This window comes from Lupinus angustifolius, chromosome LG01, assembly GCF_001865875.1.
Source record: "Lupinus angustifolius cultivar Tanjil chromosome LG01, LupAngTanjil_v1.0, whole genome shotgun sequence".
NCBI lineage: Eukaryota > Viridiplantae > Streptophyta > Magnoliopsida > Fabales > Fabaceae > Lupinus > Lupinus angustifolius.
Window position 1 is genome coordinate 31,794,831 of NC_032009.1, and position 126,075 is coordinate 31,920,905.

Genomic DNA, 126,075 nt, shown 5'->3' on the forward strand with positions numbered 1-126,075 from the left:
TTGAATATTAATCGGGACTAAATTTCAAATGCAAACCTTGATAGAAATCGATCATATCCGAGTCTTATCATAATAGAATTAAATTGGAAGAGCAAGTAGGGTTGGATAGAGACGAAGGCACTCATATCCTATGGTGTGCATATAATATTTTTATAGTTAATATTTGTTGCACCTCAATTATATAAAATTATACCAATATCACTTGGTTAATATATAAAGTTTTATATCATTTAATCATTATTATTATATTTGAATCGGTCATCAACTTAGTTAATGATATAATTAGTAAGTCACTAGTTAGACTTGTTAAATCAATATAGCATAAAAATCATTAAAGTTTTATAATACTATCTAACATTATTATTTAATAATTTTATATTTTAATTTTAAAAATATTATAATTACACAAATACTAATTGAACAACCAATAAAATTTCTTTACGCCAATAAAATATTACAAATAAGTTAAAAATATTGTCAAATAACATAATTTTTATGATTTCACAGCAACGGAAATAGACAAATAAATTTAAACCGAACATATTATATTTTTTACAATATAAGTTAAAAATGACAAATGAAATTCCAATAATAATAAACATAGACACAAATAAGCTGAAGGCAAAATATTATTTTTCTTCACAAGATATCATTTTGATGTTATTTTTTTTAAATTTTTTGATTAAACCAACCGTTAGATAGACTGAATTATCAATTTTATGCGCAAAATAGCCAAATTGAATCAATCTATACCGATTTTGGTTTATAACTAATCAAATGAGCAACTCAAATCAATTGAGTATCCAATCATCAGTCCAATTGAGTTTAATAACACAACATTATTATAACTTGCACCCCTGATTCCGTGTCCTAAATACTTCATTGGGGTTGGGTCCTACTCACCCACCCCTATATAGTAGATAAAAAATGTGATATCAATTGTGTCCAATTTCAAAATTTTGATATACAAATATAGAGTAGGAAAATAGTGATTTAACTTTTTATTATTATTTGGGTTGGTAATTTGGACTATTTAATATATACACACACAATTAAGTAAGAGTACTAACATGAAGGTTTTCCCAAATTGCACAATTACCTTTTTGTATAAGCACGAAATGTCAAATAAACTGTTTCACTTCATATATGAATGTGTTTTCTTTAAAAATCGCTTTAGAATCAGGTTCCTGATTAGATATTTCCAGGATTTAGGCGAGATTAATATTAGAGATCTAGTGTAATATAACTAATCTATGTTTTATAACGATCAGAATCACATATCAATGTATTAGTTTTCGCTAAAGAAATTTATAATACATACGCTCAAGTAATCATAATTTTAACACAGCTGGAAATCCAATTATTATTTCAAAAATCTACCCATGTTATCAAATGAATAAAGACAAGAGTAACACAAGAGATCATAGCAACATGAGATATCAATAAGAAATAATTTATATATGTGATTTATTGGTTGTAGATATTAAGTGAAAGAATAGAATATCATCAGCATTAGAAGTTAATAATAAGAAATTGATACAGGAAATAGAAGGCAAAGAGTTAGCTGCACCTGGAATGATAAAACATCAGGATTTTGCATATTTAGAATTAGAAATTATCAATATGAATAAAAAACAGAAGGTTAGAGGTGTAATAGATGGATATGGCAAATAATGGGAATGTGAATCTTTCTCATTTCTTCCATATGGTCCCTTCTCTTTTGATAATGCTTCTAATAAGGGTAAATCATTGAATTAAACTCCCACTCATTGTTGTATTAGAAGGTATATAGGCATAACCTTATCTATAAATGGAGATGTTTTTTTTACAGTTTGAATATGTGACCTCATTGTCAAAAAATAACAAGTTTACCATTACACCAAACTATATATATATATCCAACATATAGCATCAAATAATTGTCAAATAAAATTGATCATCAAATAACCTTGACATATAATAAGTTAAAGTAATAATTTTTTTTGGAAACTTAAGCAGCTCGGGTGCTTCATTCTTACACTAAGAATATTTTCCCATCATTTGTTAATTTGTTAATATGAGATTCTTATTTATTAAGAATACTCATTCTACAAGAACATTCTTGTGGTTATTCTTATCAAAATATGTAGATTGCAATTGATTGTTGAATATGTTGTGGAATCCAACTAATAATAAGAATAAGAATGATGTTTATTATTGTAAGGAAAAAATAGATGTTATTCTTAATTTCTAGAAATATGTATTGGATTATAAAATATTGTGTACAAGTTAAATAAGAATGAATGTAATATTCTCTGATTGAGATGCCCTCTTGAGAATTTAGATGTGTGATGCGTGTAAGATGAGATTTTATTAATTAAAGCTTTACAAAATTTACCCTTTGTCGCATCCCGATTTTATACTGCACGATCTTATTAGAGTCGCCACTACATTTTTTCCAGTAAAAAATGTAGAAAAATCTTTTGGTCCAATCACGTTGGGTCTTGGACTTTGATATCCAGGTTCGGGAGTCAATTACGAATTGGGGAAGGTATTAACACCCCATTCACCCATAATAAAACGGTACCCATACTAATTGCATTAATTAAATACCCTTTATTTATTAAGAATTAAATTACTTAAAACAAAAATATTTATTTTTTTATTTTTTTGTGTTTGACAAGTTATCTTGCTCATACGTATCCCTGGGTGCAATAGGGAAATCAAGATTACGTAGTTCTAGTTTAAAATTGATTAATTTGATTAATTTTAATTGATTAAAAGTGTAGAAAATATTTAAATTGGTTGGGGGAATTAATAGACGAAGAGTTGACCTTGGTCACTTACCCCCTTTCCATTTCGATAAATAACAGAGGAAGTACTAATGACCGCAACCACTTCTCGGCTCGAAATAAAAGAGAGATGAAACACGAGTCATAACCCCGTTGCTAAGTCCTCACTAAAACACTTTTGTTATTATTTTTTTTAACGGATTTAATATGTTATTTGTAAAAAGAAATAAATAGCGGTGCAATTTTTTTTTACAAATGCTTATGGGATTACCTAATTGATATAGCATATAAAAATAAATGGCCTTCACAAATTGAATTACTTATCTAGAGGCCAAAATGGGCTTTAAGCTGGATGAATGGGATGAGGGCTCAAGCATTCTTACAAATAAATGGGTAAGAACCCAATCATCCTTCTTTTTCGTGAGACCGCATGCGTTTCTGGTGATGCTTACGGCTTCCGTCGTCGTCGGTTATGGAGGCTACGTATGGCCTTCCTCTATCCGTTCTGGTCGGGAACAACCATTGAATGGCTTGGGTTGATGGGTTTTTACGCGATAGAAACCAGGTTTGAAAAAAAAAAACAGCTTCGTAGTATCTTGTGGTGATGTTAGATGAGATTGTTGTTTTCTTTTATTTTCCGAGCATATGAATACCAAACTGGCCATGTGTTGTCTCTGGTTCATCCATTTATTTTATGAAAGCATATTGTTGGTTAAGGTATTATGTTGTCTTTGTTTTTTAGAGGAGAAAAAAAAAACTGCTTATGAGCATGTATGATATCTGTTTATGAATAAGTCTTTGATTTTTGTTTTAGCATGCCTATGATTGCTAAGTGCATATATTGTTTGTGATATGAGTACCTATGTTATAAAAACATGCTTATGGATATAATTTTATTGAGTCTTTCCAACAATTACAATGATATTGTATGAGAATTCTTAAGGATGCAGTAACAAATACTAACATGGATTTGCAGATGATATTATTGCTTGCCTTATACTTGCCCGACTCCTACACATCAATGTTGCGCAACCGATTGAGAGCTGAAGAATCCCCTGGTCCCTTTCTGGATGTATATTTTTTGTTTTTTATGTGTATCGGTACTTATCGTATGCTACATTTTCTTACTCAGTTGGGATCTACTTTTTACTTACCATCACTCATACTTCAGTTCTCCCCTTTTTGTGTTGCTTTTTACCCGTATGAAGTGCTCTTTTTTCCTCTCTTTTTTTTCTCCATCCTTTCTATGTATGAGCATTGTGCCTTTTATAGCAAAAGAGGAAACCCTTTATTTTAATGTATTGGAGGAAGTTAAGGGGGAATACCTGATTGCACAATCTGATTTTAACGCCCCTGATATGTGGTGTAGCAAAAAAAAAGGTCCTAGATTGCAACACTATTCATTTGATATAAAATGCCATTAATTCAAATAAGGATGTTGCAGTTTTGAAATTTGTCTTTGACAATATATTCACAAAAACACACGGGTCTCATGACAAGGGATGAGAGTTAATACAAATAAATTTCATATTCAAAATTTGCTTTACCACTCCTTTAATGTTAATTGTTATGCTCTATTAATCAAATTTCAACACTCTTTATCATTAGCCAATTTCAAATATGCAATTTTCGGAAGTCAGTTAAGCCTTTAATAATTAGAGAAAATATGGTCTTGCAAATTAAGACAATCCTTAGCAATTAACATGTGACTTTATCATTCTTTTAATGCCATGCTCCTAATGCTTAGCCCATTGCTATTTAGCCCACTTTTCACACGTGTAATTTGGAAGAAATGGTGGTGAACTCCTAATAATTACCCATTGGTACAAGGTTTGCAAATTAAAACCATATTTGACAATAAAAGAATTGATAATTGGAATTTTCATATATTTGTTCCGAGACACTTACGAAAGTGTTACTTCTTCAATAACAAATACTTATTTCATTATGGGTTAAGAAATTTCTTCGAGTCCATTTAAAAATTCAAATTGTGGTTATTCTTATCTATATTAGGCCACCAAGTTCACAAAGCCTTTTATGTACATACAAAAAACATTTTTTTACATGGTTATTATATTTATTAGAAAAGGTATTTTGGGGCTGGCAAAAACGGGTATTCACAGCTGCCCCTCTTCACTTATTGCTTATTGGATAGTATACAAATTAAGGTTTGATTGTCATCCCGATAAGGAACTAGTAAAGACATGAATGCTGATTTTGTTGAGGCGCCAAAAGACCTTTTTGCAGGTGGGGTAAAGGATGAGGTACGATCATTATTTGAGGTCATCAAGCACTGAGCCCTCAAAACAAAAAATTATTTTTATTTACAAACGCTAGGCACAAATCCTGTAAAAATTGACTTCGAGGTCAGCAAGCACGGAGTCCTCTAAGGCACCATTTGAGGTCGTCAAGCACGATGCCCTCAAATTTTAAAAGGTCGGGCACGGAGCCTGTAAAAGTCGACTTAGAGATCGTTAAACACGGGGTCCTCTAAGGCACAATTTGAGGTCGTCAAGCACGGACCCCTCAAATTTTAAAAGGCCAGGCACAGAGCCTGTAAAAATTGACTTAGAGGTCGTCAAGCACGGGATCCTCTAAGGCACAATTTGAGGTCGTCAAGCATGGGGCCCTCAAAATTTAAAAGGCCAGGCACGAAGCCTATAAAAATTGACTTAGAGGTCGTCAAGCACGGGGTCCTCTAAGGCACAATTTGTGGTCGTCAAGCACAGGGCCCTCAAATTTTAAAAGGCCAGGCACTGAGCCTGAAAGGGTTGACTTCGAGGTCGTCAAGCACGGGGTCCTCGAAGGCACAATTTGAGGTCGTCAAGCACGAGACCCTCAAATTTTTAAAAGGCTAGGCACAAAGCATGAAAGGGTTGACTTCGAGGTCGTCAAGCACGGGGTCCTTGAAGACACAATTTGAATCGGTTTGGATGAATGGTATGATAGTTTGATTGCTTGGGATATGTGTGCATGAAGTTCATGTTGATGTTTGTACTATAATGATCAATGTATGAATTTCACTATGCATTTGATTGACATTAGTATGTGTAATGATGCTCATGATGGATGAGATCCAGGTTATTCATGTTTTGAATGTTTATACTAAGTGTTTCTGAATTTGTTTTTTTCAAGATAGCTTGTTAACCTTTTATAGTCATTGCTCTGTTACATCCACAACTCCTAATGGGTCGAGATGACTTGGTCTCACTGGAGATTGTCATTGGTGGTAGTGATTGTTTTGATGCTATCCCTTTTCCTTAGAGGATGGCCACACACTTTTATATATGACATTTATTAAATACTGATTTGGTTGACCTGTTTAAATTTCGCCAGATAGTGCAAGGAACAAATTATGCAAAATTTATTTCATATATCAATCAAGGTGAGTACAAAGCTTGTATTTGGATTTTGGGCTGAAATGGTGCACCATGGTTTTGAATAACACCCATGTTAGTTTGCATTCATACAGTCCATGACTACCCTAAAATTTGCCCCATCACATCATGGTGAACTATGCTCAAAGATTTGCCCCAATTTCCAAGGTGAACTCTGCTTGTTTCCAAAAATTTCCAGTTTACAGATCCTGGAGGACGAATTTGCCTTATAGTCCTCTGATGTATCCTTCTTTTCCATCTCGGTATCATCCACAACTTTGCCCTAGTGTCCGCTTTAGGCTACATGAGATACTTTCCACTTGTGTCCCTTAATTTTGCTTAGGCCGCCCTTTAGGGTTTCGACCTAACGGGTTCCATCACTTTCTATTTTCTTTATTCATTTTTAGAGTAATTTTATATTGATCACGACATAAAAATGATAATTTTGAGTTTTCTTTGGAGTCAGTTCTCTTTAACCCGACATAAACCTTAGACAAATCAATATTCTACAAGGACTTTTTGAGCTTGTAGTGGGGCCTGACTAACTTTGGTTTCGAAAGAGGAAGGTATAAGACTCAAAAATGTGTTTCCCACCATCCATCTCCTCTTTTTTATTTTCCTACTTCCAACTTTTTACTATTGTTGCTTTTAAAGAATTACACGTTTATTTATTTGGTATCCACTTTTTTTTGCCCTAACTTTTGCCTAAGACCTTTATTTCTTAGTGGGCCTTTCATGCTTCTCGGTTGCTCTACTTTCAATATGATAAGTTGGAATAATAACCTTTCCTCGGTTATATAATTCTTTATGGTTCTTTGAAAAAAAAAACTCATTTCTTTATTGTGTGGCTCAACTGGGGTGACTAGGGGTATCTCCGATAATGTTTGGGTAATAACAAGGAGGCCTTGTGTCCTTAGAAAGAACTGTCTAAGAATTTATACCATATGGATTTCTTTGCTACATCATTCTCCTTAAAATGCAAAGGTATGCACGCATGTGCGTGATCAATACACTAATACTCTTCTTTTCTACTTTTTGTCTCTTTATTTTTTTTGCTCTTTTTTTGTGTGTGGAAAGGTCTCTTAAGCATAGTACTTCTTCACAACATCAGAATTTATGCACAAGGGTAGGTCATTTCCATCCATAGTAGTTAGTATTAGTGCCCCTCTTGAGAATGCCTTCTTTACGATGAATGGTCTTTCATACTTTGGGGTCCATTTCCCTCTATGGTCCTTTTGGATTGTGAGTAACTTCTTAAGCACTAGGTCTCCTTCTTGAAATTAATATGGACGAACCTTTTTGGCAAATGGTCTCATGAGTCGTTTTTGGTATAACTGACCATGGCATATTGCGACCAACCTCTTACTATCTATGATATTCAACTGATCATACCAGGCCTGAACCCACTCTGATTCTTATAACCCTGACTCTGCCATAATCCGGAGGGAAGGGATCTCCACTTCAACGGGGAGGACTGCCTCCATCCCATACATCAATGAGTATGGTGTTTCCTCGGTCGAGGTGCGGACTGAAGTGCGATACCCGTGCAGGGCGAAAGGTAACATTTCATGCCAATCCTTATAGGTTACTACCATCTTCTAGATAATCTTCTTGATATTCTTATTTGCCGCCTCTATCGCTCCATTCATCTTAGGGCGATAAGGTGAGGAAGTATGATGCTTGATTTTGAATTCATTACACATCTCCGTCATCATCTTATTATTCAGGTTAGTGGCGTTGTCTGTAATGATTTTACTAAGCAGCCCGTCTCGGCACACCAACTCCTTCTTGACAAATCTAAGCACAAATTTTCTGGTCACACTAGCATATGAGCATGCTTCAACCCATTTAGTGAAGTAGTCGATTGCCACGAGGATGAAGCGATATCCATTAGAGGCTTTTGGTTCGATTGGCCTGATCACATCCATTCCCCACATGGAGAATGTCCAAGGTACTGATAGGACATTGAGGGGGTTAGGTGGAGCATTTACGTTGTCTATGTATATTTTGCATTTGTGACACTTCCTCACTTAAGCACAACAGTCTGTCTTCATTGTCAACCAAAAATATCATGCTCTTAAGATCTTTCGAGCCATGACGTGTCCATTTGCATGTGTTCTAAATGATCCTTCGTGGACGTCCTTGAGGATCATCTCTGCTTCTTTCTCCTCCACACATCTAAGAAGTACCATGTTGTGATTCCTTTTGTAAAGAACGTCCCCAACCAGAAAGAAACTCATGGCTAACCTTCTTAATGTTCTTTTGTCAGTCTCGGAGGCCTCTCGAGGGTATTCCTTTTTCTGGATGTATTTCTTGATGTCATGGTACCAAGGCTTTCCATCTCTGCTTGTTCCGATAGCCCAACAATAAACTGGTTGATCTCTACTTTCTATTCTTATGAGTGGTTCATAATCATCGTTTATGTGAAACATTGAAGCAAGTGTGGATAAGGCATCAACTAGCCTATTATCATCTCGTGGGATATGGTAGAAGATGATATGTTCGAATTGCTCCATCATTTTATGTATGTATTCTTTGTATGGTACCAACTTGCCATCCCGAGTTTCCCATTCTCCTTTCAGCTGGTGGATGACTAAGGCAAAATCTCCGAAGACTTATATTATTTTGACCTTTCTTTCCAAAGCTGCTTGTAAACCCAAACCACACGTCTCATACTCAACTATGTTGTTGGTGCAGTCAAAACATAATCGGGCAGTGATAGGAGTAAAGTTGTTTTATGGGGAAATAAGCATGCCCCCTACTCTATGCCCTAGTGCGTTGGATGCTCTATCAAAAACTAGTGTCCATAATTCTTCTTCTGTTGACTTTTCTGATGATAGATTCATAATATTCTCATTTGGGAATTCTTGGTGCATTGACCCATGCCTCTCAATGGGTTGATTAGCGAGGTAATCTGTAAGAACACTGCCTTTGGTTGCCTTCTGTGTCACATACACTATATCATACTCTGATAACAAGACTTGCCATCTAACGATTCTCCCTGTTAATATGGGTCTTTCAAAGATGTATTTGATGGGGTACATTTTGGAAATCAACTAGGTTGTGTGGCTTAACATGTATTGCCTTAGACGTCGGGATGCCCAAGCTAGTGCACAACAGGTGCGTTCCAACAACGAGTATCTTGTTTCACAATCGGTGAACTTTTTGCTTAAATAGTATATGGCCTGCTCCTTCCTTCCTGACTCATCATGTTGAGCTAGCACACACCCCATAGAATCATCCAATACTATTTGATACATTAGCAGGGGTAGTCCGGGTACTGGAGGCATCAATATCGAGGGACTTATCAGATACTGCTTTATGCTCACAAAGGATCTTTGGCAATCATTGTTCCACTTTACGGGTTAGTTCTTTCTTAACAACTTGAAGATGGGTTCACATGTGGCGGTCAACTGGGAAATAAACCTGGATATGCAGTTTAATCGTCCTAGGAAACCCTTGACTTATTTCTCTGTTCGGGTGGCTGACATCTCGATAATTGATTTTACCTTCTCAGGATCAACTTAAATCCCCTTTTGGGTGACAATGAAGCCCAGAACTCGACCTGATTTGATTCCAATGCTACATTTTGTAGGATTTAGCTTGAGACTATATTTCCTGAGTCATTCGAAAAGCTTTCGCAAATTCACTACATGTTCCTCTTCTACTTTAGACTTGCATATATGTCATCCACATAGACTTCTATTTCCTTGTGCATCATGTCATGGAACTAGGCCATGGCATTTTTTAGGCCAAAAGGCACGACTTTATAGCAAAAGGTCCCCCACAGGGTGATAAAAGTAGTTTTCTCTATGTCCTCAGGTGCCATTTTGATTTGGTGATAACTAGCATATTCGTCCATGAAGGAGAAAAGAGCGTGGTCTGAAGTGTTGTCTACCAAGACATCTATGTGGGGTACTGAAAAGTCATTCTTAGGGATAGCTTTATTCAAATCCCGATAGCCCATGCAGATCCTGAGTTTGCACCCCTTCTTTAGTACCGCTACGATGTTAGCTACCTACCCGTGATATGTGGAGACTGTTACGAACTTGGCTTCTAACCAGTTCTCGACCTCTTCTTTCACCCTTAGGGAGATTTCTAGTCTCATTCTTTGCAAATTTTGCTTGACTAGATAAGAATTTGGCTTTAATGGTAGTTTATGCTCCACTATCTTTCTATCCAATCCGGGCATGTTGCTATACGACTAGGCAAAGACATCCTTGAATTCATGTAGAAGTTGGACGATTTTTTCATCTTCTTCCTTTTTCATTAGGGTACCCACTTTTAACTCTTTCTTATCGTCTTCTGTTCCCAGATTTATCAGTTGAATATGTTCCTCGTGTGGCTCAATTTCTCAGGACTCTTGTTCAACTAGCTCAGGTGATCATGACTGTATGAGTGATTAGTAACATGGTTATTATTTTTGGGGTTGTCGTTGGATCTGCATTGGGGTGGATGACATGAGTAGTTTTTTATCTTGGTTTCATTGTTTTTCATTTTTATTTTGCTTGTTTTGGGGTAATGTGTGCGCATGAGGAATAAAATATATATAGAGAAAACAAGACATGATATATGAAATGAATTTATTGAGTTTATTGCTTGTACTATCTGGAAATACAAGTAGATGTTTAAAAAAAACGAAATGAAAAGCAAGTCAATAGCACTAGGTATCGCTAACACTTTTATTACATGTCTTTATAAAATACTTGTGGTGACACATCCTCATTTATCCAGTTGCCGAGCATGGTTCCTGGAGGGCATTGCATCACATAATCGATGAGGTCTTCTGGATCATTGTCCTCCACCATAGCAATTGTCCCAAATGCAAACCCGCATTGATGAAGGTCTGACTGATGTGTGGGATGAGAATACCTCCAGCCGCGTATTCAGACTGCCCTGGTCTAGCCAATATTTTCTTCCTTTTTTCTTCAGCAACTCTTTCCCAATCCTTCCGAGTAGGCCTGTAGCCTAGGCCGTACCGCTCCTTTATGCCTTGCGGCACCACCATATTTTCAATACCTTGACCAAACTTTCCTAGTCCTTTTCCTAGTTGGTAACCCTTATTCAATATTACTTTAGCCATCAACGATGATGCCGTAGAAGCTTGGTGCCTTAGTGTCTGAATTCCTTCATTCACCAAGGAGGCACTGGCGATCTCCAGTCCCTGGAAGGAGGTTTCGAGAGCCTCTTCTGCCGCCTTGATGTAGGGTGTCCTAGAGGGTTTTGATATCAGCATGTCCTCCTCCCCTATGATGGTCAGCAATTTCTCATCCATTATGAATTTTACTCGTTGGTGTAGAGTAGAGGGTATAACTCTTGATGCATGGATCCAAGGCCTTCCCAACAAAGAACTATAAGAAGGGTTAATGTCCATGACATGGAATAAAATCTGAAAAACACAGGGCCCTATCTATATGGGCAACTCTATTTCTCCCATGACGTCACTTTTCGATCCATCAAACGCCCTTACTATCATTGAGCTTGGCATTATGTATGAGGAATCCAACGGGAGCCTGAAAAATGTCCTTTTTGACATGACATTCAATGAAGAGCCATTGTCGATTAGGACCTTACCGATTAAGCAATCACGATACATTATTGAGATATGGAGTAGACTAGTGTGCCCTATTCCTTCAGCGGGTATTTCTTGCTCACTAAAGGATATGTAATTGTCAGCCACTATGTTGTTGATTATACCATTGAGCTTGTCTATAGTTATGTCGTGGCTGACGTGTGCCTGGTTTAGCCCCTTTAAGAGCACATTTCGGTGGGCCTCAGAACCAATCAGTAAAGCGAGTATAGAAATCCGAGATGGGGTGCAACTTAACTGGTCTACCACCTTATATTCACTTTGCTTTATGAATTTCAGGAATTCACAAGCTTCCACATTAGATACTCTACTCTTATTCTAATGCATGCACAATTCCTCTAAACCTACTTCCACTTCTTCTTCCACGAGAACGCTCACCTTATCCTTCCCTTTGCTGGTATTGACCGAGTTCTTTTCTATATCTGGGGCGCCGTAAACATGTCCACTTCTAGTTACTCTGCTGACCCTGGCTACATAGGTGACATAAGAGGGTTGCTCTGATGTATCAGTAGTGTTCTCATTCTATAACCACGACACTGCCTTGTCTGTATTGTAGGGGAAGGGTTGAGGCTTTGCCTCCATCACGGGCTTCATGATTCTTAGGACTGGTACCCATTATGGTGAATGCAAGGACGTACTAGGAGGAATGTTAAATACTGGCACGAAGCGGGTTATTGATGGTCTCCAAGTTGGGCTCATATCCCCCTCGCCTGGTGTAACATTATTTACACTTTGGCACTTGGGACCTCTCTCTATAGTGATTAATCTCATGTCCAACATCTTTTGCATCAACTTTTTGAACTCGGGGCAGTCCTCTAGTGTGTGTCCTTCTGGACCGTGTATCTCGCAACTATCTGGATCCTCATCTTCCCTTAGTTTTTCCACCATCCCATGTCTGCACATCTCTTGGTAAATAACCTTCATCGGAGTCTTTATCCCATGAACTTCCCAAATATACAAACCATATGGTGCATCCTCTACAACATTAACACCTTGGTTGCCATGATTGGGCAATGGGTTTCGGTCCACATCTGGTGTATTTTCCTCAAACACTAGTTGTTTTGTGTTTATTAGTTGTTGAACCTTATACTTGAGAGCTCGACAATGTTCAATGGAGTGACCGATGACTCTAGAGTGATATGCACATGTAACATTTGGGTTGAACCAAGGTCCTGGTGACTCGGGAACCTTTCCTACTATCGGGGTTATGAATCCCCCTGCCATAAGATAAGCGAAGATCTCCGCGTAGGTAACAGGGATGGGGTCGAATTGTGGAGTTTTCTTTACATTAACATTATGATGGAATATGTTCTGGCTTGGATGGGGAGTGTTGTTGTGTTGGGATGGATATTGGTTGGTGTTTGGGTTGTATGGCATATATGTGTTGGCATTTGGCGGGGTGTAAACATTGACGTTTTGATTTCGTGGAGTGTATGTGTTTGGGTTCGCGTGAATCGAGAGGGCTCACAGTGGTTATTTCGAGTGTTTTGGGTCTGGTATTTCTTGGGCTCAACGGCCACAAAATTTGTTTCACCTTCTTTCTTCTTTCTTCTTACAAAAATTGGGCTTCTTCCTTGAGCCAACATTTCCTTCGACAATCTTCCCACTCCTCAATCCTCCTACCAACTTTTCCCCAACTTTGAATAGAGCGTTGAAGTTAGTTACTATATTTCCCCATAAGGAGTTCGTAGTACGGGCTCTGTAGGGTGTCGATGAAAATCGATAGTTGTTCTTCTTCCTCCAAACGGGGAAGTACCTAAGAAGCTATCCCCCTCCACCGCTGGACATACTCTTGCAAGTTTTGTGATGGCTTTTAGACATACTTTTTAGTTGAGACCTATCAGGCGTTGCATCCTGATTGTACTTGTACTGCTTAACAAACGCATTAGATAAGTCTGCAAAGGTCTTGATTTGTGTATGCTCCAAACGAATGTACCAGCTCATAGCCATGCCTATCAAACTATCCTGAATGTAGTGAATCAGGAGCTTATCATTCCCATGGTATGCCGAGATCTTCCTTTCATACATGTGCAGGTGGCTTTTAGGGCACGTAGTCCCATTATATTTTTCAAACTCTGGTACCTTAAATATGGGTGGAAGCACCACATCTGGAACCAAGCACATTTCAAATGTATTTTTTAAGTCTGGGTAGCTTGCTCCCTCAATTGCCCTCAATCTTTCCTTTATCATTTCCATCTCCTCTTTGTCTTAAGCTTGAGAGTAATTCTGGTAAACTGGGCCTTGGGTAGAGTCTTTGGGGGCTACCTGAGTATAGCTTGCTCCCCAATGACGTCTTCATGCTGTTCATGATGAGGAGCTTCTCCATGCACATCTTCATAAAGAGGATTATAGTTGGGTGGCATTCCATACATGGGCCATTTCCTGGCGTTGACTAGTTTCAGCAGGTGTATCAGGATTGGCTTTTAGCGCAGACTCGGGAGCTGAGCATTGACCACTAGGTTGTTTGATGGCAGCGGCAGAGGTATTCTCATCTGAGTTTCGGGCCTTTTGCAGGCCCTGAATAAGCTTCATCATCACCTTCATTTTCTCCTTGATTTCAGCTAGCTCTGACCTGCTCTCATGACTGCTTGAATCGGAGTCTGACATTGTCCTGGATTGGTGTCTAGTGTTGTATGGATGTTTGGGAGCAATGACTGAAAGTACATGGTTATGAGATTTATTTATTTACTTAAGATGATGAAAAAGAAAAAATTGCATGAAACAAAATTGAATACCTTTGTATTGAGATGATCGGTATAGTAAGACATTTTGACCCACATATGATGACTATGAGGCGTACCCCACTAGCTTCTTTCTCCATTGATGATAATCTTTAGACGAGATATTGAGTTTCAGACCATGATTGTATCTAGGTTTGTTCTCTTGTTGTGAATTTTTAGCATTAAATATCTTGACCTGTATTTGGTGGCTTGTAGGCGTACCCATCAAGGCCGCGTGCAGTTGATGACAACCTTTAGAGAAAACATGAAGTTTTAGACCAAGGTTGTATCTAAATACAAGACATTTTGACCCTTTGGTATAATCTTTGCTTATGATTGGATAGAGGGACATAATTTTGCATATGTACAAATAAATATAGAGAATTGCGAAACTAAGAGATTTTTATTGAAATTTCAAATATGGAACAACATATTCTTTATTCTTTTTCCTCTTTTTCTTTTACTACATTTAAAGTTCTCTTGTTGCCTCATCTCTCCATCTCTTAAGTTGTCTGGCTACCCATTTGCAAGTTTTGAAGAATGCTTTCATCACTGGTAGGAGCTCTATTTCAGGATACACCGCCATTTCATGGTGAGCTTCAAGGAACATCCTCAACCAATCATTAGAGAAATCCCCAAGACCATCAATTATTTGCCTACATCTTCCTTCCCATTTGTCTTTCTCCCATTGGCATTCATTGAGCGCTTCATTCCAATTATTTGACCAAGTTTCTTGACTAACTATCAGTTCATCATGTGCCGTACGGAGCTTCTAGAGTTGCTCTGATAGTTGAGTTGTTTATGTTAGAGCATCATAACAAGTCTTCTCTAAGTTTTCTAGGTTGGCTCTAAGATTGTCTTCTCTTTTTTCACCTTCACTTAATGCCATATGGTAATTCTTCACTGCAGTCCAAGCATGCCGCTTACTTTGTTGTAACTTCTCCATTTCATGCTCTAGAGTTTCTACATTAGCTTGTGCATTTACCTTGAGACTTTAGTCGCTCACTGTAGTCAGCTATCTGTGCATCCTTTTTTCTCATATCCCGAATTAAGTGAAAATTTTCAGAGTGGGAGCACATCTGGGCATAATCTCTTTTGAGGCTGACATTTTATTTTCTCACTGTGATGATGAATTTTTTGAGTTTTTCACTGTTCAGGTCGTCCCTTTCACTTTTGTCTCTGGCTTCCTCTAGCTTTGTCTCTAAGAGCCTGATCTGTCTCTTTAGCAGTTTGTTTTTTGATGGCCCCAATGATCTTTGTGGTGGAGAGGTGAGTGAGACTATTTCACTTTTCCTTCTTTCATTACGCCACAACTTATAATCATCTAAATAGAAGATTTGGTCACCCCGAAAGACGTGAATATCCCTTAATGAGTTCTAAACAACATTCAGTTTTTCTCTAGTAGCATTGTTGTCTTTGTAATAGATAGAAAACCCTTGTAGTTGTTCCTCTGGAATTGGCATCATACCCCATTTCATCTGACTAAGTACTAAAGCTGGGGTGAAGAATATGCAACCTCGTGGTCCCATCAGAACCATGTTGGGATACTTAGCACAAGAATATCATATTTTCTCATTCTTGTCATATATGCGACTTTTACTCCTAAAATTCTTGGGGGTAACCTCATTGAACAACTTTCTCCATTCAGGCAATGGCATGGGTTTGTTCACAATTTTCAAAAACCTACAAAGTGGATATCTACTCCAATCTGGATACTGGTGATGCTTGAACCTTGTGATCATCCAAACATACAACACCTGAAAACAACATCGGACCTTGAAGTGACCCTTTTCATGGCATCTCTAGAATGACAGGAGAGTTTCGACAACAATAACTGGAACTGGGTTGGCATCAAAGAACTTGAACTTCGCAAAAACATTTATGGCAGCCTGATTAATCGTGTCATGAACGAATGAGAGTAGAACCATGCCATATATTGCTAAAGCGAATGCTGGTATAAACAATTCCCACTTGCCTTGTTCGACCATTTGGATGATATGTTTCTTTAAAAATTTCAATCTTAGACCATAGACCACCCCTTGCTTGATGATACTACTTTGACATGGGCGTACCCCAATAAGCCTTTCTATAAGATCTTCATTGACACTTTGAATTTCCGTGAATAAATACACCTTCTGTCTGTTAGGCACCCCAATATCCAACAAAACTTCATATTCTTCGATGGTAGGAGATGCATCTAACTCAGGGAACTCAAATACTCTCAGAGTGTGGCTCCAATAATGAACCATGGCACTAATCACTTTCAAGGCTTCTGTGTCGACGGGAATGTGGAGGAGATCAAGTAATCTTCCATATTCTTTAGCAAACCGCTCTTGAACTTCCTTAGGGATTTTGGAGATTAACTCTGTCAGGTACGAAACATCCACCATTTGTTGCTCTGCCCTTACTCCTTTTTTTTACCAAAGGATTACTGCTAGTATTCACAGCTAGAGAAACAATCTCCATGTCTTATTATACCAGGAATTTTCGGAAAAGGAATATGATAATTAAATATGAAAAAAACGTTATTTAATAACATATGAATGTATGATATATCATGATGCATGACATGCGATGGATTAGGATTGGGAATGATTTGCTCATCGTGTCCTAGGTAAGGTATATCCTATAAGATTTTTGGTATGTCAAAAGTTCATAACCCTATGGCAAGGTATTAAGTCTTATTTAACGTGAACTCGATAAAAGCTCTAGACTTCTAAAGGTCACCAGATTGCATCCAGTCTTTGAAAGAAAGGAAACCAAGTATTATGGGTTAGTTACGAGAAGAGACTAGCTCTCCAAGCGGCTAACTTTCAATACTTGGGAACAATCTGGGTGGTCCATCACGCCAATACCCGATGTGACGCGAGATCACTTACTCGCAAAGCAGATGTCCCCCTATCTCAAAGTTAATCTTTAATACCCGAGTATAGGGCGTACATTGTGAGTGTGTGGGGAAGCATAATTAATTTTGTTTAAAACATATCCCACCCCCAAAAGCTGCATCGATATATAGTAAGTACATTCACATAATTAATATAATTGAGATAAAAGAAGAATGCATGCATTATTTGTTTATTTTGTTTTTTTAGTTGTGAAAAAATGAGGGTATTGGGATTCATGAAAATAGTAGTGATGGGCTTGACCCTCTTAAAAAAGGTCCCCAGTAGAGTCGTCAGTTGTCACGTCCCGGATTTTCTGCTGCACGACCTTATTAGAGTCACCACTACATTTTTTATAGTAAAAAAATGTAGAAAAATCTTTTGGATCAATCACGTTGGGCCTTGGACTTTGATATCTAGGTTCGGGAGTCAATTACGAATTGGGGAAGGTATTAGCTCCCCATTCGCCCGTAATAAAACGGTACCCTTACTAATTGCATTAATTAAATACCCTTTATTTATTAAGAATTAAATTACTTAAAACAAAAATATTTATTTTTTTATTTTTTTGTGTCTGACAAGTTATCTTGCTCCTACGTATCCATGAGTGCAATAGAGAAATCAAGACTACGTAGTTCTGGTTTAAAAATGATTAATTTTAATTGATTAAAAGTGTAGAAAATATTTAAATTGGTTGGGGGGAATTAATAGACGAAGAGTTGACCTTGGTCACTTACCCCCTTTCCATTTCGATAAATAACAGAGGAAGTACTAATGACCGCAACCACTTCTCAGCTCGAAATAAAAGAGAGATGAAACACGAGTCATAACCCCATTGCTAAGTCCTCACTAAAACACTTTTGTTATTATTTTTTTAACGGATTTAATATGTTATTTGTAAAAAGAAATAAACAGTGGTGCAATTTTTTTTTTACAAATGCTTATGGGATTACCTAATTGATATAGCATATCAAAATAAATGGCCTTCACAAATTGAATTACTTATCTAGAGGCCAAAATGGGCTTTAAGCTGGATGAATGGGATGAGGGCTCAAGCATTCTTACAAATAAATGGTTAAGAACCCGATCATCCTTCTTTTTCGTGAGACCGCATGCGTTTCTGGTGATGCTTACGGCTTCCATCGTCGTCGGTTATGGAGGCTACGTATGGCCTTCCTCTATCCGTTCTGGTCGGGAACAACCATTGAATGGCTTGGGTTGATGGGTTTTTACGCGATAGAAACCAGGTTTGAAAAAAAAAACAGCTTCGTAGTATCTTGTGGTGATGTTAGATGAGATTGTTGTTTTATTTTATTTGCCGAGCATATGAATACCAAACTGGCCATGTGTTGTCTCTGGTTCACCCTTTTATTTTATGAAAGCATATTGTTGGTTAAGGTATTATGTTGTCTTTGTTTTTTAGAGGAGAAATTTGTTTGCTTATGAGCATATATGATATATGTTTATGAATACGTCTTTGATTTTTGTTTTAGCATGCCTATGATTGCTAAGTGCAGATATTGTTTGTGATATGAGTACCTATGTTATAAGTAGTAAAACATGCTTATGGATATAATTTTATTGAGTCTTTCCAACAATTACAATGATATTGTATGAGAATTCTTAAGGATGCAGTAACAAATACTAACATGGATTTGCAGATGATATTATTGCTTGCCTTATACTTGCCCGACTCCTACACATCAATGTTGCGCAACCGATTGAGAGCTGAAGAATCCCCTGGTCCCTTTCTGGATGTATATTTTTTGTTTTTTATGTGTATCGGTACTTATCGTATGCTACGTTTTCTCACTCAGTTGGGATCTACTTTTTACTTACCATCACTCATACTTCAGTTCTCCCCTTTTTGTATTGCTTTTTACCCGTATGAAGTGCTCTTTTTTCCTCTTTTTTTTTTCTCCATCCTTTCTATGTATGAGCATTGTGCCTTTTATAGCAAAAGAGGAAACCCTTTATTTTAATGTATTGGAGGAAGTTAAGGGGGAATACCTGATTGCACAATCTGATTTTAACGCCCCTGATATGTGGTGCATCAAAAAATTGTCCTAGATTGCAGCACTATTCATTTGATATAAAATGCCATTAATTCAAATAAGGATGCTGTAGTTTTGAAATTTGCCTTTGGCAACGTATTCACAAAAACACACATGCCTCGTGTCAAGGGATGACAGTTAATATAAATAAATTCCATATTCAAAACTTGATTTACCACTCCTTTAATGTTAATTGTTATGCTCTATTAATCAAATTTCAACACTCTTTATCATTAGCCAATTTAAAATCTGCAATTTTCGGAAGTTAGACTGTTAAGCCTCTAATAATTATAGAAAATATGGTCTTTCAAATTAAGACAATCCTTATCAATTAACATGTGATTTTATCCTTCTTTTAATGTCATGCTCCTAATGCTTAGCTCATTGCTATTTAGCCCACTTTTCACACGTGTAATTTGGAAGAAATGGTGGTGAGCTCCTAATAATTACCCATTGGTACAAGGTTTGCAAATTAAAACCATATTTGACAATAAAAGAATTGATAATTGGAATTTGCATATATTTGTTTTGAGACACTTACGGAAGTGTTACTTCTTCAAGAGCAAATACTTATTTCATTATGGGTTAAGAAAATTCTCCGAGTCCATTTAAAAATTCAAATTGTGGTTATTCTTATCTATATTAGGCCACCAAGTTCACAAAGCCTTTTATGTACATACAAAAAACATTTTTTTTACATGGTTATTATATTTATTGGAAAAGATATTTTGGGGCCGGACAAAAACGAGTATTCACACCCTTCAAAGAACATGATAGTAAATTATGAAGAAAAAAAGAACAATAACAAAATAAAAATAAGAGAGAGAGGTACACCTATGTACAGAGATCACATGTTTTGGATAACGTCTCATTCCCTGTCTCGAGTCTATCAAAACGTTAGTTTTTATTACTTTTTATTTTTAAATTTTTTCTTTTATTTATATGATAATATATGATTATTCCAAGATAAAAAATGAGACATCATTAAGAACATGCGATCCTGTATGTAGACCTATTGTTGTTACAATAGCTTGCAACAATTATAAATGACACGAAAAATACTTACTAACTGTGTTACGACCAGGTTAACAAGAAGAAGAAAGAAAGAAAACACTTCCTATTCCATAATTTCCTATACACAAAATGAAAGAAAAAGATTAACAAAGTTGATTAGTACCACTTGAGCTGATCCTCCGCCATTTATACGGAAAAACCCGCTAGTAATCACCATGAATCACGGTGGCAACCTGCCACTCATTCAAAACCAAACCCTCTTGCAAACTAAATTGTTGGACGGTGAATTCATCATAAAGTCCACCGTCTAGGAAACCATCTGACACTTTAGCCTTTCGCCGACCTGCCCCATGGGCACGTTGCGAAGGGCGCCATCAACTGTCCAGTACCTCTGGCATTTCTTACAGAAATGCCTAGGTTGATTAACGTTGTAGTTATTGAAGTAACAAAACTTTGTATCCATGCTCTTGCATCTTAGACAAGGTATAACCTTATCAGGGTTTTTTTCTTCTCTTCCATATATCTTCATTCCCTTTCTTATCTTGGTTTCTTTGTTTACCATGCAATGTAATTGTTGTGCCAAAGAGTTTAATGTTAGAAATTTATAATTTCTAATTAAGGTAGATATCATATATTTGATACAACGATATTAACTATTTATTTCCGGGGTTACATTATAAGTGATCTAATTAGTGGCACTCCTTAAATTTCTAAAAACTGATAACGGTTATGGGCTTAATGGGTGGATACCCATCAGGTTAACCCACATGGGGATAATGGGAACCCTATAAGTTAACGCATAAGGAAGGTTATGATCTCCAACACACCAAATCAAATTCAATTTTCTCCTCTCCCCATCAAAGTGAAAACGCAAGTCCCAAGAGCAATCAAAGATTTGGTTAAGGAAGACCATCATACCAAAACTCATATCAGAAAACGCAGATCATAGGAGTACATCTAGGAACATGGATTCAGGTATGACACTACACTCTTTGTTTCATATATGTGTGTGAGAATTATGAGATTGAAGATCCTAGAATTGGTGTTTCATCGATCATAAGGAATTCCCAACACTTAATCCCTTCATTTTCTTGGCCTTGACCCATTTGGAGAGAGATTGATAGATATTGTTTATTCTTAGTGAAGAAGGTTTTGGTTGGAGTTAAGGAAGAAATATATTGTAGAAGTGCTTTTATACAATCATATAGGGATATGATAAAGTTAAATTAAAGTGTTTAATAGTTAGCACAAACATAAAGTCAGGATGTATTTTATGAAAACCATGTGGTAGACGCCAAAACTAACGTGGAAAAATAAAGTGCACGCATTGCCAAATTCAACTAAAGGAAAACAAAGAAGAAAAGTGAGAAGAGTGAAAAGGGTTTGGAAAATAATATGAAGAGAACAAATTGTGGTGGGAGTTGGTTGTAAAATATAGATGTACAAATAACATAAATATACATATTATTATTGTTCTTGTGTATATCAAAATGTTATTAAGTGAAGACTAAGATGTATGCTGTGTTTTTATGATTTTATTTATTTTTAGAGTTAGCTTCGAAAATGGATGACAACTCTGATGAGTGGTCGAATAATTGTTTATTTACCCATATGTTGTTTTGATAATATTGAAAATCAAAATATCATCAAATGTTTCAAAAGTTAAGATTGTATAAATAAAACTTGATATTTGACCTTTCTCTGTTTTGAAAACAATGTTATTTTTATAATATTTTTTATATAATCTGATTTTAGGTAAGGGTTGAGTGTACTTGCACACAAATTTTAATATATTTATTTATAAATGGGGAAATCATATAGTGAATCAGTTAATGTAATTGGTGAGAAAAAATAGGTGGTTATTAAAATAATTTTTTGATCAAATACAGTAAATGATATGTGAAATGACCCATTTTTAACAATTTAATATATATATAATATCAGTGTAAAGTTTTATACACTGCCGGCACTTTATTTATTATTGATTTTTATTACTTTACTTTTGTTTGAGAGTCTATAATGGCTAACATATAAATAATAGATAATGTGTCAACAATATAAAAATCACTTACAATATTAATGTATACATATTAAATCTTTTTTTAATATGTGAAATCTCAAAAGTAAAATTTAGGGAAGAGATAGAGCTAAAATGTGAACAAGTTGACCCAACCGAGGTAGATAGTTTAGAAAGTGAAAAAGTTGACTAACAAATTATTGGTCTAATAATATAAAATCTTATTATATTTCTGATTAAAATGTCAAATGATTCGATTTTTAGAAATAATAACCTTAAAAATGATCAATGTAAGAGGATATTAACCGAGAAAGTGTGACGGGAAAATGAATTTGGACTCTACATTTTTAGTTCAGTACGTGTACGAGATTATACTAATCGTTTTCACGCTGAAGTTAAGGATCAAGTAACCAATTCTTTATCAAATTATTTTATTCATAGCTTATTTTATTATAGCATCCTCTCTGGAGATAGCAATTATATTTTGTAATGTATTTTTAAGATTAAAATTGTAACTTTAATGTAAACTCAAGATCATAAATATCATTGTTTTTTGGTTTTTTAGTGTATTTTTTATAACTGTTCTATCCCTAATTAAGAGGAGTCTAACTTTTATTTTATGGTGTTCATCATTTATTATTAGAAATCTATATCAAAATATATTTTTTCTCAACCTTAAAGGATGTCGTGAACGATGAAGGTACGTGTATTTGGAATTTGGATCCTCTCCATTACTTGAGAGTCCATTACCATGTTGAGATCATGACACGTGGCAAAAATAAAAATCTAACGGTCCTAATCTTAACTCATTTTTTAATAAAATAAATTATAGTTATTGTTTCCCCTTAAAATTCAGTACTGGACTCTCCAGTACTGGAGAGGAGTTTAACTCGTGTATTTGTGCCGTGTAATTGCATTGATGCATTCTCATTCATGCGTGTGGAAATGTATAGTTAAATAAAGCTTTGGATATGAGGATATTCCCCAAATGCCATATATATAGTATAATACACTTATGTGATTGCTAAGGTTATCATGCATTGTTATAAAAATGGATTTGTGCTCAATAGGTTTAATTGGAAAATGCTTCTTCTTATATTGTGATTATTTTTTAACCCTTTTAAAAAGGGTGGGCATCTTTTGTCCCATAAAAGTGTATCATTCTATGTACCATTGCTTATGAATGGTCAGAAAAATATTTAATTATTAAATTTTTTAATTTAAATATATTTTTTCAATCAATCACAGACAGTGATACATAAGGTGACATACTTTATAGCAGAACACAGCTGATGTACTCTACATGTGTCTTGGGATTATTATGAATAAAATTAATCTTATTTATAAAAAAGTAAAATAACATATATGTTTTATGAAACTTAATAACTATTAGTATTTTCTACTTTCCCTTATTTGGTTTTGTAACCGGATAGATGATATGCATTCTACATGTATCTTGGGATGCCTTCAATAAGTGATGTAAGCTTGACTTTTGTAATACTTTGGTTTAAAGTTACAAAAACAATGAACAACGATGTTTTGATTTTTTCCAAAAAAGAAAGATAAATAACAATAATTCTGATTTGAAAAAATACAAATAAAATAAATAAATAAATAAGTACTACCTTTTAAAGAGGCAGTAAGCAATTTTAATGGATCTGGATTGACAAAGTTACATGGTCCTATTGGCATTTGGTACTACTTTTGACACCAAATTAAAGCCAAACTATACAAGTTCTATTAGAATTTGGATTATCTTTGGTATTGTAGAGGGGAATTCTCTTTTTCTATTGTTTTTAATAACAAAAATATATTTCATTCTTTTTTTTATTGTTTTTTGTAATATTTACATTTCCAATACTCGAGAGGATCCCTATTCGTTTCAATAATTTTGTTGGTAAACTTTAATGTATCTTTTTCCATAAAAGCTTTGGTTTTGGATCAGATTTGATAATTGATATCCCTTGTTTTTTGGTGAAGAATATCCAATTTCTTTACCAGAGGAGTCTTTACAATGTTAATTAGCTAGAAAGCAATCTCATTATTTCCAACGCATTAATCTGTTTTATTATAGACAAGGAAGCATCTATTTGCTTTCTTTTATTGATAAAAGAAAAACTTTTTGCATGAGGATTCTTTTCTAAAGTGGAAGTCTTTGTCCAATTTTAAAAGCAAAGTTACATCCAAACTTAACTTATATATCAATTGCCATTGGAAAAGGGAAAATGTTCAACGTTATTGTTATAACTAATCCGTCATTTTGCTTTTCTCCATCTCCTTTAAGTGAAGGTTAAATGAAGGGGAAAAAATGTTGAACTGGAGTACATATAAAATGAAAACTATTTTACACAAATACTTTTTTTCTTTCTCCATCTCCTTTAATCTTATGTTTATTATACTACCCAAAAAAAACTTATGTTTATTATCCAAGATATACCCAATTGATATAATAGAAAGTATTCAATACACCGTTAATCAATTAGATTAACTTTTGCTAGCAAAACTTGGTATGGGTTCAACTCATACTCCATAAAGGTTAATCAATTAGTCTTGCATTGGGTGATACCTAAACATAGAATCTATTCCATCTCAGTCATTCGGACATCTCAGCTACATGGGATGACCTCTCCTCTAGCCGACCAAGGACTGGGCATAACCAGTTGAAGGACCTGACCGAAGCCATTCCCTTATGCCGAGCATTTCAGGTCGGAGTCGAGACCACTCACCATCTGAAATGTTGTCAACAATGCACTGCCACGATACCTGCTATCTCACCTACCCCTGCCAACACGATAAGAATAGGCATGCAATACGGCTACCATGCCTGCCACATGCTATAAGTCAATTATGCATAGAATACGGCCCTGAAAAAGCCGTTTGACATAGGAAAAACAGCCCTCGACAGACCAAAATGGTCGGCCATGTCAACAATACCCTCCAGAGCCACGTCATCTACATCAACCATTATAAATAGAGGTCTCCCCCAACAGGAGGTATCACTTAAAACTTATTACTTGTCATTATTACTCTCTACTTACTTCTTGCCTTTCATTTATTATGCTCCCGAGCATTATCTCTCCAATCTCATACTGACTTGATTGCCGAAGAACTTTTTCCGGTACCTCCACTAGTGATCCAAGTCATCATCAAACCAAATACCAGTGAAGAAGCCTTGTCCAAATCTCCCATCCAACTAATCCGATCAACTACAAAAAAATAAAATCTGACACTTAAGTCAATATTTATATATGCAAATGAATGATATAGAGATAGTAAAGTAAAAAGATGAGAGAGAAAATGATACTTATTGTATAAATGACATCCTCTATTTATACTAAGTGGGTGAACTTGCCTTTGTACTAAAGGAAGGTCCAAGGATCTTATGGCTAAGGTCATGTTCCTATCTTGTTCATGAGTCAATCTTGAAAAGTCTATGTCTAGGGGTGTTTTCACTTTCAAGTTACCATGTTAACCGGCCCATGTACCTTATTGGGTCTCGACTGGTCGGCCCAAATCTTGAGTATGGTTTAGGATACCTCCCAAGATTTGGACTTCACATAGTTGCCAACCTTGTTGACCTTTTGGGTCAGTCATGATAGGTCAATCATATAAAAATAAGTAAGGGATAAAAATTTAACACATGTTAAATACACTTAACAATAAATATTTCCAATGTAAATAACTTAATGAAAGATGATATATGTGACTATTTTTTTATGTAAATAGTTTTGTTTTCCAACCTTTCCTTTTATTTTGAGCCAAAGATGAAAAAGTCAATGGAAAAAGAAAATAAGAGGGGGGAGAGTTTGAAAAAAAGGCTAGCTTGCTTGCCTATACTATTCACTATGTTTCCATATCTATAAAATGTACGTCGAGTTTGCTTTTTTAATCTAAAACAATTAAAATAGTATGACTCCAATTGTGTTTTGCCATAGGAATGTGAGTCAATGAAACATGATTTTTTGGGGTATTAAAATGAGATAGGATTTAATGAATAATGTTGGCAAGTTGATTATTCTGATTATTTTGCTAAGTTTAGTTATATTTTTCAGTTTTCGTAGTTAATGAGTGATATTCATTTCCATGATTCATAGCGGTAGAACTAAAAACTCAAATGGGGACAATTTCCAATTTATTGTGCAAACCCTACCCAATAATCCAAGCTCCTAAAAAATAAAATAAAAAAGTTAATCAAAGTTAATCATATTAAAAAATAGATAACATTGCATTAAATTATAATATTTATGTGGCCTTATCATATGGCATACACACCATACTTAGGATATGAATTAAGCAAAGTTGAAGACTTCTGTTGAAGTTACTACGTCTCTTCCTTCTTCCTTTCTTCATCATGATGTTCTTTCCTGTTTCTATTCTTTTCTCTAGGCTTAGTTTTTATTCTTTTGCCTTATTGGGCCTGAACGACCCATTTCCCTTTATAGCTTTTAGGTAGTTATTTCTATTATTCAGTTATTCAACAAGAAATAATACAAAATATTCATCTTCTCTAAATGCTCTTCTTCACTCTCATGGCTTTTTCTATTCTTAAGATGGTATCAGAACTTATGCTCTGATTCATCTACCATTGTTCTTCTTCTCAATTCTATTATCTCTTCTCCAAACAGTTTTCTCCCTTTCATCTAAACATGGCAAACCAAGTAAATTCCTTTGATCCACACATCAACCCCTATTTTCTCTCTGCCAACGAAAACCCCGCTTTGATTCTTGTTACCCCATTATTGAACGGGAATAATTATCAATCGTGGTCCAGAAGCATGAAATTGGCACTGGAATCCAAGAACAAGCTCGACTTTATCAGCAGAGGTATGCCTCAACCCCCTCCTAATGATCCTCTCCATGGTTCTTGGAAGAGATTTAATACAATGATTTTATCATGGATCCAACACTCCATCGAAGAATCAATTGTGAAATCTATATTGTGGATGAATGATGCAAGCGATGTGTGGAAAGATCAGCAAGAACGCTTCTCTCAGTCAGATATCTTCAGAATTGCTCAGCTAATTAAGGAGTTCTATCATCTCAGCTAAGACAACAAAGATATTTCAGACTTTTATACCGAATTGAAAACGTTATGGGAAGAAATAAAGACCTATAGGCCCATCAGAGGATGTAAATGTGCCAATATATGCTCATGTGGCTTTGTTGAATCTATCAAGACTTATAGAGAACAAGACTACACAATCAGGTTTCTAAACAGGTTGAATGAGCAATATGCTCATGTAAAATCACAAATAATGCTCATTGAGCCTCTTCCCAATATCAATAAGACTTTCTCCCTAGTAATGCAACAAGAAAAACATATGCATAATCCAGCAAGTTCAACAGAGAGGGATGCCAAGATCTTGACAGCAAACTCACAATCAGAATACAATTCAGCCACTTCAAGAAACAATACCAATCCATCTTATGGTCCTTGAGGCAGAGGGGGATCCAACTTTAGAGGCAGAGGGGGCAGATTCAACAATTCTGGAAGAGGTTTAGGGAACAAGTTTTGTACCTTTTGTGAAAGGAATAACCATACCATAGAAACATGCTTCCTTAAGCATGGTTACCCTCCAGGCTATCAATCCAACAAACCTAGAAGGATGGTTAACCATACTGTAGGTTTTTCCCTTGATCATAAGGACAACACATCCTACTCCCTTGACCAGTCAAGCAAAGATGCTCAAACTTCTTCCAGAGCCTTTACTGATGAGAAATTCCAAGGCATCTTGAACCTTCTCAACGAGAACAAACAAAGTCCCACTCATGTTGCCAATTCAGTTGTCAATACAACCCCTCCAGGTATCCTTAACTCTCAATGGCTCCTTGACACAGGAGCTACATATCATATATCACATGATCTCACAAAATTCAGCACACAAAGACTCATTGCTCCCATACACATCACCTTGCCAAATGGTGATAGAGTCAACACAAACATATGTAGCATTATTAGATTAAGAAAATATTTTATCTTATATAATGTTCTATATGTTCCTACCTATCATGTAAACATGATATCTGTGCATAAATTGACTACTACCATGAATTGTCATCTTATTTTTTCACTAAACAACTATGTCATTATGCAGAGTCATTCAAGGAAGATGATTGGTTCAGCTAAGATAAAGCAAGGCCTTCATGTTCTTGATATCCATCCTACTGATTCTACTAAGCACACTACTTTTAGTTTTCAAAACAATGTAAATAAAAAAATGTAGATTCTCTTATGGCATAAGAGATTAGGGCATGTTTCTTAAAATGTTTTGATGATTCTTTGTAAACAATACAATTCATTACCTATATGCAATAAAGTCTCTTCTCTTTGTGAAATTTGCCATATGGCTAAACAAAAGAAACTCCCTTTTTCTCTTAGCACAACTCACACTATTGAGCCATTTACCTTATTACATGCAGACATATGGGGACCATATGCTACCCCATTAATGTTTGGACACAAATACTTTCTGACATTGGTAGATGATAATACTAGGTTTACTTGGGTTATTTTTATGAAGAACAAAAGTGAAACCAGATCTCATCTTACTAATTTCCTTGCATACATTGAAACTCAGTTCCACACCAAGCTAAAGTTCTGGAGAACTAATAATGGCATTGAATACTTGATGCATGATTTCCTCTCCTCAAAAGGAATCATCCATCAGAGAACTTGTGTGGAAACCCCTCAACAAAATGGCATTGTTGAGAGGAAACACCAACATATTTTAAATGTAGTTAGGACCTTGTTTTTCCAATCTGATCTCTCTCCCAAGTTATGGAATTTTGCTATCCAACATGACATTCATCTCATAAATAGGCTGTCAAGCCCCCTCCTAAAAAACAGAAGCCCTTTTGAATGCTTATTCTCTCAACTACCTCCTATATCCCATCTAAAAGTTTTTGGATGTTTAAGCTTTGCCAGCACCATCAGTGCACATAGAGCCAAATTTGATGCTAGGTCTAGGAAATATGCCTTCCTTAGTTATAAGGAAGGCACAAAAGGCTACATATTATATGATTTGGTCTCATAACATATTCCTCTCTAGAGATTCTATCTTCTATGAGGACACATTTTCCTTCTTAAATTTAGATCCTTCTCTTATTACACATAACACCAGTAATCCCTCATCCATACCCTTACCATCATACACACCTCCAACACCAGATACTGACACTATAATTTCCCCTAATCCCATACCTGAACCAACCCCTACCATCACTACTCCTCCTACAACCAGACAATTCCTTAGAAACAGAAGGCCACACTCTTACCTTCAAGACTACCAATGTGACCTTGCCATCACATCCCAGAGACCAATTAATACTTCTTCCAGTACTTCTCACCCTTTATCTTCTATTATCTCTTACAGGAATTGCTCTGCTTCATACAAGAACTTTTGTCTCTCAATCACTGCCAATAAGGAACCTCAGTCATATGCTCAGGCCTCTAAGATCCCCTATTGGCAAGATGCTATGCAAAAAGAACTCCAAGCCTTGACCTTCAATGATACTTGGTCCCTCACTGATCTTCCTAAACACAAGCATCCAATAGGCTGCAAATGGGTTTACAAAACCAAATTCCATGCTGCTGGATCTCTTGAAAGGCACAAAGCAAGGCTTGTGTCCAAATGCTACACACAAATGGAGGGAATTGACTATTTTGAAACATTCTCCCCTATTGTCAAGATCACAACTGTCAGAATTGTTCTTGCTTTAGCCTTTGCAAAAGCTTGGTTTATGGAGCAATTGGACATCAACAATGCCTTTTTACATGGAGACCTACATGAAGAAATATACATGCTACCTCCTCCTAGCCTATCTCTTCCCAAACTAAATATGGTATGCAAGTTGCACAAGTCACTATATGGCCTCAAACATGCAAGCAAGGAATGGCACACCACATTATCCAACAAACTCTTATCTTTGGGATTCTTACATTCATAAGCAGACCATGCCTTATTCACAAAAGGAACCTCCAAATCTTTCACAGATATCCTTGTATATGTAGATGATCTCATCCTCACAAGTAATGACCACATCCAAATTCAAGTTGTCAATTCTGCTCTTCACACTTCCTTTTAGATAAAGGACCTGAGCCATCTTCGATATTTCTTAGGCCTTGAAATTTCTAGAACTAAAGAAGGCATCCACATGAATCAAAGGAAATATACCCTTTCCTTGCTAGAAGAAGCGGGTTGCCTTGGGTGAAGACCTGCTAAGACACCTTTTGACCTATCCATAAAACTCCAAGCTGATCAAGGCACTCCATTTTCTGATCCATCCTGCTATAGACGATTAGTTGGAAGACTCATATACTTAATCATCTCTAGACCAGATGTTTCCTATGTAGTACAACAATTGAGCCTCTTCATGTCCAATCCTATGGATTCTCATTACAAGGAAGCCATTCGTGTCCTGAACTATCTCAAGTCTTCACCTGCACAAGGCCTATTTTTCCCAACTAATTCCTTTCTTCATCACGATGTTCTTTCATGTTTCTATTCTTTTCTCTAGGCCTAGTTTTTACTCTTTTGCCTTATTGGGCCTGAACGACCCATTTCCCTTTATAGCTTTTAGGTAGTTATTTATGTTATTCAGTTTCTCCCTTTTTGGAAACTTTGTATATAAGGTGTTTTTGTATCACCTCTCATCAACAAGAAGTAATACAAAATATTCATCTTCTCTAAAAGCTCTTCTTCACTCTAATGGCTTCCGCTATTCTTAAGAACTTCAGCTCATAAATTTCCTATTCAAAAGATTCTCGGCCACTTTCATCACCATCCTCTTCTTCACCGCTCAACTTATAAGCTCCATTAGCAAATACAACCAATTGACTTGTTTTTTGTCAAATATAAATATAAAGTAATAAATGAGAAGATTTTTATTTTTACCATACTCTCTCTCTGCTTACAAGGCATTACATCAAAAGAAAAAAAAGATATATGTATTAAAAGTGTAAAAAATTATATACTTTTAATCTATCATTGATCATTTATTTTAATAATTATTAACTCTTCAGAAAAATAATATTAATGAATGAGAATGATATATTGATAATGGATGAATAAAATATTGGACTAGTATAAATTTGATTGGGGTGGCCCCATTGTAAACCAAGCATGTTGAATGAGCCGAATCACATATACAATACCTTTTTATTTCTTTCCTATGAAAAAAGAATCTATGCACCAAATAATTTCAACAACACTATGATATTCAACAAACCAAAAACACAACGCACTAATAAGGAAAAATCCACACCCATTCACAAAACAGCTTTTGTGCAACATAATTTCTAGATTCTCACATTCCATCTTAATTCTTCTCTTAAGGCGAAGAGGTGCTAGAGATCTTGCAGAAATTAGGACCTTGTTCCATAGCAAATACTTGCACCAATAAATAAATAAAATGTTCCATATGAACTCACTCGTAATCATGACATATTTCATTTCACAAACAAATCATACTTAAGGAATCCTAAAGAAAAGGTAAATTAAAAATCCTATGTACTTTAGTCTTTAAGCAACATGCAATTGTATAAATTTGTTTTAGTTGATACAATCTATTAGAGTTTATTATTGGGTAGTTGTGTTATTTGCATTATATGGCATATAGCTAAATTCTAATTAAGAAAGTGAAAGTTTGGTGCTGATTTCTGGGGTTTCTCTGCAATGATCATCGTTGCCATCCTTTTTACTCAAACCAAGTTGCAAATCTGGCACCAATAATTGCTTATCACTCTGAAGCTTTTCTTGATTCAACTGCATTTGTTAGGAAAAAATCTTTAAACTAATGATGAAGAAAAGTGTTAAGATCCTCTCATGTTGTGGAAAAACTGGCGAGTCATGTTCAATGAATCTCAATGTTACATATAATTTTAGATCTTATTTGCATAATCTCTGCATATAGATCTGTTTAATATTAATTAAGTTATGATTTAGAATTTAGATTCCATACTGTTTTCTATAACATGAGAGGATCTGATTGAAAAAACATAGTATAAAGATATATGCAATGTGCTAAATATTTTTCTATAGTACATTATCCACTATTCATTTGTATTATTTTTTTTAAAAGAATAATGATGATTAAGCATTAATAGTGGATAATGCAGTGTTATTATAAAACTTATACACTAGCCATACATATATTTGTTTCTAAAAAACATATGGAGATATATGCATATCATATTTTATAAGCCCTAATTTTACCTTAATCCGAAATGGGGGATCAAATCCAAGCTTTAAGCAAGTGGAATAATTGAAAGGCTCATCAGAGTTTGATACATGATCCTTGATTCTTGTGTTGTTTCCAAAGCTTAATTGATCAGATGGTCTAAGAGATGAAATAGAAGCTTCAAATTGTTGTACAACAGATTGTGACACAGTATTAGGAGTAGTAGAAAACTTTTTCTTCCACTCAGTATTGTTGTTCATAATTTGTAATGGAGGCCACCTTTTCTCTTCATGAAATTGGCTTGGTCTCATGGGTGCAATTCTGCTTCCTGTATCCATTAGTTGAACTTGATTTGAAACTATAGGTCTTCCTTGAATTTGGAAGCTTGTTGAGGGGATAACTTCATTGCTTATGTAATTTGGTGTTCTAAAAGGTTCAAGATTATTGAAGTGCCATTGCTGGTGCCTATTGAGAGAGATTACAAATAAAGTGTTTTATTAATTATAATATTTTTTCTTGCAAAACCGTGTAAAAATAATGAAGTATTTAAGCATAGCTGGTTGAATAAAACCTATAGATATGACAAATATACCATTTACAACATTTGTAGATAATACTGAGATAGGTTGAATATTGAGGTATTGCATGTTTCAAGTAAAGTAGAGAAATATATGCAAATGTGAGTTGGTATTTTCATGCTAAGTGTAATGCGATGAAATAGAAATGGAATGCATAAATGGAATAAACATCACCTACTCATTGCTAGGAGGGAGATGAAATACAATGAAGCTTAAAAGGTTTCCATTCCATTAGTTTCTCTTTTCATTCCACGGGGCATTACTTGTTTTTCATTTCATTCTTTTTATCTGCTATGAAAATTCTCAAATAATGATTGATTCTCTTCTTCCCCTTGTTTCCATTCTAATCCTTCTGTCCCTCCTATTCCATTCTTTAATTTTTTATTAACAAATAGTTAGGATATGCTCAACCCGATACCTAAGATTAATGTTCAAAACTATGGTGATGATTATGTTGTGTTTATTGTGATATAAATTATTGTAAATATGGATGATGCTTGTTGTCACAATGTTGCAAAATTATAATTTGATGGTCGCAATTGTGATTGTGGAGTACAATTGAGCAAAATATAAATGTTGTCTAATACTATATGTAAGATAATAATATAACTGTAACGCATATGGTTACCTGGCATGGGTGACCTTTAAATGTGAATGTGATATTGAGAAAGATGGGTGAAGGAGACTCTGGAAATTGCTATGCTCATTGGAGTGAGTCGCTAGAATGATTCCACCATTTCCCATCTTGAAATGTTGATGAGGACTCATGGACTGATGAGGTATATGCGAAATACGACCTAAGCGATCATGGGCTGATCTATATTGACTTAGTACTGCAAAATGTACATGATTGAATCATCAAAATTAGGAGATTTGGCTAACATAAAGTAAACCTAAAACTAAATCCTTCTAATATCAAATACAACAACCTCGACGTCTACGCTGTTGAGTCATGTTAACCTTTTACTACGTTCACATATTTAATGCCCCAAAACGTTGTTAAATCTAAAAAATGATCGCTATTGAATTATTACTATAGTGTAGTGACACCAATGTTTTTTCCTTATGTATTATAGAGAAGCATATATAAAAAACTAAAAATAAATGAAAATATAAATATATATGGTGTTAAATATGGTCTTATAAAATTGATATACAAATAACGAAGTCATACATGTATATATGTATCTTATTCTTACATATTTTATTTTTATATACGAGCCAAATTCAATTAATAATGAGAATAAGAGGAACTCAAATCCTTAAAAAATACTTAGGCATAACATCATACCATAAATATGTATATATGTTTACATGAGTTATATGTTCGGGTTCTATCAATACACAAGTTAGCTTACACTAATACTACCACCATATGAAGTGTTTTTAAAACCAAGTTACTTAAAAATAGTTGTTAACCTACAAAATAAGTTTTACAAGTATCACATGTATAACTAAGATCTACATACAAAACCATAACATAGGAATCATTTGCATTTGCGTACATAACAATATTTAATTTTAAGTAGTCCTCACCTTGCCCAGTCTCGTCAAGCTTCTTGCTTCGGTACATCTGAAATAAAAATTGCATCACGATGAAATTATTAAATTATGAAGAGAAAACATCAAGTTTCAATGAAAAATCTAATTCTAAGAGTATTATCTCATCAACTCAAGCCCTCCAATTTGTGGTACCTGTAAATGACTCTTAACATGAGCAATGCTTAGACCTCTCACATTCATTAGCTGAAGCACCAACTTGGGGGTTGCTCCTGTACATTCAATGCAGAAAGTTCAAGTCAATATTTTCATATTAGAGCATAGGATATATGTGAAATTAATAATGCTTAAAGTTTACCACATCTACAAAGAAAAATTATAGGAACCAGATTTTTTTTTGTCAAAATCATGGTATGTTTGTTGACTTTATAAAAGTAAATATATACATGGTTTTAAATATCAGACACACTTACCATTGCAATTACAACATCTATGATTATGGCCATCATGTTACAGATTGCAATCGTTACGATGTAAAATTTTGTGTGATTGAGAATTTGCTTTTAAACCTATGACAACCCTTAGTGATGTCAGTGAAACTTATAATGCAACATCATGTAGTTCAAATGTATAATGGTGTAGTATATGAATGTAATAGTTATTGTAACCACAATATTAATTTTGCATCACGACTGTTTATAATTTGAAATCTTTTAAACATTTATAATTGTATTATGTCAAAATGAAATGATTTTTTGGGCATCATAGTTGACACCTAGGTTTTCCTCTATGAAAGTTGAAAATGATGTAGTATAAGGAGTATAAAATCTAAATAAGAGAATATAATAACTTCATGTGATATTTTTTAAAATAGAAAAGATTTTATTAATAAAAACCTAGTTACATCATAAAAGTGAATATTCTCCCCACCTTTTAGGAAGGGTTGAAGAATACACACACTTATCATGTTCACAAATCTAGCAAAAGAAGTACAAGAAACAAAGTTATGCAACATTTCTCATGCACAAATACTTACTCTCTTGACCACCAAGCCTTTCAACAGCATGCACAAAGGAAAGATGAAGATCAGGAGTCCAACGAAGCCTAGGCATTTTTGACCTAACATATTGTCTCACACCACCTCTTCTTTCATTCTCTATTTCTCTTGAACTTGAGAGACTTCTATTAGTTGAAATGCCTTCATCATCTTTTACTTTCTCATCATTTTCCTCATCAACTATAAGTTCACATGCCTCTTCATTATCATTGCTATGTTTACTAGTAGCTTCTTCATTCAAGTCAAAGGATGATAATTTCTGTGATGAAGACCCCAATGAAGTATCCTCAGCATGTTCTTCACTCCTCTCATTGTCTTGAATCTCATTATATTCTTCTGACATTGTTCTTTTGTTTTTAGCAGCTCAGTTCACGTCCAAGGCTGGCTTCAATTTCTTTATTGTTTGCCAATTAAGTTAACATTTCATGTCTGAAACAAATAGGAAATTAATAATTATTTAGATATAGACAATGTTTTAAATTACATTATGTAAGCAGAATTTTGGCCTAAATAATTGCGGTTTAGTGAGTCTCTGCAACATGTGCACTACATTTTTCCACAATTATGATAAATACAACTGCAAGTATAATTTAAAACATTGGGTGTACAAAAAACTTGGCAAAATGTGTGAGTGTGCAACACAGCAAACAATCAATTGATTTAAATAAGAATAAGTCAGAACAGGCTGTAGTTTCTCTACTAAGCTTGAAACTCTTAAAATAACAGTAAAAATTCTTGAGTGTGTAACAAATAGTAGGTCAAAAATCAAGAATTTTAGTATATAGAATGCAACCAACTTCTCTACCTTGTAACTATGTGATGAATAACATTTCTGATAGATGTCGGTTCAGATCTACATATATTATTTATGTAGTATTACTATTTGCAACCTACATTTTGTGAACCACCTAATTTAAGTTATTGAATAGTCAAAATATGTGCAGAAAGTGGAAAGAAATTCACTGAAGTATTTATTACTATTAAAAAGATGCAAATTATATGTTATTTTATTTCTTATTCAGGAAACTTAACTAGAAATATATGGTTTTCATTTTATCAGAAAGGGGGCTCAGGTGATTTCCAAAACACACTCATATGATAAGTATGTTCATGAACTTTCTCTCTCACACTCACAAATATAAAGGGAAGAAATTCAACAAGAACAAACCAGGATATAGCTGAAGAGAGAAAAAAAAATCAATTTTTTAAGTGTTAATCAACTTCTAATAATCAATTTTGTTGCCATGTTGTGAGAAATTGTTGACTCTGGACAAGCTAGACAAAGGTGCGGGAACACACTGGTATCCTAATATTAATTATCATAAAACTAAGCTTTACATAGACCTAGTTATGTAAGATATATTAAGAACACATCTAGGTTTGATATCCCTAGTACCACTTCAACTAAAATTTATTTATTTGCTGATAAGAAAATATATTAAAAGAATACATCTTCATTTGGGAAATTGAGTTCAGAAAGAAAAACCTGTAGTTAAAATTTTTCTTTGGAAGAGAAGAATATTGATGATCCTATCTAAGTACACCACAAAAATAAAAGATGAAAAAGGAAACCTAGCTAAGACAAAGAATTGCATACATATAAACCAACATCATAAATAATTTGCTCAAAAAGACAAAGCAAATAAATTAGAATACTTTGGTTTTGAGTGTTTCTTCTTTTCCCTTGAATACTAATCATTTAAAGATGAAGATGTACCTCTATTCTTTCTTTTCCAAGCTTGACCATGTAACAGCCTTCACTCATTCACCTCTTGAGAATCTCAATGTTCTAGCTAAACTTATAGAATAATTCATGTGCTAGATAATTAACTCTATTTGGTCTTTGATCTTGTTTCTTTGATTTGGGTAGAGGGGGAGAGAGAGAAGGGAATGATATAGAGGCCAAATATAACTTTATAATAGTTGTTTTGATGTCTTAATTTTTTGGTATATCATTCAGCAAGGGAATTAGAGTAATAAGTTTGAAGATATTAGTAAGACATTTATGGTTCCAAAAAGGAATTAAGAGGGAAAATAATTAAAAATTGAGAATTAACATTATTCAGACAGATATATTACTTGTTCTCTTTAAATTGTAATAAACCTACATAATGGATACAGATGTTGCTGGTCCCTTTTGTACTGTTGCATATCATGTGACCAATCCTACCCTTTTATGCCCTGTAATCTTGATCAATGATATGGTGTTTTAAACTATATCCTAAATTATATATATTAATAATAATGAAGCAAAATAGAAAAAATAATAAATTTTTAATTTTTTTAAATAAAATGACATTTTTTTTGTGCGGAACAAAATTTGGAACATAGTTTAGAATAACACCATAATCGTTATTATGCAATTTCTTCCTGTATGTTTGGTCTCTCTCTCCTTCTCTTGACAGTTGTAAAAATCTACCTCTTTGTCTCTCTCTAGCTAGGTTGCTCGTGATTATTGTTATTGTTTTACCTCTCCTAGCTATTTCTCCCTTTCTTGTTGTGATATAGTTATCAAATCAATACTTTCATAACTCTTCACATCACATATGACCTGGCAGAATTATAATGTTAGTTTGTGAAAATTTCAAGTGTGAGTAAGATGTGTGTCAAAAAATGTTGTAAGGTTTGGAAGATAGCAAAGGTCAATTTTCAGCTTGAAAGAAATCCTATATTAGAATTATAAGGTAGTCTTGATAATTAGAGTGAATAATTAAAATAAAAGAGATTGAATGTTCGAGTCATATCAATAATAAATTTAACAAATTAATATTTGCTGATAAAAAAAGAAATTTTACATTGTAAAAAAATTGATAGGTTGAACAATATATGAGTTAAAAGATGATAGAATCACTATATTAAGGTTTTTACAAAAAAAAAATGGAATCAAAAATCCATTTATGTTGTTATTTCATTAACTCATATTACATATCTTGTTAATGTTTGAGCTATCAATCATAAGATAAGAAAATGTTTTACATCAATTGATATCCTTTGCTTTTTTTTACGTGTTTTTAAAAATATAATTGTTGACTGGGTGGAATATGCCTTTTATTCATATCAATGATTAAATACAGTGTTATATTATGAGTATATAAATTTTTCATTAATATAGGTGCATGTAGATTGTGGGACCTATTGCTTCTTCAACCTTCCAATTTCTTTCACACCTAAAACCAAGACTTTCTTCTCATTTCAACACCACAGCTTTTCTGTCCTATGTGCAATTTCTCATTAGCCACTCTTTTAAATTATTTTTGAAAGAATTTTCTTTCAGTGTCATATGTTTCCACTACAGGTTTCTTTAATTTGCTATGCATATGTCCAACAGTGACGTCTGATTATTGTTATGAGATTGGACAACCTTGACATATAATGCACTAAGTTGAGGGGTGTGTGGATTTAAGAATAGTCAATTTTGGTGGGAGAGTTATGTTGTAGTAAATTTTATCTCATACGGTTATTTGTATAATGATAATAAAATAAAAATAAAAATAATAAAGATTTAAAAAATTTAATTAACATGATATATTTTTATTGGTATGAGTTGAGATAATATATAAGATAGGAGTGAGACAACAAATATATGTTATGAATATGTGCATAAACAAGGATATGGATGAGCTATATGACTTCAATCTTGACTCTAACTTTATATATATACTTCCATGCATGGTAAAGGAAAAGGAATTATAGATATTTCTCAACTTGTTACATGCAAAAGAATATTAAAGTAACGAAGTCCCAAGCCTAACCATGTATCAGTCAAATTAAACTAGGTATATAATAATGGACATAACAATAACTAAAGAAGTAAAGATGATTTATGTATAAGTTAAGTAAAATTTTACTTTTTATATTAAACATTGGAATCTGGATCTTTTAAGTGGAGATGTGACATATGACATAAACAAATATATAATAATTATTATTATATTAAATAAAATAATTTTGAATTTGATAGTCTCATTTCTCCTCATATTTTAGTACTAAATAATATTTGAATTTTGAAAGTGGTAAATAAGGAATTGATTCATTTGCAAAATGTTTAACAAATGGGGTTTCCTTTAAGGAAAAACTAAAAGAGGGAGGGGGAGTTGATATTTACATCAACTTTATTGACTTGTGATGCACCAAACTCTTTTAATTTGTTGAATACCTCAACCATATATGGTTTAACTCAAATGTCTTTGTCACTCCCAAAGTTATAAATAATATCAGGGTTTCATACTCCACATCACTATTTTTACTAAAAGTTGAAAAATGCTCAAATTATCACAAAGTCACACCCCAATAGTAAAATTACCACTTTTAGTTTACCTATATTTTTGTGTTTCAAGGTAATTGTTGTTATGCTAGGTTGATCCGGGTTATTTTATATGATAGGGTCCATGCTAATTGGTACATTTATGCTATTAATTATGCATGAAAGTTGAATGAAGAAGAAACCGTGGGAGACATGATTCAAGTTTGGTGATTGAAAATGACGAATGTGGGTGTGTCAGAAAGTATTAAACAAAGAAAGAAAACACGTGTCTACCATAATATGTGCTGATCATATTGTTTCTTCCGTCTTAATAGGGCTTTACTTCCCAAGGCATATCAAACAGGAATTTGGGTTGTTTTGCCCTAAAGAACAAAATTATACTGTTTTAATAATGCTTGATATATGTGACTTTCCTTATGCATTATTTTAGATGTTATGTTTGATTCATCTTGTGTATTTAATTTTTTTTATAGGAGTTATAAGGTGGTATAATGATTAGTGTAAATGATTTAAGGAATTGGGTGAAGGAGATGGAGGATTCAAGTCACATCTACAATAAATAATAGCATACTAATAACATTTGTCTATAAAAAAAATAATTGTTTTGTTATAGAGATAAAGTTTATTATAATAATTTTTACGGCTTAAATGGAATTAGTTGTTAGAAAAACACCTTTAATCTTAAAAACATTCATGGTATTTATAATTTAAATTCATTTCTCATTATGTATGTAATTAAAATCTACATAGGAAGAGTTAAAATACGATTAACTTTATTGACATAATAAATAATATATAAATATAAAATTGTGCGTTGTAATAATATTTTATAAATTTTGAAAGCGTTTGCAAATCAATACCATTAGAAATCAATTAGAGGAATATTTGAGTCCACAAAATAAGTATATTATTTTTAGAGAATAAAATATGTCCTAATATAAGAAGATAAATTATCTACTTTTATCACTAAAATCATGATATGTATCGTATTACATCTACAAAATATTTCTAAAAGTAAACAAAATAGTACACTTGTCATACTTGTACCAACTGAAGGAGATAAATTATTTTCTAGTATGAGGAAATACTTTATTCTCTATTTTTTTTCAATATAGTAATACATCTCTTCTGGCTATAACATGTCTTTTTTATCGGTAAATAAATTTATTAATAATAAGATAAAAAAATTAGGAAAACAAGTGATACTCCTATGCATTTAATTTTTAGATGCCCATATTTCAGACTTTGGGAGATGAGTTGGAGGAAATTGGGAGTGAAATTTAACTTGGAGACGACATTTATTATATGGGAACTTGAACTAACTAACTCTTTTTTGAAGGAACTTAATCTATCGGTGCTTCAAGTCAACACATCTGATTCTTGGGAGTGGATTGATAAATCCAAGCAGTACTCGGTCAGTTCCATTTACAAGCTTCTTACTTACCATAAGCATCAGCAAACCCATAACAACCAACATCTTGACCTCCTTTGAAATCAAAAACTCTTTTGAAGGTCACTACTTTTGCTTGGTAACTCTTTCAAGACAGACTTCCAACTAAGGATGCACTTCTTAGGGGATGGATCTCTTTAAACATGGAGGGGGATCTTTATGCATTTTCTGCAATGGGCATCCTAAATCCACTCATTACCTTTCCTTGTCATGCAATATCAACCAACTGAGTCGGACAAATCATCTATAAATGGTTGGATATCAATGTTGCTTTTCCTGTAGCTCTAACCCATCACTTTACTACTCACATGGGCTTGGTGAAAGACAGTAAATGCTGGAAAGATTGGAGTGTCATATGGTTAGCTATAATTTAAGTAATCTGATTATCTAGGAATGATCTAATCTTCAACTCAATTAAGCCATCTATTCATCATATTCTAGATTCATCAAGGGTGAAATCTTGGCTTTAGATCAAGGGTCAACGAGGGACACACTCAATTCTCAATTCAGGCTGGATTGCCAATCCACTAGCATATCTCAATATCGTATTTTAATTGTTTTTGTTCTTATTTTTTCCTTTTAACTTTATTGTAATTATCCTTTTTACTAATAAAATTTCTTTTCCTGGAAAAAATAATAACATAGAAGGAGATAATTTGATGGATATCACACCTATTTTATATAAGAGTATGAGAAGTACAGTTATGAAAGCAGATATTGAGAATACTCTAAGAACGCAAAAAAATAAGTTTCATCATCTCATTTAAATAGAACTGCCTATTCTCAAAAATAATTTTATTTCTAATATGCTAAAGAACCCACTAGTAATGAGCCAAGACATCCACAATTGTTTTTTCTTATTCTACATTCATGTTATGTTCACATGAATTGAAAAGTTAGTCTTAGGATTATATACACACTAATCCTCATATATAAAATTTACTTCTTTTAATTCTTTAACTAAAGTGTTTTTAGACCATATTTTTTTTTATTACATGTTCCCACTACCATATTCATTCAAAAGAGAATAATGTATCTCCTGGTATAAGGAGATAAATTATATTTTCTAGCCACTAACATTATTATATATGTCATATTTAATTATTTTCTACAAAAATACTTCTAAAATTAAACAAAATAGTACACATGTCATACTTTTACTGACAAGAGGAGATAAATTCTCTCATGATACGAGGTGATATTTTATTCTCTTATTCAAAACTAGTATAGTTTCTAAAGAGTTCCAATTATCTATGGAATTAAAGAGTCCAACACTAAAATAGAAGGAAAAATAATGAATTCAATAATTTTTTAAATAACTTTATTTAAAACTCAATCATTAAAAATTTATTTATATCACCTTTGCTATCTTTAACTAGTATTTATTGTCCAGAAATTAGGACCGATATAAATTTATTTATATTATGTGTTCCAACAGTAACAATCTTAAAGAAAAACTAAAGCCATATAAATTTTAGGACCCATCTTGAAATAGCAATTGGAATCAGTTCACAAATTAGGTATGACTTTATAAAAATATAACTAAAAGAAAGAAATAATGGAATTAGGTTGGCTAGATGGCACCAAACTCCAAAGAGAGTGATGCTTGTTCATGTGCATATTTCTGTGCATTGCTCAAAACAAGAGTGTGATAAGAGAGTGATGACAGATATTCGAAGAATTAAAGTAAAGAGTGTAGCAGAGACAAAATTGCTTAGAAAAGAAGGAAAATTAGTGATGCTTATCCATGGAGGTTAAAGAAATTTAAAAACATTAGGTTGGTTTTGTCCTCTCATATAAGAGAGTTGACATTTCACAATATAATAAAGTGCATAAGAATCTTTCAAAGAATTAGGCATATTTTTTATCATTTCATGGATGAAGACATCTAACCTAGCATTACATTACTGACATACATCAACGATCTACACCTATAAAATACTATATGATTTAAGCATTTTTGTTGTTGATCCATAAAGGAGAATCATGTCTTACAAGCACCTCAAAGAATTTCATAACAAAGTGCCAATACGTTATCCTTCTTTGTCCTTTCATGACTTTTATGAAGATTATATGCTTTTGGTCTAGGAAAAAATATATAAAATTTGAAATTACTGTGTATATATTGACATTATGAATTATATATATAATGAGTTAGAGATCTATATATATATCCTAATCATAGTATATTACTTTAATTTCTCAGTCTTTAGGCATACTAATTAAGGATATCTTTTTTCTAGTGTTAATTTCGTTGGACTGTAATCAAAAGTTAAGAATCCATCATTGACCAAGGAATGAATGTGTGACCAAAATAATGTCATTATTATAGTGTAAAATTCCTATGGCCTTTAATTTACCAACAATTCTGTTGGAAAAAAAATGATGTTTTAAAATGGTTCTAATACACATTAATGTGATCATTTATGGTAATTTTTGGGTTTCTGAAATGAAAAAACTCACTAGTTACACGTTGCTTGGAGGAGGGAAGTTGAAAGACTTTATTAGCTCTAAGTTGCAACTTTGGGGTCTGTTCCAATGGGTACAATGAGTTTTGTTGGTGGTGATGACTCACATAAACAAAACCTCTCCACACGCGCGCCCACTACCACCTCCTCCACCACTACCGTCGGACTTGGGCCCAACATTCTTTTTAAATAAACTTTTATTTTTATTTTATTTTATGCTTATGTGGGCTTGGATTGTGTGGAAATTTTTTTCAGCCGTCGGATCATGTAAACTTCAATTGGTATTTGTCACGAAAAGCAAACATGAGATAATAAATCTAGTCTTTCACTAAGATTTCGAATAAATAGAGGTCTTCTTCCTTCATAACTCTCGTCCCAAGTTGAAGGCGTTTACCTCTCAACTTTTCTTTCTCCCCATTAATATTTCGTCGACGCATTTCCGACACATTTTCTCCCTTTCTTTCCGTGAAACATGGGAATTGGCACATGCAACCAAAGTGGGAATTTCGAGAACTAACACTAGTAGTCAGTATTGTGGGAAAAGAATTGACACATGTAGCCATATTGTGAGAATTCGAGAATTGACACTGGTAGCCATATTGTGGGTGTATTCGATAGCGATTCTTACAGGAGAAATCGTATAACAAAGAACGAAACTGTTTTATCATGGGGACGACATGGTTAATAGTCTGATTGCACAATTTTAGCAGTACCACAAAATATCTTAAAGAGAGCGACCTGGTCGTGACTTAGCTAGTAAGGATTATTTTGTGTCATTCAGAATTGTTGCGAGCTACACAAACAACAATTTTAAGACATTTCTATTGCGATGACATTCATAGATAATATTACTGGACCGAACAACTATGATCTGAACAACCCATTTCGGTTTTACGAGACAAATTTCAAACATTGGCAACATAAGATGTAATTTTTCCTCACTACGAGAAATGTTGCTCACGTTCTGAAAACATATATCCTAGTGGTGTCAGATGAGGCTGAAAAAGAGGAAACGAATAAACTGACTATTGAAATAGCTTTCTAGAATGAAAGTGATTACTTATGTAATAATTTCGTTATGAATGTATTGTCTGATAATCTCTATGATTACTACAGCCCATACAAGCCTACCAAATTAATTTTGTATGCACTTGAAAAAATGATACATAGGAGGTTGAGACTAAAAAGTATGTTGTTAGCCACTACCTCAAGTATCAAATGACTGATGATAAATCAATAGAGTCTCAGTCCCACAAGATATAGAAAATTGTTCATGAGATCATTTCTGAGGGTATGCCCCTAGATGAGCAATTCCAAGTGGTAGTCATAATTGACAAATTGCCTCCTAGTTGGAAGGACTTCAAAAACCTTCTGAGGCATAATATCAAATAAATCTCTTTGGAATCTCTGATCACTCATCTTTGAATTGAAGAAGAGGCTCGTAAACAAGATCAGAGAGATGAGGTGCTTATTGTCTCCAACAATAGCACTAAGAAGAAATTCTCAAGTGCGGTTTTGAAGCCTTCTGGCACTAACTTTAAGAATCAGAACCGCAATGTGAATAAGGCTAAGAACACCAGTCGTAACAAGAATTGGAACCCCTAAAAGGTTCAATATGCTAAGCCACCCGCTAAGAATGACTCTGGCAACCTGTTCATCTGCACGCAAGTGTAGAAATTAACCTATGGATCGTCCTCCATAAGCCAACATGGTTGATGAGACATTTGTGGTTGTGTTATCTAAGGTTACTATGGTTGGAGGAACTGATGTATGGTGGGTAGATATTGGCTCATCCCGCCATATCTGCTATGACTATGCTATGTTCCAAACATACATGGATGTAGATGACAAGAAGGTGTTATTGGGTGACTCCTACATTACTGTTGTTGTTGGAATTGATGATGTGGAGCTGAAGTTTACATCTGGGAAGATACAAATTCTTAAAGATGTGATGCACACCCCAAAGATGAGGAAGAATCTAGTATCTGGTTTTCTTCTTAATAATGCTGGTTTTACCCTGACCATAGGAGCATACTTATACACTCTTACTAAGAATGAGGTATTTTTTGGGAAAGGGTACACCACTTATGGCATATTTAAATTAAATGTTGATGTTTCTTTGAATAAAATTTCTAATTCAGTTTATATATTGTGTGATTTTAATATTTGGAATTCTAGAACTTGTCATATTAATAAACGTGTCATTTCAAATTTGAGTAGCTTAGGTTTAATTACAAGTTTATCTAAAAATAATTTTGAAATTTATGAATCATACAGTCAAGCAAATTTTTTAAAATAACCACATAAACCAGTAATACGAGAATTCGAGCCTTTATATTTAATACACTCAACTATATGTGAATTAGATGGAACGTTAACTAGAAATAGTAAATATTATTTTATCACTTTTATTTATGACTGCTCTGATTTTACTTATGTATATCTTATGAAAAATAAAAGTGAAGCGTTTGAAATGTTTAAGTTATATGTAAGTGAAATTGAAAATCAACCCAACCACAAAAATAAAGAATCTCAAAAGTGATAGAGCCACTAAGTATGACTCTAACATGTTTCATGATTTTTATAAATTAAATGATATTATTCATGAATAACTGCATCATATTCACCCAAACTGAATGATAAAGATGAAAGAAAGAATAGAACTTTAACTGAATTAGTTGTAACTATTATGTTAAGTTTTGGCGCAACACACTCTTGGTGAGGTGAACTTTTATTAAATGTATGCTATGTGCTAAATAGAGTCCCCAAGGCTAAAACCAAAATTTCCCCATACGAAATTATTAAGAATAGACAACCAAACTTGTCTTATTTAAGAACTTAGGGTTGCCTGACTTATGTCCGGATACCAGACCCCAAGAATGTGTATTCATTGGGTATGATATAAACATCAAGGCGTGCATGCTTTGTAACCTTAACACAAAAGTGATCATTGAGTCTAACGGCGCATACTTCAATGAAATGAAATTCCCTTTTAAATTGAGGAATAATGGTGGCACAACAACTAGTCACATACCTGTGATTAGTAATAATGATAATAATGATATGTTAGAAATAGAACCTAGAAGAAGTAAGAGGGCAAGGAATGCTAGAGAGTATGGACCTGATTATATGGTCTATATATCGAAAGAGGATCCATCAACCCTCCAAGAAGCTTTGACTTCTTCAGATGCTGATTTGTGGCAAGATACTATAATGATGAGATGAATTTTGTAGAGTCTAACAAGACCTGACATTTGTTAGGTATCAGTAGACAGAACACACCTAGAAGGGGGGGTTGAATAGATGTCGCGGTTACCAATTACCACTTTTTGCACCAAAGCCCTATTCTGGAAAAAACCCTAGTTAATCGATTAACACTCTGTCTTAATCGATTAACTCAGAGAAAACAGCAAGTTGTGAAGTAGCTTATTGCTCAGCCACTCACTGATAATCAGATACAGATAAAGCAAATATACTTGAACAAAATTAAACTCAATATGACAATTTTACAGTATCCAAATTATCAGCTAAAATTAGGCAATATTACAACTTGAAATTAAAGAGACTAAGGATAGAAAGAGCCTACAACAAGGAATTTTATCCTGGTTCATTTGCGGGTCCACTTACAAACTACATCCAGGCCTCCTCTTCTGATCTCAAGAGATTTTCTTCACTAATATTGAAACGTATGTATTTTTACATGCACACTTCCAATACACAAACTTAGATTCCCCCTTATTGAATCCAAGAACCCAATTTCTTGGTTTGACTCACCTAATCACCTAAGAAAACCTTTCTTACAATCTAGCCCTAGCCAAAAAACATTCTAAACTCAAGACCTTTAGTCTAGGTGAAGACTCACTGAATCTCTTTGGTGGTACAACACCAAGAGATGACTTCCCTTATCACAACACAAAAACATTACAAAAAATAGAGTATTATCAAGCACAATGAAGCTCAAAATATCACAATTAAATCTCAGCTAAAAACCCTATACAAGACTCACAAGTAAGCATGAATATGTCTGAGTTAATTGATGTGTGAAAACAAAGAATTTCTATCCTAGAATTCTTCTAAAGAAATAGAAGAATCATGTAAAAGAAGATACTAAATGTTAACACATTGATCACATGCAATTAGATCACAATTAAACCTTAAACATGATACTTTCTCTCACTATGCATTTCTCTCTGCCTAAAATGACACAAATGAGCACGAAAAATATACAACTTAGCAATTCTAAAATGAATGATATGATGTGTGGTGCAATACCTAAAAACACAGTTTATATAGAAAAGCTTTCTGAGACCCAGTTAATCGATTAAGTGCCATTTTAATCGATTAACGGGCTATTGAGAATAACTGATTTCAGTTTTTCAGTTATCTGTTAAAACTGATTTCACGTTAATCGATTAACTCATTCCTTAATCGATTAACTGGCAATAGGCTAATTCGTTCCTGCCTCATCCTCATCTCTAGTTAAATGATAAAAGGTAAACTACCTATATGTTATGCTTATCAACTATACATGTTTTACCACTATATTATGCCTATGATGCACAAATAACATGTATTATTAATGCATGAGCATATAGTAATCTAGATGACATGTCTCATGTAAATGATTTGATTATTTTTAAGACTTATGAGAATTGCACCTAGGTTTACCTAACCTAGACTCAATATCTAAGACACATATCTATGACTCTAAAAATAACTCTTGTAAGACTTAGTCTAGATATGAGATCCTTGGTCCATGGCATGTTGACTTGTTGAGTCATCTTCAAGCTTTCAATGAATCATTGTCTTCATCAAATTATAGGCAATTTAATAGTGCAACACCTTGACACTTGCACTTTCAATCTCCCTTTTTTTGATGATGACAAAATCCACACCAAATATTGTTTTGATGCATAGCTTGATGATGTTATATAATGCATGGTTCTTAATTTCAAAGTTAAAGCACATAGCTGGACAACAGAAGCTGAATATTTATTTACAACCTGCAAGTCACATCAAACAACAAAATAACCTTTCTCCCCCTTTTGACGTTATCAAAAACATAAACGAATTAATCTAGTCAAAAGTAAGAAGAGTTATATAATGAAATCAAAGTTGTAGTCAATTAATTAAATTTGGGGATTCAATTAATTAAGAAGTTGAAGGAAGCTTGAACAAGTGCACATGTTTACACAGTTTTAATCGATTAAGAGTATGCATTTAATCGATTAAAATGACAGAATACAGTAAATGAACAAGGTTAATGGCATGAAAGGTTATACAATTACAAATTTAGCATGGAATGATCAAGCATTATTATTATAACATGTTTATAGCATGCTCAATCAAACATAATAGATGCAGATAACCAGTCATGGTCAAGTACCATTAAATATAATTCATACTATATATGACATAAATATGCATATGATATAGGCAATATAATACAAAATCAGCAACGATTAAAGTGCAATATGATATCATGCATACCAAGTGATAACTGTTCAACAAAAGTAGATGGCAAATATTACAATCCAAACAAAAGCAAAGAGAAAAAATTGTCTCAAGAGTGCAAAACAAAATACTTAGAAATTAGCCAATAGAAGAACTAAACCAAAGGCAACCTAGGGTCTAAGGTCTTCTAATCTAAGGATGCGGAGGAAGGTCTCTGTCATCAGGAACGGTCAGACTACTATCTCCCTGAATGAGTGCTCTCAGCTTCTCAAGTTCTGCACAAAACCTATCATTTTGTGCGTCAACAGTGTTTTGAACAAAGCTCTTCATAGACTGATAGTGGTTATCAATGTAGGTGACCTGACGTTCCTCAAATTGCTCCAAATCTATATGATAAGAATCCGTCAAAGTCTGAAAATGTACATCCATTCTATTATTCAGCCTTTGCTCCATTGCATCCAACTGAGCTAATCCAAATGGTGATACCTGCGATGCTGTTCCAGATGACTCCCCTTGAGTTCTTGCATTAGGATGATCCATTCCTCCCTGATCCTCATCTCTAGATAAGTCCAAGTCCACAATAGTGTTATAATCCTCTTGGTATTGTCAAGTATTTCCATACTTGTAAATACCCATCTTGTGGATCAGACTTTCACGAACCAGGTGATCTTTATCAGAAGACTCCATGATGATGGTATCAGACACATCAATATGCAGATAATTCCACTCGACAAAGTGATAGGTGATATAACCACGGGGGTGGTAACCCGTAGCTCTTTACATAACTTTTGTAACTTCGTTGCTTTTGTATCTCAAATCAAGCCTAAGACCATCAATGAGGCCATTGAGGATATGCACTGGGGTATAACTATGCAAGAAGAGCTAAACCCTTTCGAGCGTAATAATGTATGAGACTTGGTCCCTAAGCCTAAAGAACATCTAGTGCTTGGTACTAGATGGGTCTTTCGTAATAAATTGGATGAATCTGGCTTGACTATTGGAGATAAAGCACGCTTAGTGGCCAAAGGCTACAACCAGGAGGAGGGCATCGATTATGATGAGACTTATGCTCTTGTAGCTAGATTAGTGGCCATTAGGATGCTTCTATCCTTTGCATTGATTATGAATTTTAAGCTTTTTCAAATGGATGTCAAGAGTGCCTTCTTGAATGGCTACATTTAAGAGGAGGTATATGTAGATCAACCTCTCGGCTTCGAAAATTTTAAATATTCGAACCATGTATATAAGCTCAAAAAGGCTTTTTATGGCCTTAAACAAGCTCCCAGAGCTTGGTATGATAGATTGAGCTAATTCCTCTTGGAAAAAAGGATTCGTGAGGGGTATAGTTGATACTACCCTCTTTATTCATAGATTAGATGATCATGTACTATTAGTTCAAATATATGTTGATGATATTATCTTCGGCTCTACTAATGACATTCTTTGTAAAGAATTTTCTGAGATGATGCAGGGTGAATTTGAGATGTCGATGATGGGTGAGCTGACCTTCTTTCTTGGGCTTCAAATTAAACAAATGAAAAGTGACATCTTCATTCATCAATCGAAGTACTACAAGGAGCTACTAACTAAGTTCGATATGGACAAGTTTAAAGAGGCTTCAACACCTATGGCATCCGCATGCTATCTAGACAAAGATAAAAATGGAAAGGCAATCGAGGTAACCAAATATCGTGGGATTATCGAATCTTTATTGTACTTAATTGTGAGTCACCCTGATATTATGTTAAGTGTTTGTGTGTGTACTAGATTTCAAGCATGTCCTAAAGATTCACATTATATTGTTGTTAAACGGACCCTGTGATATTTAAAAGGAACAACTAATATGGGATTATGGTATCCTAGGGATACCTCATTATCCTTGGTAGGATATTCCGATTCTGATTTTGCGGGATGTAAGTTGGATCGGAAGAGCACTAGTGGGACTTGTTATTTACTTGGTAGTTCCTTAGTTGCATGACACATTAAAAAGCAAGCATGTGTTGCTTTGTCCACCACCAAAGTGGAATACATTGCCGCCAGTGTGTGTTGCGCTCAAATCCTTTGGATGAAGCAGCAACTTAAGGACTTTGGACTTAATCTAGAAAAGATTCCTATAAAATTTGATAATACAAGTGTCATAAACCTATCCAAGAATCCTGTTTTGCATTCTAGAACCAAGCATATAGAAATTAGACATCATTTCTTGCATGGCCATGTACAAAAAGACGATTGTGTGCTTGAATTTGTTGAAACTACTAAGCAAGTGGTTGATATTTTCACCAAGCCTCTCTCACGAGATAATTTCTATGTTACTTTGAAGAGAACTTGGAATCCTTAATAAAAATTATCTTGATTAAAATCATCTAAAATGTTATTATATGCTTCGTATGATTAATGTCTTATATGCTTCAAAATGTATAATTGTTGTGAATGCCTTATATTCCTATTATGATTCATGATCTTGTATGATAAGTTGTATATGTATATATGTTTGAGTAAAAATTGCTTGATATAATGTTAGAAATCTATGCATGCTTTTAAAACCAAAAAACCTCTTGATTCTACAAGTTTGATGCCAATTAATCGATTAACCATATTTCTTAATCGATTAAATGAGTTCCATGAGAAAACATTTTATTTTTCAAAATAGTTAATCGATTAACTTTTTACTTTAATCGATTACCTGAGCTCATTCCTTTGAAAATCTGGAATTTTTAACTATGATTAATCGATTAAATACACCTCTTAGTCGATTAACGACAGCATATAAACTAGAATCAGTAGCTTTTTTGTCATTTTTACAAACTCTCTCTTCCTCCTTTTCTCTGAAAATCTCAAAAGCAAACAACAAATTCGATTTCTTAGCTTGAAGAAGAATTAAACCTCACCTTTACCCACTTTGCACCTCATTTCATCCCATCTTTCTCTCATTTTTTTCCCAAGGAATCCCATTCCCAATTCCAAACCCTAAGTTAGGTTCCCTCCCTTAACCTTCTTCACTCACGGTTTTTGCTTCAAAAATGGAAAGAGGTCATTCGAATAGGTTCAAGACAACTGCTCATCGCATTCATAAGCCTCCTACTGTCTCATCTTCAAATCCGAATGTGAGGCAAGACAGAGGAGATCCTTATTACTCTCTCATTCTTCAAGAGACTCGGTTGTCCATGTTTCAGGGAAGGAAACCCACTTACATCAGGTATATTGATCTAACCTGGATGGCGGAACAGGATTTTGAGTTTCTGCAAGGTATGGAAGCTGAGGGAGCTATAATGTTTTTGGAATTGATGGGTAATATGTACCCCGCGTTGATTAGGGAATTTATGCCAACTTCCGATATAAGGATGGCAAATATTGGTGGATGATTTCTGGAAATTTATTTGAGTTGGATAGTGATATTTTCATGAACGTGGGTGGCTTATCCAGAACTGGTGCTAACCTAGGTGATTGTGAATGGCTTAAGGATTTCGATACTGCTGAGGTTTACAAATCATGTCTGAGAGGTCCCCATTTGTATGTCCAGGGAGAACTGACCAAAGCTGGTTCACTATCTGTTGAGAATAGATTGCTTCACTATTTGATTGTGTACATCTTGATTCAAAGGAACACTAGTCACACACAACCTACTATTAATGATCTAAAATTCATGTATGCCGTGAAGGAGAATATAATGATTAATTGGCCTGAAGAGATCCTGAAGGTCATGTATAATGTCTCTACATTGCAATCCAAGTTGTTGCCCTATAGTGTGTTCATCTCGAGGATTATTGACTATCTGCATATTGACGTATCTGACACCATCGTTACAAGGACTTCTGAGAAAGATCACCTTGTTGGTGAAAGCTTAATCCAAAAAATGGGTATCTATAAGTATGGAAGTACTTGGCAATACCAAGAAGATTTTACTAATGCTAATGTGGATGTATCAGATGATGAAGATCAGGCTGGACCAGATCAGCCTAATGCAGGAACTCAAGGGGAGCAAACTAGAAACGCGCCGCAGGAACCATCCTTTGGATTAGCTCAGCTGGATGTTATGGAGCAAAGGTTGAATGATAGAATGGATCTACATTTTCAGTCTCTGAAAGACTCCTACCATGCAGATTTGGAGCACTTTGAGGAACGTCAGGTCGCCTACATTGATAACCACTATTAGGCTATGAGGAGCTTCGTTCAGAACACTACTGAGGCACAGAACGAGAGATTTTGTGCAGAATTTGAGAAGGTTGAGATTCCTCATCAAGGGTGATAGTAGTATGACCGTTCCTGATGACAGAGATCTTCCTCCGCATCCCTAGATAAGAAGACCTTAGACCCTAGGATTGCCTTAGACTTAGTTCTTCTATATGGCTAATTTTCAGGATTATTGCTGCTTTGTATTTTTGAGACATATTTTCTCTATGCTTTTTGAGTTGTAACTCTAACTATCTAATTTTGTTGAATTTCTATGACTTGATATGCATGTCATTTGAACTTAAACCGTTACTATTTTGGTTTCAATTTGCTTACATAACATGCTTATCTATGTCAAATACAGTATGAATATATGTTTAATGGTACTTGATCATGTTTGGTTATATGTATCTCTTATGTTTGATTGAGCCTACTATTTGAATGTTATAATAAAAATGCTTGATCATTCCATGCTTGATTAGTTCATATATAAACTTCCATGCCATTAAATCTGTCCTATTGTTGTATTTTGTTGTTTTAATCGATTAACCTATTTTCTTAATCGATTAAATGCTGATAAATGTGTGCACTTCTTCAATTCTTTCATCAAATGGTTAATTACTTACACTCCTAATGTTAATAGATTAGTTACAATTTGAGTTCACTTAATATCTCTTCTTACTTTTGACCAACATTTCATTTAGTTTATCTTTTTGATAATGTCAAAGGGGGGAGAAATGTTGTTTTGTTGTTTAATGTGTGCAGGTTGTAAATAATATTCAGCTTCCGTTGTCTAGCTATGCGCTTTAACTTTGAAATCAACAACCATGCATTTTGTGACCATCTTCAAGCTATGCATCAAAACAAAATTTGGTGTTGAGTTTGTCATCATCAAAAAGGGGGAGATTGAAAGTGCAAAGTGTCAAGATAGCACTTAGCTTGCATATGTTTTGAAGAATACTAAAAAATTAGTGAAAGCTTAAAGATAAATCAACATGCCAAAGATTCAAGAGCTTCATGTCTAAACTAGAGTCTTAGATATGTGTTTTAGTTATTGAGTCTGGGTTAGGTAAACCTATATGCAAAGCTCACAAGTTCTAAAGAATATCATATCATTTGCATGAGATATGCCATCTAGCTTATTATATGTTCATGCATTAATCATACATGTTATTTGTGCATTTTAGGCATAACATAATGGTAAAACATGTATAGTTGATAAGCATAACATATAGGTAGTTAACCATTTAATATCTTAACTGAAAATATGTCAGTTAATTGATTAATACAGCTTTAATCGATTAACGAGAAAATAGTTTTAACAATTTCAACAGATAACTGAAAAAAGATTTCAGTTATTCTCAAACAACTCGTTCATTGATTAACATGCTACATAATCGATTAACTGGGCATTTAACAGCTTTTCTATATAAACTGTTTTTCAACGAATTTCATATACGATTTTAGATCTTTCATTCACTCAGTTTAGAATTGCTAAGTTGCATATTTTCATGTTCAATGTATGTCATATAGGCAGAGAGAAATGCATGTGAGATTAGAGTGAGATAGTATCATGCTTAGGGATTAACATGTCATCCATTGCATATTATCAAATATGTTCATCATTCTATCTTCTTGCATGATTCTTTCATTACTATTTAGAGATTTCTTAAGGGTAGAAATTGCATGTTCTTCATGATTCTGATCTTATACATATTCTTGGTAATAAAGATATTTGTATAGGGTTTTAAGATTGTTCTTGATGGTAACATTTAAGCCTTTTAGTGCTTCACATTACTCTGTTTTTGTTGTATTTTGTGAAACAAGAAAAGTCGTCTCCTGGTGTCGTACCACAAACGAGTTACAAAGAGTCTTCACCGAGACTTGGAGGTCTTGAGTTTAGAACATTCTCTTGGCTGGGCTGGATCGTAAGAAAGGTTTTCCTAGGCGATTGGTAAGGTCAAACCAAGGTAGGGATTCTGGGAATTCAAGAAGGTAGTGTTCAAGGTCTTGTAATTGGAAGTGTGTATGTAAGATACATTGGCTTCAAATTTAGTGAAGAAAATCTCCCAGATCAGAGGGGAGGACTGGATGTAGTTTTGCAGTGGACCGTAAATTGAACCAGTATAAAAACCTTGTTGCAGGTTGTTTCTATCCCTTATCTTTTCACTGTTTTAACTAGCTTTTAATTGCCTATTGTAGCTGATAATTTGGATATAATAATACTGCCATATAAAGATCATTTATGTTTAAATATATCTGCTATATCATTTTTTTATAATCTGTAATTGGCTGTGTAATTGAGCCATTCGACAACTGTCTGTTAATTGTGGTTTATTCAATTAAGGCAGTCCTTTAATCGATTAACTCGGTGATTTTCCAGAATAGGGCTTTGGTGCCAATAGCGGTATTTGGGAACCCAACCCCTATTCAACCCCCCTTCTAGGTGTATTCTGTCACTGATACCTAACAATAAATTCTCTATTTTTTTACATCAATTAACTCATACATATTCATGCTTACTTGTAAGTCTTGTATAGGGTTTTTAGCTGAGATTTAATTGTGATATTTTCAGCTATATTGTGCTTGATAATACTCTGCTTTTTTATACTGTTTTTGTGTTGTAATAAGGGAAGTCGTCTCTTGGTGTCGTACCACCAAAGAGACTAAGTGAGTCTTCACCAAGACTTAGAAGTCTTGAGTTTAGAACGTTTCTTGGTTGGGGCTAGATCGTAAGAAATGTTTTCTTAGGCGATTAGGTTAGTCAAACCAAGAAATTGGGTTCTTGGATTCAAGAAGGGAGCATCTAAGTTTGTGAATTGGAAGTGTGCATGTAAAAATACATTCTTTTCAATATTAGTGAAGAAAATCTCCCGAGATCAGAAGGGGAGGCCCAGATGTAGTTTGCAAGTGGACTCGCAAACGAACCAGGACAAAATTCCTTGTTGTAGGCTCTTTCTATCCTTAATCTCTTCAACTTCAAGTTGTAATATTGCCCAATTTTAGTTGATAATTTGGATATTGTAAAATTGTCATATTGAGTTTAATTTTGTTCAAGTATATTTGCTTTATCTGTATCTGATTATCGGTGAGTGGCTGAGCAATAAGCCACTTCACAACTTGCTATTTTCTGTGAGTTAATCGATTAAGACAAAGTGTTAATCAATTAACTGAGGCTTTTTCCAGAATAGGGCTTCGGTACAAAAAGCGGTAATTTGTAACCACGACACCTATTCAACCCCTCCTTATAGGTGTGTTCTGTTCACTGATACTTAAAAGGTGGTATCAAAGCTAGTACGACGTGCTAGCTCAACTGCATACGCATTATCCTTAAGGGAAAACAAATGGGTTCCACCAACCCCTTTGGCGGTGATGGCGCATCCATTAACCGCCCTCCCGTATTCAGTGGCGAGGGATACGCCTACTAGAAAGTCCGAATGAAGATATTCATTGAAGCCATTGACTCAAATATTTGAGAATCCGTAGTCAAAGGGCCTTTCGTCCCAATGCATTTAGTGGACGATGAACCGAAAGAAAAGCCTAAGAGTCTATGGACCGATGATGAACGTAAAAAGGTTCAATACAACCTACTTGCTAAAAACATCACCACATCGGCCTTATCATATGATGAATTCTTTTGGGTTTCGCAATGTCAAAGTGCCCAAGAAATATGGGACACTTTACAAGTGACTTACGAAGGCACTAGCGAAGTCAAGTGTGCCAGGATGAATGCCGTGACACATGAGTATGAGCTTTTTCGTATGTTGCTAAGTGAATCTATCGGTGACATGCAAAAGCGATTCACACATATAGTAAACCATTTAGTTTCTCTATATAGATGTTTTACCAAAGGAGAATTAACTAATAAAGTTTTGCATTGTCTTGATAGGAGAAGGCAACCTAAAGTAACATCTATCATGGAATCCAAGGACCTTGACTCCATGCCTTTGGCAACATTATTTGGAATGACTCAAGAGCACGAGTGATGAGAACCTCTTCAGGAGATCCTTTTTACAACAATCTATCTTGTTTGGTGCAATGAACCCACAGTTTCAGTGGTTCTTTTGATGGTGAATGTTTAGGCCGAATGGAAATTATTTTGGATAAAAGAAGATGGTTAAGGTATGGAGATGAAGGCGCCACAACAAAGATGTTGATAAGCCAGGTGCTATTCGCCACAAGAACGTGGTTCTTGATAAGAATTTGTAATCTTGGTTCAGCCAAGAAGTTAGGAGAAGACACTCTCACACAAAAAGGAATAACCTTGTATTTTCACACGAAATCAAACTTAGTTTATTCAATACGTGAGTATTACACTTATAGGCCATTTCATGGTTAGCCAATTAGTTCCAACCGAAATTCTAAGTATTTCAAATTACACAAATGATATTTTGAATTTCCATGACAAAGCCTTAATTTCTAAATCTTGGAATCATTGTCTTTGATGATAATTCGGCCACTTGAGTCTTCCATGAAGTAATTGCTTCCATGATCAATGTGTATGTTAAATGCCTTGCACGAATTCTCACTTGGTTGATTCATGAATGCATTAATTCCCTTTGGACGGCCACCTTTCAATGTTAAATGCCTTGCACGAATATTTGGTTGATTCATGAATGTATTAACCCATTGGACGGCCACTTTGCCATGTTTAAATGCCTTGCACAATACTTGGTATGAATGTGGGTGGCAACTTAATTAATTCTTCATGATTCCATGTTGATTGCACGAATCACTTGGAATGAATGTGGGCGGCAACTTAATTCTTTGTGAAGGCTTTATGATGGGTGGCAATTGAATTCAAAGTTTGGACGGCACAATTAAGTTGGACGGCACCTTCAAGCTTGATGAATGCTTGCACGAAATTTGTCCAAGCCATCTTGACCACATTGAATGCTATTCAAGGAATTCATTTATTCTGAAATTTAAGAAACACAAGACAAATTAAATGCTTCATGAACCATCTTAGGACATAATAAATATGTCCTAGCTATCCTTAGAACATGGCCATGCCCTACATAAGAGGGTTGGGAATTATTTTCCCCACTTTGGCCCATATGCAAAGTCACATAATAAATGAAGTGGGGACTCCCTTGAATTGAACGTGGAGCATTCATCATGATCCAATTTTGGCTCATTTGGGTTCACATCAACGAGATGGAGCTTGGTTGCTTGACGATGTATGAGGAATCAGATCGCAAAAATAAAAGCATATATCTTAAAGCAACAACATCTCAACCTATTGAAGATAAAGAAGACGTTGAGTCTGATTCAGACATTGGTGATGAAAAATTAAGCCTTCTTGTACGAAAAATCGGAAAATTCTTAAAGAAATGAGGCTTTAAATGTTTTCCGAAGAAAGATACGCGTGAGTCAATAAGAAAAGGCAAAGGTAACAAAGAGCAAAGAGCGTTTCACCTTCCACGAATGTGGTAAGCCAGGACACATGAGGTTTCAATGTCCAACTTACCTCAAGAAAGTTCATTCGGAAAAGAGCACTCCTCGGGATTTCAAGTCAAAGAAAGCCTACATAGTCTGGGATGTACTAGAGGAGGATACGACATCAAGCACCACAGATGAAGAGGAGACCGCCAAGCTATGCTTAATGACCAGAACAAATGAAGCTTGCGACTCAGATTCAAAAGAGCTAAACAATGAGGTTTACCCTAACACCTCATCTTCTTCCGATGATGATTCACCTCCTTATGAGGACTTATATAATACTTATGTCGAATTGCATGAAGAATTAAAAAAAATAGCTAGTATTAGTTCTGATAGAAAGTGGGTAATCCTTCTAAATGAGAAGAAAATAGTTTTGTCACAAAAAAAAAATAGATGAGCTAAAACTTGAAAATGAAACTTTAGATCTAATATTTTCTTGTAATGCATATAATTGCTCTAATGAATCAACTGTCTGTGAATCTTGCGAGACTTTGAACTAATCCTAACTAATTTCTTCAATTCATCATGCAATTCGACATACGCATTATACAAATCCTCGTAAGGAGGAGAATCATCAAATAAAGTAGATGAGGTGTCAGAATATACCTCGCTATTTACCTCTTTCGAATTTGAACAACAAGCATCATCTGTTCTCGTCATTAACCATAGCTTTGCTATCTCCTCTTCATCTGAGGTGCTAGATGGCGTGTCCTCCTCTATTACATCCCATACTATATAGGCTTTCTTTGAATTGAAGTCCCGAGAAGTGCTCTTATCTGAATCAACCTTCTTGAGGTAAGTGGGACATTGGAACCTCATATGTCCTGGCTTACCACATTCATGACAAGTGAAGCGCTCTTTACTCTTGTCTCTTCTTGTCAACTCACGCGCTTCTTTCTTTTGGAAACATTTGATGCCTTCTTTCTTTAGGAATTTCCCAAATTTTCATATGAGAATGCTCAAAGTTTCATCATCTATTTCTGAATTAGATTCATCTTCTTATATTTCTTTTGTAGATTGAGACATTGTTGCCAGTAGAGATATACTTTTCTTTTTACGGTCTGATTCTTCGTGCATAGTCAGGCGTCCAAGCTCCATTTCATGCTCTTGAAGTTTTACAAACAATGTCGCCAAAGGCATGGAGTCAAGATCCTTGGATTCCATGATCGCTGTTACTTTTGGTTGTAATCTCATGTCAAGACAGCGTAAAACTTTGTTAGTTAGCTCTCCTTTGGTAAAAAAGCAACTAAATGGTTAAATATAAGAGTGAATCGCTTTTGCATGTCACCGATAGATTCACTCGGTAACATACGAAACAAATCATATTCATGTATCAGAGCATTCACTCTGACACGGTTGACTTCGCTAGTGCCTTCGTGAGTCACTTGTAAAGTGTCCCATATTTCTTTTGCACTTTGGCACTGCGACACCCGAAAGAACTCATTATAAGATAGGACCGATGTGATGATATTTTTAGCACGCAGGTTATACTGAACCTTTTTGCGTTCATCATCTGTCCATAGACTTTTCGGTTCATTGTCCACTAGATTGTGTGGAACGAAGGGCCCGTGGACTACGGATTCCCAAATATCCGAGTCGATGGCCTCTATAAAGATCTTCATGCGAACTTTCCAGTAGGCATATCCTTCGCCATTGAATATGGGAGGGTGATTAATGGATGCACCATCACCGCCAAAAGGGTTGGTGGAACCCATTTATATTCCCTTAAGGATCACGCGGATATAGTTGAGCTAGCACGTCGTACTAGCTCTGATACCACTTGTTAGGTATCAGTCGTTACTACCTAGAAGGGGAGGGGGTTGAATAGGTATCGCAGTTCTTGTTAATCGATTAAAGTTGTATTTAATCGATTAACTGACATATTTTCAGTTGAGATATTAAATGGTAAACTACCTATATGTTATGCTTATCAACTATACATGTTTTACCATTATGTTATGCCTAAAATTCAAAAATAACATGTATGATTAATGCATGAACATATAATAAGCTAGATGGCATGTCTCATGCAAATGATATGATAGTTTTTAGAACTTGAGAGATTTGCATCTAGGTTTACCTAACCTAGACTCTAAAACTAAGACACATATCTAAGACTCTAGTCTAGACATGAAGCTCTTGAATCTTTGGCATGATGATTTGTTGAGTTATCTTTAAGCTTTCACTAAGTTCTTTGTCTTCATCAAAACATACGCAAGCTAAGTGTTATCTTGACACTTTGCACTTTCACACACAAACAAAATCCCTCCAAGCACACGCGCGCGCACCACCACCACCTCCTCCTTCGTCGTCCAGCTTGCCAGTTCGGGCTTAGGCTTGAGCCCAACATTCTTTTTAAATAAACTTTTATTTTTTTCATTTTATTTTATGCTTATGAGCTTGGACCGTGTGTTGACCAAGTCAACACGCGCGTGCCACACATATGAGACTAAGTCCACACGATTGGAGAGTGGAATAGTGATCCGCGTGGAGAATTTTCTCAGCCGTCAGATCATGTAGTTGTTTCGGATTTGACCATATTTTTGGGTCGTCGGATGAAAGAGCCGTTGGAGGCCTCAGGCTATAAATATAGGTCTTCTCCCTTCAAAATTCTCGTCCCAAGTAGAAGGCATTTACCTCTCAACTTTTCTTTATCCCCCATAATATTGCACTAACGCATTTCTGGCACCTTCTCTCTCTTTCTTTCTGTGACACTCGAGAATTAGCACAAGCAACCAAAGTAGGAATTTCAAGAACTGACACTAGTAGTCTATATTGTGGGAAAAGAATTGGCACAGGTAGTCATATTGAGAGAATTCGAGAATTGACACTGGTAGCCATATTATGGGTGTATTCGAGAGTGATTCTTATAGTGCAATAAGAAATCATATAACAGAGAACTGATCTGTTTTATCATGAGGACGACGTGGTTAATAGTCTGCTTGCACAATTTTAGCAGTACCACGAAACATCTTAAAGGGAGCGGTTTGGTCGTGACTTAGCCAGTAAGAATTATTTCATGTCATTCAGAATTGTTACGAGTTAAGCAAACATCAAATTCTATTGATAAAAGCAAGTTGCATATACAATCCCCCACCCCTCAAAAAAAATGATTCTTATAGTTTATATTTTATTAAATTAATATTTTATATATACATCTATTTAAAAGCACACTAGCCAATTGCTAATTCATTTTTACTCTAATTTTTTAAGTGTTTAAATATATCCAACAATAGAGTTGTTGGCAAGTAAATACAATTACGGTGGTCCCTCAATAATGCTCAAGCTTCAAGTACAATATTTTAAGGTTCCAGAATACATTACAATATAAAATAAATTTATACGATTTTTAAATCAGCGATACTATTCTAAATTTGGTTTTGTAATTATACTTTGCATATCTATTTTTTATAATCAAAGAAAAACCATTGATGAAAAACATAACATATATGCTTCAAAGATTCAATTTGATTTTGCATAATTATTTGTTAGGTGTCAGGTTAGTTGTTTAGCTCAATGCCCAAGACATAAAGGTTAAAACAGAATAATGAGTCTTCCATTGATGACTTTCAGAGCATCACTCATACAAAGGTTGATACATTCTCTTTGACATATATGAGGGGATGTCTATAAAAATTATGAAAAACTGGCAAGAGTATATGTGAACACATCCTTTCGATCATTGTTGCCAGCAAATTTTCTTTAATAGGCGATTATAAATGCACGAATGTAAATTTAAATTATATATGTAACTCTTGATAGTGAAAATTAACCAAGTTTAAAATTGCTTTATCAATGGGAATAAATAATCATCTTATAAACATTCCACAAGGTTCAAGATCTGCTTTCAATGAAGAAAAAGACTGAAGACCTTAACGAAACTTGTGAAAAGTTTCACATAAAGATAAAGATATCAAGAGTATTAGTTACTACTCTCGAAGTGTTGGTTAGTTTTTATTTTGAATTCAAAATAATGTAATAAGTGTCGAATACAACTTTTAGCCTTATTTTGAATTTTAGCGTTACAAATGTCCTAATGTTAGGCCAACAACTTTTCTTGTAATTGCATATAAACTCTAGTTCCTTTGATGTAATAATGGTTGGACATATGATTCCTAACTTCTTATCATTCGGATGAACAAAAACATCAAGTAATCCTCCTACTTTTCATTCAATGCAAAATTTTATATTCTTACTTCATCATTCCAGTCCATTCAAATTATTGTCAAACTTTTAATTCCAGTGCAATTTTCTTTTCAGTTCCTTTCAATGTCAGTCTTTTTTTTTTTGCAATTTAATTTTAATTTCAGCCATTTTAAATTTTCTAGAATTCTTTGCTTTCAAGTACACGTTCTTCATTTAAAATTTTTTGTAAGAAACTTGTTAAATAAGAACATCACAAAACCTTGTCAAAGTCATAAAAAACATATTAATATGAAAGATATCGCAAATTTAGACTTGGTTAATTTTCACTATCAAGAGTTACATATTCGATTAAAATTTACATTCGTACATTTATAATCGCGTATTAAAGAAAATTTGCTGGCAACAATGATCGAATTTAATCTTTTTATGAAATGTCTATGGCGATTTACCAACCCCCTGACCAAAATTTAAGGAGTAATAAAATAGCACATGTTCGCAAAAAAGAAAAGTAATATCTGCAAACAATGTAATAGAGAAGAAGCTCTTACATATAATTTAAGAAGCACCTATTTATATTATTGAGTAAATTACATTGATATTCCCTAAGTTTTAGTGAAATTATATAAATTATCCCTCACTTTTTTACACTTGCACAAACATCCCCTAATTTTTATACTTTCATTACACTAATCACACTACCTAAGAAATAAGTGTAATATTTTAAACAAAAAATGTGATAAATGCAATTAAGTTAAACAAAACATGATATATTGTGGAGACAAGTCCAAATAATATATGAGTCAATATCTTTTTATTATTTTTGGTTTGTTACACTATATTATAAGTGCGATTTAAACAATATTTCTTTAGAATTGTTGATACATTTTGTAACAAAAAATAATAAAAAGATATTGACTCATATATTATTTGGACTTGTCTACACAATATATCATATTTTGTTTAACTTAATTGCATTTATCACATTTTTTGTTTAAAAGATTACACTTATTTCTTATGCATGGGTGATCAGTGTAATGAAAGTATAAAAACTAAAAACTATAAGAGGTTTGTGTAGGTGTAGAAAAGTGAGGGGTGATTTGTATAATTTCACTAAAACTCAGGGGGTGTCAGTATAATTTACTTTATATTATCTGTAAGCATTATAAGCTTATAACGCTGTTTGAGTTCACCCTTTGAGTTCACCCTTTCATTTTTTAAATGATTATTTTTATTCAAATATTGTTCTTTTATTGCTTTAAAGATTTTTTATTAACAATTTTAACATATTTCATATATAGAAAATTATATATTCTTCTATAAAACCTCTTACCTACATAAACTCTTGAGAGATATATACTATGAACATCCAAATTTTCTAACCCAATTTGGCAAAGAATAAAATACAAGATGCATTCTAATCATTTTTGTGGCTGTATGTTAGCATTAAAGCCCAACTTGAAAGAAGAAGGATGAATAATTGAGCCAAATGTAGAAAACCAAACACCTTTCCTTTTATAGTAGTTTTTTGAATTTCTATTTTATCAGTTTCTATTTTATGGCAAACCAATTGATAAACCCCATTCTTGATTCATCTGGCCTCTACTATATGAATCTCAATGAGAATCTAGGAACGACTCTGGTTTCCACACTCCTCAATGGCGAGAACTATCATGCATGATCTCGTGCCATATTCATGGCACTTGAAACCAAAAACAAAACGCACTTCATTGATGGAACCCTATCGAGACCACCCCCTCATGATCCAACATTCAATACTCCGAAAAGATGCAACAATCTTGTTGTATCTTGGCTAACCCAATCCATTAATCCATCCATTGTCCAAAGTGTTCTATGGATGCAAAATGCCCAAGAGATCTAGGATGACCTTCGTGAAAGATACCATTATGGTGATTTCTTTCGCATTTCTGAGTTGATTGGTGAAATTCACTAAATCAAACATGGAAATTTATCCATCAGTAAATTCTTCACCAAGATAAAAGGACTATGTCAATACCTTGATGATTATATGCCCATTCCTCCATGCCATTGTGAAGTCAGTTGCACCTCAATACCAATGGTCAAGAACTATATAGAGAATTGTTAGGTCCCACAGGGCTCTACCACTCACCTAGAAGGGGTGAATAGGTGATACGGTACACAATTACCGTCGCTCGATAAACATGAAAATTATACAAATTAACATACTGTTTTATTAATTAAAGATAAACTTAATCGATTAAATTATCTGCAGTTAATTGATTATGTAACTCACTTAGTCGATTAACTGGTTCAATTACAACATAAGCAGAATTTTTTCGGTCATCCAAGATTACCAAGATTCAACCAAACTTACATGCAATTATATAAACAATTAAGAACAATAAATGCACTACACAGAATATGCAAATATCAGAGAATTATATGCATGTCAAGTTAAGCAAATCAAGTAACGCGGAAATGTAAAAAGATAAGGGAAAGAAGACGAAGACTCGACTTTTTATCCTGGTTCGTTTGCTGTCTACTGCAAACTACATCCAGGCCTCCGCTTCTGATCTTGGGAGATTTTATCTTCGCTATGGAATCTTCAATGTTTCTTACAAGCACAATTCCAATACAAGAATCAAGATGCTCATTTCTTGGATCTTAAACCCCACTTTCTTGGTTTGAATATTCTAATCGCCTACGAAAACATTTCTTACGATCTAGCCTCAGCCAAGAAAAATGCTTACAACCAAGACCTCATGCTTCTCGCGAAGACACGTACCTAACCGCAGCTAGGGTTTTCCCAAACCTATTCTCTTTCTTTGGTGATACAACACACCAAGAGAATGTGTTATTGCCTAAGTCCAATAATAATTCTTCAAGTACATATGCACCTCAATGTGCAGATTATACAATCTTCTACGAATCTAAGAACCCCTAAAAGATCTCACTAATACAGAAAATACAATGCGTGAGATGCAGGTTTCTTATTCATAGATTTGACAATGAAAGCTCAACGAGTATCTTGAAAAGATTCACCATTTTCTTTTCTTGAAAGAACACTTAGAAAATCTTTCCTAATGATATGAAAGTTTGAGCTCTAGATTTTCTCAATAATTTGTAAACTCTATGTTTTCGGAAAGTGTGTTCTAACCCTCTGAATTTTTCTCAAAGTTAAGTTATGAACCTATATGAAAAACTTGGGTTAATATATTGTTATGTTTTTAACTGCAGTTAATCGATTATGTTGAGCCTCAATCGATTAATGGGTTTCTTCAAAATAATAGAAAACAGAAACATTTATCAGCTTAATCGATTAACTCATCATTTAATCGATTAACGTGTTCAGCTCAAGGGGTAATTGATTAACACAACTGTTAATTGATTGACGGTTTTCTAAAACACATTTTAAATGATGAATGAACCTCCTACACGATTTATAACATAATGATGATGCAGCATGATTTAAAAATACTTTTTTTTTAATGCATTCAAAACATATGATCATGTATGTATGTATGTATGTATGTATGTATGTATGTGCATGTAAATCATGTATGTATACATGTGCATGTAAATCATGTATATATGTGAGTCTCATTTTAGATATGATTGATTTTAGTTTGTGAGACTTTCATTGGGGTTCATCCTAGCCTAGACTCTTACTAAGCAAGCAACTTAGGATCTAATAAAGATATAAACAATACTTAAACCCTAGAACTTCTTTTGTATGTTTTGCCTTGTATACTCTTGAGTCTTGACTTTAGTTTATACTTTGTTGTTTGTTGATTTGCTCATCTTCTCAAGTTTGTCCTTCAATATTTATGCATGTTGTCAATCCTTTGCCTTCTTCACTCTTTTGACTTTATCAACCTTTGTGTGTCCTTTGTCTTCATCAAAACATTATGTGATGCATGCTTGCCTCTTCAATCTTGCATTCATGCATGCTTACATCTTCAATCTCCCCCTTTTTGATGATGACAAACACTTGTTGACATATGACATACACTTGTTGACATATGACATACACTTGTTGACATATGACATACACTTGTTGACATATGACATACACTTGTTGACATATGACATACACTTGTTGACATATGACATACACTTGTTGACATTTGTTAACAACTTGTTGGATCTAACAATTCTTTGTTGGATTTTCTTGATGACAATGAAATTGTTTTGCCTTGTTCTTGTAAGTTGATGCGTGTATCTCCATCTTGCTCTTGCTCTTGCTCCCCCTCAATTTGAGCATTGGGTAATTCATTCTTTTTCGTAGCGGAAGCCTCAAATTATTTTTTCTTGTAAGCCCTGCAAAACATAAACAACAACATTTCTTCCCTTTTTGGCATGATCAAAAAGTAAAGTCATATCTGACAGTATATTGCCAAAAGAAAGAACAAATAGTGCAATTTTACTAGAGTTAATCGATTATATCTTATTCAATTTTGCCCAAACTTGCATTTTATATACTCGTTAATCGATTATGACCTACTATTATTCGATTAAAACAACTGATCTGGTAGAAAAACGTGTAGGCTACATGTTATTGGCAGAATGCTTATACACTTTGATTGTTAGTGATTTCATGCACTTGTTTTGGTATATTACCACTTTGTTTTGCTTAACTACTTGTTAATACCACTTGTACCACTTATTGGTACCATTTGTTAATGACATTTATTCATGCTATTACTTTCCATACCACATGTTAATTGACAATTATATGCAATTAGATCAATGCAAATAGATTTGAAAATTTCTAACATTTTTTTACATCCATTGATCAGGTGATTTACAAAAGTAATAAGAGCAGTACACAATTCGATTTTCACAGCACATAACCAATTCATTCATAGCATGTTATGATTACATTGTTCATATCAAAGCACAAAAACAAACTCAACAAGTTTGAAGAAATTACAATGCAACACCCAAAAAATTACACAAACCACAAGACTCCTAAAACAGCAACTAACTAGGACACTCTAGACATCCTACGTTAGCTAAGAGGTGGTTGGGGAAATCCACCGAAGGAATTGAACATAAAAGAAAGCAACTCGAAACGACTCTGATTCTCTTCATCTTGTCTATGAAACTCCGCCATAAGCCTATTCTCCATAGATTGTATCGTACATACAATTTCTTGGTTCCTTGAGTCAATACGCTCATTAAGGTGTTGTTCGATGGCATCCAGATGAGTCAAACTAACTGAAGATCCTTGAGGCAAATCAGATACCTCGGCATTATGATGTCCCTGGTTTTTCTCACCATGCTCACCACCTTCTTCTTCAAACATTTCTAAATCAACTATGGTCGTATAATCCTCTTAATACATCCATTCGCCTCCATATTTGTAAATACTCATCTTGTGAATGATGTTCTCATGGACCATATGCTCTCTGGAATTCACAACAATTATCTCTACACCAGATGTGTCGATCTCCAAATGATCAATGACACGGTAGATAAATATTCCAAAGGCCAACAATCTAAAAGAGGATGATGTAATATCATACATCACTTTGAGAATCTCATCGGGCCAGCTAATCATTATTCCTTCTTTCACGTCAAACATAAGCTTCAGATCATTTACAGTAGGTTGTGTATGATTAGTGTTGTGTTGAACTAATATGTAAGCTATCAGGTAATGTAAGATCCTATTTTCTACGATTAATGAACCAGCTTTTGATGAGCTCACCTCTCACGATGTAATGAGGTCCCCTTAAGCACGACTTATACACCTCATTTGAATCATAACGGCTCCATTTTTCGTCATTGCAGTCTCCAAGGGTACTACCATCACATGATAATCCTCCCACATCCATAAACAATATATCATTCATCAAAATTAGCTTTCCTTTCACCATACTCCTATATCCATCATCCTTATACTGAAATTTTGCATAAAATTCCAAAACCAGATAAGGATAGATATTACCATTTAATTCCAGAAAACGCACAACCCTTTGTGCCTCTAGTTCATACGGGAATTGGAATCCTTGCTGCACCATCCACGCCATGTCGGCATACTGGATGTATGTGGGTTTCCGGCTAATGAACCCCGACAACCTTTCTGCTTGAAGAGCAGGAGCATAAAACGGGTCAATACCCAGTGTAGGATTATTCCTTACCGAAGAAGAGCTTTGGGCGCTCAGATTTCTCGCACGTCCAGGATGACGCAGAGATGGGTTTGCACCGCCTGTATGTTTCACTCTCTTTGGTCTCTCGTTACTCATAGTTGCAGAATCAATGGATTGAATAACCAATTAAGGGTGAAAATGAAGTTAGGGTTTTGAAAAGGGAAAACTTGGTTTTTCTAATTTGAACCAAATTGATGGATTGGATGCTTAGAGAGGGGAAGAGGAAAGGAATGCATAGCTCTAGAACGAGTATGAGGAGGAATTTTATTATCAATTTCATACAAGGGAATGGTGTTCACGAGGTTAGGGTTTGCAAAGACGTAACCCAGAATTGTTGCAGAATCTATTTTATTATTGCACAAAATCGATTAACCTCTATGTTAATTGATTAACGGGATTAAAATTTTAACACAGTTAATCCATTATGTTCCATCTTAATCGATTAAGATTTTAAAAACATTTTAGCCCAGGTAATCGATTAAGGGAACAAGTAAACGATTAAGACAATTTGAAAAAGCTCAGGTAATCGATTAAAACACAGAGCAATCGATTAAATACGTCACAGAAACAGATTTTGACACAGTTTGAATTAGTTTATAGGTTTGCTAAGACTCTAAGATATCGATCTATTCTAAACACCTAATGTGCCCTTAACATGGAGCCAAAAGAGCATGAAATCATATTCAAACAAGAATACATGTTACAATTAAGAACACATGCATATTATGGCGATAAGTGAACTTAGTTAGGATTATCTAGAAGTCAAGCATTTAGGTAATATATCGGATATAACATGTGATTAGACAATGTAAAGTAGTAAGTATCACGATATTTGGTTACCTCATGTGCTTTACCTCATTCTTATCAAGATGTTGGAGATTTGTCATTCTTTGACGGTTTCTTTGGCCTTTCTTCCGTTCTTGATTCTTGTTTTTTTCTTTGCATAGAATATCAATTCTTGAATCATTTATTCTCATTAGTCCCTACAAAATAGTAAGCATACCTTTCTTCTCTTCCTTTGCAGATGGCTTAATCAAGCATTAAATTCTTATGAGCTTTCCAATAGAATAATCTTTGGTTGATTGCATTTATGTGATATTTAACTTGTTGTGCTTCAACATGATTTGAAAATTCTAGATGGTATTTCTACATTTACTTATTAATCAAAACATGATTGAGAGATTCTTATACTCGTTCAATAATATCATGTTTGCATTTAAAAGCATGTAAATGTAACATACAAAGCATTAGGCCTAAAGATGATTTATGGGGGAATTCAAGATTTTTGAGTCTATGGCCTTGCTTAGGATTTCATATTAGAATATAATTATGACACTTAAACTATTTAGTACTTATAGTTAGGAAGTGATACATTGTTTTACCTTTGTTGTATAATGCTTCCTTTTTTCAAGCATTTGTGAAGACAAGTTGCTCATAAGTGTCATAGTCTCTTTTCCTTTGATGATAGGGCAAAAAAGTTTGATTTCCTCACTTTCTTATGTGCCTAAGACATTTGTTATCAATAATGAGAGTTGAAGTCAATATGTCCTTAAGCACACCTACAAAACATAATTACTTGCTCTTCTTGGGTACCCAACTAAACTTGGGTCCCTTGATGTTAGTATCTTGGGGATTTTGTTTCTTTGTAATCCATATACACTTTCCATATGGAACATCATGCATTTAAAGTATGACCATACAATCCACAATAGAAATAGGTAGGGGATTCAAGATATGAAATTTTCAGAACATTTACTTGATTCTTGGGAAATGTGTTATTTGCATGCATATATTCTAAACTAGATTTAATCTCATCATTTTTATATGAAGCAAGTAGTTGTTTGAGTTGTGATAACTAAATGTGGAATTAGCAAGATTATCATTTAATACATTATGTTCATTTTTCATGCAAATGCAATTTTCACAAATAGATGTCACATTTAAGTTAGAAGTAAAATCACATGAAGAGTTAGCATATTTAGCATCTAAGGTTTCATTTTCAATTTTCAGCATGTCAATGAAAATTTTCAATTCACATATTTTCTTTTCTTGATCTAAACATAACCTTTTGCTATTCATGCAATTTTTTGCTAACATTTTAAGTTCTTCATGCATTTCAACATAAACATCATATAGCATGTTATACGTGAAAAATATATCAGAAATTGAAGTCGTATGAGTATACCTCACTAAGCTCATCTTGCTCACTTACTTTGCAAGAGTTAGGATTTTGAGCCATTAGCCAAATCTCGTGTGATTCTTCATCTTCCGAGATGCTTGTTGATGAATTTTCCTCTTCAGGTTCATCCCAGATGATATATACCTTCTTAGCTTTGATGTCCCGAGAGTCTTTCTTGCAATCTTGTTCAACCTTCTTGGAAGTGGTAGGGCATGTGTACGTCATGCGTCCTACTTTCCTATTCTTATAGCAAGATTCATTGTCTTTGGGATTCTTGCTCATCTTGATTGAACTAGCTTCATCTTCCTTGTGAAGCTCCTTGGTTCCTCCATTCTTTCTTAGGTACTTTCTGAATTTGTTGATAAGGAGGGACATAGCTTCATCATTCGTATCGGAATCGGACTCCATATCATCAAATATCTCCTTTTGACTTCTTAAATTTGATCTTGCTGCTTTGAAGAAGGTTTCTTTCATATTCTGTCCATTTGTTCATTGAGTATCAAACGTCTTAATTCTTGCTCACATTCTTGAAGTTTGCCAAATGGAGTTGTGAGCATCATTTGTTCCAAGTCCTTTGACTCCACAATTGCAATCACCTTGGGTTGTCATTTCATGTCCAGACATCTCAACATTTTAATAGTTAGTTCATGTTTGGCAAATAATTTATGTAATCCAATGAAATGATAAATAATATGAGTAAATCGTTTATGTAAATCAGAAAAAGTCTCATGTTGAAACATGCGAAACAATTCATACTCATGCATCAATGTATTTAATCTAAAATGTTTGATCTCACTAGTGCCTTCGTGGATCACTTGTAAAGTGTTCCACATATCCTTGGCACTATCGCACTGAGAAACTCTAAAGAACTCAAACAATCTCAATAAACATCTTCATTCGGATTTTCTAGTAGGCGTACCCCTCGCCACTGAAAATCGGAGGGCAATCGATGGATGCGCCATCATCGCTAAATGGGTTAGAAGAGCTCATGGTAAAAGTGCCTAGGATCAACGATCTAAGCAGCTAAGCTACCATGGTCATACTAGCACTGATACCACTTTTTAGGTCTGACAGGGCTCTGCCACTCACCTAGAGGGGGGTGAATAGGTGATACAGTACACAATTATCGTCGCTCGATAAACACAGAAATTATACAGATTAACATATTGTTTAATTGATTAAAGATAAACTTAATCAATTAAATTATCTGCAGTTAATCGATTATGTAAACCTCTTAATCGATTAACTAGTTCAATTACAGCATAAACAAAATTCTTTCGGTCATCCAAGATTCAACCAAACTTACATGCAATTATACAGACAATTAAGAACAGTAAATGTACTATACAGAATATGCAAGTATCAGAGAATTATATGCATGTCAAGTTAAGTAAATCAAGTAATGTGGAAATCTAAAAAGATAAGGGAAAGAATAAGACTCGACTTTTTATCTTGGTTCGTTTGTTGTCCACTACAAACTACATCCAAGCCTCCCCTTCTGATCTTGGGAGATTTTATCTTCACTATGGAATATTCAATGTTTCTTACAAACACAATTCTAATACAAGAATCAAAATGCTCCTTTCTTGGATCTTAAACCCCACTTTCTTGGTTTGACTATTCTAATCGCCTAAGGAAACCTTTCTTACGATCTAGCCCCAACCAATAAAAACGCTTACAACCAAGACCTCTTGCTTCTTGCGAAGACACGTACCTAACCGCAGCTAGGGTTTTCCCGAACCTTTTCTCTTTCTTTGGTGATACAACACACCAAGAGAATGTGTTATGGCCTAAGTCTAACAATAATTCTTCAAGTTACATATGCACCTCAATGTGCAGATTATACAATCTTCTACGAATCTAAGAACCCCTAAAAGATCTCACTAATACAGAAAATACAATGCGTGAGATGCAGGTTTTTTTCCATAGATTTGACAATCAAAGCTCAACGGGTATCTTGTAAAGATTCACCCATTTCTTTTCTAGAAAGAGCACTTAGAAAATCTTTCCTAATGATATGAAAGTTTAAGCTCTAGATTTTCTCAATAATTTGTAAAGTCTCTGTTTTCGAAAAGTGTGTTCTAACCCTCTGAATATTTCTCAAAGTGAAGTTATGAACTGATATGAAAAACTTGTGTTAATATACTGTTCTATTTTTAATTACAGTTAATCGATTATGTTGAGCCTTAATCGATTAACGGGTTTCTTCAAAATAAAAGAAAACATAAAAAGTTATCAAATTAACCACCTTAATCGATTAAATCATCATTTAATTGATTAACGTGTTCAGCCCAATGGTTAATTGATTAACACAACTGTTAATTGATTAACGGTTTTCTAAAACACATTTTAAATGATGAATGAACCTCCTACATGATTTATAACCTAATGATGATGCAGCATGATTTAAAAATACTTTATTTAAATGCACTCAAAACATATGATCAAGTATGTATGTATGTGCATGTAAATCATGTATGTACGCATGTAAGCCTAGACTCTTATTAAGCAAGCATCTTAAGAACTAATAAAGATTGTGAATCTAATTTTAGATGTGATTGATTTTAGCTTGTGAGACTTTCATTGGGGTTCATCCTAGCCTAGACTCTTACAAAGCAAGCAACTTAAGATCTAATAAAGATATAAACAATACTTAACTCCTAGATCTTATTTTGCATGATTTGCCTTGTATACTCTTGAGTCTTGACTTTAGTTGATACTTTGTTGTTTGTTGATTTGCTCATCTTCTCAGGCTTGTCCTTCAATATTTGTGCATGTCGTCAATCATTTGCCTTCTTCACTATTTTGTCTTTATCAACCTTTGTTTGTCCTTTGTCTTCATCAAAACATTATGTGATGCATGCTTGCCTCTTCAATCTTGCATTCATGTATGCTTATATCTTTAAGAATGACTATGTGATATGTTTCCTAAGGGGCTTAAATGAACAGTTTTCAATAGTAAGATCATAGATCGTGGTCAAGTATCATCTTCCTCCTATAAACAAAGTGTTTTCAATTCTGATTCAGCAAGAAAGACACATCATCTTTAAAAGGGGATGATGATATAGAGGGATCAGCACCAATAGATATGTTTCACCAAGCAGATTTGGCACTTCTATCAGGGGCAGACGTCTGAAATCATGTACCTTTTGTCAAAGATCTAGACACATTGTGGATACATGCTACAAAAAACATGGTTTTCCTCCAGGGTACCAAAACAATTTAAGCAACATCAATAGTTATGTTTCACAAGGAAATGGAGTCAATTCACATCAAGGTGAAGACAATGTACATTGTGCTCTAAAGGAAGAAAAATCAGAGATGGGTCTACCTTTCACACCAGCTCAACACATTGCTTTGAGGAATCTAATACAACAATCTATGAGTTAAGGTAATCTTGGTGCAAACCAAGTCATTTTCTCCATCTCTGGTTCAACAAACATACACCAAAAAAAACACAACTCAGGTAATTTGTATCCTAAAGCATTTCATCAATAAAAATCCATTTGTTGATCCTTACCTGCATATCAAATCTTCAAAAGAATCAAACCTATTTCCATTACCCTAACAAATGGAAATTAGGTCACTACATGTTATACAAGGACTCTCATATTTTCTAATCTGTTGTACCTTACAAATGTGCTATGTGTGCCTAGTTTTAATTTCAATCTCATATCTATTTTAAGACTTACCATCTCCTAAGGCTGCACATTAACCTTTTTCACCAATCATTGTCAAATTCAGGACCCACACTCCTTGAAGATGATTGGTGCAGCTGAGCTAATGGGAGGATTGTATGTCTTGAAAGACTCCAGCAAAAACTACTCTAGGCCTCACATTGTAAATTCATGTATCAAGTTTAATAATTGTGATCAATGACATTCTAGACTAGGACATTTGTTCAATGATAAGATGAATGCTATTGAATTTTGCCAATTAGCTAAACAGAAAACATTACTCTATTCTATTAGTAGCACAACTTCTGTGAATGCCTTTGATTAAATCCATGTTGATATTTGGGGGCCTATCTATGTCTCTTCAACCTTATGTCGTAGATACTTTCTCACTATTGTTATTGATAAAACTAGATGTACATGGGCATTCTTTATGAAACAAAAGTCTGAAACTGGTCTTCTTTTGAAACACTTTGTCACATACATAGAAACTCAATTTCATCTAACTGTAAAGGCCATCAGAAGTGATAATGGCAAATAATTCCTTATGGCATAATTTTATCTGTCAAAAGCAATTGATCATCAAATCTCTTGGCAAACTTTTAACTCTTATAGCATGAGACACCACATAAAAATGGCGTTGTTAAAAGAAAACACCAACATATATTGTTGTGGCTAGAGCTTTAATTTTTGAATCAAACATACCAAAATGTTTTTGGAACTATGTTGTTTCTCATGCTATACATCTAATTAATAGACAACCTAGTACTTTTCTGCATAACAAGTCTCCTTATGATGAGCTTTTTAAAACCTTGCCTATTCTAACTGATTTAAGAGTATTTGGGAGTTTATGCTTTGCTTCCACTTTAGTTTCTAATAGAAGAAAGTTGGATCCTAGGACTAAGAAATGTACTTTTTAGGTTTCAAGTATGGAACAAAAGGTTATATTTTACTTGATTTGAGCACTAATGAGATTTCCTTGTCTAGAAATGATTGTTTCTTTGAGCATGTTTTCCATTTCCACCATAATGATTCAAACAGAAATGATGATGATCAAGGGAGCATTCCTAGCCTATCAATCGTACAGATGTCTTTAATTACTCAACCCCCAACTCAAACATAGATCTATCTATCCTAGACACAGAATCAGCCATCCAGCATACTACACCCATTCATACAACCACAGACCAATCTCATAACCCTATGCTTACAAGACAATCTCAAAGAACTAGAAAACCACCCTCTTATATGAAGGACTACCACTGGAATTTGATGACTCAAACTAGTTTCCCTAACCCTCATGCTAAATACCCTATCATTAATACCCTTAGTTATGACCTACTATCTAGAAATGCAGACATTTTTTATTATCCATATCTACAAATCATACTCATGCACATTACTTTGAGGCTATAACTCATCCTTGCTAGAAAAATGTCATTCAAGCTGAATTCATTGCCCTTGCCAAAAATAACACATGGATCTTGACAAATCTCCCAACAAACAAAAAGGCAATAACACATGGATCATAACAAATCTTCCATCACTTTAAATAGAGATATAATAGGCTACTACTTCACTCTCTCGAAATGAGTACGTGGATAATGATAAATGTTGAATCATTCTTTAAACCTTACAATAAATACCTTTAAGGATTAGAAGAGCTAGTGTTATTCATATTGTGTTTATTTCTCCTTAAGTTTGGATGTGATAATGGACAGACAATTGCCACTTTACTCTTACAAGGTCGAGATAACGGACTATGATCAAACATTGTTTCTTTTCTTAGAATCTTTAAATAAATAAAAGTCACTCGCCACAAAAACATTTTTACCCTAATACAATGTAAGTTTTGATTCCCTATTTATATATAGGGATACATATGAGCAAGATAAACTATTGCATATATAAAATTAAAAATTATATTTTTGCCTCTTACAATAAGTAAATATCAAATTAATAGTAAATATTTAAACAAGCATAAAGTATAAAATAATTCATGCAACTAATTAGGATATCATCTTAATACGAATGGATAAGGTGTTATACATTTCTTGACCAACTAATTCTCAAATCTAAATATCTAATTTAAAGGCTAATGCATTATGAAATTGTCCATTTTAATAAATAAAATTTTACCCTTATTTTCACTAAGGTATTTCTAATGTCTGGTTATATTTATTTATTTTTGTTGTTAATTTTTCATCTTAACTTTAGTTTTACAATTTTGAAAGAAAAAATATATTTAAATATTTATTTGATAAATATTCTTAAATTTTTAATAAGAATATAGTTCACAATAATTATTTGGTATCATTTTGTGATCAAATTATATATATATATAAAAAAAACCAATATCTTAGATAAATTATTCATTTATAATAATTATTTGATTGAAAAAATCAAAGAATTGAATGTAACAATTAGCTCGTAGAAATTAAGTGTAAGTACTATAGGTATTAATTTATGTTCATTTATGAGTGTCCTATAACCTTGTAAGTTTTGCATTATCCATATATTTCTTACATTGTGTGGAAATGAGTAACTAAACACTCGCTTGTTGAAATTGAATATATATATATATATATATATATATTTTTGAGTTTTGTATTTACTTAATATTTTATTTAAGTTTGATCATCTTATTTATGATTATTGAATAAGTTGTTTAGTTTCTTACTTGCATTATTCTGAACTTGCATAATTCAACGATTAATACATTTTCTAGACATAGACTTATATTGCTTGTATCTCATGCATTTTACTTATTAGTATCTAGACATAGAACTAATTTTGTAATTTCATAACTCTCAAACTAGATGACATAGACTACTAGACACAGAAGTATATTTGAATGTCCATATGACTTAATTTTGCTAATATAGACTACTAGACATATAGGTCGATAAATAAAGTGTTAGTATAAGTCAAGACGTTGGCGGCTAATACAATTGAGGTGTTGAATTTAACTCAACTTTGCATGCATGGATACTAGACAAAGAGGTATGTCAAGCGAGTCATATTTCTTAATCTTATGAGTAAAGTTGTTAGACATAGAGCTTTGTTGCATAAGCTGCTAAACTGATTAAGACATTAGCTTTTAGTAATTTTGGCCTTTGCGTGGAATATTCATCACTGAATGAATTTACTTTAAGAATCAGGTGTGTATGGATAGTGAGTGTGAAATTCAATCACAATTCTTTTTCTCTTATTATTGCAATTTCGAATATTTGTGTCATCAAACAAACAACCTATTATAATTGTTGCTTAAAACATTAATTGTTAAATTAAAAGGCTATAATCTACAAGTTCTTGTGGATACAGTAACCCCTTATTATTTTACTTGTTTATGACATCGTGGAAGTTTTATACTTCAATTTGACACCTAACAAAAATTCAAGCAAGCAATTGAATAAAGAATAAAAGAGAGAAGAATATAATATAATTTGAGTCTGTTGGTTCATAAAGTTGGTGGCTAATAAGCCCTATTGATCCCTCTAGAAATTTATCTCTTGGGTTTCTCGGGAACACGGTCGTAGTGATCTACAATCAGTGTTTCCTTCCACACTTATGAGTGACTATACACAATAATAATTACCACCCTTTTGAATATCTCATTGCATACAGTGGCTCGTGCGTCCAACGCATTGCCATCTGATCCAATAAGCCTTGACGATTGTGAGACATTTTATCTGTAACATTTATCTTCATAAATATCATATTATGTCTATTATATCTTAATATCCAAGGCTTTATAATCATACATTTTACAATAATAATATACCAATAATTAGAGCTTAGAAAACTGGAAAAAAATAGTATAAGAATATACCAATTTACACTAATGTTTTAACACATAATATACATGTTATACACATAATCAATTAATATGTACTATTGATCTCCTTTGACGATGCATTAGTATTTATTTAATATCTTTGGAGACTCTAAATAAAAATTATCAACTTGATTATAGGCATATTCTCTCTTATTTAAAACATTAACACCAAATGTAATGTGTATATAATATTGGAATGACTTGTGTGTAGATATCAATAGGAGGGATATAATTTTGACAAACTTAAAGAGTACTAATGCAAACTATTACTCAAAAAAAGTATTAAATTTTTTGATGAAAATGAGATTATTAAATTAATCAAATAGGATGGTGTTGTACCACACGAAGTGTCTGGACATAACATGTTCTAAAAGTATGACTCCATTCCAATTCCATCCAATACAATTTTTACAGCAAGAATTGACTCTAGCTGCTGCGTCAGTTTGTAATCGAACTTAAATAGGTCAAGTTTCATTCGGTCTATGTTAAATTTGAGTTTAAAATTAGATCTGGTTAATATTTAGGGTCAGTTAGGGGATAAGTATGACTCAGTCTAACCTCATCCAATAATCTCTCATTTATTATGTTTAAATGTCTGTACTTATTTTATATAGAGAAATAATATTTCTTTAGCTGAATGTATTATAATTTTTTAATTATTCATCATATATATATATATGATTAGCAAAATATATACATAAATTATTTTATATGTGAAATTATATATTTATATAATAAATAATTTGGAAAATTTTATGTAAAAGATAAATGAATTATATTTAATCAATACTAAAAATTCAGATTTAAATGCTAACCCGTTTCACCTCCCTAATGCAGGCATGCCATGTTATTATGATCTGACAGAGTACTACTTCACTCTCAGCAGTCAAAATTAAACGTATCCTAAGTATTCGGAAGTGGGGCTCAATGGGACCTACAACAAATTTTAGAAACTAGAAATTTGTGTGTGTGGCTGGTGGGGGTGATGAGAGAGAAACTGTGACAAGAGAGGAAAAAAACACAACTACATTGTAAGAGAGAGAAAAACAACAACATCATTGAAAGAGACATAGATACTTTGAGAACCCTTAGAGAGAAAAGGGATTGGGAATGCCCTATTGAAGATGGTCCAAGAGAGGTTCTTCCTCTGAGATCATCCTGATAAGGGCACCAACACAAGCAAATTTATAAGGGTTCAATTAAATAATTAAAAATCTAACAAAAATATAATCTTTTCTTTTTTTCCTCAAATTTTTGTTGTCCATCTTGCATTGTATCTAAGAAAGGGACTTCTTTTCCTGCACCCTTTTGTCTCATTTGCATGGTAATTCAATGATTTCTTCCAATTTCAATTTTTTTAGTTTATATTTTTATATTTTAAACTTTGATACCTGAAAAGCTTGCTTGGAAATGGGGTTACTCCTTGTATCTTCATTGTTATCTTTTTGTTTTATTACAAAGTTTATAATTTTTTGATTTTTTATTTTGTTATGGAAAAGGGTATTCAATTTTGTGCAATTTCTTCCAATGTCAAATTTTTTGAGTTTATACTTTTTTTTATATTTTTAACTTTGATACCTGAAAAGCTTGCTTGGAAATGAGGTTATTCCTTGTATCTTCATTGTTATTATTTTTTGTTTTATTGCAAACTTTATAGCTTTTTGAATTTTTATTTTGTTATGGAAAAGGGTATTCATTTTGTGCAATTTCTTTCAGCTCCAACACCACATTGCTGGGAATCATTTGAGAGGAAGATTTTGAGCTTGGTATGCCTTTGTTGACAATAACGTTGTAACAAAGGTATTACATTACCAAGATGAGGGACCCTAACATGATCTTTGGTGCCAAGAGCTGCAATTGTTTTTGCTTTCTATTGTAAATTTTGCCTAGTTAGTCGAATTTCTGCTGCTTCATCCAATTTGGTTGAAGGGTTTTTCTGTATAGAAAATCATACCTAGCGATTTTGTACATATATGATATGCCATATCATATAGTTTCTTCGCTTTGAAGAGATAAATATATTGTCTCTAAGAAAGTGGCATTGGCTTCACAAAGTGATGGAATGCAATTGGGACCCTTTTGGATTATGGATCAAGATTTGCGTTGGATTGGTTTCTTTGTGGGAAATTCAACAGTGTTGGTCTCTGAATGATGAAGGTGATTTTCATGGATTGCTCTTTTGTTTTCTGCTCCATTTGTGGAGAGTCCTGTATTGCATTTATTGTATCTTGATTTATGGTTTTTGTTGTGGCATTTGGAATGGAAAATTCAGGAATGGCTTTGTTGGAATTTCGGGTAAGAATAACTTCTGATCCTTTTGGTGATCTGGCTAATTGGAATCCAAATGATTCCGACCCTTGCAAGTGGTTGGGTGTTCATTGTGTCGCTGGTAAAGTGCAAATGCTGTAAGTTCCAGAATTTTCTTTATGGTGAAAAAACTAATACATGTTGCTGTTTGTGATGTTCACAGAAAGTTTCCATGTGAATGAGTGCTTAAAGGATTTTGTGCCTTCCGGTTATTTGTTGTAGGGATCTGAATGGACTATCTTTGGAAGGGACGCTGGCTCCTGAGCTTGGAAAACTTAGTCACTTAAAATCTCTGTAAGGATTCTTAGTTTTCCGGTGCTTTGTTTGCCCATAAAATTCTTCATTTTCCTTATGTCAAAATGTGTTATGCTGACACTTGTAACACTAACGGATCATGATCTTGAACAACAGTTTAAATTGAAATAACAAAGCTCTGGTTGAGTTTTATCTTATAATAATATATTTAATGTAAGAGCTCAGTATTTGCCATATCTATCTTTCTTAAGTTTAGTTAATACTCACTTCCAAAAAAATAAAAGTTCAGTTAATAATCATGATATGCATGAAAAGTGCATCTGGCTCTCCCCCAAAGTTAGACTATGCATGCTTCTGATAAATTTCTATTCTCCTTTCATCACAATGTCCATTCTTTTGCCATCGAATAAACTGAAATAAAGTCAAACTTTACTATGCTTGTTAAATAGATTAGTTCATGTTCATGCTAAAATAGTAAAATCTGACTACATTGACTGTTTATAATGTCAACTAAACTGACTTTGCAATAGAAAATCAAAATGTGATAATACTACCTTTGTAAAAAATGACGAACTGATGATTTTAGCATGATCCACTCAACTGTGGGTATCAAATTTCATACTTGCGTGCATTATGCCTATTGTAGAATTTGTATCATTTTCGGAGTTCTTAATAATGCTTTGCCTGCATATCCTTGCGTCTGGAATCAATATTGTACTTATTAAATTATGTTTGTTTAGATTGGTAACAATAACTTTTTTCTTTCGGTCATCCTTTCTGTTTACTTTTTTCTATTTTTATTTTCCCCTTTGATCTACTATGTAATGTCATGTTGTAAGCCTGCATTATAAGTAGTGTTTGTCTCAAAATGCAATGTGATATGAAAAGTTATATCCACTATGGTTCCTTGTTTTTGTTGGACATAACCTTCTGTTCAGTCATTTTAGTACTCTTTTACCACATCAGTTGAACCATTTTACCACATTTATTAAACCATGTCTTTAGTAGAAGACTAAATTAGACGCATTTTCCTGACGTTTGAAAATCCAACTTGTCAGCTAATTTGATATTGTAATTTAGATTCCATTATTCTAACTCAGATATGCGTCCGTTGTTACTTTGACTTAGTGTGTTATGCAAGAACAAATTTTCTGGCACCATTCCCAAAGAACTTGGAGATTTGGGCAAACTGGAGTTATTGGATTTAAGGGAGAATAACTTGACTGGAAGTATTCCATCAGAAATTGTCAGGATATTGCCGTTAAAACGATTGTAAGCTAACTCTACTTAGCTCTTCTGTTTTGTTAGATTTCTGGGTATACCTACAACGGATTTTTGTTTTTCCATAGGTTGGTTTGTGGCAATAAAATGGAAGCCATTGATTCTGAAGAACTGGAAAGTCTTAGATTGCCCTCTAAATTGCTATATTTTGATAATTGTTTGTCAACTTTTTTCGGCTGCAAGATTAGAAAGCTTGGACACTGGTAAGCACATATTCATTTTCTCCCTGATCTAATAAGCTTGTAGTCAATTGAATTATTTTTTTAATTGTCATATGAGAGTCTGAAAGTTAAGATTCAGGTATTTATATATTAAGGTAGTAAGATTAGATTTGAGTGTCAAACTTTTTAACAGCCTCATCCACAAACATTGTATACCTGTCTTAATCTGTTGCATCTTTTATGGTTACTAAAGTTTCTAACTTTTTGAAATTTGATGCATGTGCGTACAGTGTGTGGCATAGAGATCGCTTCAAGCAATGGAACAAGGAAGATTCATTGATTATTCAAATTAAAGAAGCACTTATAAAATACCTCAATGTCTTGGCACTGCCCCTGTGTGTAGATAATTTATAGCCCTATCTCAATATGTACATATACTTTGTTCTTTCATCTGTTCAATTTACTAAAATTGTCTTCTTTTCTTTGAAGGTTCAAGCTACGGAATGCCTCCCTTCATTTTTATGAAAAGAACTACCGTAGCGATCTGCCTTGTAAGTGGAGAACCTTGATTGAATTCTCCTGTGAGAAATTGAAGAATAAGGTTTTAACTTACACTCAAAACATTCCTTGCATCATTTAGGTTCTAAGGAGCAAGATATTGGCCAGAATGTATCAAATTTAGTGAGTTCTGTGCATCGGAAGTTACTCGATCAGTCTATTAACCTCGCTGCTGCACCTTATAGTGGTGGGCCTACTGTTCAGCTAAGTCTTCTTCCATCTTCCCTGAGTAGTGGATCTTTCTCGGCGGTGCCAGATGTCAATAAGAAACAAAATCAGCCACCTTCACCACCGTCTTCGCCTTCTGATTCTCCGCATGATACTTTGAATCAAACAAGCGAACAGGGGGGAAATGATGCTTCTAGAAAATGGTGGAAGTATCTGATTATTATTTTAGTTGTGGCTGTCCTGGTCATTGCTATTATGGTCATGCTTTTCGTTTGGCGAAAACGAGCAGCAAGAGTAATAAAGCCGTGGGCGACAGGACTAAGTGGACAGTTGCAGAAAGCATTTATAACAGGTAATGTTCCAACAAGTGGTTTAAGTGCAATAACTCAATAAGTGGAACCGGAAGTTGAACAATTATATTCTGTTTCATGAGCTTATCACTCTTTCTTTCTTTGTTTTTACTGAACCATGTTTGTGTAACTTAGCATTAGGAAGATTAGATCTCTTTTAATAGTCAAAGTTTTTTACGGGGAAGGGGGAGAGGGGAAATTATACAGCTGTCGGAGCTTGAACCTAGGTGCTCACACTTTATGTTCTGTAGCTCTATCAAGTGAGCTCCTCTTGGGGACAGTTAGATCTTGGTTTTACTACATTCTTCAAACTTGTTTGAGGGTAGCAACTATCTAGGGCTTATTTAATTTGTTAAGCATAACTCATATATAAGCTTAGAATTTTGAATTCCTGAAAGTGCTGAGTGAAACAAATGTTGATATTAAAAATGTTGTAACTGGATTGTGGTTTGCTTACCAAATTTTAAACACCTCAGTTTTGGCCTCTCTCTTTTATGTTCTTCAGCCTGTAGTAATAGCTTGATTATTTGCAGAAGCTAACAGTAAATCCATAACCTTTTGTACAAGTATTCAGCCTCACCTGTTAAATTTGTTCAAAAATCAACATTTTATGAATAGCTTTCATTATTTTACAATCAGCAATTGCAAATAAAACGGAATTTCGCTTGTTCTACAATATACCGTCCACAGTGTCTACCCATGAATCACTTGTGTTGTGTTTGTGGTTTCTTCTTTTAGTTAATAGCTCAAAAAACCCCTTTCATCTAATAATGTGATGTCTATGCTCACTTGTGTCAGAAATTCATGTTAACTGGTAGCTTGGGCTTAAGTCTTTTGGTTCGCGTGTGTAGGGACTTCAGTAGAGGTTGTAGGTTCAAGTCATGGTGGTAAATACTTTCCAATATGACAAAAAAATGAAATCTATGTCAACTTATTATTGTAACATAGTGTCATGACTTCATATGAAATGTAGGGGTCCCGAAGCTGAACCGAGGTGAGCTGGAGACAGCCTGTGAAGATTTCAGCAATATCATTTCTAGCTATAAAGAGTTCACCATATACAAAGGGACACTGTCCAGCGGAGTCGAGATTGCTGTTGTTTCTACTATTATTACTTCTTCCAAATATTGGTCAAAGAACATGCAGACCGCCTATCGAAAAAAGGTTAACTCTTCTAAAGTCAACGAAAAGGATAAAGATTGAATTACGAGTCTCAATTCAATTGAGAAAGGGACCCGATTTCTCAAACTTACCTGCTGCTAATATATTTTTCTTGTATTTTATAGATTGATACTTTGTCTCGTGTTAACCATAAGAACTTTGTCAATCTTATTGGGTACTGTGATGAAGAAGAACCATTCACACGGATGATGGTGTTTGAGTATGCTCCAAATGGATCACTATATGAGCATCTGCATGGTACTAATATTCTTTGTTTCAGTATATTACCTTGACCCTAGCAAAATTGAATCAATTAAAGGATATTCTGTATATTTTCTTTGCTTTTTCCAGCTAAGGAAGTTGAACATCATCTTGATTGGAGTACAAGGATGAGAGTTATTATGGGCATGACTTATTGTCTTGAGTACATGCACGATCGGAAACCACCAGTATCGCATACCAACCTTAGCTCACTATATATATTATTAACAGATGACTATGCTGCTAAGGTACAGAGATTTCGATTATATTTTGTTTGATTTCAATATATATTAGAAATCAAGTAATATATCTTCATCCTATTAAGTCTATCTCAGATTGGAGAGATGACATTTGGCCATTGTCTATTAACACCATCCAACAGAAAGGGAGACCCATCAAAGTGTGAGTTGCCACCCCACTCTGATCCTGAAACCGATGTCTATAACTTCGGAATATTGTTGCTTGAAATCATTTCTGGGAAACAACCTTATTCTGAAGAACAAGGTGACCTTGTAAACTGGGTAAGTTTGAAATTTGTGTCCCTTCTCTAGCATGCTCCCTAGAGTAGAGATAAGCATGTATGTTCTAGGATGATCTCCAGCATTGAATTATTTTATTTAACATATATGTAAGTGTATATGCTCTAGGATAATTACAATTTCATTGTGGTATGCCTCTTCTTATCCTCATCAAATTTTCTAGGCTGCTGAATACTTGAAGGATAAACGAAGCATCGGCAATATGGTCGATCAAACACTGCAGTCCTTCAAAGACAATGAACTTGATGTCATATGTGAGGTGATCCAAGATTGCATTCAACCTGATTCAAGGTTAAGACCACAAATGAAGGACATTACTCCCAAACTGAGGGAAGTGCTTCAAGTATCACCTGAACAAGCCGTCCCACGACTCTCTCCGCTCTGGTGGGCTGAACTGGAGATTTTGTCAGGGGAGGCCACTTAAAAAAAGTTCCAATTCTCACATTTTCTGATCAAAATAAAGTTCTAACTCTTCTGTTATAAGCCAAAGTCTCACTCTAACATGTATCAAGCTTGCATGGTAAAATAGCTTTATGATAATGCTATATGATATTTGCCACTCAAATTCTTTTTTTCTTTGATTCAATTTGTTCTTTTGTAAGCCTATGTATGATTATTACCATAGTTATTCTTGTCACAATGGAAGTTTTATGTCATTTTGAAAGTTGGGTGTTTATATTGTACTTTTTGTGATGAAGCTTGGGTGTTGTATAAGTCTTTATATATTGGTGTCTCTGTCCTAATGAGCATGCAACTTGTACATATCAATCAATAAGCTTTTTTTTCTCCTTATACAATTTAAGCCAATAATTATTTGAATTTTGGAATCAATATTTTAACATATAAAAAATTATATCATCAACTTCCAACACAATTTGCTCTACATATATATATATATCAATTTGAATTTGGAAACGTGTATGAATTAATTTTATCTTTGACAATTTGAATTTATTATTGACTTGTATACATCAAACGCAACTTCAGTTCCAATATGATGTTAACTTCCTAGTTTTTTGTGCAGATTAAAATGGGATTAGGAAATTATAATGTTTTTCCTAATATGCATCTTAGGAATATTCACCTTTTTATTCAACTTACACTTTTATTCCTAATCCTCCTCTTATGTGAAGAAAAAGAACATGAACACAAAAAATTGCACAAATAAGCAATGGTATCAGGTGAATTAGGATTACAATAATATTATTTTTTTTTAAAAAACTATAATTCAAAAAATTCAACGAAGCAATTATTCAAAAACAAAAGTTGCAGAAATTTATGGAGATAAGGTTATAGAGATTCACATGGAGGTATATTGTTTCATCTTCTTCAACTAAGTTTCTTTTACATGACTCTCACACTAAAAGTCTAAAACTATCTTCTAGAATACTCAATTTCCCCCAAGAAAACACATAACTTTCTTGTTACATAAATAATCACCGAATCCAATGGTGATATTTGATATTAAGAAATAGAAAAAGACTTTTTTAATAGGCTTTTGGATTGCTAAACCCAATCTATTGATGTATGAATCTTTTTAAGTAACATTTTAACTCAATATTACACTTAGCTCGTTTTCCAGAAAGCTTGAAAGTGAATAAATTTCTCAAGACTTTTTTCTGGAAAACTAGGAGAGATTTGTTTCTAGTAGTGTATTTAAAACTAGTATCAGGTTAACCGGCAGTTTGTTATGTTTTGATATGTATAGGATGATATTTATAGAGTTTAAAAAGGTTAAATTCTATTATAAGAGATACAAGATGTTTGGAAAAAGACTGGTTCGTTTGAAGATATGTTGGTTGAGTTTCAAATTTAAAACAATATTTCTAGCACGATTACTATCATGTGGTAATTAGCTACTAGATTTTATTGGCCACCTAATTTATTGATCACCCTACTTAGTAATCAGTTATTGTTCCTTTCACTGCCTGCTAACCTGATACTGGTTTCAAATAATCAGTTACCTAGTTTTCTAAAAACTCATTTTTGTAACCTTCTAACTATTTTCATCCCATTAAAACTTTGCAAAACATTTTTTTAAGAGTTTTATGTGATATCTAAATTAAAGCGACTATAAATGTAAGACGCTAAACTAGAAAGCAATAGAATGTTATCTACTAACTTGTGCTTTTCATTGTTCAAGATCTTCAACCATTCTCTTCATTTATTAAGTTGTTGTCTTCATCAAAATCTAATCAAGATTGAGTTGAGATCCTCTCTAGTATTGAAGAGGTAAGTACACCCAAAACAAGAGATATAATGAGATGATATTTTTACTTATGTGTAAGTGCAAAAGTGATCATTTGTCTCTCTATTATTAGAGATGTTTCTCGTCAAGGTTAAAGAGAGACTATTGTTAGCCCTAGTTGCTATGCATGGGCAATGTTTGTCAAATGAAGTAAGGAAGGGGACCAAAAAGGCTTTCGTGTGAATGAAGAAGGATCATCCTTATTAATAGAGAGTCAAATACTTATTTTTTCTGAAGTTTGTAATGGTAAAAGTGTTATTTCATGGGAATGGATCCACTTACTCCAAGAGTAAGTGGAAAAACGTTACTCAGTATTTTAGCCATCCGTTTTATGAAAATCTAATGGTTGTAATTAGTAAGTAGATCTAAACCATTAGATCTCCATATAATAGATGACTAAGATGCGGAGTAACGTTTTTTTCCACTTATTATTCTTAGAGTAAGTGGATTCCCTCCCTTATTTCATTATATATAAAGAGTTTAAAATCTGTGCACTGACAGTGTAAAGTTTTTTACACTGACAGCACATCATCTACCATTGATTTGTATTACTTTTGTTAATGGTGGTTAATAAATCAATGATGGATGATTGACTGACAGTGTAAAAAATACTTACACTGTCAGTGTATACATATTAAATCTATATATAAAAGGATAAAAATGTTTTACTATGTTATTTTTTCTTTAGAGTAAATGGAGATGATTCTTACTCCGAATGAATGATAATGGCTTAAAGTTAAGTGGAAGACCCGAGAAGTGAGCATTATTGAGTCAAGTCTTTATAATTTATTGCTAGTAATTCGTTTGCGATTTGTTTTTTCTCCGAGCAACTATAACGGAGAGGAGAATATCCAAGAGCATTCATTATACATGATATACGAAGCCACAAGTTATAATGAAATTTACATATCAAATTCTAATAATGATGAGTGTGAAGGAAATGTTGATGAGTCCATCAATTGGATTTGTTGGTCATCAAACGAGTTCCTAATTGACTTCTACATGATATAAAATATACTATTAGAATTGTGAATGTGAAAAGAATAGATGAATGCTTCAAATATTTTATTGAATGCTTACTTTTGAATGTTTACAACAATCCCTATTATAATAGAGATTATTTACCATACAAGCAAACCAATTAACTCTAACTAATTTAACAAGAAGTAACATGTGCAAAAGAAAATAAAGAGCACATGTCTAAAAGCTTAAGAGCTCTAACTGCATGAAACACTTAAAACAATACATCAGCCAAGATGCAAACTGAGATGCATCAAGAATGTGCATCAGGAATTCCTGACCAAGCCATTCATGTGCACCAAGAATTCCTGACCGAGCCAATTAGTAATTTTGACCGGGATGCCTAATTGATGCATCAGGCAGCCAAGCAGACAAGCTGTACACTGCACCATAAACCTTGGTCTAAGCATGAGTCAAACTACACACTGCATACCAAGCATGAGTCAAACTACACACTGCATACCAAGCATGAGTCAATCTACATACTGCACCAATGTCTCATTTCATTGCAATTAACTAGGCACAAATTTACACTATTAAACCAAAGCATAAAATGAAAATATGTTTTATGTTTCATTATATACATTTAAATTTAGTTACAATTGTTGGAAGTTCTATATATAGTTTGTCCACTTTTCATAGTATAGATAGTTTATATATTTGGATTACACCTCTTGTTATTAATTTGAGTAAATTACACTAATACCCTCTAAGTTTTAGTGAAATTATATAAATTAGTTCTCACTTTTTTATACTTACACAGACCCTTTATTTTATACTTTCATTACACTGATCACCCTGCATGAGAAATAAGTATAATTTTTTAAACAAAAAATATGATAAATGCAATTAAGTTAAACAAAATATGATATATTGTTGGAACAAGTCCGAATAATATACGAATCAATGTATCTTCATTATTTTTTGTTACAAAATGCATCAACAATTCTAAAGAGATATTGTTTAAATCGCTCTCATACTTTACATTAACGAACTAAAAATAATAAAGAGGTATTGATTCATATATTATTTGAAATTCTCTCCATAATATACCATATTTTGATTAACTTAATTGCATTTATTACATTTTTTGTTTAAAATATTACACTTATTTCTCATGTAGGCGTGATCAATGTAATGAAAGTATAAAAATTAGAGGTTTGTGTAGATATAAAAGAGTGAGGGATGATTTATATAATTTGAGTGAGGTTAACGATCCTTAATTTACTCTATTAATTTTAAGTTATAGTAAAGATAATAACAATCCTTGTGTCAGTTATTTGTGCAACACGGTTTGCCTTTTGCTTTAAGGTTTAAACATATATTTCTAAATATGTTACACATAACTTACTCATGGTTCTCACTTTTGGATTTTTCCAAAAATATTCCATTACCTTTCATGAATAATTATTATTAACTTGTTAACTCATTGCATCCTATTAAAGTGGGTGACACAAAAATAAGATCTTATTGGATGTATCCGTGTCATCCTGTCAGAGTGTGCATGCGTTCACTCTCATATCTTTATGTTGGAAGTGGACGCCATTTCGCTATTTAATGCAATGATTTTCAATCCATGCCAAAAAAATTGATCTTTTTATATTAGTTTAATAATGTTTTGTCAAAAAAAATAAATATATATATTAATTAGTATGACAATTAATGAAAAATTAAATGAGGTGTTTTTGACAAAATCCTATTGACAATTTTGCTATCTCTCTATAAAGGATTGGTTTCAATCATTCTCAGAGCAAAAGGGGTTTCACACTAGTGCAGTTGGGCCATAATTTTTTGGTAAAGTTAATCCTACCGTTGTTTGCAATAATTCCAAATGACACGAAATAATATTTATTAGCTGAGTTATGATTAGGTCATTTTCTTTAAGACGTTTCATGGCACTGCCCAAATTGTGCAAGTAGACTATCAACTACGCCGTCCACAGGATAAAACATCTCAAATCTCTATTATCGGATTCTTACTGCACTGTAAGAATCATCTCGAATACACCCACAATAATATGGCTATCAGTGTCAATTCTTAAAATTCCCACAATATGGCTACCAGAGCCAATTCTCGAAATCCTCACGCTACGGTTACTCGTGTCAATTCTTTTCTCACAATACTGACTATTATTGTCAGTTCTCAAAATGCCCACAATTTGTCTACTTGTGCCAATTCTTTTCCCTCAATATTGACTACCAATGTCAGTTCTCGAAATTCCCGCAATTTGGTTGCATGTGTCAATTCTAAGTGTCATGGAAAGAAAGGGGAAGAAGTTTTCCGGAAATGCATCGGCGGAAAATATGGGGGAGAAAGAAAAGGTTGAATGAAAGCGCATTCAACTTGGGGTGAGTTATAATGAGGGGAGAAAGTCTCTATTTATAACATGATATTTTTTCCAAGTTCCAACACTTAGGTTTTGAAATAATTTAATATCAATGTTATTCAGTGGACAATGTAACAATTGTGACGTGTTATTTATGTAAAAATAAGGGTGAGCATGATCAGACCCTACTCGCTCATTCAGTATGGCCCAATCATGATCGGACTCGAATAAGGTCGAGTATCATCAGGTCTAGGTGTGAGTTTTAGTTCAAAAATTAGACTCAATGATTATTTAAGGCTGTGAAGGTATCAAGTATGACCCGCCTGACCTGCCCATGATCATTCACTCATCATATTGGTATGTTTCTCTACTCGATTGTATACATAGGAATAACACATTTTTGGTCGAATGTATTATTGATTTTCTAATTTTATCATATATACATGATTAATAATATATACATATATCATGTCAAATTACATATTTATAAGAATAAGTAATATTGACAAAACTTTATCTAAAATGAGTGCGCATTATATTTAATGTGGTCTAGGATCGAGGTCAGGTTTAAAGTTTGACCTGATTGACACTCAGGGTTTTGTTAGCTTAAAGTTTAGGTTTGAGTTCAAAAAATGATTCAACCAATATTTAGAGTCGGTTAAGGACAAGGACAAACCTTAATTCATTCTGACTTGGCCAATACTCACCCCTATGTGAAATCAATAATTTAGTTTATCTAATATAACTATATTCTATCACAACTCTGAAAATTAGAAAAATCATGCTATAAATAAAACAAGTGTAGTATTTTCTATTTTAATCTATTTAATATGTGGGTATGACCAATAATTATTTATTTATATATATGTGAAAATCAGTTATGTATTCTTAACTTATTAATTGTCCATTTTAATAAAAAGCAACTAATCATAACTTTTTTAAATATATTTTTTTAAGATAAAGTAATGCAGCATGGTATGTCTATGTCACTTGACATGTCTAAAAGGTCCATTTTGAAATGGAAACTTGAGAGAATTTAGCTTTTCCAAGGACTTTGTAGTTGAAGAAAAACCGTTAGGAAATTCTAGGGCAAGATAAAGTCTTTACATCTATATATAAAAAGATGATATTTAGAAAATTGTAATATTTTTGCAGCATCACTGTAAATATTTATAAACAATCAGTATATCATTTAGCATTCAATTGTATTATTTTTCCTGAAGAATCAATAATAATTAAAAATGAATTGTGAATGATAAACTGACAATGTATATCGATACATACATTTTTTTTCTCTATTTATAACTTTTATAATAAAAATGAAACACTTTTAATGATGTAAGAATACATATTTATACAATAATATAATCATTTACACAATATTGTAATAAAATTATCTCTTCATATAATGTCTCCAACATCCATTTATCTCTCAATTACTTGTATAAGGTTTGAGACAACATTGTTGGTAGTTTAATTGGTGGTTACTTGTGTATATGGGTTGGAATACCCTTTATTTATTTTTAATGAAATTTTGTTGGAAAGAAAGAAAAAATGCACTAATGTTACCTCATCCCAATTTTTTTATAGAGTGTAATATTTATCTATCATCAATGTAAATATTATATGCAATTAATATATTATCAACCGTTCATTTGTATTATTCTTTTGAAAAGTTAATGATAATTAGATATAAATATTGAATAATATAATAACAGTGTATAAAACACATATAATCTTGGTATATATATATATATATATATTTAGTAAAGCTTATATGGTCTTTACTTCTTCCCATCTCATCTTTGAAGTTTTCAGATCATTACAAGAGCTGCGTCAAAATCTTGAAAGTCAATAATGGTGAGTTGGGCAAGGTGGGTCATGATGATATGGAACCAAGTGGTTATTGCCCCTTGTCTGGTTTTTATAGGGTAGTCCGAGTCAGCATCATGCATATCTTGACATGAAAATCAAATTAGTAATTTTCCCACGTCATAGCCCAACAATGATCAATATAATTTAAAAAGGAGGGAATATTTACTTTACTCCTTATAAAAATTCGTATATACCATTTTGTTTCAGAAAGAAATTCAAAATGGTGCTAAAAAATCGTAAATATTAGTTTAAATAGTTACTAAAAAATATTAAAATGACTAATTTAATTCACATTTAATTTTTTAGGATCATTTTAATCACTTCAAATTTTCATAAACTAAATTAGTATACACAAAATTTTGAAAAATAATCAAAATACATCTTTACTCTATAAGAAAAGAAGAAGCAAATACCACCTTTAATCACATATCATCCCATGTTAACTTAGTAGCAACATCTTGGGTCAGCATGCATAGCACCTCCACAAATCTATAACATTCTGATCCTTTTATTTATTTATTATTTAGACCATAAAAAATAAAAAAGAGAAAGCATGTCCATGTAGTCTATGATATTGTTTATTTTACATAGGTAGAGCATTAAGAATCCTCATCATATGACTAACTAAAGATACTTGGTTGTTAACAGAATATAGGTATGAATCATGTCTTTAGAGAAAACTTAGGAGTATCATTTTGTTTCTTTTTACATCCTTAGGAGAATGATCTTGTTATTTATTTCCACTATGCAAGCTTTACAAAGTTGATCATGTGCTTGGATAATAAGCAAGCGGGTAAGAAACTTGATGCTCTCAAAGTTGAGTCCATGGGTTTTAAAATCATTTAAACTGAAAATATATTTTTAATTTGTTGTCCGTACATGATATTTAGAGAAATTTAAAGTCTTATTTATCACTCTTAGAAAACAATTACATTTTAACTGATTTTAGTTTTAAAAGACCCTAAATAACTTAATTACACAATAAATCTTTATAATTCATATAACAATTGTGAGTAACAAAACATACAAATTATACAATAATGTTTTTTTTATAATTAATGATATAATCATACGGATAAGAAATTTATCTCTTTTGAAATGTTTGATTGTCTTTCCCAACAAATGTTGTTTAGAAAGTTATTACTTTAGATATGCAGGTTAATTTTTAACAGGTTAAAAGTTATATTAATAGTATATAATAAAAATATTTTAAACATGACTGTGATACTTTTACAGATTTATATACTTAATTTAAAAGCTTTTCACGCCAAAATTTCTGAACTTTAGCAGTTCTTAAATTTAAACAAAAAAAGTTTAAATGCACTTTTAAATATTCAATACTCAAACATGTATATCTGAAAAGTGAGAATAAAATTAAACTAAGAATTAATGTATGATTAACAAAAAAAATTTATTCCAACCCTTACCTCGTACCAAACTCAACATTTATTTATCATTAATATCCTTAAATCAATGTAACTTCATAACTTGGTTCCACAAAAAAGAAAAAAGAGTTGTAAAGTTTGATAGTGGGGAACAACGAAGGCAACGGTAACATTTGAGTTCAGTTTTTTTTGGAAGTTCCTTAAGGGGCATTATGGGTAATATCAGAAAGTTAAGTGAAGTATATAATATTGCATGTAAAATCAAAAGTACACTGAAACTACTAACAAAGTTTAACAAAGATAAAAATACACTAACAAAAGTGGGTGGCAAGTGCATTTTCTCTTGGCTTCTTCTTCCATAATTTGTTATTAGCTTTTTTATCTTTCAGCTTTTATATAATCTCTCTTCCCATTATATTCACTCACAATCTGAGAAAAAAGAGAAGAGTTGCATATTTAGCGTGGAGTGATCATGGCAGCTATAAAGGTTGAAGATATAAGCCACCCACCAATGGATCAACTCCAAGGATTAGAGTACTGTATAGATTCAAACCCATCTTGGGGTATGTGTATAAACCTTCAATCTTTTTCTTAACTGCATTGTTATTAGTTTTGAATGTGATACAGTGAGTGATATCTTTGTGTTAATCTGTTAACAGTTGAGACAATAGCTTTGGGATTCCAGCATTATATTTTGGCTTTAGGAACTGCTGTTATGATTCCTTCACTTCTTGTGCCTTTGATGGGTGGAAGTGATGTAAGCCATTCATAACTTTATGTTATTTTACATTCCTCACTTTGTTTATTAATCTGATTCTGGTTTTTGATTGATATAGATGAATTTCTTTGCTTAGGCAAATCTCTATTAAGGAAAAACTTTTTGTTTTAGTTAGTGAATTTTTGTTTTAGTCCATACTTTTAAAAAGCTTCTAACTCCATGTACCATTATATGGTTGATTGAAAAAATGTATTTAAGTTAAAAATTAATGATTAAATCAATCATAGATAGTGACACATAGAGTGATATACTTTTTTGGGACAAAAGATATCTACCCACCAATCATGCTTTAACATGTCATCATTTGACCAACACCAATGAGTAGGACTTGAGACCGATTTTATTTCCTAGGAATTCGAAAATGTACCTAAAAACTGTAGTTCACAAGATTCTCACTTAGTGAATTCATTTAGTAATAATTGTGGAATCTATCCTAGGGGTCATTTTCTGGATTTGAATGATGCAAAAAATACTAAAATTATGTATGTATCTATTTGATTTTGTCCTTTTGTAAACTGATCTGGGTTGGTTTGGTCCCACTGAAGAGGAAATTTTGGAGGCCTTGAAAATGAAAATGTGTCACACTTGCCAAGATAACAAATTGATACTCATGTATTGACGTTATTGGTTCAGGGTGATAAAGTGAGGGTGGTACAAACTCTGCTCTTTGTTGAAGGAATTAATACACTTGTGCAAACACTGTTTGGGACAAGGTTACCAACAGTGATAGGAGGGTCTTATGCATTTATGGTCCCCATTATGTCCATAATTCATGATCCTAATTTGACTATGATAGAGGACCCACAATTGGTTAGTACCTTTCTGTAATATATCTTTCACATTTTACCTGAATTTAATTGTAAGTTTAAGTTCAAACATTATGATGAAATTACATTTAATTCTTCTTGACAAGGTTTTAACTTTAAGCCATTCACATTATGATGAAATTGTCTTCATTATTAGCCATTTATCACAAGAAAAAATGACTTTGATCAATTTTAGAATAATGTGCAAGATAAAGCTTATATAATATCTTGAATTTGTCATCTCCATTACTTATACTAACGATCTTCCATTTATGATTCATCTCCAGAGATTTCTTAGTACCATGAGAGCAGTTCAAGGTGCACTAATAGTAGCATCAAGCATACAAATTATTCTTGGATTTAGTCAAATATGGGCTATTTGTTCTAGGTAAGCTTTTTTTCTCCTTTAATGTGAAATGTTTGTATACTTTTGAAGCCAGAATGAAACTTGAATGCTACATTCCATAACATGAAATAGTTATTGTCCTTTTCTTTTATATACATGCAGGTTTTTCAGTCCACTTGGTATGGTTCCAGTAATATCATTAGTTGGTTTTGGACTTTTTGACAGAGGGTTTGTTCTGGTATAACACTAACCTACATGTTACTAACACATATTCCAAGAATATCTAGATTGTGAAAATTTTGCAAGTATTTGTTCATGGCTAACATTGTTATGAATCCCTTCTCAGGTTGGAGATTGTGTTGAAATTGGAATTCCCATGCTAATCCTGTTTACAATCATCTCTCAGGTAAATATCGAATTTGCAGTATAAATCACAATTAGCTCACTTCTAAGTTATAACTATGATATGTTGTATGCAGTACTTGAAAAACTTTCATATAAGAGAACAACCAATACTAGAGAGATTTGCTCTACTCATATCAACCACAGTGATATGGGTATATGCTGATCTCTTAACAGCAGGAGGAGCATACAAACACCGAAAACAAGTAACTCAACATAGTTGCAGAACAGACAGGGCTAACCTCATTTCCTCTGCACCATGGTTGGTATCAAAAGCATTTTTTGTAGTTGAATATTTGCAATATATATTTGCACATTGACTCTTGAACATGTTGCTGCAGGATAAAGATTCCATACCCTCTTGAATGGGGTGCTCCTACATTTGACGCTGGTCATTGTTTTGGAATGGTGGCTGCTGTTTTAGTCTCATTAGTTGAGGTATTAATACTTACACAAAAGTTACCCTGATATTTTTTTCTAACTAGTAAAGATAAAGGGCGACACGCTACACTATAAAATCAAAGTTTAAAATTGTGGTCGCGGATAGTTGATTTCGGGTTAGTTGATTTCGGGTTAGTTGATTTCATGACTCAAACATGTGACCTCCTTCACCACATGGCAAATGGCAACAATATGGGTTGACTAGTGATAAAAATAATAGTGTCATCTTGTTTTGACAGTCAACCGGAGCATACAAAGCTGCATCGCGTCTAGCAAGTGCTACACCACCTCCTGCTCATGTCCTGAGCCGCGGTATCGGTTGGCAGGGCATTGGAATCTTGCTGAATGGCATGTTTGGAACTCTGACTGGTTCAACAGTTTCAGTGTAAGTGCTATTCTTAATCCATATTCATAGTTGTTCACTTTGTATGGGGACACAAATTGATTCTTTTAGGACCATGGCAGAGAGAATGTAGGACTTCTAGGAAGCACTCGAATCGGCAGCCGAAGGGTCATTCAAGTTTCAGCTGGCTTTATGATATTCTTCTCAATGTTGGGTAAGTAGCAATTTCCAAACTTATGTTAGTAACTTTAATGTTTAAATCAACTGCATTTGTTTTCACTTAAAATGCATAATTTGTTTCTTTCTTCAGGTAAATTTGGAGCCTTATTTGCATCAATACCATTCCCTATCTTTGCTGCTGTATACTGTGTTTTATTTGGTCTTGTGGGTAAGTACAATCACCATTTGATCACTTCTTTGATTTTCATTTTTCTTCTTATGACAATTGCTTTTTCTTCTTTCAGCTTCTGTGGGACTATCCTTTTTGCAGTTCACTAACATGAACTCAATGAGGAATCTCTTCATTACTGGTGTTGCACTCTTCTTAGGTTTGTCTATTCCTGAGTATTTCAGAGAATACACTACCAAGGCCGGTCACGGTCCTGCTTATACCAAAGCTGGATGGGTGAGTTTATTTGATCTATATATATTTTAGTTCATATTTTCATTCTTTTTTTTCGGTACTATCAAGTGTATCCCCTCATCCTATGGGCAAGGAACTAATCTCTTTCGGGTGTATGGTTACTCCTCCCAACATGTGTCGCTCACAGGAATCAAACTTTTGACCTTTTGGTCTTTCTGGGATATAGTGAGACCTTACATCAGTAGACTAACGCCTTGTTAGTATATTTTCATTGATTTGACTTTTTCCACTTCAAGCTAAAGTGATTCAACAAAAAATGCATTTGGAAAGTGCTTCTATTGACAGCTTTATGCTAAAATGGTTCATGAATTTTTATGTTACAGAAGTATTTCAACAACAAAAATTGTGAAGAGATGTATAAGGCAAAACTTTTTATACTGCTCTTCTGTGTTCATAACACATGTGAAGCAATAAAGTAATATCAAACCAGTTACTATGCTAAAATGCAAATGCTGATTATGAATCATAAATAGTTATCCTAAGAAGTAAGAACTTCTGTTTACCACATTGTGAGTTCTTGTTACCATCTTTTTTGTCACTTTTGGTGGATCAATTGGCATAGATATTCCATCTCTTAACAGTAGGATAAATATTTCATAAACAATCCTTAGAAAGTGGCATGTCAAATAATGTATCTTTTGATTTAGTTTATGGAAGTTTGTTCTTGATTAGTTGATCCAATAACTTCTATTAATCTAATAGCTTAAAAGCTACAATGGATCACCAAATTGACCAAAATGTCAAAAGTTCGATTCATGTGAGTGACACTTGTTGGGACGGACAGCCATGCATCCCGAAAGTGATTAGTTTCTTAGTTCCTGAGAAAAAATGTATGTACTGACAATGTAAAAGTTTATGCACTTTCAATATATCATCCACCATTCATATTTAATAATCATTGACTCTTCAAAAAAAAATATACAAATAAATGATAGTGGATGATAAATCTTTATACTGAAAGAGTGACAGTGCATAGATATTACACTCTTAGTTTCTTACACACAGGGATAGAGGATACTCTTCGTTGTACAAAAAAAATGACATTTAGAATATTTAGTTTTAAGAAAACCACAAGAGTATTAATTCACCATATAATCTTATATTTGTTTTTGCAGTTCAATGATTTCCTCAACACAATCTTCTTTTCTTCACCAACTGTTGCATCGATAATTGCTGTGTTCTTGGACAATACACTTGAGTACAAGCATAGTGCTAGAGATAGAGGAATGCCATGGTGGGCAAGGTTTAGAACATTTAATGAAGATAGCAGAAATGTTGAATTCTACTCTCTCCCTTTTAACCTCAACAGATTTTTCCCTCCATCATAAGAAACAAAATTCTAAGATAGAGAGATATGTTAGAGGAAAAGCATCATTTCCAGTTAAGGGTTATATTATATGATGTTAATGTTAATGTATTTTTATATAGTTGAGGTAGCAAAGTAGTGGTTCCTTCTGCATTCTTTTTAATATGTTTTATATAGTTGAATGTGGTTCATTTCATATTTTCATATAATAGAACAAAGTTATTTTATGTACCAAAAATATAGAATTAAGTTATATCAGGTCGAAAAGAAAATTAGTATAAATTTATTTGTTCCTTAATTTTGCAAAAAAAAATGTTCTTTTTTTAAGATGTAAACTTCAGTGGTTTGTTTTAGTTTAATTTGTATTTCTTTTCCCAGGAACTAATTTGATTGTTTCAATTTTTGGCCTTGCGTACTAAACAAAGTGAAATTTTATTTTTCTTCTGATTATTCATTTAAGAATTTAATTTAAATATATTGCTAAGTTAAATTATTATTATTTGAATTAGTTGGTCTGACCCGTTTTTACCATGAACTAGCCAATTGATTAATTATAGATTTAATATCACCTTTTTGAGTTACAAAATTCTTTTATTGATTATATTGGTGACATCATGATCTATGGAAGACTATGTATGTGCTATCAAAACAAAAACTAAATTGGCACAGTGAAATTCTACAATTAACAATTTAAATAAGACAACTATTTTATAATATAGATATTTTGCATATTTAAATTCAACACCTCAATACTAGTGAAAAAAAAGATGCACAACATATAAAATATTTTTTCTTAAAATATTATGAGACATAATGGTACATAAACATCATTTAAATATGACAAATATAACATCTACTATCACATGTACATAATTTATCATTATATTTGTTGTCACCAACTTAGACATTCCATCTTAGATGAGTTGGTGTGGTAGCAAAATTAATTTTAAAAAAATAATCGTAGTGACAAATTTGTTTTAGAATTAAGTTAATTAGAAAATTAATCTTTAAATGAATAATACTATAAGTCTATAACACTTATTTTTGAAGAACTAAATTAATGATAAATATAATATTTGAGCTACTACTCCTATACATATGTACTTATAAATTATAATTATATAATGGTGAATTTCATTGCAAACTCATGGCTTAGTCCTAATTGGAGCACTAAATTAATTATTAACTCAAAAATAAAACTCGGCACCCAAAAAAACTCAAAAATAAAACCTGGGAATATTCTTCACTGAATTGATTTCTTATGCTTTACACTTAATGGGTTCCATCAAATAAATAATTTAGTCTACTTTTCGTCAGTGTTATTATTATGTCATTTTCTTTCCTTTTGTTTTTATATATCAAAACTTCACTGTTTTTTTCCAATAATACTCATAATATTTTCTCACCTTATAGTAAAGAACTAATCATTTTTGAACTAACAAGTATTGCATATATAAATTGAAATTGCATATATAAAAAGTATTTTACACCAAACCTTAAACATTTTGTTGGTACCTATGAATACCCATTTTTTTACGCTCCAAAAAAAATCTAAAAACTTTTCCAAAGGAAAACAATTAAATTATATAAAATGAATAAACAAATATTTTTCGAAAAAATAGTTTCTAGAAACCTACATTTTTCCTCCCAAAAATCAAATGATAAAAAATGACTTATTTTATTCATTTTAATCTTTTCGAAATTATAACATTAAATTAATAAAAATAATTAAAATTACTCTTATGCATTTTTAAAATTATTTTTGGATTTATTGAAATAGTTAATACTTGAATTATCTTTTAGAAACTTCCATTTTTTCAAAATTAAAAATATAAAAAATCAAACTAGATTTGACTTGTAGGTTAGAATCCCTTAAAATATGATGAATTTGAAATTAAAGATAAAATGGTTAACTTAATTAAAGGGATTAAGTTAGGAAAATTTAGATATAAATAGGATGGTTGGTGACCATGAAATTCATTACAGAGAAGATCCAAAATAAAGGCAATTTTGAAAAGGCAAAAGTAGAGATAAAGAGAGAAATATTGTGAGAGTTTGGTCGTGTGAGGTGAATTCATTGCCAAAAGCATTTCTGACCAATCCAAGCATGCCACGTAGCAATAGAGTCAACGTCCAACGCTGACCACCAACCAGACCGCGACACGCAGGAGTGTGCAATCCTCATCGCGCAATTGCAATTGCAACGGATAGTTTTCTTGTTCCGTAGCACACACAATCGCAGCTCGACCAGGTTTGTTTGTTTTATTTTTTGCATTATATTTCTATTTGTTTATTATAAAATTGACAACATTTAGCAAATATGTATGTAAGTTTTATTTAATATCTACTCAGAGGACAATCTAGAAATAATAAAATATTTATTTTAAATAATTAATAATATTTTTTGGATAAATTTAATTAACTAAAAATCAACAACATCCTTTTTATGTAGCAATAAATAACAAATCTTTTTTTTTTGAAAAATAATTTTATGATTTTCTAACTCCAAAATCACATTACCAAAAATGTAAATAATAAAAATTAGAAAAAAATGACAATTTCTTTTAATAAATAAAAAAAAAATGGAAAGTACTTTAACATTAACAAAGTAGCAATTATCCTAAATTAAGTAATGATGCGGTGACAAATACTGTGACTACACTTTACTTTCATAAAATTTAGGAATAATTATTATAATGGATTTTCTAATAAGTATAAAATTCTTTTAAATAAATGTGATAATATCTTAACTAATCCCTAACATGAGGCACAATATCGGATACATGGATTATACTTCACTTGTATTAATTGAAAGATTAGTTAAGATTCAACACCACTTTTTTTCTGAAAAATATTAAAACTAAATCAATTTACAAACTTTTTTCTACTATCACTATGTAGCATTGATTCCCTAACAAAAATGAATAATATTTTGTTTTATTAATAATTAATTAAATAATCAAATAATTCCAATATTAGCCATACAATTCAGTGATGTCTACCATTTAAAGTGGGTAGACAGAGTGTTAACATTTTCCATATTTTCTAATTGACTTCCAAACCAATTAACTCCCAAACCTAATATCAAAAAATCTAAAACCCAATATGATTGAGCTAAAAGATTATTTTACAATTTTTGATCAAAAAAATGTAATAGCGATTCTAAGAGAAACTCAAGGGCAATATAGATCAAACTTCACATTTGATTGTTAAATATTTTCTCTCTATAAACTTTGATACAAATAATATTATTTAATTAAAAAATTTCCTTATAAATTTTTAATAATTAAATATGAGTGATCACAGCATAAAATAATAAAATACTATTATTATAACCTTGCTACTATCTAACTTAGAAAATAAGATTGTAGCATGGAATCTTTGTACATCCTAGTTAGACAACAGCTAGAACCAGAAACAAATTACACAACCTTAACATAGTGTGGTTGGTTTCAAAGATACCTACATTGAAATTTGTTTTAATAATTTAATGTTTGAGGTAACCCCTTTACTTTGTGGCTGATTGGAGGCACCTTTCTGTGTAATTGAGGTTATTCATCTTGTTCTATTTTAATGATTTTGTAACAATATACCTCAAACAATCATGTGGGTAGTTGATACATATTGATTTGCCACCTTTCATTTAATCACATTGTTAATTCTCTGTAAAAAGTTCCATTTTTTATTTTTTGGGTTTATCACTGTGGAATGCATGTGTTGTTAGGAGTTTATTTTCAGGTTTGGAAAATATTGAGTGGAAGGAAGTGATATTGGTGTGATGGATCAGGTAAGAGGAAAAGGTAGTGGTGAGGTTATGGATCATGTTGATGAAGGAGTGGATGAGAATTTGAGCCATTTAGTTGAAGGAGTTGTTACATATGATGCTGTAGCTGGAGGTAGGTTAGGTGAAAGAGATAGTGTAAGTGGTGAAGATAGAACTTCAGAAAAGATGAGCAATGATTCAAGATTGAATAATGACGTAAAAGAGGAAGAGGGGTCTCAAGAAATTAAGGTTGACATGTGTTATCAGAATGATATATTGCATGTGGTTGATCAAGGAAGTAGTTGTAATTCAAGAAATTTGGTTAGAAGGGAAGTACTTGATTCCTGTGTTGTAATAGATTCTTCTTCTCGGGTTGAGAATTCCAATGGAGATAGTATGAAATTGAAGGCAAAAGTTAATGAATCAGGGTTGGGTAATGTATCTATGAATGCACCATTAGGGGTGGTGTCTGAAACAGATAAAAGTTCATCTGTGATTGACGTAAGGTGTGGCGGCTACAAAGCGTTTAGCGAGACTTCGGAAGGTGAAATGATTTGTAGGATTTGTCATCTGGCTTCTGAGCAACTATTAGAAGCTACAGATACCGGAACAACTAATAGTGCTACTAGTACAGATTTGATTCAGCTTGGTTGTGCTTGTAAAGATGAGCTAGGCATTGCACATAGTCATTGTGCTGAGGCATGGTTCAAGCTTAGAGGAAACAGGTAACTATTGCTTTTGTTATTATTTGTTTATTCCAATAAGTTTAAAGATCAAAATTTGTGTAGTTGAAGTCTTGCTTTGCCACAATTTTGAAGAGAAATCCTTATGGCTGATGTTTCAGGTGTAGCTGTGTTTGTACCATGGATGTGCATTTTTTAATTATAATTTGGAATGTTTATTTCTTCAATAATATTATTTGGTAGATTTTATCTTTCCATCTCTTGTGAAATCTTCGAAATTATGCAGCATCCTTATAGATGTAGCATTAGGTGAGAACAGGAATTTAGCTTTAGGAATTTCTAAATTGCATTTGTTGTTGTTGCTGTTTATTATTTGTAATTTGGTTAGTGTAGCTCATATCTACTTTTGAGATGAAGGATTTTGGATTAGTATAAACAAGATTAGCAAATGGTTCTAGTGTCTATGAGACGAGATTAATTTAATTGGACATCCAAATGGTGTCAAAAAGTCTTGGTTTGGTTGTGAGCAAATGATTGCATTCAGTTTTCATGTTCATGTTCATGTTCATGTTCATGTTCATGTTCATGTTTTTGTCAATGTTTGGTGAAAAAGTGCTCTTGCCTTCATGAACTTTCTTCAAATCTTATGTTTCTTTGTTCTGCTGATATATGGGTAATGAACTACGAAAAGTAAATTTATACTTCCACCACTATCAACAGAATATTCTTGCAAGATTTAAATAAGAAATGATAGTTCAGATGTCTGCTCAATTCTAGAATTGTTATTTAAAATTGCGTTGTGCCCGGTGAAGTGGATAGTCTGAAATTACTTCCTTTTATGTCAGTTCTTGCTTGAAATTACTATATGTATTGGGTTGAGAGAGATGAATGAGGGAATCTCCTTCTCCAACACATTGACATACAATTCTCTAATTTTGGTATAGAAATACGAATTACTTCTTGGGTACCAATTCATGGTTCTTTTGCAAATTAGTTTTCTATTATTAACGAACCATATTTTCACATATAATTAAGTTAAAGAGTAATTGATGATATGTACTCTATCTATATGAAAGAGTTACAACAAACAACATATAAATTTAATTTTGTGGAGTCAAAGTTGATTCAAACCTAAGAAGTGACACTAGAAATGTTTGTACAGAGAGCTATAGAAATCCTATTGAGTATACCCTAACGTACCGGTATTTGATAAAGGTAGCATAGCGCATACTACGTATTCGTACCATACTAAAGAGAACCACGTATTAGGTGACTATGTCTAACATAATATATTTTTTGCAAACAATATTTACAAGTTGTATGAATGTTATCACTTACATTCTAATTTCTCTGTTTACCTTTCATAATCACAGGTTGTGTGAAATATGTGGTGAGACTGCAAAAAATGTTTCTGATGTTACTGAGAATGGATTTATGGAAGAGTTGAACGAAAGTAGATTCGTCGACAGTAGTACCGGTACCTCATCGGGTGGCATGTTTGGTGGATGGTTGCGTGGGCAGCCATTTTGTAACTTCTTAATGGCGTGCCTGGTAATAGCTTTTGTTATGCCATGGTTCTTTCGTGTAAATATTTTTTAGTATTAGTTCATGCCTTTCTCTGAAGGGTGACAATGTTTTGAAGCTTCATTATTACCAGCATGGCATGTTATGGAGTTAGTGTGAAGTTCTGCACACAATCTTACCCGTACGAGCAAAAGACTGTTTTCAGGATTTGAACATGTGACCTTATGATTATAATATAGATTACCTTTTATTTAAGGGAGAAACTAGAGAAAACTAGGTATATTATTATTTGTGACTGCATATATTTTATAGGTTAATAATTCAGTACATAATTCACTGTAAAATAAGCAAACAGAAAGTGCCTCTACTCTATGTTCTTTTTCTCTCATTGGTTTTATTTACTTTTTGTAATTGTTAACATGTCTGGTAAAGTTCAAGGAGAATACAATGTTATGTGGTTGTCATAAGTGGAAGATGGTGTTTATATTTCATTTTTCTCTCTAAATTTTCAAATGTTCTAACCTACTCTAGCGTTAGTAAAGTTGATTGTGTGCTATTTTTTGGCGGGCAAAGGTGTTCAAAGAGAGGAATTGCATACTGGCAATAATATTTTTAGAATGCATCATACCCTTTAGTTAAGTTAATGCAGCATTGAGCCCAAATTAGAACACTATGCCTCCATGGTGGATCTCCTTGCCTGCTATGATGGGCAGCACATAAAATGTACCACTTAATGTGTCATTTTCCTATAATTGGTCAGAAAAACATTTGATTATTATATTTTAACATAAATATATATTTTTGAACGTATCACATTAAATGATACATGCAATGTCACACTTTTTTGGAGAACAAATGTGCTACATGCTCCAATAATCCAAGGCATACAAGTTCATGAAGACTATGCCATATGCCAATTAAACCAGATCCTACTATTTGGGGTACCTTGCTATATGGATGCAGGATTCATCATAATGTTGAGCTAGCATAAAAAGTGGTGGATCATATTTTTGAGCTAGAGCATTGCTGAAAAAAATTGCAAACGAAGAATGAAGGTTACTCTCCTAAGATGAGGTATGCATTGTTTAATGCAGATAATGAGCATAGTGAGAAGTTAGCCATGACTTTTGGTATAATAAATTTGTCACCATGTAGGACTATTAGGGTCACCCTGAATCTAAGAATTTGTCCGGCGGAGGTTTTTGGTAAATGTTAGATCAAATGGTCAAAGATTTGATTCCTGGAAACGATATGTGTTGATAATCACGAACTCCAAAATAGATTAGTTCTTTAACTATAAGGTGAGATAATACCCTTGGTAGTATAAAAAAAAGACTTCAATAAAAAAAAAGTATCTTCTTTATATGTGAAGAAAACATTAAAATAATGAGTTTTAAAATAAAATAAAAGGTAACTTGAGGAACTTCTACTTCTCACTTCTTATTTTTAGTTTCACTATCTTGCTTCCATCATGTACTAGTATTTATTAATGCCTATATAAATTCTTTTTAATATTTATTATAAAATATAAAAACATGAAATAAAATGTGGAACCAAATAAGCATAAATAATAGTTTATGAGTAAAGTGAAAAAATAATAGTAGGTATTCTTAAACAATGAAATGTGTAATAATAAATTAGAAAGTAGCAAAATAAAAGTGCAACATAGAATGACTTAACAATCACCTTTCCTTTCTTTTGATTTCTCCCTCTATATCTAAACCATTGCATATATAAATAAATGAAATAAACAAAACATCAACTTAAATTACAAATATTCCTAATCTAAATTCTCAAAAACAGAAATCAAACTTGCCTTCAGCGACAGCATTTAGAGCAAAGGATTAGGAAAACAATCAGAAACACAATGGAAGAAAGTGCAATTGCCACACCAAGAACCACTTTGTTTGGCCCATGATGATGCTCCTTCTTGTGGCTGCTACTATCATCATCAGCACTATCATCATAGTCAGAATCACTGCTATCATCAGCAGAAGAAGAATCCTTAGCAGGTGGAGGAGACATTGGCATTCCATGCTTATCACAAGGAGCAATCCCAAGCTTTAACTTCGAAGACAAAATAGAATGGTTATAGCACAAGTTACTGTTCCCACCAACCTTCAACACTTGCATTCTCTTCATGAAAGTTAAGTTGAAAGGCACAACCCCATGAAAGTTGTTGTTAGCAAGGTTCAAATACTTAAGGTTCCTCATTTCTGATAAGAATTTTGGAATAGTCCCATTGAGCTGGTTTGAACTCAGATCCATGTGAACCAAACCTGGTATAGCAGAAATTGAATCAGGGATAGATCCAGAAAATGAATTTGAAGCCAATGAGAGATTTTTCAGCGAAATCAAGTCCCCCATGGAAATGGGTATGTCCCCTTTGAACCCATTTGAAGAAAGATTCAAACTTTCTAAGCTATCAAGCATGGTAATGGAAGTAGGTATAGTACCCCTTAGATGGTTACCTGAAAAATCAATGTGGGTAAGATTAGAATGAACATATTTTGGAAGAAAACCAGTGAGATTGGCATGGGAAATGGTTAAAGTTTTGAGCTTTTTCATGTGGGCGAGAATAACATAAGGACCAGATGCTTTAAGCTGAAGACTGGAGAGAGTGAGATCAGTGAGATTTGCAAGGTGAGAGAGCCACACACCAGAGAGCTTGTGGAAGCTGTTGATGGAAGAGAAGGATTGTAGTGATGAAGTGAGTTGAGGAGGAAAGTGAATGGGTGAGATGGGGCAGTTTATGAGGTGGAGAGAGTGGAGAGTGGAGAGAGATTTGAGGGCAGTGTAAGAGAGAGAAAGGTAGGATGAACAATTTGTGAGTTGGAGAGAGATGAGGTGGGTGAAGGGTTTGGATGAGTCACAAAGTGTGGCATTGTGGAAAGATGGTTGGGAACATGGGTTCTTTGAGGTTGGGATGTTGAGAGATTGGAGGGCTTTTAGTTGGTTTGGGTCAAGTGGTGAAAGTGAAGATGAAGATGATGATGATGATGATGATGGTGATGATGGTGACGATGTGGGTGAAGGGGTTGGGGGAAGAGGTGAAGAGATTGAGATGGTAATGGTGGGGAAGAGGAAAAGGAGAATGAGAAATAATGGAGATGGTTTCATGGCTCAATGGTTAAGACTTAAGAACACATGAGAGAAAGTGTGGAAGCAAAGGTTGAGAGAAAGTGAGAGATTAGAGAGTGAAAATGAAGTTGTGGAATGAGAAGTGTGAAATAGAGAGAAGGAAGAAGTGGAGATTGGAGAATCAGATTGCAGAGAGAGAAGGTGGACCTCCTTTGCTGCTGTAGTCTATCACAGTTGGGAGTTTTTTTGTTCCCTTTCATTTGGAGATAATTCTAATTTCTATTTCTGATGTATTTTACAATTTACATGATAGCTATGTGTATTTCGTTATATTATTGAAGAATAACGGTCAAATTGAAAAAATAAAGTTGATGACAGAAGTGTGAAATATAATTGCACAAGTATTATTACTCTACTCCACTATACAGCATTCCTTTTTGTTTCTGCATTAAGAAGATTTATGTGTTTAAGATATTTATCATTTTATATCTTTCTTCTTTATATTTAAGTTTTTTATCCTCATGCACAATCTTTTATACCTCACTTTTCTTTATATATTTCTCTTTTTATCACATCTATAATAACCCATCATATTTCATATATTTTTTCATTTTTACCTGTTTCACCCTTGTACCTTTTTACATTTAATATTTTTATGTAGGATAAACATTCTCCTATGTTTTAATAAAGCAAACAAATGCAGGATGAGTTATAATCACGCATGAGGTTTTTTTGGGTACATTTGTACAAAGTTTAGCTACTACATTGGTTTCACTACTTTCAATAATAAAACTAAATGTGTGTGACAAAATCTATGTAAAGTTTGTTATTACAAAATCAAGATATTTAACATGATTCTATGCAATTAGTTGAGCTCTTTCTTCTTCTTGTTTTTTATCAGTTAAATGGTAATATGCATTAGGGGTTAGCATGAAGTGGGTTAGGTAAGGTTTGTCCCTTACATGACCCTAAATGTTGATTGAGTAATTTTTTGAATCTGGATTCAACCATAGACTCGGAGTTAACTGGACCCTAAATGGTAATCGAGACAACATTTGAACTTGGACCCGACCATAAACCCAATTAAATATAATATATATATATATATATCAATTTTAGATAAAATATTTTAATATTATTTATTATTATGAATATGTGATTTATATATGAAAAGATATATATATTGATGAAAAAATTAGAAAATTAATGATATTTTCGACCAAAGAGATGTTATTACTTTGTACATAATTGAATAGAGACACATACAAACATGATGAATGAGTAGTCATGGGACGAGGATGGGTCAGATTATATTTGTCCCTTATCCGATCATAAATATTGACTAGGTCTAATTTTTAGACCCGAACCTAGACCTAATGAGAGCCGACCCTATTCGGGCACTATCATGATCGGGTCAAGCCGAGTGAGCATGTATGATCAAGTCATATGGGTGAGCATGGACCGGATTGGGACGAGTTAAGGCTTATCCCTTACTTGATCTAAATGTTGGCCGATTCATTTTTTTGAACGCGAATCTAGCTCTGGACCTGAAGTTAACCCAACCCTATATATAGATTGAGCCAACCTTTTAACTCAAACCTAATCTAGACCCGATTAAATATAATATATATTCATTTTACATAAATTCTTCTCAATATTAGTTATTATTACGAATATGTAAGTTGACATATAAAATGATATATATATATATACATATATATATATATATATATTATTAATCATGTATATATAATAAAAAATTAGAGAATTAATGTTACTTTCGACCAAAAAAGTGTTATTACTTTATACACAATTGAATAGAGACACATATAAACATGGTGAATGTGACTATGGGACAATCAGGTCAGGTCATGCTTGTCCCTACTTGCCCTAAATATCGTCTAAATCTAATTTTTAAACCTGAACTCGATCCTAGATCTAATAAAACCCGACCATATTTAAACCTGATTATTATCGGACCATACTAGATTAGCATATGAAGTCAAGTCATGCTTACCCCTACTAATATGTATAGGGTAGAAAAAGGAACAGAATATATAATAAAATAGTTTAATGTTCTTTTTGAACAGGATTTTTTTAGCCAGAACCTTTTCAGCTGGATCAGAAGAATGGTAGTGGGATCCAGCTCTTCCTTTGGGCTCTCTTCTTACATGTTTACTTCTTTAGGCACATCCTTTGATGATTACTCCTTAAACTATTAGCTGGACCTTTGATCATTTTCTCTGGAGATTGATAACTATACTTCGTTATCAAGTATAACTATACAACAAAAAGAAGAATAATAAAAGGACAAAGGAAGCAATGGGGCATTTCATTACTATAATGTGCTTCTTATCAACTTTTTCATGTAAAGAATTATTTATGCATTTTGGTTTCCACATTCTTACGTTTCATTGATGACTATTTGTATTATTTGTTTCTTCTATCAAAAGAAGAACAAAACAACAATAATCATATTTATTTTAAGAAACCCTTTGAAACCACGTCAATACATGGCATCCTTTTAACTAACGTTTTCTTGTCTTTTTCTTCAACGGTGTATGGTGTGCATCAAATATAATTGAATTTTTTTTATACTATCAGGGTACCCATCACCCTTTTTGGGTAAGAAACTAAACAATTTCAGGGTACTTTGTTGCCCCTCTCAACAAGTGTTGCTTCTAAGAATCGAACCATTGACCTTTTAATCATCTTGAGGATCTAACGATACCTTACACCACTAGACCAACACATTGTTGGTCATCAAACAGTGAATGATACAATTACTTTGTCATAAATCTATAATTAGGGATTAGACACGCATTTATTTTATGGGTACTTTTTGCTTGTTTCCTCTTCATGAGTAACATTCCCAAGTTCTTTCAAGAAATTCGGTAAAAGTCATGTGTTCATAAGATTTATTGGCTGAGTAATTTCGGTATGGATTTAATTGTATCAGAGTCTAAAGTATAATTCACTATCAATGACACTTAAAAACATTTATAATTTTTGAAATAAGACTCTAGCAAGGTCATAAGCCACTTTTATAAGTATTTTCATAAGCCCAAATAACTCTTCCAAACAGACACTGAAACCCTTGTGCTTTTAGGCTGTTTCCTTGCCAAGGAGTATGATCTTAAGTTTAAGTGCAAAATAAATGCAAAATTGTCATGAAAGCTTTTAAACTAGGTTATGGAATAGACCTTTACTACTTTAGATGTGTCACACAAAATAAGGTTGTCTGTATCAGCTGGGGTGGTGCATAGATGATTGACCTGCCAAAAAAATGTGCATAAGTGAATGCATAATAGACATATCTAGCAGAAGCAAAACAATAACCAGAACCTAAAAGTTCCTATGAAATTGTGGTACAAAACTCACTTTGTGGGTTACATTGATGTTCAAATGTAAGATAGCATTGTTGCTGTCACTTAATAACCCAGCATCAGGATAGCTAGACCAATTCCATACCTTCACCAACTTGTCATTTCCTCCAGATATGATGAATTTGCCTCTCTCCCCAAACATTGAAAATGCGCTGTTACCGATCCAAGTTAGGGGACATGTGCATTTAGTGTAAAGATTACCACATTGCAGATAAGGAATTGACTTACAGGGCAGAGACAGCTGCGGTATGGCCACCCAAAGAGTAATCCAAATGCAACCTCTTTTTCCCATTTTTATCTGGATCCACGTTGCTAGTTGATCTACCATCTTTTGATCTTGGTTGAGATCTTTTTCGTAAGTTTGAAGAGCTTTTTGACTTGACAGCATTCATTTCTGATTCGATGTTAATCACATTAACAACTCCATCACCCCTTGCAACAGCACATACCTTGTCTAATTTATCTAGCATGTCGACTTCTGGAACAGCTATTGCATGAATAAAAGCAGGATTGAGACACTGGCCAGCCATGCCACTAGACACGTCGATTAAACCTGCAGTGATAAACAGCAATATTCAATATAATTTTCCTTTCCCTTTATTGTAATATTCAGTTTCCCTTTATCGTAATATTACTCACATTGCTTCTTAGTGTATACATGCATGTATGAGTTAAGAAAAGAAAAAGGCCACCATATTAAGTGTATAATTCAACTAAGAAAACAAAATCAGCAAAAGGATCATGAGTTGACATTGAACAAGGCACCAGCTGCCAGTTCAGTTATCATCTACCATGCATGTATGCCTTGTGTGTGTGTGTGTATAATATACATATATATATATATATATACATACATACATATATATATCCACAATTCCAGACTTCATGAAGAACTTTTCATTTCTTCAAAAATCTACCTGCTTGTGACTTGCACCTGTCAACAATGACTAGCCCCTAACCAGCATTTTCATGTTTTACTTTATAAACACTTTGTAAAAGGCTTATCTTGTCATTTATATCTACTGTAGAATCATGGTCAAGGGAAACTAGGGTTGTAAAAAGCATTCAAAAATAATTAAAAACATCACTATACTTGAAAGTTTCCTATTTCAAAATAAAGTATCTCCTAATGTAAGGAGATAAATTACAATTATCTCCTGATCCCACTTAAACTTTGACATTTGTCATTGTTTTCTTTATTTCTTCTAAAAACTGACAGTAATTTGACAGTCTTATTCGACTTCTAGGGTCCAATTTCATTCATTGTGATACCTCTTCCTTTCGAATTTTCTGTACTGAGAATTAGACTTTTTAAAATCTGCAAATCCTACATCTGTTTTGGATTGGTTGGTTCTAAAATATGAATCATTAATATTCTGAGTTTCTCACTTATCTTATCACCCAATCAATAGTTAAAGGAAGAATAAGTTAACTGTGGAACCTATTTGGAGCTTTGTTGGAGCCATTAGTGGCAACTTTAAGCATTTGGGCGAAAATAAGAAAGATGGAGATTGAGGGCTTGAGGGTGACTCCCAGTCATTACTATGACAGCTTCACTGACTGCCAACCGCCATTGATGGAATATTGAAGTCCTCTATCACAGGTTTAAGATCGCGGACAAGGACACTTCTCTGCCTTCGATCATGATGGACTACGTCCCTTTTTGGTTGCTGATATGCTTTCGGTGGTTTATTCTAGTCGTATGATGGTTGTTCATGCTACTTTGATAGAACACATGGGGTTTCTCCATGTTGCTGCTAGGTTGCAGATTGTGGAGAAAGAACAGATTTTTAGTCTCTGTAGTTGCTATTTACTCAAAGATAATTTATCTCCTTAAAAAAGAATAAAAGCATTGTGTTAGAGTTTAAGTGGATCTAGGAGATACTTTATCTCCTTCTACCATGATGTACTTTATTATGTTCCTATTTTGCTAAATGCACTCAACAAAATGAGTAATTAGATAATTCAATTGACAAAACCGAAGAGCGGTCTAATTAGATAATTCAATGCAAACTACAAATTAATAAAGACAAAGTCAGATGTTATATGAAAAACATACCAAAATCTGCTACTTTGTTAGGGCGCCCTTTGGAGAAATCCCACATCAGAAGCGTTGAATCAAGACCTCCACTAATTACTGGGGAAAAACAAAATTAGGAGTTGATTTTCTATGGATATGGATGCAAGTTTCTAGAATACAAGCATGCAACTTAAACAAATGCAAATGGTTGTTACTTTGAAACCTTATTTAAAAAAGTTCTAAAGTTTAATTAATAAATTAAAACTTGTGCTCTTACAGATTCGTTTGGTTAATACATTGAACTTGTAATTATGAGGTCTATAAATATTTTAGTTTGAACTTTCCTAATATTATTTAACCTTTAATCGCAAGTGGCTTTCATCTCTTTTGTGTATGCGCCTATGCGGGTATTTTCTACTATTCTTAAGTGCACAAACTGTTGTTTGAGGTGGCACAATAGCACCAACTTAAACTATTATCAGCAGATTAACATTTCCAAAAGGGACACACAAAATTTGTTTATAAATAACACTTTTATAAAATAAACTGGTCTTCCAGGTCAATGCAGAAAAGTAAGATGTCATATCTCAATATAAACAAGGTCAACTTTGTCACTGGAAAGGAAGAGCAAGTCCCAGAAACTTTGGACAGGAATTAGTAGCACTTTACAGTCTGTGCTTAGAAGCGAATGATTATTTTATCAATTCTTCATTGGCATTATAATGAGATAATATGTTACAATGGTAGAAGCAACAACGAAGCCTGGAGTTATATTCATTTTGTCACAATCCGTGTTTATAACACAAATACGCCAATTCATCTAAGGAAGAACAATATCAACAACTCAACAAGTAAAGATGCAGTAACATCCAGACCAGTTTCCTTCTTCATTTAATTTGACTCAATTACACTCGACATCCCTCTCGTTTCAGAAATTATACCAACCTCCCTAGAAGTTTATGTTTTAAGGGATTTAAGACTAATGACAACATAAACTCAAGGGAGATCGATTTAATTTCTAAAACAAGAGAGATATCGAATGTAATTAAGACAAGCCGGAAGGGGGTGATTGTAATTATTTCCCAATTTTTCATGACATCTAAATCTCTTTGGTTACCAAGAGGTCACGGGTTAAAATCTTCGAAACAACCTCTTCATTTGCGGACATAAGGTTGTTATATCTACCCTCCCCAGACCCCACTAAGTAGGAGCCTTGTGCATAAGGCTGCCCTTTTTTGTTTAAATCCCTTGGGTTAATGAATGTGTGTGTCTGTGCAAGCGTGCGTTTGCAATTGCCACTAGGCTTGGCATACACTTTCACTGCACATCCTAGGAACTCCAATTTAGAAAGAACTAGAAATTGTTCATTCTGTCTTTGATGGTCAGCCCTTCCAGCTCATAGACAGTATTGTCAAGCAGTTCAATGGCACATGGACTTGATGAGTCAGCATGTAAAATTTCATACAAATTTCTAATGTCTCTTTCCAATAAGACAATGGGTATTCCATCATGATGGAAAGCTGACATTAGACGACTTACTCAAGTCCGCTCCAGGCATAACAATCATATCATCATAGAAAATAAAATAAAAAACATTTGAAGTGGGGTAGGGACATGGTGCTGAGGGAGGGGGTTACATGGAACAAATAAACAAGACTATATAACTACCTTCCCAGGAGTGCCAAGGAAGGAATTGCACAGAGCTACAGATCTGCAACACAAGGTCAAGGTGAAATAAACAACAACATTATCAAGACATCAAATTACTTAATAATCGTAGAAGAACAAAATCATAGGAGGGTAAAATGGGCCTGATCTACAAAATTAGCAGCAATGTAGTGAAGCACAGCTAAAAAGCAAGAAGGATACACTTGTATGACCAGCTCGTAGAGTTTTATACAGGCATTGATGGCGAATGTCAATTATCTGTAAAATAAATTTTCAATCATTCAGAATAAAATGAAAATGTAGTATACTTACATTAACTAGGCTTTTCTTAAATTAAAAAGCAATAGAAAAATAAAAGAGCATGCAAAATAATGAATAATATATCGCATTAGATGAAATGAAATAAATCTCTTTCTTATGCTATGTACTGAAGCTTTTAGAATACAATGCCGGCTAATGGTTTTTTGAGAGAATAGATCAGTATTGCCAGGCACTTAGAAAATTCAGTTAATGTCGCCATAGGAAATAACAAGAAGGATCCAATTATCCCAAACATTTAAGCTATTAGGTGGAAGCCCGTGAATGACATTATCTTAGATGCCTACTATTACCTGGAGGGACTACAGATATAATGAAATATGAAGAAGCTAAGGAGAAGCATGGGATTAACACCCCATGTGATCAGAGGAAGCCCGTGAATAACACTATCTTAGATGCCTACTATTACCTGGAGGGACTAAAGATATAATGAAATATGAAGAAGCTACCGAGAAGCATGGGATTAACACCCCATGTGATCAGAGGAAGCAGTGTGGCTTCAAGCAACCAACTACACATGTGGCTTGGTAGCGGGAGGACGGAAAGAGAATGTATTAGGGGTGACAAGAAGGAATGAGAAAAGGGCAGGGAAGAAATTAGTCAGGGAGAGGGAAGAGAGACCAGACACTCTCAAAGTACCTGGGTTATCTGCACATCCTTATTTTTTCTTTCTTTGGTTGAGCGTATTTTGTTCTGTTTTACAGATCAGAGACTCCACTGGTCTTGATAATGCTCTGATTTTGGATCATAGTTGGAGATAACTAGCAATTTCTATCCTATTTTTCTTGTAATTTCTGGCCAAGTTTGTATTCTCTAAACCACCCCCTTCATTCAAGAGGGTTTGAAGTGTGGGCAATGCGCAGGGCAAAACGTGGGTCCATTTTTACCTTGAGCAAAAATTTCAACTCTTTCAGAAGAATGGGGCAGCAAGGACATCATAGAGACACTTATTACCATATGAAATGGAATTCATAACAGCTGATAAATGAAATATTTCATTAGAGAAAGTCAGAAAGTGTGTGATGAATAAATATGAAGCATACCTTCACCTCACCACCATCATCTGCTGCAGCAAGAAATGAAGACTTTGAGTTGCATGCAATCTGCAAAACCAGACACATATTGGTATTATAAATTACGATAGCATTTTTAACAAATGAAGTGCATCTCCTTACAAGGATAGCATTAGTGTATATACAACAGAATGGAGGAATGTGCAAGAAAATATAAGCCCAGGTACAGTGCCCCAAAATATCGACATTTTCAGTATCCTCTGTTGGTCAAGAAGGCACACAACCATACTCCTTATTCCTGTTTAAAACCATCACCTAACACTGAACAGATTTCATATCAAAATCACAGACAAAAAAGCTCAGGTGATACCACAGATATCTCAGACAAACAGCTCAAATTAACCCTGCCCATTAGTACTTTTGTCCAAATAAATGATTTGGCTTTAAATGAAGCCTTGGATTTCCAAATGGATTTAATGATGAGGGATGTTTGAAGGTTAGGAATATGAGTAAGAAGCTGAAAAATATTTGTAAGAGGAAACACTAGAAGAACCCTGGAAGAAGGCTCAGGTAAAACAGAAGTGATAATATTCCACACTTCAAGCTATGTTCTCTTCATTTGGACTGAGCATTTTCCTGTCTATTTCATTCATTTGCCTGGCTTTCAGGAGTTGCTTGCCAGCCCTTTCCGGTTTAATCTACTCCCTTGTGACCTGGTTTCCCCGATCAAAGGGCTGCTTGACTGTGTATCCACCATGACTTAAGTTGTCCTCCATTTGGATTTGCAGCTGTTCGGGAATGTATTTACCACAATTTGCCATTGTTTTGACTTGTATTGGGTCCGTTTGGTCATATTCCAGTAAGGGTTGCATGTGCTTGGGTTTGTTTGGATGGATTTGCTGCTGGTTGGCTGGGTTTGTTTGTAACAAGCTGAGATCTTACAGCTTCAGTTTAAGGGGGAGTCTTAAAAATATAAGCATTTATATTACAATATTAGCACTTGATCAAATTAAATTATGTTGATTAGCTAGCTACTGATTATTAAGCCACCAGTTAGTTTTTAATCAAAAGATTGTGATAAAGTTACAAATAAGAGATCATCCATCAACCCACACACAATTGCTCCCACACTCTGTCAGAATGATTCACCAATTTCTATATCATTGAAACCTCTAGGGTAATGAATGTCTCAATTTAAGGTTTAATATCAATAGAATAAAAGTTTATGCAGAGTAGAGTGATGTAATAAGCAAGAAAAGGCCACTGAAAAAGAACCGTTCCATGTTTGAGACATTTTTCATTAATTTGAGTTATAAATTTATGATAGCATTCATTGATGTAAATGGTATACAAAAACAAAAAAATACGATAATAGAGCTTCATTTTGCTTTCATATGCCTAGAACCGGTAGGAACATTCCAAAAGATCTAGTAATGCACAACATTATACTTGAATACAAGTCATACTATCTACCTGGTTTATCTCCTCCTTGTTGTAATTATAACTCTCTAATGGCTTCCATTCTCTGTTGGCCTTGAAGACAAACATAATATATAGAAGATCAGTATAATAATCTTTCTGAACAATATAAATAATTAAGGTGCGAGAAGAATAAATCACAATTAAAGTATAAGAAAATCATGGAAGCATATCAAGATATCCTTAAGACAAAAACAAGCAATGCAATATATGTCAGATGTATATACTTAAAGAAGTAATAAAAGGAGAGAAGGGTGTCTTGTAAAAGGAAAAAGAAAGTACTGCAATCAAATATTTTTGTTGCCCATAAAATGCTTACCAGACGCACATCGAAACACTTGATCTCTTTTCCTGAGGAAACATAAATCATATCTTCATTCCCTGAATCAAGCAACAATTGTTTGAAAAAGATGTAAATAATATCATCTATAGGTCGCAAATTGGATGATGCCAACAATGGATTTAAAAAAAGGCTACTGACCAAATGGAAGTTCATAAACATACTTATGCTCTTTTTCTCAATAAAACTAAGAAACTTATTACACGAAGAGAAAAAAATTACCAAGTGATGGAAGGATGAACAGAAGTGATGCACTTATAAATTCGTGTGGTTTTACAATACTTGGTACACTACAACAAGAGTGAGGTTCAGTACAATTGTAAGGTTGTTACCCTTGTAGCATGAAGGTCATGAGTTCAAATCCTGGAAACGGTCTCTTCACTTTCGACGATAAGGTTGCCTACATCTACACTCTCAAACCTCACAAAGTGGAAGCCTCATACATCGGGCTGCCTCGGTACACGACTATCCTATCATCACATGGCTTATTAACTAAACTACAGTATTCATTGGAAATTAACCACAGTTAGACATGAGTCAATGAGCTAAGACTTCACACAATAATTACCACCAAATAATTTTCTATCTCTCCAACCATCGAGACTTATAACTTATAACTGTCCATCATCCTAATCTTGTGATAATTTGAAAGAGAAAAAAACTGAACATCAATAACAATGGAATCAAGACATATAATACTGATATAATAGAATAGATAAAGAGGTTAATTAGAAAACAACATACCTGGCTTGAAACATAATGACGAAACGGGTTCGGTACTAACATCCATAAGAAGTTCTGAGAAATCTTTGCATCGCATATCAAACCAGCAAACGCGACCATCCTTTCGTTTTGTTTAACATAATTGAATCATACAAATTAGAATCATATATAATAATAACAATCAAGGTGAGTGAGTGTTAGAATCTTGAAATTTGGTGTAAGTGAATTAAACGAGAAAGCGATAGAAGGAAAAAATGGGAAAATTGAGAAGGAAGAAGGTAATACCTCACCGGAAGTGACGATGACACCAGGACGGTCACGTGAGGCAATGCAGCAAGAGGTACTGTCTGTGTGACCTTTTAGGCGTCGAGGCTTTGGAAGAATCTGAGTAGAATTTGAACTACTCGCCTTGTCATCTTCCATTGCCGCCATTGATAGCAGTTTCTTCTTCTCTTTAGAAGACTGATGAGTGAACCACGAGCTCACACAAAGAGGGAAAATGGAATCACTCTCTTTATTTGTTTTTAATATTTCTTTAATTAAATGAGACATGAACACAACAAGGCATTGATATAAGCATTCAATTCCTGATTACTTATAAAAAGGGATACTCACGAATTAAATTAATTACTTATTCGTAAAATTATCTTAGTAGTAAAGAAATGAAACATGGGGAAAATATATGGCTTGAAAAAGAACCATGTAGCTTTCGGCCGCATGAGTGATCTTATATATGGGTTATTTTGGTTTATTTGTGCTTGAATCGACAAGGTTTTGAACCATCTCCTTCACGATGCAACAAAATTTGTTTGATCATTTAACTGCTATTAGTAGGGGTGAGCAACCGAACATGGGTCGGGTCGAGTTGGGATGAGTTAAAGTTTTTCCCTTATTCGACCCTAAATGTTGGTCAGATTATTTTTGGAACCTAGACTTTGTTTTAGACTCGAAGCTAACTAGACCATAAATATCGACCGAGTTAGCCTTTTAAACCCAACTCGACCTCAGACCCGATTGAATATAATGCATATTCATTTTAGATAAAGTCTTCTTAATATTATTTATTATTATGAATATGTAATTTGACATATAAAATGATATATATATATATTATTATTAATCATGTATATATAATAAAAAAATTAGAGAATCAATTATATTTTCGACCAAAAAAGTGTCTTACTCTGTACACATTTGAATAAAGACACATACAAACATGATGAGTGAATAACCATGGTTCGGGCCAAATCATGCTTGGTCCCACCCGGCCCAAAATATTGACTGTGTTTAATTTTTGAATCAAAACCTAACCCTAGACTCGATGAGACCCAATTCTATTTGGACTCGATCATGATAAGGTCATACTGGATGAGCGAGTAGGGTCAGGACTTGCTAAACCCTAACTATTAAGCTTATCAGCCTATTAAGAATTTCTTGGCCTGAATATTCCTAGGGATTTGTTAATTGACATGCTAAAGATTAAACCTGATAGGCCTACTTGAACTAGTCTTATGGTATCCTGAAGAAGCTCCAATTATAAGTGGTTCTGCTTTGACTTGTAAAAACTATTTGAGAGCAATGGTGAAAGTTGCTAATTGTCTAATTAGTCAATGAAATATGGAATCAAATTGTCACAAAATAAGTATAAAGAATTATCATATTCAGAATTACTTGAGTAATATTAGGTTTTTCAATATCTGAATGATTTAATTCACAAAAATTATCTAAATTTTGATTTCATTGACATCATTTCTATATAACATCATTAATATCCTTCTAAGAAGATTAACAACTAATCTCTCTAACCATCAATTCCTTGATTGTTATATTGAATAAGCTTGATTGTTATATTGAATAATCAATTTAACTTTATTCCTAGATACTAGGGAACAAGATCCTCTCCATCACTAGAGAGAAGTTCTTTTTTCCTTTTACTTAAAAAGTGTAATCTTATCATGAATAAAAAGGACACAATTGAAATTTCATCTTACATTTTCTTTGGTTTTTTTGGAGTACTTCTCTCTAAAACCGAAGAAGATACTCATATATTAGACCCACTAGATATATAATCTAGTTGAGACTGAAATATGTGCCCAACTAGACATTCGACATCTATACTTGTGTTTAAGATGATCAAACCAAAATAACATTAGTAAAAAAATAAACCATAGAAATCATTGTATAATCATGATTATATTGAAATGAATCAAAATAGATGTATCATACTGAATAACTACATCTAATGACAATAAGAGATAAGTTACTTACTCATTTCCATGGTAACCAACCCAACGAAGTCCTTCCATGAAACTTCTAGGGAAGAGCACCGAAATGAGCTCTACAAGGTTGCAATACCTTCAATCTTCAAATTCTCATCTCCAATGGGTAATAAAAGCCCTAAGCCCTAAAACTACAATCTTAAGCCTAAGAATCGAAAATGAAGTGGAAGGCAAAAGTACCCTAAAAATGAATGTAATTTTTTCTTTAAAGTGTTGCAGGATTGAGCACTTTTGTTAAGCTAGAGGATATTTAGTGAGCGATAACCTCAAGAAAACCTCATCTCGGTGAAGGAGATATGACTCAATGAAGGAGATACTTAATTCTCGCTCAATAACGTGAGACACCTAAATGAATCCTTGTGTTCCAAAATGCAAAACTTCTAGGATAAAATGTGTACTGATAAGGAAGAAGAAATAATTCTAGGAATATAAACTCAAAGAATTGAATGCATAAGAAACAGGGGTTCCTATGAAAGAAAGGATCCTGAATTGTCTTATTGAAGATGATCTTTAGAAGAGGATTACAAGAGAATTATTATGTTTTTGAAGAAAATGAAATTGGTAACTAAAACAGTTAAGCCTATGCTATTTATAGCTAGTTGTACAAAGCTGTCAACTAACTACTTTGCTATATTAGGAAATATACAAATATGAACTCTACTCCTTATAGGAATATTTCCTATCAATGCCCCTCCCTTAGCCAAATCCTTGTCCTCAAGGATTGAAAGAGGGAAACTTCTTCTTGAGATCATGGTAGAACTCCCAAGTTGCATCTTCAAGAAGCTGATATTTCCATTTGACTAACACTTTAGTTACAGCATGCCCTCTCCTCTTAACTGTCATTCTATCCAAAATCTGTTTTGGTTCTTTATCCAACACGACACCTTCAACAGAGAATGGTAATTGGGTAGAAGTCACGACAGACCCAATATACTTCTTCAATTGAGAAACATGGAAAACATGATGTATCTTTGAATGAGGAGGAAGTTGCAAAGAATAAGCCACCATGCTTGTAACACCGCGAATTTTACGATTTTGAATTATAAGATTTTATTAATATTTTTATTAATTATATTTTCGAAAATGAATTTATGGGAATTTTCAGTAAAGAATTAGATGAAACTATAGTTGAGTTTTAGTCTTGTAATTATGTTTCCAATTTGGTGGTAAATTTTCATGATTTTCGGAGACAGTCGGTTTTATTATTAATCATGTATATATAATAAAAAAATTAGAGAATCAATTATATTTTCGACCAAAAAAGTGTCTTACTCTGTACACATTTGAATAAAGACACATACAAACATGATGAGTGAATAACCATGGTTCGGGCCAAATCATGCTTGGTCCCACCCGGCCCAAAATATTGACTGTGTTTAATTTTTGAATCAAAACCTAACCCTAGACTCGATGAGACCCAATTCTATTTGGACTCGATCATGATAAGGTCATACTGGATGAGCGAGTAGGGTCAGGACTTGCTAAACCCTAACTATTAAGCTTATCAGCCTATTAAGAATTTCTTGGCCTGAATATTCCTAGGGATTTGTTAATTGACATGCTAAAGATTAAACCTGATAGGCCTACTTGAACTAGTCTTATGGTATCCTGAAGAAGCTCCAATTATAAGTGGTTCTGCTTTGACTTGTAAAAACTATTTGAGAGCAATGGTGAAAGTTGCTAATTGTCTAATTAGTCAATGAAATATGGAATCAAATTGTCACAAAATAAGTATAAAGAATTATCATATTCAGAATTACTTGAGTAATATTAGGTTTTTCAATATCTGAATGATTTAATTCACAAAAATTATCTAAATTTTGATTTCATTGACATCATTTCTATATAACATCATTAATATCCTTCTAAGAAGATTAACAACTAATCTCTCTAACCATCAATTCCTTGATTGTTATATTGAATAAGCTTGATTGTTATATTGAATAAGCTTGATTGTTATATTGAATAATCAATTTAACTTTATTCCTAGATACTAGGGAACAAGATCCTCTCCATCACTAGAGAGAAGTTCTTTTTTCCTTTTACTTAAAAAGTGTAATCTTATCATGAATAAAAAGGACACAATTGAAATTTCATCTTACATTTTCTTTGGTTTTTTTGGAGTACTTCTCTCTAAAACCGAAGAAGATACTCATATATTAGACCCACTAGATATATAATCTAGTTGAGACTGAAATATGTGCCCAACTAGACATTCGACATCTATACTTGTGTTTAAGATGATCAAACCAAAATAACATTAGTAAAAAAATAAACCATAGAAATCATTGTATAATCATGATTATATTGAAATGAATCAAAATAGATGTATCATACTGAATAACTACATCTAATGACAATAAGAGATAAGTTACTTACTCATTTCCATGGTAACCAACCCAACGAAGTCCTTCCATGAAACTTCTAGGGAAGAGCACCGAAATGAGCTCTACAAGGTTGCAATACCTTCAATCTTCAAATTCTCATCTCCAATGGGTAATAAAAGCCCTAAGCCCTAAAACTACAATCTTAAGCCTAAGAATCGAAAATGAAGTGGAAGGCAAAAGTACCCTAAAAATGAATGTAATTTTTTCTTTAAAGTGTTGCAGGATTGAGCACTTTTGTTAAGCTAGAGGATATTTAGTGAGCGATAACCTCAAGAAAACCTCATCTCGGTGAAGGAGATATGACTCAATGAAGGAGATACTTAATTCTCGCTCAATAACGTGAGACACCTAAATGAATCCTTGTGTTCCAAAATGCAAAACTTCTAGGATAAAATGTGTACTGATAAGGAAGAAGAAATAATTCTAGGAATATAAACTCAAAGAATTGAATGCATAAGAAACAGGGGTTCCTATGAAAGAAAGGATCCTGAATTGTCTTATTGAAGATGATCTTTAGAAGAGGATTACAAGAGAATTATTATGTTTTTGAAGAAAATGAAATTGGTAACTAAAACAGTTAAGCCTATGCTATTTATAGCTAGTTGTACAAAGCTGTCAACTAACTACTTTGCTATATTAGGAAATATACAAATATGAACTCTACTCCTTATAGGAATATTTCCTATCAATGCCCCTCCCTTAGCCAAATCCTTGTCCTCAAGGATTGAAAGAGGGAAACTTCTTCTTGAGATCATGGTAGAACTCCCAAGTTGCATCTTCAAGAAGCTGATATTTCCATTTGACTAACACTTTAGTTACAGCATGCCCTCTCCTCTTAACTGTCATTCTATCCAAAATCTGTTTTGGTTCTTTATCCAACACGACACCTTCAACAGAGAATGGTAATTGGGTAGAAGTCACGACAGACCCAATATACTTCTTCAATTGAGAAACATGGAAAACATGATGTATCTTTGAATGAGGAGGAAGTTGCAAAGAATAAGCCACCATGCTTGTAACACCGCGAATTTTACGATTTTGAATTATAAGATTTTATTAATATTTTTATTAATTATATTTTCGAAAATGAATTTATGGGAATTTTCAGTAAAGAATTAGATGAAACTATAGTTGAGTTTTAGTCTTGTAATTATGTTTCCAATTTGGTGGTAAATTTTCATGATTTTCGGAGACAGTCGGTTTCGGACCGCTGTCGGGGTCAAATCTCACCCGGTACGGCTCAAAAAGTGGTTTTTGAGTTCTGTAATTCGGAATCGAATTCCGATCACGCCGTTGGCTTCGTAATCACATTTTGAGTCGAGATAGACCCTGAGTTGGTCCATAACTATTTTCTAAAATATTTTCACTCGGAATGCCGAAATTCGAAGTTCTAACCGTAAAGTAAAATCGGACGATCATTTTTGGCTACTCGAATATTGGCCGACAATACTCGAGCATGGTTTTAATCGCGCGCGTTTCACCGAAGTCGTTGCGTC

The 126,075-nt window shown here is 33.5% G+C and overlaps 9 protein-coding genes and 1 long non-coding RNA gene across 10 annotated transcripts; 6 read left to right on the plus strand and 4 right to left on the minus strand.

Annotated features, from left to right (window-relative positions):
- On the minus strand, window positions 11,559–13,115 carry LOC109335214. Its single transcript, XM_019571362.1, has 3 exons — window positions 12,396–13,115; window positions 12,117–12,260; window positions 11,559–12,002 (listed from the first exon to the last, which is right to left on the minus strand). The coding sequence occupies exons 1-3, from the start codon at window positions 13,113–13,115 to the stop codon at window positions 11,559–11,561; spliced, it is 1,308 nt and encodes a 435-aa protein (XP_019426907.1).
- Window positions 27,072–27,473, plus strand: LOC109335307. The gene has a single exon (XM_019571478.1). The coding sequence runs from the start codon at window positions 27,072–27,074 to the stop codon at window positions 27,471–27,473; it is 402 nt and encodes a 133-aa protein (XP_019427023.1).
- Window positions 28,032–30,372, plus strand: LOC109335406. Its single transcript, XM_019571557.1, has 2 exons — window positions 28,032–28,230; window positions 29,342–30,372. The coding sequence occupies exons 1-2, from the start codon at window positions 28,032–28,034 to the stop codon at window positions 30,370–30,372; spliced, it is 1,230 nt and encodes a 409-aa protein (XP_019427102.1).
- LOC109360552 lies at window positions 31,852–37,814 on the minus strand. The gene is made up of 7 exons (XM_019605526.1): window positions 37,457–37,814; window positions 35,719–36,168; window positions 34,878–34,954; window positions 34,719–34,755; window positions 33,811–34,015; window positions 32,640–33,069; window positions 31,852–32,189 (listed from the first exon to the last, which is right to left on the minus strand). Exons 2-7 carry the CDS (start codon window positions 36,080–36,082, stop codon window positions 32,055–32,057), a joined length of 1,248 nt encoding a protein of 415 aa, XP_019461071.1. The 5' UTR covers window positions 36,083–36,168; window positions 37,457–37,814; the 3' UTR covers window positions 31,852–32,054.
- LOC109343103 lies at window positions 47,326–62,026 on the plus strand. The gene is made up of 3 exons (XR_002107164.1): window positions 47,326–47,337; window positions 53,625–53,626; window positions 61,908–62,026. It is a non-coding gene; the product is annotated as an uncharacterized LOC109343103 (long non-coding RNA).
- Window positions 79,869–86,717, plus strand: LOC109360559 (protein MALE DISCOVERER 2-like). The gene is made up of 14 exons (XM_019605540.1): window positions 79,869–80,279; window positions 80,672–81,112; window positions 81,228–81,360; window positions 81,485–81,556; window positions 82,646–82,789; window positions 82,867–83,001; window positions 83,250–83,354; window positions 83,449–83,510; window positions 83,600–84,037; window positions 85,009–85,199; window positions 85,322–85,454; window positions 85,548–85,705; window positions 85,793–85,978; window positions 86,160–86,717. The coding sequence occupies exons 2-14, from the start codon at window positions 81,013–81,015 to the stop codon at window positions 86,418–86,420; spliced, it is 2,118 nt and encodes a 705-aa protein (XP_019461085.1). The 5' UTR covers window positions 79,869–80,279; window positions 80,672–81,012; the 3' UTR covers window positions 86,421–86,717.
- Window positions 95,141–100,097, plus strand: LOC109360568 (nucleobase-ascorbate transporter 2-like). Its single transcript, XM_019605551.1, has 13 exons — window positions 95,141–95,413; window positions 95,510–95,607; window positions 96,262–96,438; window positions 96,722–96,822; window positions 96,943–97,018; window positions 97,127–97,186; window positions 97,260–97,444; window positions 97,524–97,620; window positions 97,863–98,008; window positions 98,089–98,180; window positions 98,277–98,354; window positions 98,431–98,591; window positions 99,725–100,097. Exons 1-13 carry the CDS (start codon window positions 95,323–95,325, stop codon window positions 99,935–99,937), a joined length of 1,575 nt encoding a protein of 524 aa, XP_019461096.1. The 5' UTR covers window positions 95,141–95,322; the 3' UTR covers window positions 99,938–100,097.
- On the plus strand, window positions 103,383–106,012 carry LOC109360576. The gene is made up of 2 exons (XM_019605563.1): window positions 103,383–104,403; window positions 105,735–106,012. Exons 1-2 carry the CDS (start codon window positions 103,694–103,696, stop codon window positions 105,958–105,960), a joined length of 936 nt encoding a protein of 311 aa, XP_019461108.1. The 5' UTR covers window positions 103,383–103,693; the 3' UTR covers window positions 105,961–106,012.
- LOC109360582 (receptor-like protein 51) lies at window positions 107,539–109,157 on the minus strand. The gene has a single exon (XM_019605577.1). It carries the CDS (start codon window positions 109,003–109,005, stop codon window positions 107,704–107,706), a length of 1,302 nt encoding a protein of 433 aa, XP_019461122.1. The 5' UTR covers window positions 109,006–109,157; the 3' UTR covers window positions 107,539–107,703.
- Window positions 111,995–120,446, minus strand: LOC109360590 (WD repeat-containing protein 53). The gene is made up of 11 exons (XM_019605590.1): window positions 120,199–120,446; window positions 119,935–120,034; window positions 119,170–119,231; window positions 118,845–118,904; window positions 117,402–117,461; window positions 116,242–116,298; window positions 116,041–116,083; window positions 114,412–114,489; window positions 112,581–112,905; window positions 112,348–112,504; window positions 111,995–112,241 (listed from the first exon to the last, which is right to left on the minus strand). Exons 1-11 carry the CDS (start codon window positions 120,343–120,345, stop codon window positions 112,152–112,154), a joined length of 1,179 nt encoding a protein of 392 aa, XP_019461135.1. The 5' UTR covers window positions 120,346–120,446; the 3' UTR covers window positions 111,995–112,151.

Coding starts and splice junctions, on each gene's coding strand:
- LOC109335214 (XM_019571362.1), bottom strand. CDS start 13,115: ATGCCATACAACCCAAACACCAACCAATATCCATCCCAACACAACAAC. Junction 12,261..12,395: donor CAATAACCCGCTTCGTGCCA/GTATTTAACATT, acceptor TCGTGGTTATAG/AATGAGAACACTACTGATAC. Junction 12,003..12,116: donor CCAGCAAAGGGAAGGATAAG/GTGAGCGTTCTC, acceptor AAATTCATAAAG/CAAAGTGAATATAAGGTGGT.
- LOC109335406 (XM_019571557.1), top strand. CDS start 28,032: ATGGTTAACCATACTGTAGGTTTTTCCCTTGATCATAAGGACAACACA. Junction 28,231..29,341: donor TGTCAATACAACCCCTCCAG/GTATCCTTAACT, acceptor TGGATGTTTAAG/CTTTGCCAGCACCATCAGTG.
- LOC109360576 (XM_019605563.1), top strand. CDS start 103,694: ATGGATCAGGTAAGAGGAAAAGGTAGTGGTGAGGTTATGGATCATGTT. Junction 104,404..105,734: donor TTCAAGCTTAGAGGAAACAG/GTAACTATTGCT, acceptor TCATAATCACAG/GTTGTGTGAAATATGTGGTG.
- LOC109360559 (XM_019605540.1), top strand. CDS start 81,013: ATGGAATGCAATTGGGACCCTTTTGGATTATGGATCAAGATTTGCGTT. Junction 81,557..82,645: donor CTTAGTCACTTAAAATCTCT/GTAAGGATTCTT, acceptor ACTTTGACTTAG/TGTGTTATGCAAGAACAAAT. Junction 82,790..82,866: donor ATATTGCCGTTAAAACGATT/GTAAGCTAACTC, acceptor GTTTTTCCATAG/GTTGGTTTGTGGCAATAAAA.
- LOC109360552 (XM_019605526.1), bottom strand. CDS start 36,082: ATGTCAGAAGAATATAATGAGATTCAAGACAATGAGAGGAGTGAAGAA. Junction 34,016..34,718: donor GCTTGACGAGACTGGGCAAG/GTGAGGACTACT, acceptor TACATTTTGCAG/TACTAAGTCAATATAGATCA. Junction 33,070..33,810: donor TTAAAGGTCACCCATGCCAG/GTAACCATATGC, acceptor CTCTCTCAATAG/GCACCAGCAATGGCACTTCA.
- LOC109360568 (XM_019605551.1), top strand. CDS start 95,323: ATGGCAGCTATAAAGGTTGAAGATATAAGCCACCCACCAATGGATCAA. Junction 97,445..97,523: donor CTCATTTCCTCTGCACCATG/GTTGGTATCAAA, acceptor ATGTTGCTGCAG/GATAAAGATTCCATACCCTC. Junction 98,009..98,088: donor ACTGGTTCAACAGTTTCAGT/GTAAGTGCTATT, acceptor GGACCATGGCAG/AGAGAATGTAGGACTTCTAG.
- LOC109335307 (XM_019571478.1), top strand. CDS start 27,072: ATGGCAAACCAAGTAAATTCCTTTGATCCACACATCAACCCCTATTTT.
- LOC109360590 (XM_019605590.1), bottom strand. CDS start 120,345: ATGGCGGCAATGGAAGATGACAAGGCGAGTAGTTCAAATTCTACTCAG. Junction 112,906..114,411: donor TAACAAAGTAGCAGATTTTG/GTATGTTTTTCA, acceptor TTATCACTGCAG/GTTTAATCGACGTGTCTAGT. Junction 112,242..112,347: donor ACATCAATGTAACCCACAAA/GTGAGTTTTGTA, acceptor TTTTTTTGGCAG/GTCAATCATCTATGCACCAC.
- LOC109360582 (XM_019605577.1), bottom strand. CDS start 109,005: ATGAAACCATCTCCATTATTTCTCATTCTCCTTTTCCTCTTCCCCACC.